Source organism: Canis lupus, chromosome 1 (genome assembly GCF_048164855.1).
Source record: "Canis lupus baileyi chromosome 1, mCanLup2.hap1, whole genome shotgun sequence".
Classification (NCBI taxonomy): Eukaryota; Metazoa; Chordata; class Mammalia; order Carnivora; family Canidae; genus Canis; species Canis lupus.
The window spans coordinates 21,964,164-22,108,342 of record NC_132838.1 but is presented as its reverse complement, the minus strand read 5'-3'; the positions used below and the strand labels follow the sequence as shown (position 1 = coordinate 22,108,342).

At 41.6% G+C, this 144,179-nt stretch overlaps 1 protein-coding gene across 1 annotated transcript; it reads right to left on the bottom strand.

Moving 5' to 3' along the window:
* Positions 1 to 62,188: 62,188 nt before the first annotated feature.
* Positions 62,189 to 125,482, bottom strand: MBD2 (methyl-CpG binding domain protein 2). Its single transcript, XM_072822891.1, has 7 exons — positions 124,864 to 125,482; positions 109,592 to 109,751; positions 92,546 to 92,683; positions 71,044 to 71,134; positions 69,381 to 69,558; positions 64,635 to 64,773; positions 62,189 to 62,659 (listed from the first exon to the last, which is right to left on the bottom strand). The coding sequence occupies exons 1-6, from the start codon at positions 125,409 to 125,411 to the stop codon at positions 64,647 to 64,649; spliced, it is 1,242 nt and encodes a 413-aa protein (XP_072678992.1). The 5' UTR covers positions 125,412 to 125,482; the 3' UTR covers positions 62,189 to 62,659; positions 64,635 to 64,646.
* Positions 125,483 to 144,179: the final 18,697 nt, after the last annotated feature.

Sequence of the window (144,179 nt, the reverse complement as noted above, 5' to 3'; positions counted from 1 at the left end):
TAGTTCTTAAAATGCATTTAAATTTATATAAAAAGATAGATATAATAAATTAAAAGATAAGTGATTTCAGACAGATAGATAAAGAAGCAGTAAAGAGGAGCCAAATGAAATCCTAAAACTAAAAAAGAAAAAAAATCTGAAATAAAATATTTTCACTGCATGGAATTAAGATTGCACACTATAAGATAAAGGGTCAATGAACCTGATAAAGGGACAATAGAAAGTATCAAAACTGAAACATAAAGGAAAAAAGATTTTAAAATGATGAACAGAATACCAATAGTCTGTGGAACAAAATAAAACAGACTATCATATGTGTAATTGAAGTTCCAGAGAGAGGGAGAGAGAAGAGACAGAGAGAATGCAACAAAAAATAAATATTTTAAGTAACGTGGATTTAATTTTTTTACAAATGTTATATATATATTTAACTCCGTAAACCCCAAAGAATGGTAAATACAGAAAAAACTCACACTAGGCATATCATAGTCAAACTATTGAAAACAAAGATAAAAGAAAAAATCCTAAAAGAAGTCAGAGAAAAAGGACACCTGGGTGGCTTATCAGGTTGAGCATCTGCCTTCGGCTCAGGTCATAATCCTGGGGTCCTGGGATCAAACCCCACATTGAGTTTCCTGCTCAGCAGGGAACCTGCTTCTCTCTCCACTTCTGCCTCTTCCCCTGTTTGTGCTCTCTGGTGCTTTCTCTCTGCCAAATAAATAAATAAAATCTTTTTTAAAAAGAAGTCAGAGAAAAAACACGTTTCACACATGTAGAGAAATAATAACATACACTGCAACTTCTCATTAGAAACAATAGAAACTAAGGATCCCTGAGTGACTCAGTGGTTGAGCCTCTGCCTTTGGCTCAGAGCTTGATCCCAAGTTCCTGGGATCGAGTCCCACATCGGGCCCTCGGCAGAGAGCCTGCTTCTCCCTCTGCCTATGTCTCTGCCTCTCTTTGTGTCTTTCATGAATAAATAAATAAAATCTTTAAAAAAAGAAATAATAAAAACTAGAAGGCAATAGTATGATATTTTTAAAGTATTGAAAGAGAAAAGCACTGTCAACCAAGAACTCTATATCCAACAACAAAAAATCCTTCAAAACTCAGGTTAAATAACAATATTTTTAGATCTTTTTGCTTTCAAAGCAAAAAGAATTTATAACTGGAAGATATACTCTATGAGAAGTGCTAACCAAAGTACTTGAGGCCAAAGTAAAATGATATGATATGGCAATTCCAGGACAGAATAATACAGAACTGAAAATTATAATAATCTTTGCTAAATCCATTTTCTTAACTTTTTGAAAGACAAAGGACTTTTTAAAGCAAAAATAATAATATCATAAGGTGAGGTTCATAACATAGCACAGAAAATATATGAGCTCTAGAGGGGATAACTTGAATTATACTATCATAAATTTCCTATACAAGTTGTATAATATATACATTCAAGGTAAACTATGATAAGTTATGGACACTTGTTGTAATTCCTAATCACCAAAACATAACCCTAATGGGTTTTTTTAAAAAGCAAATTGAATAATTATAATGAAACACTAAAAAAATACTCAACCCAAAACAGGAAACAAACAGTACATGAACTAAATAGAAAACAGGACAAATTCAAATATGTCACCAATTATATTAAATATAAATGCACTAGACACTCCAATTAAAAGGCAGATAATAGGAGATTGGATTTTTTTTTTAAGTAACACTCACCTATATACTGTCTACAAATAAGCACTTTAAATGTAAAAACACAGGTAGGTTGAAAACAAAATAATAGAAAAACACATCATGTAAACACTGAACAGGAAATCTGCTGTGGCTCCATTAAAATCAAACAAAGTAGACTTCAAAGCAAGGAATACTAACAGAGATAGAGGAACATTTCATAATCATAAAAGAATCCACTTCATCAAGACATCACTCCTAAATATATACACATCAAATAACAGAGCTAAATTTAATAAAACTAAAGCAAGAAATATACAAATCCATTTTACATAGGCAATTATTTGATTAGCTTACTGAAACCTTAACTATGTTTACACTTACTGATGAGGTCTCCCAGCTACTATGAGGTTTTGATATCAAAGTTCCCATAGCTTATTATACAAATAAAAGACTAAGCATTTACAAGAGGAAAACATATAAATAAAACTAAAGCATGTAGTCTACTCATTGCTTAGGCAGAGGTGGTGATTGTGTCTGTAAAAAGCCTCTGTTGATCTCATACAGATATAGCCTTTGATAACTTTATTATGAAAAAAAAATGGATTTAAACTACCCCCAGCTTTTATTTCTTGGAATAAAACTTGTTATTTTTCAGCAATTCCTAAATATCATCACCACTTGAATAGGAATCTCAACATAAAATATCTTTTAAATCACCCTCCTTTACCCTCTATCCAGAATCTAACACACAATCACCACTGCTTTATACTACTCATAATTTGGAATAATGTACCATTCAACTCCATTTATTTTATATGATTTATTAAAAATATCAATACCATCAAACTAATTATTTTTTTACATTTGTTTTTATTTAAGTTCAGTTTGCCAACATATAGCCATCAAACTAATTATGAGAGGCAAATAGCTTAACCATACATTAATGTACCCAGCCCCCCCACCCCAGGTTAGTTATTATGTAAATTTAACAATTTTTTTTCTTGTATAATCACTTTCAGACGTGTGAATGAACATAATTAAAAATAAGTAAAGGTTGGAGTTCTGAGATTGATTCATATGATCTACTTTTCAGTATTATTAGATATTTCTTAGTCTCTCTAAAGCTAACAGGACCTTTATGCAAACAGCTTTGTGACAGATGGCAATAGGGCCAGCCCAAGGCAAAACTCTTTAAACTCATCTTTCTACCCTCTTTCCCCCACTTTTGGCACCCCTTTGTACTTTTTCTCCTTCTCAGAGGGCCAAATTCTTCCACAAACATTTTGATTTATGTTACTGCTTGCAGCCTCAGAAGAGGGAAAGCAATGTCCTGTAGGATGAGTCCCAGGGACACAGAGAGCATCCAGTTTCCATTCAGGGTAAAGGATCTATGCAATGGTCACACTTACTGCTCAAAATTTCACTTTTACAAAGATGTTTGTGTCAAGCTCATTCTAAACACAGCCATAGAGAAATGAACTCCAGTTCCCCAGCTATGGGCCAGCTATGTGACTGTGACAGGCTATTTAACCCATCATCTGTAAAATCTGTAATATCTGATCTAATTCATTGATGTTTGAGTAAAACCAGTAGGAGTTATATGCTTAATCAAGAAGAAAACATCATGCAATGTAAAAATTGCATTACACAGCAAAGGAAGTTATAAAATCCTGTTACTTGAGAAGCTTAAGGTGATAGCTGTATAGTTATATCTACCCTTCAACAACCATTAAGATATTTTTTCTGTGCCTTCTCTTTGTTCAATTTTGTTGTAATCAAAGGAGTATGAACTGCAGAGTCAGGCAGAGGGAGTTTGAATTTCAATTCTTACTAACCCAAATTGTCATATTGTAAAACAAGAAAAATAATTCCAAACTTCCAAAGTTGTTCCAAGGATGACATAAGTTAATGCGTATAAACTGTCTAGCTAAAGGTCTGACATACAGCAATTCTGAATAAATGTCTTCCAATAGTATTTTCATTTATTCTGTTTCACCAACTTTAGAGTAAGTAAAACAAGGATTTTATCTTAGTCTTCTTTTAAAAATCTTAAGCTTTTGAGGAGGAGGGGTAGGGAGTAGTGGGGGAGCAGATGGAGGGGAAGACAGAAAATCTTTTTTTTTTTTTAAAGATTTTATTTTATTTACTCATGAGAGATACAGAGCGAGACAGAGAGAGGCAGAGACACAGGCAGAGGGAGAAGCAGGCTCCATGCAGGGAGCCCGACATGGGAGATCCCAGGTCTCCAGGATCACACCCTGGGCTGCAGGCGGCACTAAACCGCTGCACCACCGGGACTGCCCAGAAGACAGAAAATCTTAAACAGGCTCCATGCCCACCCAACATGAGCCCAAAGCGGGGCTCAATCTCACAATCCTGATATCATGACCTGAGCTAAAATCAAGAGTCAGATACTTAACCAACTGAGCCACCCAGGCCCCCTGGTCTTAGGCTTTTTTAGATAGCCCTCCAGAACCTGGAAAATGCCAAGACCACAACTGGTATGAAATAAATTCTAGGAAAAAAATAGATGGAAAAGGATAAAGAACGAAGATATTAATCTAGAACATGAATTGGCTTTAAGGTAATGGTAACTAGAATGTGAAGACTTGAAAAAAAAAAAACGGAGGCAAAAAGAAGAAAAAGAGTCCAGAAGTTTCTTTTTTGGCTCTAATTTCTTTTTTTCTTTTTTTCTTTTTTTCTTTTTTTTTTTTTTAATGCAGCATGCTAAAAAGCAATGAGCTAGGAAGCCAGGAAAAGACATGGAAGAAACTCAGATGCATATTATAAAGTGAAAGAACCCAATCTGAAAGACTACATACTCTACAATTTCAGTTATATGATATCTGAAAAAGATAAAACTATGGAGACAGAACAAAGGTCACTGATTGCCATGTTTGGAAGGAGGGAGAGATAAATAGGTGAAACATAGAGAATTCTGAGGGCAGGGAAACTATCCTGTATGATACTGTGATGTGGATGCTTGACTCTGTATATTCACTCAAACCCATCACATGTACAACACCAAGAATGGATTCTAATATAAACTATGCACTCTGGGTGACAATGACATGTCACTGTAGGTTTGTCAATTGTAACGAATGTACCATTTTGCTGGGGGATTTTGATAATGGGGAAGGCCACGCATGTGTGGGGCAAGTGGTACATGGGTAATGTCTGTACCTGTTGCTCTATTTTGCTGTGAACCTATAGCTGCCCTAAAAACTAATGTCAATTTTTGAAATGCAACTGAAAGCATAATTTCTTGCTAGTCTCCTTTTATTGTTGTTGATGTGGACACTTAACATCTTCACCAGGGCCTGCTACTTTATTTAGAAATTTTAAGGCTAATTGTCTGGTTAAGATACAACAGTCTGAAAAAAAAATTCCCATGCTTTATCTAAATCAATTCCTTATTTCCATTGCCTGAGGCAGAATCTGAATTAGATAAAACTTGGGGCTGACCCAGGGTGACGTTTCTCACCTTGCCAAAGTAAACGTTTCATCAGGAAGCAGATGCATCGGCATGTCATTTAGCAATAGGAAGAAGTGTTCCGAGTGATGTCAGAAAAATTATTCTTCTCAAATGAGCTCATAAGCCGAGTCCGCACACCACAATGCCAAAACAACTCACTAAAAACTAAAAATTAAAATTGATCAAATTGATTTTTTTGGCATAACTAAAGGACATACCTGCCACCCAAAATAGATAATCCCTCAACTGAATTCAACTACCTTCTAATGAATTGATTGGACACACCAATTTTGTTTTTGTTTTTTTTATTGGACTTTAATTTGCCAACATATAGCATAACACCCAGTGCTCATCCCATCAAATGCCCCCCTCAGTGCCCGTCACCCAGTGGACACACCAATTTTGTACCTAGAGCACTCTTGGTAAACTTACCTGGAAACTTCAAGAAAGGAAATAGAAATCCTATAAATGCCTTAAAAAATATATTCCAGGTCCTTGGGTTACTAAGTCTATATCAATCCCCATAAAGTCACATAGTGGTTTGTCAAAATAATGAGTTGCCCAGAAATTATTGACACAATTTCTGGATATTTCAAGCAAATGATTTTTAGGCTTAGATTATCCTGATAATTACTTCAAAATGCATTTTAGTTTTCAAAAAAATACAGAAGTTCATCCTAACATCTAGTTTGAATTCAACCAATCATGATCTGTCTGTTTTATCCTCTTTGTAGGAAAACAAGGAATGTTATTTCTAACATCTTTTACTGCAAGGATCACTTTTTATATAATATCAGATTTCTAAGGAAGTAATTGATTCATTTTCCTATCATTTGTAACAGGTAAAAATATTCAATTTAGGCTGACTTCATCAGATCCTAAAAATATCTATTTTTTCCCAGAATTCTTTATGCAGAAATGTCCATACAATCTACCATGGTCTGATCTCCAGGTACTAGAAAAAAATAGCAACACAAAAATACCTACAACTGGATGACTACAGTGTATTCTTTTTTTCTTTAAGTTTTATGTATTTATTCAAGAGAAATACAGAGAGAGAGGCAGAGACACAGGCAGAGGGAGAAGCAGGCTTCCTGAGGGGAGCCCGATGTGCCACTTGATCCCAGGACCCCGGGATCATGACCTGCACCAAAGACAGATGCTCAACCACTGAGCCACCCAGGTGCCCACTACAGTTGTATTCTTCAGCTTAAGAAATTCCTAAAAGGCAAATGTCTTTGGAGAGAGACTTTTTTGAATTAGTGCTTTCAAAATTTATCATGCCTTACGTATACCTAAGAAATTTGATAACCTTCGGATTTCCAGGATATCCTGATGGAGTGAGAATGGAAATCTGTGTTTTCAGCAAGCCTCTCAAATAACTCTAATGTAGATTGCTGTGGGCTGCATTTTAAGAAATAAGACATAGTATAATTGAGATATGGGTCCATTCCTGATGGCCTTTCTTGGGGAAAAAAGTAGAGGGAGTACAGCACCTCTGTGTTCCTACAGAGAGGGGAGAAATGGAGCCAGTAAGACTGGACAACGATTCAAAATTCAGTCTGGAAGAATAAGTAGCACAAATTTTACCCACTTCATAAGCTTGCCTCATGCTGGCGACACCCACAAATGGAGACCATATCAAAACTCCAAGAGGCTGACCCTTAAGACTCTGATACTGTCTCTCACACCACACCCTTCATTTCAAATTTAAAAACCAGGACATCTTAAATGCCAAACAATCTGGCACCCAAATATAAAACTCTGCTAATAAAAGTCCAGAATTTATAATGGTTTGGCTTCTTACATTAGAGTTTAGCACTAAATACTTTCTAGAATCCTAAGAAGCTTCTTATTTATGAAGAAAAATATGGATAAACAGAGGGACCAAAGTTGTGGCCAAGACAGTCTGCAAGTAAGATTTGTTTATGGAAGAGGCCAAATCTGCCTAACTTATTGTCCTCCAAACGCAACAATATTTACAGCACTACTCATGTTTTGCAACTAATAAAAATGACCGAGAAAGCATCCTGCACAGAACCCTATATTAATGTAAAGTTATTGGTGAAAAGCAAAGTGTAAATGAGTTAAGAAACTCAGGACTAGACAATAGCTTCAACAACGCCTGGAACTCAAATATTTCGTCCCTTCTTTGGGTGGTTTTAGAAATATCTGGGCTTTGTACACAGAGAGATACCATATATCTTCTGCAGGTAATTGTGAATGATTGCCAAAGTAAAGCATAAATTCAGGGGAAGCCTGGCTGGTAGAAAGCAAGGATTGTAAATCTGAACTTCCTGACAACAAAGGTTGAATTCTCAGCCATTGTATTTCATAGATAATTTTATAAAGGAAGGGAGTTATTTTTTAAGTTTCTTTATTAAATACTTTAAAGTATTATAATAATACAGTAACTCTGTAGTCTAGCAACTTACTTAACCAAAAAAATACAAAATCAAAGGACACTAAGAATCTCAAAGAGCCAATTCAGGAATTCTTGTATGGATTTCTTCTATCAAAGATGAATGGTGTCCTGAAACAGGTGAGTCTGGAAACTAAACACAAAGGGTCTGCTTCATTAGTTAGCAAGCCACTGCAATAACATCTACTGGTGTGTCATTTGGTATGGGCAGCACTGAAGTTTCTAATGCAAAAATTAAAAGAGCTACTAGTTATCAAGACTTACTATTTGCCAAGTAAAGAACTAAGAGCTTGATAGGTTCTACCCTAATCTTTGCAACATCTCTAGAAGAAAGAAGGTACTATTATCTTCTTTTTCTATAGGAGAATACTGAACCTCTGAAAATGTAAGTAAAACTGGTCAGACACACAAATATACATATTTTTTATTTTTATATATTTTTATATATTGATATATATTATATTTATATTATATATATTATATATAATTTCATATTTTTATATATTTATATTTTATATATATTTATATACATATAAAATTATGCTTCCTCAGTTTAGGGAAGCCAATAGTGCAAGTTTCACAAGCCCTTTAAGTAAATGCTTGGGAGGAAGAGCAGAAGGGCAACAAAATGACCACAATAAATGAACTCATCAACAACTAAAAGCTGCATTTATACCTACAAACATTAAAATGTGAACTAAAGTGGGGCATCCTAACAGAACTATGGCCATTCTTCCTCACTGATTCAAGATTTTGATACCTTGCTAAAGTATTTAACTCATGCTCAGCCATCATTCTGAGTGATTTCATTGTCCAAATGGAAGGCCCCATGACTTCACTGTTACTCAACCTCTTGCTCCCCAGTGATGTCCTCCACCATGGGTCTTCAGCCAACCATTTGCATGGTCACACACACCCTTAACAGCTTCACTTCCAAAATTATCAACTCGAATACACCACTCTGATCTCACCTCTTCTCCATGTAGTTGCTTCTACTTCAGTCTCCAAAGCATTGACACCCGCCCCTGCTTCCTCTGATCCATAAACCCTCTTTTTATTTCACTTTCATCCCTCCCTAGCTTAGATCACGTCACAGATCACTTTGATAACACCCTTGAGATGATCCTAAGTGCTCTGGTCCTCTGTCTTTTTCACTGCGTTTATCTAACAAAAGTTCCAACCCCGGATGAACACAAGTACCCACTCTACCCGCACCTAGCCCAAGCATCTGAATGCTGCTGAGAAAGTTTCACAACAAGGGGGACCAATGCAAAATCACCCCACTCAAAGCAACCTCAGCTCTGCCTTTCAATCCTATGATGCTAGACTTCATATACCTATTTTTAAATTTCTTTGCTCCCTTCAAACCTCTGAACTCTCTCTCCTCAAGCTCTCCTTTTACTTTCAACATTTGACTCTGCTGCTTTATAGAGACATTAGAAGCCACGGCAAGAACTCACTCATCCTCCAATAGCAAATAGACAAACCAGCTACATATGCCCTCATCCTATCATTCTTTTTCCAGCCCCCATCCCACTTCCATTTGGATCTCCCTCTCACTTTCTCAGGAATATTTCTCATAATAATCCGTTTTCTCCTTTATACATTCAGCCTCTTCCTCCTCAACTAGATTTTTTTCCTCAATGGCTTTCAAATATTTCCTATTGTCTCCAGTTAAAGAAAACTCACTTGGACTATTATTCTTGCCCCCAGCCCCAGCTTTTATCTTTTCATTCCTCTTCAGGCCAAACTCTTAAAATAATTGTTAAGTATTCACAGTCTCTCTTTCGTCATCTCCCACCCACTCCTCAAACTACCCCATCAGGCGTCCAGTCCCATTATGCCACAGAAACAGCTCCACATAAGACTTTTCACTTAGCCCTTTACGAAGACCACACAAAGTTCACATAAATGCATGTTCTCATTTCCCAGGCTTCCAAACATTATTGCACTTCCTCTTTATTGAAACACTTCTCTTTTAACTAATATGACACAGTCTCTTGTACCTTTCCTCCTAAAGTTTTGACCAGCTTTTTCTATCTTCTTTTTTAATGCACACTCCTCTCCCTGACCAAAAAAAAAGTACAAGAGTTCCTGAAGGATAGGTCCCAGGTCCTCCCTTCTCACTCTACATTTTTTCTCTCTGGGTGATCATATTCGTGCGCATGGCCCAACATACCAACCTGTATGTAGACAGATGAGTCACTATCATATTTCTTTCCACCTCCAAAAAGTCTACTCTAAATCCCATTCTGTCCAATTGCCAACCGTTCACCTACACTTGAGTGCTTCAAAAGCACCTCAGACTCAGCTTTTTCAAAATGAAGGTCATGGCATATTCTCGATAATGTTTGTTGAATGAATGCTCAAAAATGACAACACCTGTGAAAAATTCTATCCATGCAAGAAAACTGAGCTGGGTGGCTGTGTCAGTTAAGTGACTGGCTCTTGATTTCAACTCAGGTCATGATCTCAGGGTCGTGAGAGCAATCTGGGCATGGAGTCTGCTTAGGATTCTCTCTCTCTCCCTCTGCTCCTCCCCCCACCCAGCCTCAGGCTGTCTCTCTAAAAATTAAAATAATAATAATTTTTAGAATTAAAATTTAAAAAGGAGGGAAAGAGCAAGTTGCAAGAATCAACTACCAAAGATCTACCAAAGCAGATCTCTGTGCACAAAGAAAGTTTTTAGACTAAACTGAGTGATGCATACACATCTCAATTTAACGAGAGGAATAAACTGATAATAAAAATGATGCAGATGAGGTAAAGGGGAAATGAAGGACTGAAAAAGAGACTGGATCTAGAGAAAAGAATAGTGTCCAGCTAAAGATGGGAAAGCTTATTGATATTTATCACCTGATAATCACAAATGAAACTTCCAATTTATATTAATCAACTGATACTGGCATGACCTATGTTAATTTAAAATTATTTTCATGGGACACCTGAGTGGCTCAGTCAGTTAAGCATCCAACTCTTGTTTTTAGCTCAGGTCATGATCTTGGAGCATTAAGCTCCAAGCTCAGAACTCAGCAAGGAGTCTGCTTTCCCTTCTCCCTCTGCTCCTGCCCCTGCTCTCTCTCTCTCTCTCTCTCTCTCCAATAAATAAATAAAATCTAAAAAAAAAAAAGGAAAGAAATTGTGTGGCATGTATCATACATCTGAAAACCACCAAATGAAAACACACACACACACACATACACAGACATGTATGTGCATGCATATCCATACCTATACTTCCAAGCTTTATCCCGTAAGAAGGCAAGAAGGAGTGACATCCCATTAGCAAAAAGCATGTCTCACATGGTTTTAAAGATCATTCTCCACCAAAATGACCCAGGACTCCTTGAAGAAAGGATGGTTCTGGAGCTGAAGCAGGGGAAGTACAAAATGCTCCTGAAACATCTTTTTTTGTAGAAGAAGGTAAGGAATTGCTCTAAGAAGGTTGGGGACTTTTCGAAAGGATGGAAATCTGGCAGCAAGGAGCTCCCACTAGCCAGATCTGGGATAATTTGAGGGTCAAAATAAAATAATGATAGTGACTGATTATAATTCATTGAATAAACTAGAAATGAGTATATAATGATAGAGCCCTTCCTCATAGTAGGTTCCAAACTAATGACACTTTTTAACAGGTACAGCTTATGAACTTTGCAATGGAGAAAACATGAAAGACCCCATCCCCTGAGATGACACAGAATACATCCTTTCTGCAGAGCCCCTGACAAAAATGCATAATCTCACTCCTGAGGAAAAACATCAGATAAACCCAAATGAGGAACATTCTAGGATGTCCTTGACCAATACTCTTCAAAAAAGTCAAAACCATCATAGATAAGACTGAGGAACTGCCCCAAACTGCCTCTTAGTCAAGAGGCATTATCGCTAAATGGAATGTGTAACCCTGAGTAGGATCCTGGACACCATTAAGACAAGAGGAAAATTTTGAATGGGTTTATTGAATTAGATAATAGCAACGTATCAGTGTAACCGGTAATCTTGACGTCTGTGCAGCAGACAGTCCTTATAGAAATCTACCCTAAAGTATTCAGAAGTGACAAGCCGCACACTCACATGATTCGAGGAAAAGGAGAATAATGATACGTATACGTACTTACAGAGAGAGAGCCACAATATAAAGCCAAGTGGCAAAAAAAAATGGCAACAGTGGAGAATCCTAGTGAGGGGCATCCTTTCTGTAAGTCTGACTCTTTTTTAAAAAATTAAAACAGCCTGCAAAACTGATATGAACAGAAATGTCAACCTCCAGTTCACTCCAAGTGAGATGGTCCCATTCTTGACCAGATTGGGTTGAAACCTACTTTAAATGACAGGAGAGAGTTGGTGTGTGTCCCTGACATTTCATAGGAAGTGTGAATTTTAGGCAGGATCCTGATGCAAACCTATTTTCTTTTTTGTTGCTGTTGCTTTATGCATTTTTCTTTTAATTTTTTTCCTTTCCCTTTTTAAATTTTTTTACCTGAATATAGCTGACACACAGTGTTACCTGAACTTGATTTCTTTTTAATCATGGATAGATCTCTTCCTACCTAGATTTATTTTCAGGCAGAGTGGTAACGGTATTACTGTCATTAACATTTAAATGCTTACCCTTTCCAACTGTGAATCATAATTTGGAAAAAAAAAATTTCCTTTCACACATTTTCCACTTATTAACAGTTTAATTCTGTAGCAGAATATGCAACATGCTACAGACAGATGGAAAAGTCATTTTCACTGTGGGCAGAGAAAGCACCTAAACTTCTCTCATTTTTAGCAATGTTATCATTAAGATTTTTCTTCTCCTTTGAGGGGAAATAAATATGTTTCTGAAAAACAACCCAAAAAAATACACATGCCGCCAACTCCTGTATATCTTGATGATTTGCTAGAGTTTTCTCCTAATCATGTAGACAAATTTGTTCATTCTGCTTGCCAAAATAAAGGTTTATTATGACTTGCAATGTAGTAACTTTCCTCCAAAAAATTTTTACAGCCTTGCCCAACTATACATCTTTATGCACCGAGCAAAACACAAATCACTATCTTGGGAGTCACTACATAGAGATGTTAACACACCGGGTCACAGATACAATTGACTTAAGTATTTTTTTTTTATCTGCCTTGTAGATCCTGCCCTCTTTTTTATGCCCCTATATCTGCAAATCACGTTCCTATAAATTTCAAATCCTGACATACACTAAGGAATAAAATATACACACATGCAATTGTAATTCACTAGAATAGCATCTTGGAGGGGAGTATTTCTTTTTGTCAGTGTTATTGTTTTTATTATTATTCTTAAGCTGGTAACAATTAATATACACTAAAGTTTTGAGTACCTGGGTGGTTCAGTTGGTTAAGCATCTGCCTTCAGCTCAGGTCATAATCCTGGGGTCCTGGGATCGAGCAAGCCCCACGTCCAGCTCCCTGCTCAGCAGAGAGTCTGCTTCTCCCTCTTCTTCTGCCTCTGCCCCTCCTCCCTACTTGTGCTCTTCTCTCTTTCAAATAAATAAATAAAATCTGTTTAAAATATATTTATACACACACACACATATTCTGAAGCTTCTCTGTCCTTTAAACATTCTGCTCCCCCAGGGTCCCCAGTCCCAGCAAAACTTTTTAACCAGTTGCCCAAAAGAAACTTGGAAGTCATATATCTTCTTCCCTCTTGTCTATGGCCATGTCGTGAAAGGCTAATATCTGTTAATCTGTCTTCACAAGAGCTTTTTCATCTAGACTCTCTTCTTTATTCCCCATTGCCCTGATTTGGTGCAGACACTCATCATCTCAGCTCTGCATTAGCCACATGTCTCACCTCCGTCCCAGCTGTCTGCCCACCCTCCACATTAGGGTCAGATTTTCTGTATTCTATTGATCACCTCAGTCCCTTACTTAAACATTTGAAGGAAGGACCCCCTTTCTCTACAAACCACATACTCCTTACCTGATATAATCTTATTTCCATTTCCCTCTCCAATCCTGGTTCTTACTGTATACAAGACCTTAAAGCCGTATCCCCTATGCCCTATGTATGACCTCAGCCATAATGAATATCTTGCCTCTTCTTGAATATGCCCTTTCCATGCTGTTAGTGTGTCTGCAATGATACGTTTACTTTTTGTCTTAAGTCAGGCTGCTATGATAAAAGTACCATAAGTGGGGTAGCTTACAGAGAGAAAGAAAGAGAAAGAAAGAAAGAAGGAAAGAAGGAAAGAAAGAAAGAAAGAAAGAAAGAAAGAAAGAAAGAAAGAAAGAAAGAAAGAAAGAAGAAAGGGAAGGAAGGAAGGAAGGAAGGAAGGAAGGAAGGAAGGAAGGAAGGAAGAAAAAAGGGAAGGAAGGAAGGAAGGAAGGAAGGAAGGAAGGAAGGAAGGAAGGAAGGAAGAGAGAAAAAAAGAAAGAAATTTATTTCTCACAGTTCCAGAGGCCAGAGGTTTAAGATCAGGATGCCAGCATGTTCGGGTTCCAGCAAGAACTCTATTCAGGCCTATACACTGCTATCTAACTATGTCCTCACATGGCAGAAAAAGGGTAAGAGAGCTCTCTGGGGTCCCTTCCATAAGCTACTAATCCCATTCATGAGGGCCCTACTCTCATGCCCCAGTTCCTTCCCAAATGCCCCACCTCCTAATACTATCACATTGGGAGTTAGGATTTCAATACATGAATTTTGGAACAGACACAAACATTCAATCCATTACACCCTTCATCACTAACCCCAGTCCATTTATATAGTTTTGTATTACACCATTTAGTCTACTTCATTGCACCTAGAAAGTAAAAGTATCTTATCATCACTTTTTAATCTTTACTACCGATAACAGTGCCTGGCATCTATTAGTCATTCAACACAGATATACCAAATCAATAAATTCTGGATCTCAAAGTCCAAGCTAAGCGTTCCCTAAGTGACACTAGTGCCAGGTGGGAATATAGAGAGTGGCCGTGTTGGAGGCACTAGAGGTGTTCAACCAAGATAACAACAGGACACCTCAGCCAGGAGTCGGGGCACCCAGGGATAACAACTGAGAAGTTTCAACTCGACAACAGAAGCCCAGAAATAGTAGCCAAGGACTTCGCCAGGCAGAAAATCAAATAAGAAAGCAAGTAAGATGCATGTAAAGGACAGAAGCCAAGGGATTGCACCAATCTGGGAGTACAGCCTAGACCACACCGAGCACGAGACAAAGCTATGAACTGTTTAAAGCCAAGAACCAGGAAACTGAGGGAGGGAGTTGTCCAGAGGCAGCAGAGGGGACAGAGAACCTAAAGACAAAGACTTCTTTTGAGGTGATGGCTCAGAACAGTCAATCCCACCCAATAACCCAGTTCAAAAAACCCTTCACCTCAGCTCTAGCTAAATTACCTTCAAAGTGAGGATTGGATCTTCACCCTTGGAAACTCTTCCTCCCTGACTTTGCCTGGGATTATAATATGCTGAGAAACAAAGGCTGAGTACTTACTATCACAAAGTGTTGTGCAAAGAAGCTTCCCCTTGGAGAGAAAAGACAGAAGTATAAATCTAGTTGGGGAGATAAGCCATACACTCCTACCTAAGGAGATTGCCCCACAAATTCCAACCAATAATGATGAACGACCATATCCATTACCTGTTGCCACAGTAATGATGCTGCACAAACCACCCCAGAGCACAGTGACTTTAAACAACCAGCATTTATATAGCTCCCAGAGCGCTGGTCAGCGATGTAGACTGGTCCCAGCTGGACTAACCCCCATGTGTGACCATCAGCCGCAGGTCAGCCATTCCAGGATGGCTCCTCTGGGATGACTGGGGCCCCCTGAACCCCCTTCATGTACTGTCCTCCAGCAATTCTCATGAAGGGTGCAGGGGGTAGGGGACAGAAAATCAAGAGAGACCCCCAAAACACAATATGTGCCTTCTCAAGCTTCTATGAACATTCCATTTGCCAAAGCAAATCACACGACTGAGCTCAGATGGAAGGTAGGGAAATGGACTCCAGCTCTGTGGGAAAAGGTCTGCAACCTCATGTAGCAAAGGGTTCAGAGACAAGGAGGGAGACGAACCGAGGCCTCTGGGAGATCGATGCAGCCCAAGAGTCAATGGTGGCCACACTGGAATGTTTGAGCATTGTCAGTGCGCAGAGCTCTACCTAAGCAGCTCACATAGTCTCAAATAATTGTCAAAGCCATTCTATGAGTCAGCCGTCACTACCCCATTCTATCGATGAGGAAACAGGCCTGGAGAGGGTAATTTATGTAGCTGGGTTGATGATGAGGCAGTAAATGGCAGAGCGAGATTTAAACAAGGACATACCTGACTCCAATACTTTTCTCCCCCCTATTTGGGCTTTAGTGAAAATTATTTAAGAGAAAAATAAGAGGCTGCTTTGAAATTAAAAATAAGTTTGAAAGACTATGAAATTTTGTATAAATTCCCATCATAAGCTCTATATTTCAAGAAGATATTTCACAGCTATTCTGTGACAATATTTGATCAATAGACCAGCCATTGAGCATCTCTGTTGGATATAAATACATCACCTTATTTGCAAAACTCCTAATGAGGATTCATGAAAACAATAGTAAACCTAACCTAAATACCAGCCCTCGCTCGCTCGCTCTCTCTTTTTCTAGAAGCTAGAGACTTCCTTAAATTTTATGTTCTTGGCAAATGATTAAAAAGTACTTTGACAGGATGTGCTGTCTAGTATGGTTTTGCATGTTCAAATTCAAAAAGATATTACAATTTCTCTTTCTAAGCAAGAGCAAAGCTTCACGAGTGATTAGAACACCGCTGCGTTGAGTGGAGAAAACTGTAAGTGGGACAGTCACAAACCGTGTCATTTGCCAACACAGTCCATTACATTGTGCTCATTACTGCAGTGCATTTATTACCAAGAGTAATAAATCATGGAGAAGTCCAGGAAAATCTGGCCCCTGAAACAGAGGCAGCAGCAAGATTCAGCACAAGCTTTGATCGAGACCGTCTCCACAGCTAAGAAATTGTCACTCCCGTCAGCAAGAGTACACCTTGGCTTCCCTTCCAACCTTGTGTTCCTTGCAGCTCCTACCTGGGGTTGTCTCACTCGGATGCCCATCAGCGTCCACCCCCAGTCTACCTACCAGTGGGGGGAGGCGAGAAGAGGGAAATCTGAAGAGGCATGCATTCCTGGCCTGGTGAGGGGTGCTAGAGCCGGGCAGGGGCAGGCAGGACTTTCCAGAAAGGGAGTAGGGCACCGGCTCCCTGCTTGGACACCTGCTTAGGCAACAGCTCGGGTGAGGAGCGCAGCGTTTCGGACAGCAGGACAGGGGCAACTTGGCTGCGGAGCAACCAGCATGCCCAAGGTCTAGAAGAACCAGGACGAGGGTGCCCTTGGGCACGGTGGACAAAGTGGGTGCTCAGGGGTGACAGCCTGAGCCATCCTGTCAACACGCCACCCAAGAGGCCTGGGCGCCAGGCAGATGCCACAGAAACACCTACAGAGTAGACTGCGGCCTGGGGCACCCGACAGGCCACAGCCCGCTTCACTAAATCTCACGGAATCCCCCAACGACTCCCACCCTGGGCCTGAGGGAGCCGCCCAGGCAGACGGTGTGGAGCCAACACCCAACACAAGGCTGCACTCCGCTGACTGGTTAAGTAAACAAAAGAATGGGTCTCCATGCCCTCCTGCCACCTGTGACCCCAGGAGCCAGCTCCCCAGCGGAGGGAGGGGCGCAGGTGTCCTCGGGCCTGCGCTCCCTTCCCAGGTCCTGCCAAGCAAGCCCGGCCTGGGCCACAGGCAGAGCCGACCCACAGGTAAAGTGTGTTAAGATCACTTTAAACCAGCCGAGACTGGACGAAAGTTCCAGAAAGCCTGAAATGTGGCAGAGGGATGGGGACAGGAACTCGGCCGGAGGCGGCGGCCAGAGGAAAAGAGAACTGCACGGCCAGCCCTTCCCAAAGGAGACTTTTCCGTATCCTGGTTCCTCTCCAGGCCAGACTTTTCTCCTCTGGTGTTGGGAACTTTCCAGTCCCAGGACGCTCTCGCAGCCACGCTCTCTCCACGAGGGGCTTTCATGCAAAAGGGGGAATTCCGACGCTCTGGGCCGTGGGTGCAAGAGCCACAATTCATTGCCCAACTGGGGCTCCGCTGCAGTCAACGAAGCCCCAGAACCCACGTCCAGAACCATCAGAAATGAGCCAAGAGCGTTGGGCAGTGTCTACATTGGGAGTGTGAGGCCCTCACCCAGGGGCCCACAGGATTACCCTTGGCCTTGCCTTAGAAAGGCTATCTCTTAGTTTCTTTTTCTCTCAAGTCAGGTCAATATATGTGGTCAGGCTTCTGACGGCTGTTTACCAGGTACAGGGACGTTTACGGTGCTCTGGTTAAGTCGCCAGTAATACTTGCTGGGCTGAGGGTTGCTGCGGGCCGTGTTTCCGGCCTTCGGTGGGAGGGAGCCCATGACAAGCCAGGTCTCCACGCGTCATGAACAGATTCTTGATGACTTTGGCCCTTGTTAACCAGAGGGGAGACCAACCATGAGAGACTCTTCCCTGTAGGAGACAAACTGAGGGTTTCTGGAGGGGAGGTTGGTGGGGGTTGGGGTGACTGGGTGCTGGGCACCAAGGAGGACGCTGATGTGATGAGCACTCGGAGCTCTACACAACTGTTGAATTACTGGACTCTACACCTGAAACTAATGATGTGCTAGATGTTGGCAGTTGAATTTAAATAAATGAATAAACAAACGGTGACAACAGAAATTCTGTTGAGTTCTGATGGGACCCTTTTACTGGTGGGAGCGTAGAGCTTTTCATGGAGAAGTCTAGCTAATGGAACAGTCAAATAAGTACACTCGTGGTTGCGATTTAAAGGAATCCCATGATGGGCACCTGAGTGGCTCAGGGGGTTAAGTGTCGGCCTTCAGCTCAGATCATTGTCCTGGGGTCCTGGGATGGAGCCCCATGAGCAGGGAGCCTGCTTCCCCCACTGCCCTCCACTTGTGCTCTCTCTCACTATCTCTCTCTCTTAAATAAATAAATGAAACACTTTTTTAAAAAATAGAAAATATAAGGAATTTCATATTAAATTATTTTATTTAAAAAATCCCTGGTTTATCTTCTTTTCATAAATTCTACTTCCCATTCATTAAGATGGCAAAAAAAAAAAAAATTTAAGTTCAGCTGATTTTTTTTGGATGCACCATTCTTGATTGAGCTAAGACGCACCAGCACCTTAACTACAGAGGACATCGTTCTGCAGCAGGGGTGCCCCCCAGGCTCTGAGGGGCCTGAAACAAAGCACCCTGGAAGGGCAAGTCTGAACTGTGTTTGCTTTCCCAAACCTGAAGCCTAAGAGCTAAAAAAAAAAATTTTTTTAATAAAAATAAATAAATAAATAAAGCCTAAGAGCAGAGGAGAAGTTCATGACAGCTTGGAAGACAGAGTTCTTTCTTTAGAAGGTCAGTCTTGGAGCAAAAAGCATTGAAGGTCGTGGCCTTAATGAAATAGAATGATTCACTAGATGAGCCTCACGTCAGGGTAAGCATGAGAGTCTTACCAGGCTGCGTCACGGAGGGACTCAGAGAGCAGGGGAATAATCAGGCCCTCGTTTCCGCTCGATATATTGTGGCGCGTGAAACAGCCCAATTTGTACGGTGATCTAAATTTTTCTTCCTTAAAACTCCAATCTAAATTATGCTTGTTATTTAAGCGGACCTTGATTTACTTCTTGCCATTTAAGCAAGTGGTAATAGACTCTCAGTACATTTTTATTGAATGAACAGTTCACTCAGCCCTAGGACCTGGGCCAGAAAACTTCTGCAGTAGGAACTGGAAGAGGAAAGCTCTGTTTCTCACCTACTGGAGGGAGCGAGAGCCAGTCTCCCACATGCTTACCCCCTGCACTCTCAGGGAAAAATTCTCTTAACCCTCAAAGGTCAACTCCATCAAGGAATTCATGGGCCTCAGTGAGTTGCAAACATTTTCCAAACACGTAGCTAGGATAGGTAAATTTCTTAAAAGATGACATGTGCATGGTACTAGGCCCATGACTCAAGAAGCGTCCATTCAGGCACAGCAGGGGATTGAGAAAATCCTCCTCCCTGCATGTGACGTACCCTTTACTGCTATGAGCTCAAGGAGAACATTTCCATCCAGGAATACCAGAGGGTGTCCGCTCAAGGCTGTCCTCTTATTGTCTCTTTTTCAGTCTCCCTGGGTCACTCTGAATAGCTACTCGGAAAGTATTAGCACGGCATCCAGACCGTGATATCCAGGTGCTACTTTTCAATTACCTTAGTAGGTGAGGCTAAACCAATTGGAGGCAGTTGGCCAGAGAAGGGGGGGCAGGAGGGCGGAGGAGGATACTGTAAACACAGAGAGAACCAAGGAGAGCTCATCCCCTTAAAAGTAAGATTCTAAGTGAGCAAGGCAACACCAGAGATCCTATGAACCAGAACCAGCGCAGCTACTGGATGTCCAGGGCAGTGGACTACGGCTTCCAGGACTGTGTTGCTAGACCAGAGGTTACCACTTGGGGTCACCCTTTTGCTCCAAATCTGGAAGGACAGCATCAAATGACCCTCGACCTACAGTTCTGGGGACTGTGGTTCTTGCCAGCCCGGAGTGGTGATAACCAGGCCTCCCCCACACACCATGGACACTTCGCCCTCATAGGCTTCTCACTTCCCAACATAGAAGCTTCCAGGCCATAACCACCCATCTCTACCAGAACATGTGCTCTCTGAGTGTGATGTAAAACCAATCTTCCAGGGGCACCTCACTGACTCAGTTGATAGAACATGCGACTCTTATCTCGGATGATGAGCTTGAGCCCCACATTGGGTGGAGAGTTTACTTTTTTAAAAAAAATGTAAGTTAACTTAGGGGTGCCTGGGTGTCTCAGTCGGTTGAACATCTGGATCTCGATCTCAGGGTTGTGAGTTCAAGTCCAGCGTTGGGCTCCATGCTGGGCATAGAACCTGCTCAAAATTTTAAAAATTAAAACTTTTTTTTAAAAAAACTAACTTAAAAAAATGATACTAACACCAATTTTCCAAAGCTTCTCGTTGATTTTTCAAAGTGAAACGCAAAAACATAAACAGTAAGCCCATCATCCAACACTGGTAATACATATCGGGAGTGTCACATCTAATCTGGGTAAAAGCCACACTTCAGCGGGATCTGGCTTGAGTGCCAACAAAACAGAGTTGAGTTTTATAGCTGGAGAGGACATCCTCATTCCTGTGAGTGAGAAGCCCGTGTCCCACAGGGGTAAAGAACGGTGTGTGCTGCAGGAGAACTGGAAGTCTGGTTTATGCTCCATCACCCCTAAATGCCTGCCACCATTCCTGGTTGGCTCCCCCTGTTCTCCTGTTGGATCACCCCCTTGTTGGTCGAGATGTCAGTCTGTCTCCTGAGCAACCTCGTCCTGCCCTGCAGTATATCCTGAAAGTCACATTATAGGGTCAATCCCTCCTTCTATGTCCCGTAGTCACATTTCCTTAAGACTGTACAGATCAGTGCCCATATGCTGAGAGAGGAAGGAATATATTTGATTTCAGCCCTCGTTCCTGACCTGGCCTCACCAGATTTTTCACAACTTCGTGATTTAGCAATACCTTCACAAAATTTTCTTTCATTATACTTCATCATGACCCTTGGGTTCAATGAATATGAACACTTATCCTGATTAGGTTGTCATTTCACATGATAGTAGGTCTCTCCAACTCATCTCAAGTTAATACTGTTCCCAGACTGACCTTGTTCCGGCCTTATCTACCCGACTTTTCTGGTCTGGTATTTTTTCTTGGCACCCCACCCAGGTCGCCTGGGTGTACCCAGGTAGACCTGCCGTCATCTGATACACCTGTCCTGAGCTGATCCCCCATCCTAGCTGCTGAGAGTATCGAAAACTAACAGCTCACACTTGTTCTTTGGATAATTACCCAGGAATAAGAGCCTATTCATCTAAGAGGTGAAAGGGGAAGGAGAAGAGGTCAGTCCAAAGCCAGTGACTGATCGATCCAGTGGGTGAGTAAGGTCAGCCTATGTACCCCAAGAAGGAACGATGGTGATGTGTGACTTGATTTATTTTCTCGGCCCTCTCCCCCACCATGACCATGTCAACACTAGACGTTGCCTTAGACCACATTTACACTAGGGGCCCCTCTCCTTCCCATCCTGCTCTCCTCCTTCCCCCATAGGCTCTTCCCTGAAGGGTTCTCCATCATTAAATCATTTGTCTCCAAATCCCATCCTGGACCCTGCACCAATGGATCTCAACCAAAGATACTTGGCCTTGAAAATCAGTGGCCTGCAGGGCCCACACATCATGGAGTGAGCCTGGGAGGGATTTAGGTTCAAATCCACTCTGGGATTTACTAGCTACCTAAAACCAGCCAAATTATTTAATCTTTGTAAGCTTCAATTTCTTCCTGTCTAGAAGCGGGTACTAGTGTAGAACTGTTGGGCAGTGAAAAGTTAAAATGTTGCTAAAGTCACCGCTGCAAAAATCCCTTGGCTAGTGTTGAACACATTGCCTCTAATATGTTAACTAATAATCGGAGCTAATATTTTTTGGACATTTACTATGTCCCAAGCTCTGTGTTTAGCACATTGCCTTTCTTCTTTTATCTAACACTTACATCAACCCTCTGAGATCATTCTGCTTTTACCCCCACTTTACAGATAAAGAAACTGAGACTGTAAATTGATCCACGTCTCCATTTTGTGAGTTGCAGAGCTCGGATTTGAACCCACGTGGTCTGAGTCCAAACTGCGGGCTGCCTTTTGTCATCAGCAGCTGTACATCTTCCCTCTTACTTCCATCCTAAGCCCCTCTACTCCTGCCTCCCTTATGACAGCCCCCCCCCGCCAGCCGTGACATCTGTACCACTGGCAATTAAACACCCGCATGCTCTTGGCCTTCATTCTCCAACAAAGCTCAACACTCCTGCATTCTGTCCTGGATCAGCTGCCTCTGATGGTCCCAAGCTCGCAGCTAGTACACGACTGAGGACAATGGCTTTATGTATACACCAAGTTCAAATAACCTTCATGCTTTAGGCTCGCCCTTTGATGACATTGCCAGGAGACGTGCATAATGTCATAACGTCAGGCATCTTGGTGAGTCAGTTGGAAAAAAATATTTGTGGGCGGGAAGTGCATTCCCAATATCCCATAAACCCTCCCACAGTGGTGACTGCCACCTTCTCTCTCAAAAAGACCCAGAGCTGAACCCTGGTCTCAGAGGGATTCCACACGTGATCACTGGGGGATCAATTTTCTATTCGTACCACTGGACCGCTCCCATTCAGGCAATACTGCCATCACAAACACTATGTGTTCTTTTTATTTAGGCAGAAAACAAGTTCTTATTTCTGAAAAACACCAGGGTCAGCTGGAAAATGGAAAAGGGGAGAGAGAGAGAGAGAGAGATGGAAAATAAAGATTAGATAATAGCCTCCTCCTCCCTAATATGTCTCATTTTAGTTTAGTCCACTGGCCTGATGATCTAGATTATGCTTCAGCAGCAGAGCTTCCTTCTTTTGAATTTTCCTTGCAGACTTTTACACTACACAGAGGGAAGAAAGGTTAAGAAAAAGTTCCCCTGAACAAATGAGCCTTTAGATGAAACTTTTCATTAGGCACACAGCTCATTGAATCTAATCGGAGAGATTCAAACGAGGGTCACACTTGACCTCAGCCCTCCTCCACCGGGGTGGAGGGTGGGGGCTCAGCGTGGCCTTCAATTTCTGAATGTCAATTAGAGCAGAAACATCCGGAAGACGTGTTTACCTGGATTATGCATAATGAAATGGGGCCTTTAAATCTGTTTCTTTTTTCTTTTTCATCCCCACAGGGAACACAGCAAGTTTCCCTAATAATCAGAAAATACGCTGAGAATTCAAAAAAAAAAAAAAAAGCATTATAGGATCACATTTCAGACACAATGGCTGAAAAGCACTATAAATAAGCCCAAAAACAGGAGATGCAAAGTGAAACAAGAGAAAACAGACACTGAAAGTTAATCAGGTCATCACTTTAGATCATTAACTTAGGAAAAAAAAAGCAGGTACAAAACTTAGGGAAAAAAAAGCAGGTACAAAAAAAAAAGCAGGTACAAAAATATACTATATATATATATATATATATATATATAGTATCATCTCATTTTGGTTAAAAACTGCAGTATATACATATGCAGTTTTTTAAGATGAGAAAAATATAAGTGTTATCTGTGGTTATCTCTGAGCAGTAGGAATGTAGTTGCTATAGATTGAATCATCCCCAGGCAGATACGTTGAGATCCTAACCCCCAGGACTGCAGAATGTGATATTTGGAAACAGGGTCATTGAGGATGTAAGTAGTAAAGAAGTCGTCCTGGAGCAGGTGGGTCCGTCACCCAATATGCTGCTGTCTTTATAAGAAGTGAGAGGCACATGGGGCACCCGGGGGTGCTCAGCAGTTGAGCGTCTGCCTTGGGCTCAGGTCATGACCCTGGGGTCCCGGGATCGAGTCCCACATCAGGGTCCTCGTAGGGAGCCTGCCTCTCCCTCTGCCTGTGTCTCTGCCTCTCTCTCTCTCTCTCTGTGTGTGTGTGTGTGTGTGTGTGTGTCTCATGAATAAATAAACAAAATCTTTAAAAAAAAAAAAAAAGTGAGAGACACTGAGGAGAGGTCATGTGAAGACACATAGAGGAAAAGCCGTATGTAAGGAAGGCAGCAGAGGTCACAGGGAGGTGGCTGCAGGCCCATGCACACCACGGGCCAGCAGCCACCAGCAGAAGCTGGACGAAGCAAAGAAAGATCCTCCCCTCCTGGTTGTGGAGGAACATCTTGCCCACACCTGGATGTTAGACTTGTAGCCTCTAGAACTGCGAGAAAATAAACTTCTATTGCTTTAAGCCACCCCATGTGTGACGCTTTGTCACGGCAGCCTTGAACAGATAGGGTAACAAACAATGCTCAAACTTCTGCTTCACCTTGAGTTTTTACTTTTAACAAAGCATATATATTGATTTTGTAATTTTAAATGGTCATTTTAATAAAAGGAAGGCATGAAAAGGAAGAAAGAAAGAAAGAAAGAAAGAAAGAAAGAAAGAAAGAAAGAAAGGAAGGAAGGAAGGAAGGAAGGAAGGAAGGAAGGAAGGAAGGAAGGAAGGAAGGAAGGAAGGAAGGAAGAAAGAGCGAGCGGGCAGTAGTGGGACTGATTTTTTTAATTGTTACCCCCCTTGGATGATGCCAGGGACTGTACTAGATAAAAAAAAAAAATAAGAAAAGTGAAGGCTGTCGACAGGAACACTGAGAATCAGCAACGCAGTCCCTCTCTCTGCGTCCTTCAGTCACTCCACCCTCTGCTGCATGGGGGAGCCTTGGCTTCTATTAAATCCCCCACTGCTGGCAAGTGCCCCCCTTTTGCTACTTCCACCCGCTGTACCTCCACCCAGTGCGCCCTCTCTGCTCTCCCAGGGCCCGTTGCCCCAGGGCCCTTCTCTGGGTGCGACATCCTTTTACTTATTCGTTCATCAATCATTTATCGAACATTACTCCGGGCCTGGCGATGGACAGAAGATGTAAAAATAAATCAGAGTAGCCCTGGCCCAACAGTTTACAGAGTCTGGCGCAGAAAGACAAGGAATGGGGAGGAGGGCGGGGGGTGGGGGTGACTGGGTGACGAGCACTGAGGGGGGCACTTGACAGGATGAGCACTGGGTGTTATTTTGTATGTTGGCAAATTGAACACCAATAAAAAATAAATTTATTATTAAAAAAAAAAGAAAGAAAGACAAGGAATGGGAGGTTGTGGGAGTGCGGGCAGGGCCATGTGGGGGGAGGCTTACAGGGGTGAGGGGAGACGTGTGCTGTGAGAACACAGGATAAAGCCCCTGCACCTGGACTCAGAAGGGGGTGGGGACGAGGGAAACAGCCTAATTTTGAAGCACATGTAAGGACCAGCCCAACAAAAAAGAAGAGGACTCAGCAAACACAGGAGGAAGCAATGCTACGCTGATTTGGAAGTGGGGGAGGCCCTCAGTCACCTTGCAGGAACCTTGGGGTTCACCCGGGTGTTGGTGGGGCTCGCTGCAGGAGCGGGGCCTGGGCCCATGGCCCACAGAGGCTCAGACGTGGCAAGATAGGGGCTCTTACTGGACTCTGCATTCCAGCAGGAAATAGGACGGAAGGTTAGCAGGAAGGGTTATATGATCAGGATCCTAGTTTAGAAAGATTACCCAGGGACGGGGTGGGAGGCGGTTTGCAAATAGTAAGGCTGAAGACAGATGGGATCACCGGAAGGCAGGTGCGAGCCAGGAAGGCCTGTAGGAAACTAGGGGTGCAGGGAGGCCCAGGGCAGAGGACGGGCTGGAGAAGCTGCACGAAGCACAGTGGCTGAGAAAAGGGGTGGCCAGAGCACATCCAGGAATGACCCCTAGACCTCTCTTCTACTCGTCGTGCTAACTGGAGCAGTTATTTGACATCTTTGTGCCTCTGTGTTTTCACCTATAAAATCAGAGCAGTGTAGGATTTACCTCCTGGAGTTGTGACGTATTCTAAATGTGTCAAACGCCAGGAAATTGGGGCTGCCTGGCTGGCTCAGTCGGCTGAGCGTGTGGCTCTTGATTTCTGTTCAGGTCATGATCTTGGGGTCATGGGATCGAGCCCCGCATCGAGCTCTGAGCTCAGCACTCAGTAAGGTGTCTGCTTGCCCCTCTCCTTCTGCTCCTGCCCCTGCTCGCTTGCTGTCTCTCTCTCAAATAAACAAAATCTAAAAACAAAAAAAGAGCCAAGAAATTGTGCGGCATGTATTACACGTCTGTAAATATTACTGTTCTTATTCATTCATACACACCCACATACACACACACACCCCATATGTATCTGAGTCAACAAGCTTTGGGGATGCAGATGGGAAACGAGGGCTAAGGAGCAACACTCGCATAATGCCAAGTTTCAACCTAGGCACTGGCATTTACCTGCCCTACTCCACTTTGAAGCTAACTTCATTCTGGTCTTATCTTATATGTGACTTCCTCTCGGAAGTCCTCCTGACTGCTCAGGCCTGGATTAATTAATCCTCCCGTGTATACTCCCAGGGCGCCATGCACTGCCCGACGCAGCACTGCCCGCGTGGTGCTGTAATGGCTCTTCCCCTGTCTGAATGCTCCACTGGTTTATCAGCTCCATGAGGACAGGGCCAAGCCCACGGTGTCTGTCACGGTGATCCTGGTGCTGCCATGGTACCAACATTGAGTATAATCATGATGCGGGTATGAGCGAGCGAGTCATTTAATTAATTAATTAATTAATCTAGACGAAGGGGAGAGGATGGTGAAGTCACATGGAAACAGGTCCAGATTGAGGTGCCTATAAGATATCCAGTTGAAATTACCCTATTGGCAATTGGATATGGGCTGTGGAGCTCAATTTCATGTGTCCAGACTGCAAATAGACTGTCTGCATTAGCAGCCTCTACAACAGAACAGAATAACGAGAGGGCCTAGGAGGGAGTCGTAGACGTATTTATTGGAAGAGGTTGAGTGAGTGGCAGTGGGTTGGTCTCACATCATTGCCCTCCCGATGTGTTGCCCTGACAATCAATAAAACCACAAACTCTCTTGGAGTTTTGTAGATGGAAATCTCTTGGAGCCCCTCAGAAAACACCATGTAGGTTGCCATATCCCCTCCTTGTACCTTAGCCTACTCTGGTAGCTAACACCGGCTGAGTGCTTACCACGCACCAGATATTATACTGAACGCTTTACTTGTATTATCTCATTTAACCCTCGCGAAAATACTATGCAGCAAATCTAATCATCCCCAATTGAGAGATGTAAAAACCAAGGCATTGAGAGCCAGTCGATTGTAGCTTCCTCTTAAACATTAATGGTAGCTCTCTGGGTACATTAGAAAAACCAAACAGCCTAGTTGCTAGAGCCCGCTGACCAGCAGATGAAGAAATTCCCCAAGTTGATAAGACCCATGTGGTTCGTGTAAAAGGTCTGAAGGTTTTATCCATTAAGAACAATGCCCTATCCTCCCTTGACAGAAATGCTCCTCTTGACTTTGTTTGCTGGCAAAGCCTCCCTGGCACTCATTCCTGGCAGTTGATTGAATACATTAAATCAGCCCACAGGATAAGTCAAACTCTATTAGTCACTCTGTAAAAATGCTAAGTCTATTTATTTATTATGAGTTATTCATAAACATCAAGACTAGACTCTATAATTTAATACCACCTGCAATGATTCCTGAAAGTGGCAATATTTTAACACCACGATCTGATTAATTGACCTGTTCAAACAGAGCTCCAAATCAAGCATAACTTCCCTTTGACAGAAGTGTATTCATCTTCATCTCAAAGCCAGCCTTCTCGACTCATCAGGGGAGAACAAAACAGCTCATCAAAGGGAATCAATTAAAATCATCTGAAATAATACGTACGTTCCACTAAAGAAATATTTATAAGTTCCTAATACTTCCTTTTTAAAAAGATAGACACAAGGGGGGGCACCTGGGTGGCTTAGTTAAGCGGCTGACTCCTCCTGATTTCGACTCAGGTCATGGTCTCAGGATCCTGGCATCTTGCCCTGAGTCAGGCTCCGGGCTCAGTGGGGAGTCCACTTGAGGATTCTCTCCCTCCCTCTCCCTCTGTCCCTCCCCCTACTCTCTCCTCAAATAAATAAGTAAATCTTAAAAAAAGAAAAAACACATATACAAGGAAGTACATACTTTAGGCTTTCAATTTTATAATGTTTGAAAAGACAGAAATGTAATATTTGGTATCAAAACACGGGACAATGGTTTTCCCTAGTGGCCAAGGTGGGGAGACCCAACACCTGGGATGGAGCATGAGTGGGGCCTCTAAGGAAGTGGACATGTCCTGGGTGCTGCTTTCATGCTTGTGGTCACTTTGTGAAGACCCATCATATGAATACTTTATTTCCACATGTTACACTTCTCTAAAATGTTTGCCAAAAACTAATTTTAAAAAGGAGTAACTCATACTTGGGCAGCAACATCAGCCAGAGATTGAACTAAAAATGATGCTATCCAAACCCTTCTACCTCGTAGATGCGTTGGTTGGGCAAGTCACATTAAATGAGCTTTGACTTGCTCCCTAGTAAAATAAGAATAATGTCCATTTTTTGGTGGGTTAAATAATTACTACATATATAAAACTATATGCATTTCTATTTATATATATATATATATATATATAACGTCCATATGGACAAGGTGTCGGTTTGTAACTTGCTATGCACACTAAGTATTATTGTTATCATTATTATAATTATCACACAACCCTTACCTCCAACAATAATGCATGCCACTCCTCCTGACAAGGAGTCAACATGCTGATTTCATTTTTAACTCCTATTCGAGTCGTCCACTCAATCATAAGAGGGTTAAACTAATTAGATGTCACAATTTTGCTGTTGTCTACAAACCCTGAAATCCCACGGTCCGTGAAATTCCCAGGCAGGGCCAGGAATGAGTCAGCAGCCTCCTGTACAGGGGTCTTTGCCTCATGCCCTGAACTAAAATTCAAATGTGAGTTCTGCCTTTTTGTTTTTTGTTTTTCTTTTCTTTTTTATTTTTATTTTATTTTTTTCATAATAAATTTATTTTTTATCGGTGTTCAATTTACCAACATACAGAATAACACCCAGTGCTCATCCCGTCAAGTGCCCCCCTCAGTGCCCGTCACCCATTCACCCCCACCCCCAGCCCTCCTCCCCTTCCACCACCCCTAGCTCGTTTCCCAGAGTTAGGAGTCTTTCTTTATGTTCTGTCTCCCTTTCTGGTATTTCTGCCTTTGATTGACAGTAGAGAACACTGTTCATAACCCAGTTACCCCGAAGAGAGAATCCAGTAGACTATTCTCAGCCATCAACACCTTTTCTTAAAAGACCAACTTCTCCAGACACTTACCAGGGAAGCAGGATGCTGGGGGAAGGAAGCCTGGAAGGGCAGTCTCGTATCTCTAGGATATCAGACGCTCCACCGCTGAACGCGGGATGTGTAGGGACAAACACTGTGTCCTTTTCATTCTTAGCTCCTCTGTCCACAGGGACTCACATCCAGTCTTGATAGAGAACACTGTCAACTCCTAGGCTCTTGTTTCCCATCAGGAAAAAAAATCACACATTTAATGTGACATGAGTCAGTTCTCTTCCAAGGTGTCGCCAAGAAGGCCCCAGGTGAGGCAAGTGCTGCCGGCAAGGGGCCAGCACTTGGTGAAACACTAGGACCTTTGAAGATATCTAAGTGTGTCCCACATGAATGATTCTGGGAGACGCTGAAGTCCCTTGATGGGGACGACTCTTGGAGACATTGGTAGGATCTGAACCTCCATTTTGAAAAAACAGTAACTGGTTTCCAGGAGCGCCCTAGGGCGTTCCCCAGGCCTTGGGAGAAAGACTGGAAATAGGTAAAAACAGACACAAGCCTGAGGTAGACACTAAAAGGGAAGAAATCATATGGACAGTAACCCTTGCACTGCATGATTATCCCACTCACCCTTTACGTAGTCACACCAGAATCTAATGAGGCTCAGTACCAAATCGGGGCCATGGGGGCAGGAGGGGCGGAAAAGGCATCATATGAATTCAATATTTAATACAGCTGGTTGGCTTAACACATCCATCCCATACGGTGGAAGCATAAATATTCAAACCCCACATTCCTCTGCATTAAATTCCGATAGGAAGGTAGCCTTATGCTTGGGATTAGAAATGCTCAAAGGCCTAAAAGTCCTTCAGAGGGACATATGCCAAGGCAGTTTCATCACAGACAACTGCCTTTCGATTCGTTCTTTTTAATGATATGTTAATATAGTCAAATAGTTTACATTCAGCAACACTCATTGCACAAATAATTAGGAATATGTTTCAGTTGCTGAGGGCATAGTCGAAGAAAACCAGGAAGCTCCTACCCTCACTGGGCCTCCCGTCTAGAGGAGACTGTGAAGGGTGTCGCAGCCAGGTTAGGATGGTACCTACTGCGACTAATCCCCTGGTCAGAGCCTCACAATGTTCTACAGGAGTAAATAAACCCGTTCACTCTCTCACCACCACGTCTCAGTCTCACTGGATACATTTATCGTGGCATACCCATTAATTCTTCTTGACCCCAAGATGCAGCGATAGAGATTAAAATAGTGCCAAGAATTTAATAAGTAAAATAAGAGGGCGGTAAAGACAGTAATCGTCAGAAAGCCTGAGAGGAAATGAGGCTTGCCTTGGAAGGTGGTTCTTATTTTAAGACAAGCTTGCTCTCATTTAAGATGAGTTTTGAGGGCACCTGGGTGGCTCAGTCGGTTAAGCACTTGACTCTTGATCTCGGCTCAGGTCTTGATCTCAAGGTCATGATAGATTCAAGCCCCGCACTGGCCTCCACCCTGGGCATGGAGCCTACTTTAAAAGAGAGAGAGAGAGAGAGATGAACATGGTCTCTGGTCTGCTAAATACTCCAGGACAAACAAGCTTGGAACTTAGCTGGTTCCTCAAGAAGGTGCTTGACCCAAGTTCACCTGCATTAGAGAGTGACCATCTCTTAAATCTGCAGGGAGGCAGGAATCAGAAGGAGGAGGCTTGCCAAGGAGGAGGGGGAGATTATGCAAACAGGTATCCCCTACTCCATGACTCGCCCTGAATCTGGCCTGGAGGTCAGGGAGGCAGTCACTAAGGCATAGGATTCCAGAAGCTAATGGATTTCCCACCACACCTGAGATGCAGGAAATAGCCTTCTCCTCTAGTTGATTTTTTCAAATATGCTGGTGAGTCCCATTAAAGGAAGGAGCTATTCATTCACTTGAATGAATTTTCTTATTTAAGAGCAATTCCATGATCCCTCATTATTCTACGTAAGAGTTTTTCTATCTAACAAAGAAGACCTCACACACCATCTAGCCCCGTGTTTACGGAACTTTGATTGCAACCACCTAGGAGTGAAATCAATTCAGTAAGTTTCAATCAACATTTTTCTCTAAATGAAAGAGACTAGAATGGAATAGATAGAAAATATCGGGGCATCAGATAGAGCAAGAATATTTTTTTTACAAAATGTTTATGTTTAGGTATCTATGTATATATGTGTACTGGATAATAATGTAAAATGTATGCCTTACCGTGAGTTGTAACTGGAATTATTTAAAAGCTAGTTATTTTTAAATGCTAGTTATTATTTAAAAGCTAGTTATTATCAAAATGCAGCCTAATGCCTCCATTGTATGTATGTGTATATTGAAGCCCAGAGAAGTAAAGCCACTTGCCCAAAGACACACCGCCAGTGAGGGCCAAAGCCATACTTAGACCCCAGCAACTCTGAATCCTTGTTCAGTGCTCTTGGCACCAAGCCAACTAATTTTTGTTCAAAAGCAAAATTACGTCTCATCTCCACCTTTTCAAATGCACATCCCTGATGATAAGACCTCTTCAATGATGGATGTTCAATAACTTGCTGTTCATTGTCTTAAACAAAACTCTAAACAAAATCCTTACGTTGTGCTTCTCTGAGATCTATGCCAGACAGAAATGGAGCCTGAGGCAAAACCCGAAGGTGTTTAATTTTTTACCTTGTAAACTTCCTCACTAAATATGACAGACGGGCATATAGCCAGAAGCACTGTAAAATTCCCATTAAACAATGTATCTCTTAAACAGGTACTGCTTACAAAATAAAGCTTACTGTCCCATTTTCTCCTTATGATCTAATTTTCTTGTCAGCAGAGCTTAGGTATTTTTTTTCCCTGAAGAAGAAAAAGATTACTTCAGCTGCAGTAGTGACCTTACCCCCTAACCAATGAGAGCTTGTTATAAATAATAACAATGTGATCCTCAAGTTGTATAATAGCCTTTAAATTGCACAGCATACTCTCAAGGGATTTGGGTCAGGAAAAAAAAAAAAAACAGAAAACAGTATTTTCAATTAAGCTACATACTAGAAAAGTTGGTAAAGAGGAAGAAAATAGACATGAGTTTTCTTTGTTGTTGTTGTTGTTGTTTTTATCTTTTTCTTCTTTCCATCTTACAAGTAATAAGGCAAGGAACTTCAAGTTATTTACATTGAACTCTGAGCCTACCAAAAAAAAAAAAAATATATATATATATATATATATATATATATATATATATATATACTCATGCTTCTGAAGAGAATCCTCTAAAACAGTAACTGGCACATAGGAAAATACATGCTGACAGGTGTTTCAAAGACAACTTTTATTTTTGTTTTGTATTTTCCCTGCAGGGCGACTTTGCGAGCCATCATTTCTCTTGAAAGACTTCTCTCCCCGAGGTGTTCCACTATATACTATAATAATAAAACGAAACAGATGCAATTCAGAATGTATGTAAGAGAGAATGCGGACAGAATAGATCTTGTAGGATCCCATGGCACTGGCTTGAGTGATGGGGAGACTTTCCACTGAAATGCCCTAGTCCTCTGAGTTCATGTTATGTCCGGAGGAAAAAGAACTGTCCACCTACGCGTCTCTCCTGTACCAGTTTGTGGACCCACCAAGCAATTGGGTTACTTAATATGACAAGATGATTTTGTATAAGTCACTCATTAGGCCCTGACACAGCTCTGAGAAAGGCAAGTCCTGATTTACCAACATTCACCTTTCACATATTTGCCTTTTAGTTCAGCCAGGACCTCATTTTCCCATTTAAAAAAAAAAAAAAAAAAAAAACCAGTATGGTACTCCTTAATAATCATTGTAATAATAATTAATACATATTACTTTCTTTGTGTTGACCATTGTCCCAACTGATAAAATAGATGAATGTAAGTTCTAAGAAGGCAAGGATTTTTCTCTATTTGGGGTTCACTACCTTATCTCCACCATTTTAAATAGTTCTGGGCATATAGTAGATGCTCAGCTATTGCTGTTGGAAATCCCCATTACACAGATGAGAAAGTGAGGCATAGGAAAGGTTGCTCGTCCAAGGTCACAACAGGTAGGAAGTGGCAAAGCCTCGATGTAAAATGAGTCTGCGATACATATGTAATGGCTCACGGTGTTAGTTAGTGGTGGCTTGCTGCCAGTTAGTTATTTCTACATGCTGTGTTTTTCAGGGAATCATTGGTAATGATATTTGGGTTTTTCTAATTTGAAAGTTCTCATAGAAAATTTTTTAAATTCTGAAGATACAACAGAAAATTTTAAAAAATTGAACCCACTAATTGACAGGTAATCACTGTTAACATTGTGTTTTAAAATCTCTGATAAATTTCTATGGATGTAATTACTAGATTAAAAGATATCATCTGAAAAATGTATAGTCTGAGCTCAGAATTGAAATGACAAAGCATTCTACCCACATAAAAAAGGCAGGGATAGCCCTGCCCGGTGATGATGCAGAAGGTGTTCAGTTGCCAATAATTTGCTAAATGTACATGAGATATGGTATTGTAACAAGATATTATAATTATATAACAACACAGTGTCTTCATGTTATCATGTGTTCTGTCTTACGCAAGAAAAGGTATCCTCCCCTGTAGTCAGACTCGCTCTCCCCCCAACCATTCATGTGTAGAAGACATTTTTTAAGATTATTTAGAATGGGAATACTTTGTTGACAAATTTAAATAATGTGAAAATGCTTTTTCAGTCTCTTGCCTAAAAGGACTGGGAAAATCCGATATATCAGCTGACATTTGGGTGCTTCTGACTCCAGACCCAGTATTCTTCCCACAATCTTGCTTTATTTTACTATCGGATTCACTAGTACACAAGTTATGGCACTTGGGAATGAGGCCCAGATACACTCTGACGGGTATCAAAGAAATCAAAAATGAGGTCTAGTGCTTTGAGATTTCCACAGTGACCAAAAACATGACAAAGACCTGGGAACGGCTGGAGTGATGAGGAGAGCAGGAAGGAGGGGGAGAAGCATTTTGCTCTAAGCACTGATAGCCCTTAGCAGAGTCCCGAGTGTGCACAGCCAATGAGTAAGAAGCTAAGGGCAACTTTCAAAGGCAGAGATTAGCACCCATCCAGAATGTTCAACCTTCCATGACCCACCACACCAGGAGGAGCTAAAATTGGATGGCCAAGTAACTGGATTCAAGTTACAGGAAAACTGAATCCGTACAGAGATATGCACTGAAGTAAAGGAAATGCCTGAGAATGCTCAACACCAGATGGCCTGAGACAATGAGACCAGTGGCCTCTATTTTTCTTTATGTGTCACCATTACCAGGAAAGCAATTTAAATATCTACTTCGGGGAGCCTGGGTGGTTTAGTCAGTTAAGCATCTGCCTTCAGCTCAGGTCACGATTCCAGGGTCCTGGTATTGAGCCCCGCGTCGGGCTCTCTGCTTGGTGAGGAGCCTGCTTCTCCCTCTCCCTCTGCCAATTCCCCCCGCTTGTGCTTTCTCTTTCTCTCTTGTTCTCTCTCAAGTAAATACATTAATTCTTAATAAATAAACATCTTCTAATAGAGGTACTTTTATTACAACTTGTGTGCATGTATCACTGTAGTCATATATCATAAACATTATAAACCATATGCAAAAAAAGGTGTTTTTAATGAAATAAAATTAATTTAAAAATAAATGTTCATATTCTTGTTCCACCCATCAGTGGATCATTTCACATCCTGAACTACATTCACTCTCCTATTTGGTAAGTTGACTGAGGCAGCCTATGTTTCTAATTATTGTGTCTTCTTCTTTTTTCTTTTTCTTTTAGATTTATTTACTTATTTGAGAGAGAGAAAGAGGGAGCATGAGTGGGGGAGGGGTAGAGGGAGAGAACGAGAGGATCTTCGAGCAGATTCCCCAGTGAATGTGGAGCCTGACACAGGGCTCAATCCCAGAATGGTGAGACCATGACATGAGCCAAAATCAAAAATCAGACACTTAACTGACTGAGCCAACCAGGCACCCCAATGTACTTTTCTCTTTTTGACTTGCCATCTTTGTCTTAAGGGAGCCTTGCTCATGATGATAACTGAAGATTAATTTTTTTCCTGTTCACAATTTTGCCTTACCTAGATTTTTTTTCACATGATAGCCAATAAAAGATAGATAAAACCAAAAAAATAAAAATATATAAATAAATAAAATAAAAAATAAAAAATAAAAAAAAGATAGATAAACCCCCAAATGTTATGCTGGGTTTCACATCACAATCTCATTTCATGCCATTCCCCAAAGCCAGAAGAGATGAAGAAACTTCTCATTTCACAAAACAAATAAATAAATAATTAGTTACAGATATTAATAGGCAGTTCAAAAAAGAAAGAGAAATACTCCATGAAATCATGAAAAGAATAGCTAAAACAATCTTGAAAAAGAACAAAGTTGAAGGACTTGTATTTTCCAACTTCAAAACATACTACAAAGCTACAGTAATCAAAACACAGCAGGGGTGCCTGGTTGGCTTGGTTGGTAGAGCAGACAACTCTTGATTTGGGGGTCATGAGTTCAAGCCCCACATTGGGTGTAGAGATTACTATATATTAAAAAAAAAAGACAATATGGTACTGGCATAAAATGGAATAAGATTGATGTCCAGAAATAAACCCACACACTTACAGTCAATCGACTTTCAACAAGGGTGCTAAGAAAACTCAGTGAGAAAAAAATAGTCCTCCCAAAAAATGGTGCTGGGACAATTGGATATTTACACCCCAAAGAACGAAGTCATATCCCTTCCTCACATCACATAGGATACAATCAAATTAAATTGGCCCTTAATGTAAGAACTAAAACCATAGAACTCTTAAAAATCATGGAAAGGTACTTAAAATCACTAATAATCAAAAAGTAAAAATTGAAGTAATTAGTAACTATTTTTCATTTCTCTAACTGATGAAAGATATTCTGAGTACAGACTAGGAGACTACAGACTAGGTTTGGAAGAAAAGTACCCTGATGCATTTTGATGATTACATAAATTGACACCTTCTAGAAAGGAGTTTGGTAACATAAATCATGTTAGACTGTATATACAGTTCACTCAGTAGTTCCACTCAAGGGACATCCTTTTGAGAAATCTAATAAGTATACACAGTTGTATGTGCAAAAATGCTTAGAAAGCATTGCAAAGAAGAGTGGAAAACTGGAAGTATAAATATAAAAATTTATATAAATATGTAAATGTCCATCAGATAGAGTTTGGTAAAAACATACACAACGAAATAACAAGCAGCCATTAAAATTGTTGATGGAAAAATAAAATAAAATAAAATTGTTGATGGATATGTATATTTTATTGACATAGAAAGACAGGGACAATTTATTATTAAGGCAAAGAAGAAAGTAGGCATCCCCAGGCCAGATGAGAAATACAGAAAAGGGAAATTAATACTCAAAGGGAATACCCAAAGTGCTAAGGTTAAATTTTGTGTTCCTCTCTGCTTTCTCATAGATCAGACCTGGCTGTATACTTCCTCCCATATGCTGAAGTTTGATTTTTCTCATATAAATATTTCCAAGAAGTACATCATGCACTCCAAACAGCTTCCTGGCCAGAAACAATTTAGACATTGGAAATGGCAGTTATAGGCTAATGTAACAGTTGTAAATGGGCTAATAGATGTTGAGAAGCCTGGAAGCATCACGAGACAGCTTCTTCCAATGACTCTAGACAATGGCAAGAGGTTCTGATCTTCGGATAATTGGGATTGATAACTCTGAGTTACTGGATAATCCCCCAAGTTCCAAATCCTTTTATGCAAAAGAAACAATAACAGCCAGCATTCCCAACTAATTAGTAGCAATCTTTGTAGTATAAAACGTGAGTCTGAGGAATCCTTCCATCTTCACTCTTAGTTATAATGCTCTGGGAAAAGAACCTGTCTGACCCTAAGGTGTATTTAATCTTCCCAATAAGTTCTCTGGGGACAAGCATCTTAAACCTAACCCATCCAAAATGGAGCGAAAGTCACCAGCTTTGCTTCCCAGCTCCTTCAAGACGGTGCTTACAGCATTATAACAGCCCATGAAAGACAAGAGATCAACTGTTTTATCTCTTGTCAACTGCTTGAGCCACATTTCTTAACAATTGCGATCACACCACCAATAACCACCAAAAAAGTTCCCTAGACACTCTATGTTATGCACAAGTCCATGGGACCAAGCAGTTTGTAAAGCCCAAGTGAGAAAATGCAGAGGACCCAGTCATGCCTCAAAAACTTCCCTTCCCTCGCTGGTCTCAGGCCACAGCTCACCTCTCATCAACTATCCATGCATCACCCATGCCAAAAGGAGATTGACATTCCAGGAAATCAATCAAGTGTGTATTCAATTTCACTTTTGAAATGCTCAGTGAAATGTGTCTGTAAGTCCTCAAAATTAAAAACAACGACAACAATCGAACAGGCTTGAGTAAAGTGAACGATTCCAGCAAGTCTCACATCTCTGAGCACTAGCTGCTTCCCAAGGAGGAGGACGAGGACTACCTGTCATGAAACTCCAAGAATCACTAAGGAAGAAACCTTAACTTTCTACTCTGTCCCATTCGCGAGAAATCTGGTGCTTCTAGACCAATGCTAACGCCAGCTCAATCGTACCCCCACTATATTTGATCTTCTTCTGCATTTTGCTCTTCTGCACTCTTGCCACCAACTTTATTTTTGAAATCCTGTGGGATCGGGATGTCTGGGTGGCTCAGTGGTTGAGCATCTGCCTTTGGCTCAGGTCATGATCCTGGAGTCCCAGGATCGAGTCCTGCATCAGGCTCCAGCGTGGAGCCTAATTCTCCCTCCACCTATGTCTCTGCCTCTCTCTGTGTGTCTCTCATAGATAGATAAATAAATAAATAAATAAATAAATAAATAAATAAATAAATAAAATAAAATCTTTAAAAAAAAGAAAGAAACCCAGTGGGATATTGGGTATGGTGTTTTTGAATAGAATCACTCCTTAGTTGCTATAATTAGGGGGGGGGACATTTTAATGTCACATGGGAAGCACCTGGGCGTGTACATTTCTGCCCAAAAAGGGATCCATTTTGAGCTCTCACTCTGACCAGAAAGTTAATTTTCCTGTCAACAGTGGGAAATCATCTCCCTCTGAGCACTAAAGGGTAGATCATGGAAAACACAAGGGCAGATGGCCAAAGCCTGACAACAACTGGAGTAGAGGATGAGAAAGCTCTGGGAATAAACAACCCACATCCCATTCTTGGGAAAATAATAATTAACAAAAAATGACAGTTTTGCTGGAAGTAATAGGCTTCATGATGAATATAGTAGATAAATACTATAAATAAAATAATCTTTTGCTTCTTCTTTACAAAAAAAAAAAAAAAAAACAGGGGATGCCTGGGTGGCTCAGCAGTTGAGCATCTGCCTTTGGCTCAGGGCATGATCCTCGGGCTCCCTGTGAGGAGCCTGCTTCTCCCTCTGCCTGTGTCTCTGCCTCTCCCTGTGTGTCTCTCATGAATAAATAAATCTTAAAAAAAGAAAACAACAGTATTTTCAGCCAATTGGGGCCATGATAGAAACAAATCTCTGGCTACACCAATATGGAAAATTAGCACTATAAAAAAATATTTCAGATAGCCACAATTTATGTAATTGAAGAAGAGACATCCTACGAGACAGGAACAGGGCCCCTTCTGTTTACATCCACTCATCATTTCCTTAAGAGGAAGAATTATACCAGAACCTGATATCACCTTTAATCTGTTGTACATAATTATTTTTCTAAGTGTACAGAAAGTTTGTGTAACTTTCATCCCAAAGGATGAGTTCTATCATTCACAAATTTCTGAAATCAAGACCACCTCCAGATAGCATGGGAAGGAGAGATCTGAAAATGGTGGGTCCAAATGATGACAGCAGGCAGGACTCAAAAACCTGGCTGGGAAGTCACTGACTACACAAAGAATGGAACCCTGGAAGGCCACCTACCTTCTCATATGTCACCTCATCAGATTTCTCATGTGCCTGGAAGTACTCTTTGCATTTACTTTGCTACTTAAATGACAAACATGTGATTCTGATTCTTCTTCCTAAGCAAGACCTAGAAAAAAGGAGTCCTGGTTTTTTAAAACTTTATCTGTTTTTATTAACAAGCAAGGGAGGTTCCCAGCAGAGTTGACTTCTTTGTTCTGATCTAAGAAATGCCTCAGTTCACCAATAGGATTAGCCGGAGGTGTAAGAGGATAGTCAAGTTGTCAATGACATAGGAATAGTGTTCCCCCTCCCTGCCCCCCTCGCCCCTTACTTTTCCTTCTTTTCTTCTTCCTTCTCCTCCTGTTCTGCTTCCTGTTGTCTTTTGGTGTTTCCAAAGCTTCATAGTTCTTATCATCCAAAAATAGCCACAGTTTCTAAGCCAAATACTAGTGTTTATTATCTACTATTTCAGATGAATCATGTTACTGCAGCCTTGGTGAAAAGAGGCAACTAACTGATCAGTATCTCCCTCACTTTCTATAGATACTGTATTCAGATGTCAAAATCTTGCTCTTTCTAAAAGTATCAGTAATCACGTAGTAGATTACTAAATCTTTCACTCAACACGCTTTCATGAAATACTATTATACGGTGGGCACTGGATGCATAAAGGTGAAAAAAAAAGCAAAGCTTCTGCCCTCCAAAACTCCTAGAGGAAAAATCAAAAACACAGCTCGCACTATAGAAACCTAAGTACAATTACAGAGATGTAAGCAAAGGCCATGAGAACACGAAGGACTTGGTGATTTGGGTCGTTGTTCCAATGTAGTTTACCAGTTGTCGATAATACCTTGGGGCTTGAGGAACATTTCCACGCTATTGCTCAGTGTTCTGCAGGAATGGATCCACTTGTCAGGGTTTTACTACCACAGAGGATCTTCCAGGCTCAGATCAAACACCGTACCACTATTACTATTCATCGGGCTAAAGGGTCATTTTTCCTTGGATTCATCTCTCGGTATCTTCTCCGCTAATTCAAGCTCAGTGGAGTCCTTGCTTCATAGGAAGGACTGTGAAGCAATTGAGTTACATATGAGTTGGTAGATGAATAAAAAGAAGTCATTCCTCATCGTAGACTTAGAGAAATTAGAATGAAATGGGAAAAAGAAATGAGGGGGGTAGTCAAGGGCTCTTCCAGAAATTTATTAATAATATGCCCAAAACTGCTATCTCTGCAATCGTGCCTCCATTTATGTATTATGTGCCATCTCAAAAATAGGATTGTGAATCAACATTCGAGTCAGATTCTATTTCACACGTATCCCAGAGCAATTTAAAGAAACAATTTAGTAAATTTCCTTGTAAAGCAGAGACTATTTTACAATGTGAATAATCACTCCCTTGTTTTATGTCTTGTAAGTTGGAGTTTTGTCAAAGTTCGCTTAATGCAAGGCAAGTATAGGTCCGCACCTTATACTGTATGCTAAAAGAAGTATAAAGAATGTTCAGTTAACCGGCAGACTTCATGTCCGTATGCATTCTAGTCGTCACGTTCATGACATCCGTGGTTCTGCTTTTGGATAACTTGCACTGGGTAGACCAGTATCCCAGCAAATAGGCAGAATGAGAAAGGGGCAACTTTGCTCTACAGCGCCCTGGTTAGAGAGAGAGAGAGAGAGGAGTGATAGATGATGATGATAGATGATTAGATAGATAGATAGATGATAGATAGATAGATAGATAGATAGATAGATAGATAGATAGATAGATAGACAGATGGACATCTAAGCCAACACTTCTCAGAGTTTAATGCGCACATGAGTCACCTGGATTTTTTCTTTTTAAATGCAGATTCTGATTCAGGAGGTCTAGGGTAAGGCACAGAAGCTCTGCATTCCTAACAAGTAGCTGGGTGATGCCAATGCTGCTGGCCCATGGACCGTGTTACATGGCAAGAATCTAAGTTCCTAAAATAGACGCTTAGAAGTATATCTTGCAGCATACGGTTTGTCAGCAACTTGAACATCCAGGCACAGCGTCTTTGAGGTCTCCAACCATATCAGGGAGGGGAAAAGACAGAGAAAGAGGAACCCCCCTGAGACAATATTTCCTGTTCCTCATGTTTCCTTCCAGCACAACACTCCCATCCACCTTCCACTTTTGCTTGGCAGGGAGGGGCACTGGGGAGGGGGTGGGGGTTCTGTTTGGTGCAGGGAGTCAGCCAGCATTACATTTTCGGCCGAGTCTTTGTTATTTCCTAACAGCAATGAAAAAGCAGGACATACTGGAGATGGTCAGAGGTTTTAGCTTTGATCTCAGGCAATACCGTTCCACTGAGCCACCCTATGTTCACCCTTTCAACAAAATTAACGTAATGCCTTTACTCTGGCTCCCTTCCTCTCTTGAGATGGTCCTGGAATAGTGTGGATATGTAAAGTTTTTCCTTTGAACTAAGGCAAAGGGAGTACATGAGCCCCAGAACACCTGTGGGCTCTGAGCACTGGATCAACTTTGAAACTAACTGTGAGACAACAGTTTGATATTTTTAGCAACACATATTTACCGAAAAATTATAGATAGGCCACTGCACCAACTTTTAAAAAGCAATGGCCCAAATAAAGGTATATAAAGAGCTTCTCTTTCGCGGGGCCTCGGGATAATTCCTACACCTTTTCTCAGCAGTCAGAGAGAAATCCATAATAGCACGTACCTCACATTGCCATTATAAGGCTCCCATTTCTATGTGGTTTAGAGAATTCCCTGGAACCACAAATTAGTCATAACATTCAGGATTCAACTCCTTTTCAGTTGGGGTAAATCAGCAAAAAGGATCCTCTAGTGCCACCTAGAAATTGCAGACAGCTCTTCTCCATCTGATAATAAAAATCCTGAAATAGAAATAGATCCGTATACCAGAACTGTTGTTTCAAAGACACATCAGACGAAAGTAGGATATGACATCAGAGGTTCTTGCAAAATGCCATGCCGTCCGTGCCAATTAATTCTACACTCATCTCTTCTCACAGTCTCCTTTGTGATATATGGCTTATGCTTCCGAGGAAACCTGGCATAACGCGAAACACTTCCTCTTGCTAACTACCCTGTCCGTTCCATAAAACCACGATCAGTGAACGTTTAAGTTAAACCACTCACAACACACACACCCGCTTAGGACAGATAGCAACACTCTATACACCAACACGCCCCGTAGGCGCTTGTGGATATCAGGGATGTGCAGAGAAGGACACAGGAACATAATTTTTATGTCACCACTTGTACTAACGCGGTCTTCATTGTGAAACATGGCCTGAGTGTGTTTCAATAGACGTGACATATCTGCCCTCTGGTGGAAAGACGGCTCGAGCCTCTCCGGCCTCCCCGCTCTGCTTGCGGCCACAGAAAGCGGCCTGCAGCTTAGAGCAACGTCTTTGCTGAACTGGCAAGAGTATGGGTCCATCCTGATGGTGTTAAAGACACATCTGGGCGTGTGCTTCCAGGTAGTGGAGTCCCCTCCGCAGAGACGTGGTTACAGGAGACAAGCAGGAGCCCTGCGCAGGGGGCACCCGGGAAGCTGCGGGCCCAGCCTCTTGGCCCCACGGCCCCATCCGGGGATCCGGGGGTCCTTCACCCAGAGGGCCCCCGGCCCAAAGAGCTCCGGGCTGATGTTAGGGTTTTAGGAAGCCGATCACCACTTACAGACACCAGGTCTATTTTTTATTTCCATTGTTACTTTAGAAGCAGAAGGTCGCACTGCCTTGGAACCAAGGGGGGGTGACGCAAAACTGGGGGAAAGACCATCTCGTCTTCCAGGTCACCACGGCAGGCCACTGTCCCACAAAGGGAGCCAGGGAGCAGCTGGCTGCAGCACAATCGTGCCTTTAGCCCCAGGCTGAGGGCCCCGTGGGGTGGGGGGCACAACCTCGCAGCCTTGGCCAGGTGGGCATCAAGAGCAGCCCCCCAGCAGCCGCGCAGGAACCAACAGCATCACCAAGAGCCTCAGCGGAAATTGCCAGAAGATGTTTGTCAGAGAAAAAGGAGCTGAGAATTGCCTTCCCTGCGGGGGCTGAAAGGGTTATTCTCGTGAGCAACTTGACATACTGTTGGAAGACTCTAGAAATAACCGGCTTCTGGAGATCCTCAAATTGGAGGACAGGAAAGAGCCAGAAGAAAGAGTATGTGTTGTCACAAGCATCTTCCTCAGCCCAAGCTGATGCGACCCGATCAGGATGGTTACATCAGTCTCGGGCACAGTCAGGAACCCTTAGACGGCGTCGGCGTCGTGGAATTAGGCCTGGTCACCCCTCATCAGGAGGCACCGTAGTGCTGCCAAACCAGCGACAGCTCTGATGAAGGAAGATAGACCGAGAGCTAAGGAAAGGGAAGAATGCTGGAGAAGCTGGTTTGGTGAAGAATGGAACAACCCGGGGGCGGGGGGGCTCAGCGGGTGAGAGCCTGCCTTGGGCCCAGGGCCTGGTCCTGGAGACCCGGGATCGAGCCCCACATCGGGCTCTTGCATGGAGCCTGCTTCTCCCTCTGCCTGGGTCTCGGCTTCTCTCTGTGTGTCTCTCATGAATAAATAAATAAAATATCTTTAAAAAAAAAAGAATGGAACAACCCAGACTCCACAGAGATTAAGCCCTCAAGGATCTTCGACTGTCTACATCTCAAAGACACAAGGAGCCTGTGAGCGCCTCACTGCCTTTTCTTACTCTGGGCCATGGAGCTCACGAGGGGCACCCTGCAGGCGGCCTTTCCGGGGGGAGCTCACCTCTCTCTTCTCCAAACTCTGCACCACCACTTGCATGAGGCTTGGTCATGGGTTTCCACCTGCGAATCTTTCCATGGCACTTTTAAATGCCACTTTCGGGGCGCCTGAGGGGCTCAGCTGAGGGTCAGACTCCTGGTTTCAGCTCAGGTCGTGATCTCAGGATGGTGACAGGAGGCTGGCCTGAGCCCCGCCCTTCCATGAGGAGTCTGCTTGAGCTTCTCCCCCCCCCTTTTTTTTTAGTTTTTAACTTTAATGTGCAAATAAATAGAAAAGGAAAAACTACATTCAAAACAGCTGCAAAGGAAGTAAAAGCCCCAGAACAGAAATTCTTCAAAAACAGAAGAGATGCTCCCTAGAAGCATGCAGGGCGGGGCTCATTGGGGTGTGGCCCGCACCCCAGGGCCTCACGGAGGCACGGAAGGGGCCACGGGCTCCGGAGGATGGCGCTGGGAAGGTCTGGTTCAGGAATTCCGGTAAGTTCCCTTCTTATAAAACAAGGATGTGGACAAAGTGCCTGGTACACTTGAGCAAACATGGGCTAGAAGACCCTGGGCAGGGCACACTGGCCCTGGAATCGCCCAGACCCCGAGTCAAAGGCTTTGCAAACCTTGAGTTCCACAGGTAACTTCTAGAAACTTATCTCCAATCCCCAGAACTGCAGATTTGGCACAGCTCAGTTTTGGGAGGGTGAGGGCTGCTGCTGGGCAAAGGAGGCCGCATGGGGATGGTTCTGGAGCCCCTGTTGGTTGACCCCCTTCTGATGGTGCCAGGAGCCCGGCCAGGACTTTTCATGGTGCAGGAATTCTAGAGAGCTGGTCCCCCCCTTCCTCTGCCACACCCCCTCCCTGTGCACGTGTGTAATCACTCTGTCTCTCTCTTTCCAAACAAAAATGCCATTTCCTCCACAGTACCTGGCACCGAGTAAGCAACCCATAGTCTTTTTTTTTTTTTGCAACCAATAAGTCTTAAACATATTTTTATGAGTGACATATTGTCTAAAGCACAGAAGGCAAAACATTTGAAAAACTCGAACAGAAACCAGATCTCCCCTTCACCCCTCCTGCGGTTGCCATTTCTTCCTTCAGAATGAATACGCCATTGGGGACATCCCAGGAACAGGACATCAAAATCACAAGATGCCTAAATTCTTACCCATAATTTCTGCATCATCCGAGTTTTCTAAAATAAGTATGTGCCACTTTTGACATCAAAAACTAAAGGCAGGGCAGCCCGGGTGGCTCAGCGGTTTAGCGCCGCCTTCAGCCCAGGGTGTGATCCTTGAGACGCAGGATCGAGTCCCACATCAGGCTCCCTGCATGGAGCCTGCTTCTCCCTCTACCTGTGTCTCTGCTTCTCTCTCTCTTCTCTCTGTGTCTCTCATTAATAAATAAATATAAACAAATTTAAATTAAATTTAAAAACGTATTTATTTTAAAAAAATAAGCTAAAGGCAAAAATATTTCAGTTTCCCCAAACCATTACCATCTACTTTTTGAGGGCGGCCACCTCCCAGTCACCCAGAGTCAAAGCCTCAAATTTTCTTGGATTCCCTTGTCCCCATATCTTGCCTCTCAAATGCAAACCTCCTCCAGGTTTCATTTGGGTTTCGACCCATCACCAAGCAAGTGGGTCTGTTCACAGTGATCTATACAAATTCTTAGATGTGCCACCATCACAGTCGTGCTCACTCCCTTTTCCTCACTGAACATATTCTCCTACCTCCTCTCACCACATCAAATCCTCCCCTTCCTTTGAGGCCTACATCAAGGCGCCCCTCTTCGGAGAGTCTCTCTCTGTGAACCCCCAGTTTCATAGTGATGACTTTCTTCCCTGAAACCAGGACATTTGTAGTCCATGGGACGTAGCTGACAGTCTTCATTAGTGTAACTATCTGTCCAGGTATCTGTGAGACAGTCCTACTTTGCACCTACATACCTGGGGAAAAAGCATCTTCTTTCCCACTCAAAAACATCCCAGTCCGGATGATAAAATGAGATAACTCTACTTATTAAATCCACCGTTGCAAGAATCTCCCGCTACTTAGCTGACAGTAATGACCTAATGATGGCAACTTTGTCACATTCCTCTGTACCCATCTGCCCATGCTGCACGTTCACCTGTGGTAGCAACTCAAATAGCATTTGAACATCAACTGGTCTTATGATCTTTGACAGTGGGCAAGTGTGCAATATGCTTATCTTGCTTGTAAATAGTGTGCCCGACAGATACTTCTATGCGCAATTACCCATCCCACTGCCCAGCACCCTCCCCTGCACGCACAGAGTCTGACCAGAGTACTCATCCAAACTCTTCCACAGACACCACCTGTGCTGCTCATTCCAGGTGGGTGGAGCCAGGAGCAGGGCTCCCTTGTGCCTTGTAGCACCCAGGACCACGCTTCTAGATTTTAAACGCTCTTACTAGGGACTGTCCTGAAGCAAAATTGTAACAAACAGTTTGTCATCGATGATGCTCATTTTTTTTTAGCACATCCACGACCTCCTTCATTCACAAAAACCAGTAATGAGCATTTGCTATATCCTAGATTCCATGCGAGGTACTATGGACACCAAAAACAAGCAGACAGTCTTTCCCATAACACGTGCTATTTAGAAATGCATCATGCGCTAGGGGAGCACACAGCAGAGAGTATCTAATTCTAATTGGTCTACTTGCATGAGTTGGGGAAGTTTTCGCAGAAGTGACATTTGAGCTGAGTTAAGGAGGAAAGGTACACCTGGAAGATAATTGCGAGAAACGTGTCCTGGAAACTGGAACTAGTTCATTATGGGAAAAACATGCCCAGGCTAGGGAGCTGGATGTGGAGGGAGGAAGGACAATAAATATGGCTGGAAACATAGACTGGAACCAGAGCACCAGATAACATGCTTGGAGTTTGGGGCTTTATCTCATAGGCGAAGAGAAATAAGCAAAGGTTTGTTGGAGATGGTATGACTATATTTATGCTTCAGGAAGTTGCTCCTGGCAGAGGCACCAAAATTCACATGGAGGAGATTATGAGCCTCACTTTTCCCTAAAGAGGAGGTTTGATGGGGAAACTGTGTTTTCAGAGTAAATATGCCATTTATATTTAGTGTATGTTTACATGGGATGGCCGGATATGAGTGGTAGTTTAATAGAGATTATGAAGACACTAAAGTCTTCTCCACTGAGTAAGTGGTTCCACTCCTCTGGTGCTCCTCATCTGCACTCTCTGTCAGCGGTTGAATTTTGAGGGGAAAATGGTGGTAATGCAGGAGGTAGGAGTAGGAGGAGATTGCAAGAAAGGAAGAGAAGCTTCTAGCTTGAGCTGCTGGATGGATAGTGATGCCCCTAACAAAGTTAAAGAATACAGGAGACTCGGGTTTGGAGGGGTATAACGATGAGCTTGGTTCTAGACGTGTGACGTTCAAAGTGTTCCAGACGGAGAAATCTAATAGCTTACAGAACAATGGGTGTTGGAGATCAGGAGAAGACTGGTTCTGGAGCTAGAGACTTGGATGTTTTTGGCATATAGTCCTCATCGGAGCTGTGGGAAGGAGGGTGTCATCCAGGGAGAGGATGGATGTCAAAATGAAATTCTTTTCATCGTAGGGAGAGGTGCAATGAAGGCAAGCTGGGCAAGAAGACATCCGTTGTGTCAACTTTGATCTGTCGGCAGTGCCTGTTGGGCTGGTGAGACTCAAAACGGCCGACCCCAGGCCAGCAACCTCCCAATAAGGCCGTCTTGCTGCCCTACCCTAACTTAGCACACAGAGACCTGTAACCCTTGCCCTAATCGGAATGCCACTCTGCCCCCCATCTTCCTGCAGAAAACTCTTTATAGCCCATCCCTGCGGTTTGCCTGGGCCCACTTCCCTGACTCAAACCCCTCCAAGTCTCAGAACCCCTCCTGGGAGCGCTCCCTATTAAGGCACCCTCGAACCTAGTGCCTGGCTCTGCCGTTTTTAATTTCTCCCCCGTTTATTTGGGAAAAACCTAACTGTGTCTACTCGGAGCCACCAAGGAAGATTCTAGGGCCACATTCGGGGAACCAGGATGGACCCGCAAGGTTGTCAGTGGAGGAAGAGAAGGTGTAGCCATAGTGGCATCAATACCATCTCAGATTTCCGATCCCGGGGGACCCAACGGTGCGAAACAACAGCAAAAAGCACATCAGAAAGGAATATTCGGGGGCACCTGGGCAGCTCAGTCGGTTAAGCATCTGCCCTCAGCCCAGGGCGTGATCCGGGGTCCCGGGATCGAGCCCCACATCGGGTTCCCTGCATGGAGCCTGCCTCTCCCTCTGCCTGCCGCTCCTGGCTTGCTCCTGCCGCAGTGGCCGAGGGCTCCCCAGGGCTCTCTAGCCAGGGTCCCCCACCTTGGTGAGCGCCTCCCCCCCTCCCCCCCTGCACACTCATCCTCCCCCGCACCAGGCCGCGGGCCTAACTATCCTTTGGTCACGTTATGAAATCGATTGGGACATTTCCCCTTTGGCAAAGGTCAGGAGGTCACCGGACCCGGAGGGCGCGGACCTGTGTCCCTGCGGGGCGGCCCCCCGGTCCCGGCGGAACAGGTGCGTCACCGCAGCGCATCCCCAGGCGGCCCCGGGTCAAGTTCGCTGACTGCAAACCTCAAACTCCTGTTAAGGAAACCGGTCGTCCAGGGGGCTGCGACCTGCGCGGGCTCCGCAGGGAGGGGTGGGGCTGGGACGGGGACAGAGGGGCGGCGTGGCGAGGAAAGCCGGCTCGGGCCCCGGGCTGGGTGGGGGGCGCTCCCCGGCGGCTTGGGGGTGCTCCCCGGCGTTTCCCCGCACACGCCGCCCCGGAGGCAGCCAGACCCGCCCTGCGCGCCCGCATCTACACCGCCCCTGTGTTCTCCGCCCGCTCCTCCGACCCAGGAGGTGGGGGTGCCGTCCCGCCGGTCACCCCGCGCGGTCTGGGGGGTGCCGAACTGTCCCACGAACCTTACCAACACCCTCCCCCACCCACCCCGCCCCGGCTGGAATTCCGCTTCCCGACTGGCGGGCCACCTGGGGTCCACCCCGGCCGTGGAGGATCCGGGACTGACTCTCGGGACCGTCGGTGCTGGGGGCGCCCTGCGGGGGCACGTGGGGGTCCGCCCACAGGGCCGTGGGGGCTCAGGGGCCCAGGGCGTGACCCTGGGGGCCCGGGATCGAGTCCCGCATCAGATTCCCCGCATCGGGCCTGCTGCTCCCTCAGCCTGGGTCTCTAACTCGCTCTCTGGGTCCCATGGGAAAACAAATAAAATATTTGGAAAAGAAAAAAAAGGAGGGGGGTCGAGCCCCCTAAAGGCAGCCGGTCCCGTCGGTGGAGCCAGGAGGGCTGGGCCGTGTCCTCGAAATCCAGTGATGCGCGGATTGGCCGGGAGATAGGCCGGGCGTCGCCAGAGGGACCCGGGACGATGGGGGCCTTTGGGGGCCGGAGGTCTAAACCCCGGCTCCAGCCTCCTTAACCCACCGGGGACGACCCTCCCCCTCGGAGGCCTGCCCTCCCGGCACCCAGGGTCCCAGGGGCTTCGCACCCGCCACCCACCTGGGCCCGGCCCCCCCACCGGCTGCAGCGAGCCTGTCCCCAGGGAAGGCGGGCGCCCCGGAGGGAGCACCCCGGGGAGGCCTTCCCCCCCCCCCCCCCCCCCCGCCCCATCGTTAGCTCCCCAGCACAGCAGCCTGTGCAGCCGCCGCCCAGCCGGGGGATGGAGCGCGGGGAGGGCAAGGGCCAGCGGGCAGAGGCGTGTCCCCGTGGCCTCCGGAGGATTCGGGGCTGAGCGCCTGGGGCAGTTGGTTCTTCCGCAGCGCAGCCGCAGTGCTCGGGGTCGGGCTGTCCGGGAGCCAGGCTTTCCGACCTGGTCCCCTGACTTGGCCTCGGAAATGCAAACATGGGATGTCGTGAAACAAGCCGGGTCCCCCTTCCTGCTGGCCCCCACTGGTCTGGACACCCCTTTCCTGCACGGGCACCCCAACAGTCGTGGCACACGTGGGTGGCTTGGACCTTGCAGCGTATCCCTTCTTCCCCCACGGGGATCTGAGCTTCGGAGGAGGAGCAGCCTCGCCACCGCCCAGGGCCCCACAGCCTCTGCAACACCCAGACCGCGCTCTGCAGATGCCCAGCGGTGCCATTATCCTGCTTTGCTGGGGCTGCTGTTCGTGAACATTCCACCGTGGCCCAGGGGCATGAGGCCTTCCTGCGCCCGGGCTCGGGGGAGACAGCAGAAGGCGGGCAGCTACTCCCCCCAAAAGGCTGGGGGGGTGATGGGATGCTGCGGGGGGGGGGGGGGGGGGCGCGGGGGGGGCCTCTGCCCCCGGAGTTTCCTGGTGGCATTGGACATGGGCACCGCGTGCACGGCCGGGTCGGGGGGCATGGCACTGCAGACGGCCGGTGGCAGCCCCCACAAGCAAGGACCTCTGTCTGAGGCCCGCCTGGCGCTCCCCAACAGCACACGTGGGCCCCGCCCGGGCCGTGTCACCACGCACAGCGTGCCCATGACCTCACCCCGGGCTGCGACCCGGAGGTGACCGCTTCTGAAACGTTCACCACAAGAACGGGAGTGGGCCAGGTGCCTCCCGTGCCTGGGTCCAGCCCTGGGGTCAACTGGGGACACGCGACCTGGTCCAGCAGTTTCACTTACAGGTGCCCGGCGCTGTTTGGATGTGCGACTGGGGACACACAACCTGTCCTCTAACGGGGGCGGAGGCCAGCGACACGGGGGCTGTCAAGAGGCCTCCACACACCACACAGGCGGTGGGCACCCCGAGACGCTCCCGGGGCGTGGGGTCAGGACGCGAGCTGTGTGCAGGGCTGCTAAGGCGCCGGCCGGGGCGCAGATGCCCTGCAGGAGAAGAGGCGCCCCCCACCCGGCCTGGGCCACTCACCTGGGCTGCTCACCTGGCGGCAGCCCCCCTGCAGGTGCCCCCATGCCGGGCCCCCCACCTGGGCCGCTCACCTGGGCGGCTCACCCGGCTGCCACCCCCCCTGCAGGCGCCCCCCCCCCCCGCCCCCGTCGGTGGCACTTGCCTTCCGCAGCCCCAGCAAAGCGCCAGCAAAGCAACACGCGGGGTCGTGGGAGCGGCGAGGCCGCACGGAAGAGCTGGGAGGGTCGCAGAAGAGAGGAGGGACACTTATTTCTCGACCCTGATGTGCGGAGATTGAGACACTCGAGGAACAGCTGCCGGGCGGCGTCCGGGAGGCCTTGCTCCAGTGGCCGCCACTCCTGAAATTCTCCACCTGCCGCGAGCGGCCGTCGGGGAGGCCCCGAAGAGGCAGCAGCAGACACAGAGCTTCCAGTCCCGCTGGATTCAGTCACGCGGTGGGCGACAGGGACTCGAGGCAGGTGCCGCCCCGCTCGGATGATGGGGACGTGGGCTCGGCCCGGCCGGGGCTGGCGTCCTGTGCCGGAGACACTGGCCAGAGCGCAGGCGGCACCACACCGGGCCGTCGCCCTTCGTGACGGGGGCGGTGCCACGGCCGCTCCGCAGGTGGAGGGGACAGGGATGTGGACCCCAAATGCTGGTTCTGGGAAAACGGTAGCCCCATTCCGGGTGCCCCCCCTGCCTGGTCTTCGTCCCTTAGGACAGGGCCTGAGGAAGCTCTGCGTGCGGTGACCCGGGGGGCAGGCGGGGCAGGAGCAGCCCAGCAGGAGCGGCTCCTCGACGTGACACACCCGACCCGGGGAGCACAGGGACACGACTCCGAGGGGCCGGGCGACGAGAGCTTGTGCAGAGCTGTCCTAGGGACTCGCCCGGCTCTCAACACCGCCACGTGGCGCGCGTGTCAGCTGAAGCACGCGGGGGCCCAGGGGCTCAGGCGGCCAAGGCTCGTCGGGGAGTCTCCTCGAGGAAAGCCACTCGGGAGCAGCTGGCGAACATCTGGATCCTGCGGCTCGCAAGAACGTCGCATTCAGGCAGTCCGGGCAGTGGACGACTTGGTCCCAAGAGCAGGGAAAGCTCCCCGGTGACCCGGCCTGGCCCCCCGCGGCCCCCGCGGCCCCCGCGGCCCATACCATCACCTGGCATCACTCACACCAAATGAAGGGGAGGAGGCCGCAGCCCCACCCACGGCCGGGGAAGGTGAGACGTCGAGCCAAGCGTGCCATTCGGGCACACGTGCCTGTTGGCGCAGTATTTTCTAAAATACCTAAATGGGGCTTCTTTCCCCAGGGCGCTAGTGCCGTGACCTCCTCTTGGACTTTGACATGAAGCCTCTTCTTGGCATTTTCCGTCATCAGTCCCTGTCGTCCTCTCATGTGCACACATCCACTGCTTTCCAGAATGATGACGGTCCTTCCGGCTGCTCTTCCTGTGCATGTCCTGCTTGTCCCCATAGCCCGGCCAGGAGGGGCGGCTGTTGTCCCGCCAGCAGCCGGCACCTGGCTCTGCCCGGGCCTGGTGTCCACCAGCTGAGCAGGTGCTGACGTCCTCTAGGACTGTGTTTTGTCCCCTGCGCACTGGGGACACTAATCCTTCTCCTGCAGGGGGACTGTGAGCCTGGGATGTGCCGGGGTACACACCCGGCATCGTCGCCTATGGTACCGTGAGCTCCCCCTGGAAGTTGTGCCGTACAGCAGGAAGAACCGCTACGCTGGAAGTAAAAACAGACCGTAAGAGGACACAAAGGACCTATCCTGGAAATGATTGATCTGTGTCGCTTCTCTCTGCACTAGGAGAGAGTTCAAGACGGTGAAGTCCAGTCATTGCAGAGATCAAACCCCTTTTCTCTTGCGGCACCTTGATTAATGTGACCATAGCGGTGACCCTGGGTTTATGCCCCATGGATCCTTTCCCCTTGTCATTTGTATGTTTACACACAGTTGCCAAAGTAGTCAGATCGTCTGAAAGCACATCCCTAGGTCAGACTGTTAGCTATTTATTAAGTTCGTTAATCCGGCCAGCCAACTTTCTATTCTTTAACGTCATCATAGATGACGAAGTCAGGGATGTCTGGGGGGCTTCATAGTTGAGTGTGTTTAGCTCAGGTCGTGATCCTGGGGTCCTGGGATCGAGTCCCACTTCGGGCTCCCTGCATGCGGCCTTGCTTCTCCCTCTGCCTGTGTCTCTGCCTCTCTCTCTCTCTCTCTGTCTTTCATAAATAAATAAAATATTAAAGAAAGAAGAAGAAGAAGAAGAAGAAGAAGAAGAAGAAGAAGAAGAAGAAGAAGAAGAAGAAATCAGATGTCAGCATTTTTTCTTCAGAAATTAACCAAAATCTGTCATCAATACCATCCAACGAAACAATGAGTCAGCCACCAAGGAAGGAAAGAAATGGAAAAAACTGAAATTTACCATAAGGAAGATGCTACAGTAGCAGAAGATCCACATTTGACCAACGCTGACCGAGATCTGCCCCTGCAAAGCCTCGGGAGGCTCACACCCTGATAAAGGACAGGGGCAGCACCCCCGTTCCCCGACGGATCAGCCGGATCCGTTCTGTGCATCAGCAGGTAGATGCTGCAGCCCAAGCTGCATGTTTGCATGCATGTTTGTTTAATCCATGTTTGTTTAATGCTACGAGAGCTAAAGAAATTCTCATCACTAAGGGTGAAATAGTTGAGTGTGTTTCCCAAAAGGCAAGAAAGAGGTTGTTCAAAATACTAAAGAGCAGTTCAAAGGAATGTCAGGATTCAGCTATGAATCCATAAGAATATCATCAATATTATATGATAGCATTTTCCTCTTCCACTGATGGTGACAACCACGCAAACAGCATTGCCACATGACCCTGGAGTAGGCCAGAGGACAAAGATGACGCCTGACTCACGCGTTTCATTTGGGGAGTGGTCTGTATTTGCATTAGTGTGTCCAGCACACCCCTGAGCATGTATTCAGGCGAAGGAATACAACTCTCTGAAGCAAAATACGGAAGGATCAAAAACGGAGCGGTTGCTTCATGTATGTATCTGACTCATATTGAATTTAGAGCTTAGCGATGCACGGAACACGAGGCTACTCTTTTGTTTGATCCTCTCAACAGTAAACAAATCCTTTACTGTGCTAAGTTTTTTTTTTTTAAAGATGTGTAGGGATCCCTGGGTGGCGCAGCGGTTTGGCGCCTGCCTTTGGCCCAGGGCGCGATCCTGGAGACCCGGGATCGAATTCCACATCAGGCTCCCGGTGCATGGAGCCTGCTTCTCCCTCTGCCTATGTCTCTGCCTCTCTCTCTGTGACTATCATAAATAAATAAAAAAATTAAAAAAGAAAAAAAATCCAAATTCCTAGCATGGCTTAGAAGTCTTAGAAAAAATAAATAAAATAAAATAAAAAAATAAAATAAAAAAGATGTGTAAAAAATAAATAAATAAATAAATAAATAAATAAATAAATAAATAAAAAGATGTGTTAAGATTACCAAGTCGTGATCTTGAAACAGTGGAGTAACGCCCTTCAACAGACGAATGGAGAACAGTGGATAAACAAACATCCAAGGGCCATAAAAGAGTGAACCATGACTTATTCTCAACTGCGTTATGCTAGATGGAGGGAGCTAGTCCCACACAGCTCTACACTGGGTGATTCCATTCCTGTGACATTCTGGAAAAGACAAAGACTATGGGGAATAGAGAACAGATGAGTGGCTGACAAGGGTTTACGGTAGGGAAGGGGTTGATGACCAAGGGTAGCACGCAGGAATTTGGGAGGGCGGTGGCAATAGAGCCCTCCCCTCTCAATTATGGAGGTGCGCATGTTCATCAGTCAACACTCATGGGCCTGTACATCCAAAAGGTTGAATTTTAGTGCATATGATTCTTTAAATCATTATTTAAAAAAAAAAAAAAAACCAACAGAATGTTATGTGACCTTCAGGCATGTGGAGGCACTACAGAATTCTCTACCCGCCTACTCCCATTCACTTCTGGTGAGTAACATTTACCTGAAGGGCAAAATAAAAGCTCAGATATCTCCATAAATCCTTTTAAAAAAATAAAATAAAATAAAATAAAAGGTCTCTTTCTTCACACCAAGGTTTGGCACTATGGACATTTGCGGGTGCTATTCTGTACCTCGTGGGATTTTTAGCGGCATCCCTGTCCTCTACTCATTTGGCATCAGTAGCAACTACACCCTCTTCCTTCTCTGTAACAACCAAAATTCTCCAACGTTGCCACTCGTCCTGGTGGAGGGAGCTGGGGAGGTGGGCAAAATCACTCCAGACTGAGAATCGCTGCTTTAGGCTGGTTTTTAGAATTACTTTATGGAGTTGTATATGTCTATGTATGGCATACCTTATAGGGGATTTAGAGTTTTTGAGGGTGACTTTGAATATATGTATTTTCACTTTTTTTGATGACTTTGGGACCTCAGGCCCCCCCGGATGTGATAACTCCATTGTAGAAATAATGCATCAAGACTTCTGTTCTCCTGTCCTGTGGACTCACTGAGGTGGTTTACCACTTTTACCAGAGTTGTAAGTACAGAACCAAATAAAAAAAAACTAATATGATATAGATAAAAGGATACATGTTTTAAAAGTCTAAAAAGTGTTAAAGGTAGGAAAGACCTATGACTTTGTAATTGCGGCAGTCATTATCATTGCTAAATTTAATGGAGACTATTGCCTTTTCTTTCCAGGAGGTAAAGTGTTTGCAAGATTACTCAGTCTGTGGCCTTGGTTGTTTATTCTTATGCCATTTATTTGCTCCAGAGTAAGAAAAAAGAAAGCAATTATGTCTTAATTATCTTATATAATTTGTGAAGAAAGAGCAGCAGAGAGATTCTTTTGCGTATTTTATGCGATGAGTACGACGAAGTATTCCCACGTAGTAGTAAGACTAAAGTTGAAAAATAAGGCTTTAGTGGAACGGCGCTAAATGCTAATTGCTCTTTAAGGATGATCATTTTCGAATACCTAAATATCATTTTGATTATCAACAGAACTTTGCTGAAGATCCTGGTAATAACCGAGTTAGTATCTGCTACCACAATACTTAGCACAAAGAATAGAAGAATAGAATAGAATAGAATAGAATAGAATAGAATAGAATAGAATAGAATAGAATAGAATAGAATAGAATAGAATAGAATAGAAATTTGGCCTTGACCGAAAAGGACTAGGGGCACCTGGGGGCTCAGTTGGTGACGTGTCTGACTCTTGGTTTTGGCTCAGGTTGTGACTTCAGGGTCCTGAGATGGAGCCCATCAGGCTCTGTGCTCAGCTCAGAGGCTGCTTGGGATTCTCTCCCTCTCCCTTACCTTCTGCCCCTCATCCCACTCTCTTGCCCCCCCCCAAAAAAAACTTTAATAGAATTCTTAGAAAAAAAAAAAAGACTAACCATGGCCTTCAGCTGGTGGCATACAATGTATGCCATCCCTGATAGGAGGGTCTCTATCTTCACTAAGGGTTTTAGCTGGGCGTGTCCACAGGGAAGCTGTGTGGACCAACGACAAGGGTGTCACCTGAGGAGTCAGACCTGGTCCCACTATAAATGTGACTTGGAGCATCAGATAATCTACGAGGCATTTGAGAAAGACCTGGCAGCAATATTTAAAATGGCATGAGGCTGGGCCGCCCAGGGGATCGGATCAGCGGTTGAGCGGCTGCCTTCAGCCCAGGGCGTGACCCCGGAGTCCTGGGATCGAGTCACGCGTCGGTCTCCCGGCATGGAGCCTGCTGCTCCCTCCACCTGGGTCTCTGCCTCTCTCTGTGCCTCTCATGTATAAATAAATAAAATCTTTTTTAAAAAATCAAAAAATATAATATAAAATAAAATAAAATAAAATAAAATAAAATAAAATAAAATAAAATAAAATAAAATAAAATAAATAAAATGACCTGGGGCTAGCAAAGCCAGAGGCAAGGGGAGCAGAGAGGAGCCACTGTAGTCATCCAGCCAGAGTTCTTAGCAAAAGCCTACGACAGGAGTAACAGAAGAAAAATGATAAGGAGACAGAAACCTTGACAGGACTCCCGGTGACCAGTTGAATACAGGCGCGAAACGCGAGGCCTGCACCTGGGCGTGCGGGTCAGCAGGTTGGCAAAGGCTTTGAGAGAGACAGAGAGAGAGATAGAGAGAGAGCTTCGCTCACTGCAGGGTGGGGTCACAGGGTGGGCCGACAGCTCTGCTACGTCCTCGCCCCCCACCCCGCACCTGCTGGTGCACCTGCTGCGTCCCCGCACGACCCCCCCCCCGCACCTGCTGCGTCCCCCTCTCCACACCTGCTGGCACACCTGCTGCATCCCCCTCCCCACACCTGCTGCTGTACCTGCTGCGTCCCCCCCCCCACCTGCACCTGCTGGCGCACCTGCTGCATTCCCCCCTCCGCACCTGCTGAGTCCCCCTCCCCGCACCTGCTGGCGCACCTGCTGTGTCCTCGCACCCCCCCCCCCCCCCGCGCACCTGCTGGTGCACCTGCTGCGTCCTCCCCCCCCCCCCCCGCCGCACCTGGTGAATGCTCTTATTCATGCCCTAGACACCTGTGCCGCGCTCCTCCCGGCCTCCCTGGGACCAGCTGCGTCTTGCTGCCAGACTTCCCACAGCATCAAGCTCATGAAGCAAAAAGCCGAAAGTACTACAGTAGCAGAAACTGCTAACCCCCCAGATAAAAATAACTCCCAACATTCCGTGACTAAGTAAGAAACTGCACCTGTCCCCACTTCTTATAAAAGAGAAGTAATCCTAGTAAAGATGGCTCAGCAGAAGAGATCAATGAAACAGCTTTGACTCTCCCCACATGGAAGTAGGGTTCCTATAAAAAAGCACTGCCCTATATAAGCTTCCAGGCCACAGTCACACGGTACTTAATAAACCAAACCGTGTGTTTTCTGTCACAGAAAGAAATGCAGCTTGAAACCCAAGTGAGGAAGAGCACTGGAAGGTTGCAGGGCATTCTGGAAACAGAAGATCTCTGGGCCCAAATTCCCTTCTCTGCACCTTCCTGGCTCAAGTTGAGCCATTTAACTTGTCTGCTTCTTAGACTCTTCAGCTCTTGAGCGGGGATGACACGTGCATGTAACACAGTTTAAATCTAAGTTAAAATTCCAGCCCGGCACGAGTGGGGGTGAAACTGCTCTATAAACTATGAAATGGGGATCCCTGGGTGGCGCAGCGGTTAAGCGCCTGCCTTTGGCTCAGGGCGCGATCCTGGAGACCCGGGATCGAATCCCACGTCGGGCTCCCTGCATGGAGCCTGCTTCTCCCTCTGCCTGTCTCTGCCTCTCTCTCTCTCTCTCTCTCTGTGACTATCATAAATAAATTTAAGTAAATAAATAAATAAACTATGAAATGCTATATAAATGAAATAAAAACCCGTCTTCCAGCTATAAAAACAAAAGCTGAGTAATTGACAAAGTAACTTACCTGTGCCCTTCTAGAGAAATCAGCGTGCAACTTAAATTTTTGAAGTCCCACCCAGACCCTTTGAGACACGCAGACTGAGCTCCTGGCTCCAGTTCCCAACCCCACAGCTATTCCTAGCTAACCCTGCTGCAAGTGACCAGTGGAACTGGAAGGGCAGCAGAGGCCACATCGGCATCCCAGGAGGGATGGCAGGCAGGATGAGCGAGCTAGGACAGCTCCAGCGGGGTCTCGGGGCTGTGGCCTCTCCAGGTCTAGCGTGGCCCGTCTCTGCGTCTGTGGAGAAGCTTTCGGCACTTTCCGCTCAGTCAACATCCTAGCATAGGAGGGAGCAACTGTCTCAGCAAATGAAAGTGATGTCACCGAAAAGCTCCGAGAGCTTTGGGGACCCAAACCCCCATCTAAATCCCGTGTCCAGGAAACACAGGCCAGAGATGTCCCTCACGGATCAAGTCACTGAAGATGACTTAGACAAACATTTTTAAAGCTTCAAAATTTATTGCTGTACATTTTCGCATAGCATTTACTATGGAAATACTAATAGTGCAAATATTTATTTTGGACTCGGTAGCATTTGAGAGATCACAAAGCTTTTTGATGTCTTTTGCAATCATTCACGAAGGTCTATGTTATTCAACTTATCTTTGAAATTCAAACAGGTAATCTTATATTCAGAGAGATTACATAATGCTTTCTAGATCTCTTTTCTAGAACAAAGAAATACACTGGAAGCCACCAGGGGCATTCCTTCCCTTGATGATACATCCGCCTCGCGACACTTGTCCAACTGCAAGACTCTTTGCTCATTTACAGATTCATTCAACGGATATTTCCTGACAGAACTACTACGTGCCGGGCACTGTGCTAGGCTCTGGGGTCCTGAAGGAGGAGAGGCGCCATCGCTGCCCTCCCGGTGCTTACAGTCTCCAAGTAGAAACAGACATGCACACGAATTTACAATGCGATACAGTAAAGTGCTTCCACGGAGGTATTTACAAAGTACAGTGGGAACTCGGAAGAGGGAAGAACGTCTGCCTGGGAAATGAGGGGCAGCTTCACAGAGGAGGTGGCCACTGAGCTGAGACTCGACCAGTAACCCGGAATCTGCCGTGTAGACAGGCAGGCAAAGGGAATGACAGGTGCAAAGACACGGAAGCCCAAGGGGGCACTTCAAAGGACCAAGTAATGCGGTTTTTCTTGAGCTGAAGGTGCAGTGGGGAGTGGCAGGATGAGCCAGACAAATAGGCAGGTATCAGATCATGAAGAGCCTTTTGATCATTCATCCATTTATTCAACAAACATTTATTGAGTGCTTACTGTGTGCCAAGCACTAGGCTAAGTGCTGGGGTCATAACAGGGAACAAGACAGACACATCCTCGCTCTCACGGAGCTTACATTCTAGTAAAGAGAGAGACAAAAAAAAAGTCAACAAATAAATACAGATTTAGAAGATTTCTATAAAGGAAAAAAAAACAGAGTGCTGAGGCAGAAAATGAGGATTGTGGGGGCAGAGAGCAGTTACAGTTATCAGAAAATGCCTCTTGGTTGTGACATAAAACGGACACCCGCAGGGGTTATGACAACGGCAAGCCCCAACAGGAGCCCTCACTGTGCACCAGGCACTGTGTTACACACTTTATAAACAGTATCTCATTCAGTCCTCATGACGACTCTATGAGGTAGGTATTATTATTCCTATTTCACTGAGGAGGAACAGGCTCAAAGAGATTAGGTAACCTGACAAGTCACACAAATGGCAAAATCAAGGTTCAAACACAGGTTCTCTTCATTGCAAAGTGCTCACTCTTTAAAAAAAAATCATTCTTAAAATAATTCTTAAAAATTACCCAGAGAAGTGAGAAATTTCGGAAATTACACGGTCACATTTGCTTTGAGGACCATTCTGATGGCTATATGGAGGAGAAAAAGGAGAGATGGAGAAGGAAAAGGGAGAGAGGGAAGGATGGCTGGGTGGGTGGAAGGGAAGGAGGAGGGAGGAAGGGAGCCACCGAGAGTCCAGAGGAGAGGAAAAGGAGGTTGGTTGCAGAAGGCAGGGATTTCAGGGAATGGAGAAGAGGTATGGGTGTGAGAAGTGCATTTAGTAGTTCTAACGGGTCTGGGGTCTGATGGGACAGTGGAGGGAAGGGGAGGAGTAGCGTCTGGGATCACTCACAGGCATCTGCCTTGAGCAATTGGATCAGAGGATTTAGGGGCTGCAAGATGGTGGGAGATTCAAGGGATAAGATAATGAATTTAATCCCGGACATGTCGTCCTGTGGAAATCTTGGGAACACCTGGATTTATGGGATGGTCCCAGCTGGACACCATGTAATGGCTTTCACACCTTGTTCTCTACCTGAGCAAAGTACATATGAACAGAAATCAAAGTTGTGTATGTGTGTACGCTGTGTTTTTGCTTTTACAAAAGCTGTTTACAAAAGCATGTGTATCTTGGTTGGATAGCTTTGTAAAAAGAACATGTGATCACCAAGGTGAAGTTACCCCAAGCTTGAGTACAAAAGAGAAATCTTGGACTTAGGGGGGTCTAAGAAAAGCCTTTGGACATCCATTCTAAAGTAGTCACACCAGTTCTTACAAAGAAATCAGTATTAACTTCCCACTGCCACCCCGGCTGGGGCAGTCTGAGGGGCCAGGCATCCTTGGCCAATGCACAGCCCACAGTCTACAAGCATCCCTGTTCATGTGCCAGCAAGACCACTCTGAGGGAACTGGTGGCCTAAGGCCCAGAGATCAAAGCTGAACGTAAATCAGGAATTCCAAGAGGGTGTTATTCATGTAGTTTGGCTTTAGGTCCGGGAAGACAACAGCCCAAACCTCGCCAGTCGTATTGCTTTGACTACTTTTCTTTCCCTTCCTCAGGAACTGGAAGGGTGCTGGAGGTAGTGGTAATGCAATGTCCAGGTGACATTTACATGGAATTGGTCACACGGGTGACCACATCATTTCTGGGTCTAATTTTAAAAGAACTCAGAGTGAAGAAGTACATAAACCCTTCCCAAAGAAAGATATTATTTCCCAAAATGTGTTTCAATTTGATGATAACCACTCCCTCCTTTCCTTGGCAGATTAATTTAAGTATGTTTTGATTTTAAAATTCATTTAATAATGTGCCAGTTTTAGTAATTAGGTATCAAGGAATTTAAGTGGTAATGAAGTTACACTGAAGAGTTTCAACAACAACAACAAAACGTTAATACTGTGGAGGGCGGGTACTGATTAGTAAAGTATCACAATCTGGCTCATTTAGCGCCTCTGCCTAGAAAGCTGCCTCTCTCTGTGGCAAAGGGTCTAACCTGCACCTGTTCTCAGCAGGGTCAGTGGACATGCGAAAATGCAAAATGTCCTAGAAAAAAACAACAACAATCATGGACTCCAGTGCCATCTGAAGGGTACTTGTGTACCTAACTCACACCCAAGGGAAGAAAATGCTTTATTTTTATAGCACTAACAAAAGTACTAGTCACAGGCAAGGAAAAAAAAACAAACAAACCCAAACACATGCTAGATGGCAACTTAGAATTCAGGGAAAGGCGGCTCGGTTTCCACGCTTTCCGGAGGAAACTGCAAATGTACCAGTTATTCTCCGCCACCTCCATTTGAAACCTAAGGCCCAGGGGTCACAGCTGACTGAAAATCAGGAATCCTAAGGAGGGGGTGGGGGTGCTATTTATTATCTGTGCTCTTTAACAGAAAGAATTCCAATCAGTCTGTGAATATAATCATTTATTTGTCTTTACAGTGATGATGGAAGAATGTACAGGTGTCCTCTTTCAATAAAGTATAAAAATCTGTTTATATACAGTGAAGTCACAATAATCTTTAATTGGGAGATTTATTTGGTACTCCTGATCGGTTCATATTAAAACAGGGGGGAAAACAAATATTTCACGCGAAGTGCTACATTTCCAGTAGATTGCACCTGGCATCGAAAGCTCAGCTTCATCTTAAGGGTCCTGCTTGATATTACAAAAGTCTAATTTTAAGTCCTAGGACTCAAAATAAACATCATTTTTTGAATAATAGATATATACATCAAAAATACATCTAAAAAGGCATTGGTTAGCGCTATTAAAAAGCTCTATGTGCTCGGGTACTTTTTTTCTTACAGGCAAAACCCAGTGGAAACGCTTTTGTTCAATTCTAGAAATTTGCTCTTGGGGAAAGTTGGTCGAAAGTTACCTGTAAGGAAAAACAAACAAACTTAAATAATGCAATGGTTCCTCAGGTGAGGTCAGCAGAACTTTAAAAAGTAGTTAGAGACTTAATTTCACTTAGAACCACACTTTTAAAGCCTTGATTAACATTTAGTTACAGCACTTTGTACATTAAAAACATGTCCAACATATCCCCTCATTATTTCAAGCACTTTGATAATAAATTTATACTCCTTTCATTTTCAAAAATATCATGTACAGTTTTGTATGCTAACACAAATATTTTCTATCTTTAGTCAAATATGTATAAAGAGAGAAATCATAGGGCATACAAATAAAAAAAAACCCGTAAGAGACACAGCCAAACCCAAACATTTTTGCAAAAATGTAGAAAAACTTCTACAACAATGATTTATTTTACTTCAGAGCATTTATAATAATAGCACGCATTATTATTTAATCTAGCTGAAGCTGTATGGCGCAGTTGTGGATACAACTATTTATACGTCTGATCCTGGATCTCGTTTGTAGCTAAGTATTTGACGCCTTTGTTTTCACGGTTTTCACCCTCTTGCAAGCAGCCCTAAAATTCGGATAGCCCGAGTAGCCCTCTGTGATCGTACGGTTTTGACCGACGCAGTAAATCTGTCATCGAGGACATAGATGGATAAGTATAAGGGGCCATGCTGCTAGTAAGGGACGTGAGGGACAGCCGCGGCACGACGGGGCTGGCAGGCCTACACCACGTGCTGCAGGTTCCATCTCTCACCAGCCACGTCAAGTTGGCCACCGCCTACCCTTTGATCAAGCCACGTCCTATCTATTCTACAGGTTGTTAGGAACCAATTCCATCGAGCGGGGCAATGCTCTGGTTTATGAAACACTTCAGGTGCAGAGGGGGCAAAATGAGGGAGTCAGCCGAGTTTAATGTTGGAAACAAGGGCTTCAAATTCCTCCACGGCCCTCCAGTCCAGTCGGCTGGCCTAACAACACCATGTTCAAGTGTAGGATGTGATACACACACTATGACTCTCTCTCTCCCCAACATACCAAAATAATGGCTCTTTTAAGTATGTATTAAAACCCTAATCACTCAATATTAACTACCTTGTTCCACCGCTAGCCGCACTTGTGCCAGGCAACGCGCAGTGCTGGCTTCCATCTGAGCCTAGTGCCCAGTCCCCCCACCTATGCTCACTCGCGTACATGAGGGCACAGCTGCCCTGAAATCCATCTGCAGTCACCTGTGAAATAAGCAGGGCTCTAGTGACACCTCAGTTAGATGACCCTTGATTATCTTAAACTGTTTTCTGAAGAAAAGTCTGAAAAACCACCAAAAGCTAAAAAGCTTTCCTAGAGCCGGTCGTGAGCAGCCCAGACGCGACCATCCCGGGGCCCTCCCCGCGCTCCAGAGACCAGGTCGCTGAAGCCCTGAGACAGGAGACACGCCCCAGACTGTGGCGATCACTGTGTCCCCAGGACTGGCACCGATGCAAGAACGACTAGTGGGATGAGGTGCGGGTCCCCAGGCCAAAAGGGCCGGGAGGACTGGTTCAAAAACAAATAGAGTCGATTATTATCCTAGAAAATGCCCTGCCCAGGCTCTCTGCATCAAGTCTATTGCCTACTTTACAGCCATAATTCTCGGGGGACAACAGACCCCAGAACGACAGCTGGGGATGAAGCCACTTCCATCTCCTGCGGCCACTGCCCCCCACACCTGGCAGTCCTTGCTCTCTTCCCCTGAGTTTTTCTAACAGCACCTTGCAGGTTTTCCACCTGGAGTTAAAGGGAGGTTAGAGCCCTTGCAAGTGGCGGCAGGGCTGTGAGAGTCTTCACATCAGGAGGACAAAGGATAGGTAGGGTCCTTAATGGAGAGGAGGCCAAGCGACAGCACCTGCCACCTCTGCAGAGGAAAAGCTTTCCTTACACCGCCGAGGCGGGCCACGAGGAGCAAAAGCCGGCAACAGCACAGCGGCAGCTGCAGCCTCTCAGCTTACCTGATCATACTCTTAGGCCTCATCTCCACTGTCCATTTCAATGTCCATCTCTTCCGTATCAGCAGCTCGCGACAAGATGTCTGCCATCAGGGCTTCTTCCAATTTTTTGCGTACTTGCTGTACTCGCTCTTCCTGTTTCCTTTTACAAAAGAGAGTAAAAGGACACTGATAATCTGGCAACTAACGGAACATGCAGCTGCTACTACAGTGTATCTGGAGTTCGAAATCATGAAAATTCCTGAGAAGAAGACGTTTCCTTCGCCTTAGACTTTGCAAGGCTTCTCATTCACCCACAAAACCACAGTGCACAGGAGCAGAGCCCCGCCAAAGAGAGGAATATTCAGACAGGCAGGTATCCCACGCCTCACAGAGAATCCTGGTAGGACGACACTTATTTCAATGACTTTTTCTTCGAATTCAGACCTTTCAAGTATGTGCAGGTTTGGGGTTATTGCTATAAAGGATATTAGGAATAACTTGAAAGCAGGGATAAAAGAAAGAAGTTATACTGAAAATAGAGAAGGAGGGCCAGCCTGGGGGGCTCAGCGGTTTAGCGCCACCTTCAGCCCAGGGCCTGATCCTGGAGACCCGGGATCGAGTCCCACATCGGGCTCCCGGCATAGAGCCTGCTTCTCCCTCTGCCTGTGTCTCTGCCTCTCTCTCTACCTGTGTCTTTCATGAATAAATAAATATTAAAAAAAAAGAGAGAGAGAGAGAAGAAAAGAAAATAGAGAAGGAGATGAGATTTGTTCAATGAAGCATAGAGAGCAATGGAGGAAGTGTGGGCATGATAAGGGGGGGCACGGCAGAGCCTGGCATTCTACGGCTAGGTTAAGGGAAAGCCAGACAGAGCCCCTCCCGGGTTCACAGGGCTGCTGGCAGCAGGCCATCCTGAAGAAACCAAGACCACATGACCCGATGTACCAATGAAAGAAACTGAATGGCATCTCTGAGATGAGCAGAGTAGTTAAGAACATGCCATGAGTTTCTCTGTGTCTTGGGGATTGCAGTGGGACCTCAAAAGTGAAAATTAAGGGATCCCTGGGTGGCGCAGCGGTTTAGCGCCTGCCTTTGGCCCAGGGCGCGATCCTGGAGACCCGGGATCGAATCCCACGTCGGGCTCCCGGTGCATGGAGCCTGCTTCTCCCTCTGTGTCTCTGCCTCTCTCTCTCTCTGTGACTATCATAAATAAATAAAAATTAAAAAAAATTAAAAAAAAAAAAGTGAAAATTAATAAGACCAAGTCATAAAAAAAGGTTCTGAACCATCTGATGAGAAACAAAGCACAGAAAGAAAGTCTACTGGTATGTACTTTATGTTTAAAAATCAGAAAAAAATTCAGAGTAGCTCCCTGACAGTACAAGAGAGGATTCCTAAAACAGTTCTGAAGAGCCAAGACGGTAAATGGAAATTCACATCCAGAGCCAAGTGGAGAGGCCAAGGCTGAAGAAACACAGGGAAGGGAGAACATTGGTAAGTAAGAGTCTTAGAAAAAAACACGAAAGGGAAAGCTGCACAGGTGCAGGTGGAAGGGTTAGCCTTGACTCGAAGCAGGACAAATCACCTCTTGAGACCGAGGAAAGGTGGTTAGGATGGAGGGACAGAGGGAGATGGAACAGTCCAGTGACACGTTAAGAGACACAACGATACGGAGGGCTCTGCAGGCTGGAAAAGAAAAAAGTGATTTTTCTCAGAGCACAGCACTGCCTCAAACCTGGAAAAGCGGGAGGGTAGGAGGACAGTGTCCTGGAGGTCGATGCGAAGCTTCACCGACTATGCACTTCCTGCGTACTCGACCACTTGTAAAGTTACATTTACTACATGCCAGCCGACGTGTCTCTCTGTCTCCTGAGACTGTGCCCGTGGTGAGAAGCTAACATAAATCATACAGCCACCCAAACTGTAGAGGTCCTCTTTACTACAGTCCGAAACAACACAAGACGTTAAAACATATTATGGGCTTCCATTTTTTTAATGAATTTTCACGGAGAGAGAGAGGCTGTCACTGAGTCAGTGTGAGCTCTCCAGACTCTGTCGTATGTCTCGAGCATTACTTCCCACACTGAGGGAAGCTGAGATTACCGCATTTACCCATTGTGGCAAGCAGAATTCCAACGTAGTCCCTGCCCTGGAGAGACTCCTTGTGTAATTCCCTCCCCTTATGAACAGGCCGAGCTTGTGAATGGGCTCAGGTGTCCCTCCATGATTAGGTTACTAAACAATGGACCTTGAGTTGATCAAAAGAGAGAGGCGGCCTGGTCGGTTAAGAAAAACTCTTAAAAGGGGCTATGCCGTTCTTGAAAAAAGTTGGAGAGGAAATGTGGAGCGGACCTTGGGGCAAGGAACCGCTATCAGCCTCTCAGGAACACAAAGAACAGCCCCCCCCCCCCACATCCAGCAAGACACCAGGGACCCCAGTCCTACAACTAAAAGTAAACGAACTCCACAACAATCATAGGAGCTTGAAAGAGGACCCTGTGACGCAGAAGGGAATGCAGTCTAAGCCACACTTTAGTTTCAGCCTTGTAAGACCCTGGGCAGAGAGGCAGTCATGTCCGGTCCCTGCTTCTAATCTAAGAACTGTGAGCTATAAATGAGTGTTGTTTTAGGGTGTTAAGTTTGTGAGAACTTGTTACACATATTAAAAAACAAATACAGGGGCTCTTGGGGGACTCAGGAAACTCTTGATTTCAGCTCGGGTCTGGATCTCAGATCCTGATATCGAGCCCTGCCTCCAGCTCCCATCTCAGCAAGGCGTCTCCTTGAGATTCTTTCCCTCTCCCCCTACTCCTACTCCTGCTCACTTGCTTGTGTGCTCTCTCGCTCTCTCTCAAATAAACAAATAAATCTTAAAAAAAAAAAAAAAGAAGAAGAAGAAAAAGAAAACAAGTAAGGGGGTGCCTGGGTGGCTCAGTTGGTTAAGCATCTGACTCAATCTCAGCTCAGATCTTGATCTCAGGGTCATGAGTGCAAGCCCCTTCGGGCTCCATGCTGGGCATGGAGACTACTTAAAAAAAAAAAAAAAAAAACCCTGAATACATCCATGGATGAAAATATTATCAAATATACTGAAAAAAATGTACTTAATGTTGAGACCTTTAGTTGAAGGTTTAATATAAACAGAATATTGGCTGCACAATTAGAGAAAGGGCAACAATTCCATATGCAGTAATTTATTTTGAACCTTCACTAATTCAATGAGAAATATTTGCTTAATAATTTGTTATGACAATTAAATCAAATGGACAATTTGTTAAACAAGTTTACCCTAAAAGGATATCATGCAGGTCTGGCTGTGCCACAGTTTCCTCTACTATCAAAAGACCTGCTGCAGAAGCCACTGGTACTCCCGGGACATCACTCAGAGTCCCTCAGTCAACACCCGTGATCACCTGGCAGGAGCCCTGCTGATTAACTGGGTGTTCATTCCAACACAGGTAAGAGTTTGTATCCAGAATAATTTCGTTCCTTGAGGGTAAGAATAATCCAAAGAGCAAGTTGATTCCTCCCCTTGATTTTACATTTTGTTTTTCTTAAAAAATAAAGCTGATCATAAATTTCATGCAATCAATACACACGAATGCAACTTTGAGCCATTTTACATCTTTGCAAAAGGAACTACTTTAAAACCCAGGACGGGCTTTCCAATTACAAACCCAGCTAGACTCATTCATTTAAAAACATTTTCACACAAACTTCTTATGGATTTAGAAAAAAAATACAAATATAAAACATATTTTAGAATTATATGATTCAAAAGTGCCACCTGCTGGTTTTGTCTAGGAATAATATCCAATAAGACCTGATTTAACATTCAGAGAGTAGAAATAGTGAAGTGCTACACATTGTCCTATTGTTAAAGAAAATACACTACAGTCTTATTATAAGGTAATGATACTTAAGTTCATAAATTCCATAGAAGAATTTCTTTCTAGTCTTAATATCTGAAATAGTCTGCTTCATCTGATCAATGGTTTGCTTATATTTTTCTGGGCATTATCAATCTGAGTTGCATGTTTTCCTTCCACTATTTCTAACTAAAAACCTAATGTGTGGCCCAGTCTTAGAAAGTAAAAGATGTTATGAGATGCAGCTTGGGCCCTGTCCTTACTCCTGACTCTGTTGTATTGCTTTAGGGTTTACCTTTTGCTTGATCTCTGCCATTTCCTTCTCATCTGGCTTTTGTGTGTGTGTGTGTGTGTGTGTGCGCGCGCACGCACGCACGCGTCTGTAAAGCCACCTTAAATCTTTACTTGAAACAAGATGAAGCAGAGATAAATTAAGTCTAAACTGAACTTAAGAGAATAAACATAAGATAAGCAAACTGAAATCAACACAGCTCAAAGCAGCATGGTTCTGATCTGCTTTAAAGAGAGATTGGTTTGCAGACAAACCAACACAGGAAGCAATCACAAAAGGCATCACTGAATGAAGAGGATTCTTTAGAGCAGAGAGGCCACACCTGAAAGTGCAAAGGACACTGCAGTAACAATGTGGAGAGAGTGCAGCTGATGTGACCTTCGGACATGACTGTGATACTTCCACCTTTTTCCAAACTTGCATTTGTTTTACATGTTCTAGATCACCTTCCATTAACTTCACAGATGATCCATTAAAAAAAAAAAAAAAAAGTGTAGCTCTCTGACTGATGCATCATTTACTAGATGTGCCACATAAACGAAGAGGCAGTATAAAATGTATCCAAGGTAAAGAACAAGTTTTTGCAGTTATGTTAGGCTGCCTTACCTAATGTCTTCATCTGTGACAATAAAAGGCTTGCAGAGGGGTTGAGATGTGTTCAGCCAAACAGCGGGATTCTTTTCCACAGCAGTGGAGACCTGCCCTGTGATGGGTGCAGAGCTTGTGTGCAAAGCACTGGCAACAGCAGATAAGAGGGTCTCATCGTTACTACCTGGACCAACTCCTGTAATTAGAAATATATGCCAGTTAAATTTTAGGAAATTTCTAGATGTGCTAAGCCAATTTTATGTAGCCTAACACAACTGATATTTTTATGTTTGTTTGGGATCATATATTTAAAACTGACAGAAGCCAAAGTAAAGGATAATATCGTATCCACTTCACAGTTGCTGTACACCAAAAAATTAACACTTAAAAAATAGAAACAAGAGACGCCTGGGTGGCTCAGTCAGTTAAACATCTGACTCTTGGTTCTGGCTCAGGTCATGATCTCAGGGTCATGGGATCAGGCCCTGTGTCAGCTCCATGCTCTGCATTGAGTCTGCTTCACTATCCTCCTCTCCCTCTGCCCCTGCCCTCCTCTAAAATAAACAAATAAATCTTTAAGAAAAAAAATTGTAACAAAATGGCCAAGCATTTTAATAAAACTTTACAACAACTTCAAGATGCCTTTTCCAAGGTACTAAACTTTTTAAAGTTGGCTACATTTCCTCAAGCAAGGTCATTTATTTTAATGACCTAAATCCCTTCTAAAGTCACATTATACTCAAGTTTCCCTATGAATGTATCCCTGGAGTCCTAGAATAGCTCCTCTTACAGGTTTTAACATTAATTTCTAGCAATATCTCAACGCTTTCCTTTGTTTTGGGACTTCGACGGAAAAGCCAATGCAAGCATGCTCTACCTGCAGCTTTCACATCTTTTTCAAATACCTAACAAAATATCCAAGTTAACAGAATTAATAATTGCACAACTTGGCTACTTGTAGGAGATTGGCAACATGGCCAACATTTAAACGCATTGCTTAAAGTCCTACACTTATTAAACCAGTTAGAGCAATAATTTCCAAGAACATAGAGGGATGACACAATGTCTTAACCATGAATTATGAGAATTTTGAGCAATCCACACTATACCAACAATTAGAAGCCAAAGTTATAATAATACCTGAAGAATAATGCTTCTCTAGAATTGGAATTAACATGTGATATGACAGGCACACTAGTTAACTGAGTTCTATACCCCAGCCCCCACTTGCTGCTGTTCCTGAACCAAAGTGCATCTGTCCCCAGTGCTACATGCAGCAGCAGTGCATGCAGCGAGAGGCAGAAAAGTGGTTAGCGGTTCCTTTGGTAAGAGGAAGAGTGAAAGAGCGGTTGCTGGAGCCAAATGCTGCTGTGAGCAGGAAGCTTGAGAAATTCTGCTATTTGGTGCCATTGGGTTCTAAAAGCAGCACATGGGCTAATTTATATGATGAACCTAACCTAAAGCCAAAATCTTTAAATAGAAAAAAATCTAAAACATCCCTGCAACAAACAGCTTTTCAGGTACATTTTCCCTGGGTTTACTAAAACACAAGGGGGACATCATCCAGCAAGGCATACAATTCCCCCAAGTAAAGACCCTGTCTTAATCATTTCTGACTCTACAGCATCTAACACAGAGCCTGGCACACAGCAGGTACCGCTCAACTGAATTTGGGTAATACCTTGAAGACCTTTAGGTAGTTCCATGGTTTTTATAATTTGTTCTGTTACATCTGATGCACTAAGTCCTTGTAGCCTCTTCTCCCAGAAAAGCTGTAAGGCAAAACATCACTGTTAATATACATTCTTGGGACAAGAAAGTAGCGCATCGATGCTGCTGAATGATGAAATTGAAATCATTTCAATAGTTTCCTAATTTCCCCATTTTTTCCTTACAGACACTACATGACACTCCAAAGATGAATTATTCCAACACATCATAATTCTTTCAAATGATATTAATCAAAAAATGGCTTATTTTATGCAATCTATCACTTGTTACAGCACTGAGGATTTTTATATGCTATATACTACACATAGTACTTTAAAAGGTAGATTCCAAAGAATAAGACTTGAATTTTTAAAGATTTGGTATGAAAATTTAATGTTATAATTTATCAGGGAAAAGAAAACAAATTATATTATGTAACACTCTTTTATCCAGAATCATTTAGGGAAAGAGCTCCTCCACCTAGGTGATATTTCCACAACACCGAAGTTTAGCCCTCTGGCATACTTTCAAGGGGTAAAGAGCCAGTTTTAATGGAAACGTTCCAAAATGTTTTGCCTACTTCCTTGCTCTTGAAACAAGGTGTCACGTTCATGGGCGACTCTCTCCCTGTTTTGCAGAGCCCAGATCACTCACTGGCCCCACGTCTTCATTCTGGGCATGAGTCAGAACACTGAAGGTTCCTCATGCTCTATGGGGCCACTGAGGTAAGCAGTTGCTTAGTCAAATACTCAATGTTCCAAAACAGTTCTGCTGTCTGATTTTTATATCCTTTCTATACTTTGTTTTTCTCGCCTAGTTAGCTATTACTTCTCAATAACGTCATTCATCCGTTCCACATGTATTTCCTGAGCTCCAGCCAGGAGCCGCCCTGTGGATGCGGCAAGAGATGAGATACACTGTGTCTTTGTCCTCAAGCCTTATCTCTTTTCTCTTATTTACTGCAGCCCCCAAAAAAACAGATACAGGAATTCCTTAGAACTCTGTATATCTGTCTTTAATCCTGGATATCTGGGGCCAGTCACAAGGAGGTACTGAAAAAATACTGGGACTGAAAAAAATATTGAATGCCTGAATATGGGAGTAACAGGACTCAGAATGAAGATCCTGAGGGACACACAAACCCAAGCTGAAACCCCAGCTCTAGATGTCAAAACCTGCAATGGCCTCTTCTGTAAAAAGTGACAGCAATGAACACAACAGGAGACTAATGCAACGTTTAATAAGGCAATATACGTAAAGTGCCTGTCATGGAGAAGGCACAAGGTTTTTATTTACTTTTAGCAAATTTTGACCACATTGAGGGCTTATATTTTGACTTCTAGATGTATGAAAAGTATCAAGTAATTGCCCTCCAGACTAATGAAAGATATAAGAAAATCTGTTATTGGCCGAAGAGTAGTATATTGGATCTTGAATAACCTCAATGCTAACACCAAGAATAACTCGCAATAGAAGGCTTCACTCTCTTTTGAAGACCTCTGGTATACGGTGACTCCTTACATCTCCCTATAAATTATGTCACTGGCAGAAAATATGGTCAACATATATGAGGACATGAACGCATTAATCATCATGGGTGAAAAACGGTTAGGTGAAGGTAACAGCTGATAAATGTGATAAATGTCCCAAGAAACCCCACCTGCTATTTCCTTTTTGTGGGACATAATATCTATGCATTGATTATCACAACTATGGGGAAAAAAGCAAGGAAAACAAAAGCCAGTTAATTCCTAACGAAAAAAGGAAAAAGTATTTGGAAAAATCAGTGGATATGAGATTGTTAAGTCCTTTTATAATAAAATTATAACTTAACTTGCAAAATAAATCAACACTACCAAAAAACAAAGTATAGAAGTTATGTACAGATGTGATTACTAATATTTTACAGATTAATATTTTACATAGAAATTCCAATTCTAGATATCAAAAGTTTAATTTTTTTATATTCTATAATTTTTAATTCTCAACTTTTAAATTCTTATTAACTTGAAGGAAAATGGTACAGAATTTAAGAGGAAAATTTTGCAAAATAAACCTCGGTCTGAGAGATGAGTGTATGGCTCTAGGTTACAAGTCCTGGTATCATCATCACATGCCATCTGACAGCCCTCAACTAAGTCTGAAGTTAAATCAGATATGCACTGATGATCTTTGTGTAAATGAAATGCTTATGCCACGAAAATGGAGATGCAGAGATATACATATGTGTATGTGCCGAAGTCCTCACTCAGCGCTCCCCAGAGGAGGTAGGGGATGTGGGAAAGGTCAGAGAAGGACGAAAAGGCTAGTTTGATAAAAGAAAACACATGTTGGGTACAGGTCACCAGTGCCCTGCTCTCCAACCTTTCCACCACTCATTCAACACTGATCGGCTCACCTAATTTCCGTGAGAACTGAAACAGTCTTCACGAGATAAACGTCTGTTTACAAATCCCCATGTTACTAACTTGCCTTCCCTATGTTCATCTTCTCAGGCCCCCACCTGTTTTGTGTGTTTGTTTTGGGGCCAGGGGCTTCTTTGCCTTTTAAAATATTTTTTAAATTGACATAGGCATTATGCCAAGTGAAAGAAACTAGTCTTTTATATACTGTATGATTCAATTTATGCTAGTTTTCTACACACTATGTGGTCCATTTATATGATAGTCTGAAGAAGAAAAAACTATAGGGATGGTTGCCAGGGATTAGGGGTAGAGAGAGGGGGGTCTGACTACAAAGGGTCAGTGTGAGGGAATTCTTTGGGGTACTGAAATTGAACTGTTTTTTAACAAACACAAACTTTATCCAGCTGCTAGAATTACCATTTTCTTTATGCTCCAAGCCAGTTCCTCAGGCAGTGACTGATTCGCACTAACTCCAGCCCCCTGGCCCATTTCAACTTGATCACCCGATCCCCTTCCCCATAAATCTTCACCAAATTTACTCTAGGAAGTAGCTCCTCTCACCAGATTCCATGACCTTTGCTTTTTCTCTCTGATCATTTTATAACCCTGCACACTGTGGAGAGGTTAAGGGAGGGGAGAAGTCTCCCTCAGCCTAAATGTAAAATTCCCTGATTTGCTCATTTAAGAATTCCATGTTTTTACTAGGTGACAAGTTGTGGCCATCTGGAATTCTTATTACATTACTTCTCCAGCTTTTAAAAGTCTAAAGGCAAAAAGAAAAGAAGAAAAGAGAAGTGAAACGAAAAGAAAAGAAAGAAAAGAAAAAGAAAGAAGAATCTCCCTAAATTTGTAAGGAGTATCCCTCTACAATAGCTATCGGGTCTCTTGCACCACACCTTCATAAGCACTTTAGCTTTCATAATACCTGACCCACCCACTGAAAATCTGACTTCACCTGCCAAGTCCAATGATATCCTCAGAGTAACCCTGCTGCCCGTGTGAGGCCAAAGAGTCAATGTAGCACTTTTAAGGAGCAGTGATTTCATATTTGGAGAAACTCCCAAAATGTGCTATCACCCCCAGTTATTATATCCCTTCCTAATCCCCACTAATTAGATCCTCCAGGTGCCTCTAATACCTCGTTCTCTGTCACCCTCCAGTACATGAGAAAATTGGATCCCTTCCTGTGTGCATTACATTACATTGCCAAAAATCTGAGCAATGTCCTATCCAGTTGACTAGCTGATGGAGAAGCAGCAGCTGGGATTAAAGGTCATCCCAAACCACAGAAGGGTCTAAAATATCAGTGACAGGAGCAATCAGCTTCGAAGGGACCACCTTACTGGACACTCGAGCACATCTCTGTAACTTTGCTCCTCATATGGATGTAGGACGTACATCCACGACATCAGGCAAGTGCGGATGCCTGTACTTCATCTCTCTCAGAGTCCCCAGGGACAAACGGGATCTTGTGTTAGGAAAGCTGCTTCTTTAGTGAAATGATCAATCTGTCTTCTGAAAATAAACCCAACCCACGATACAACTGTAGTAGCATTTTCTCATCTTAATTGCTGTGGACTTAACTAGAGATTTGGGGGATTTGTTCAACCCGTCTTACAGAGAATATCCAAAGAAGAGGTTGAGGAAGAAACAGGGATTGCAAAGCAACTCCTCACAACCACAAGCACACATCTCCGTGTTCTGATGCACCAGGAACTCGGGCTAGTCATGTTTATCGGTACTCTCCTCCATCACCCTGAGCTTGTACTTCCTGAACTATGAAGGAATTTGTGCTTTTCTGGGGAAGTCAGGGTAAGACATTGTACTGGAAAAAACTAACCAGAGGATCGATTCAAATTCAACAAATATTTTTTCATTGCCCATTATGGGCAAAGTATTTTGCTAGGCACCGGGGATAGTTATTAGGGTAACTGGCAATCACTGCCCTCTCAGAGCTTACTGTTTGGTGGAAAACTAGCAAAACGCTACAAGACAGACAATGACAACCACAACAGTGAAGATACAAAATTAACTTCAACTTGGGAGAATCTGGGAAGGCTTTTAAGAAGAGGCAGCTCTTAAAAAAAAAAAAAAAAAAAGTGTGAGAATTCAAGGCAAGGAAGTAGGTTAAGTGGGCAAGGAGGGGAGACAGAGCACTGGTCAGTATTTCTAAGTGTTTTAATGCAGAGGAATAACCAGAGTGCCTTACTTTAAATGTATATCCCAAGGTCTCAGCCCTAGGGATTCTGTTCAGTAGGTCTGGGATATGTGGCTAGATGTATTGATTTATTTTATACGTGTCTTAGGTGATTCTGATGCAGGCCCAGCAATCTCAGTTTGAGAAAGACTGGTTTGGTTTGTGTTGAAAGAATGGCAGTGCATACATAGGGCTGGTGTATACTGATCACCAAGGTTGCCGAGTTTCATTCCTGATTACACCAAAAAAGTAAAAAATATATTATTCCATTCTATCCTTGCAGAGGACCGGAGGAAGATATCTGCCTTTCTCTTTTTCACTGCAGGAAAACATGCAGCAAAGTATATTGAAGAGTATACCAAACTGTGTGGGCATAAATAGAGAAAGAGCTGATGCCCAAGCAGCACATTCTCCTGGTGGAGTAAGAGGAGGAGGAAGAGGACAATCTACCATTTACCCACCATGCCCCCTTTCCAGAGGCCCAGCACTGTGCTCAGTGCTTTGTATACAGAAACCCAGTTAATCTTCCCTACAGCACTTCGAAGAAGACGTTATTAGTCCCATACACAGTCACTTACCAAAGGTTGCATAACTAGTCAGTGGTGCAGCTGGAATTAAAACTCAGATCAATGTGATTAAATAAATGGTCCTCAGCTTAACACTAAAAGCTCTAGAAGAGTATTTACATATTTGGCTCTGTGTTAGGTGGTAAGGTACCAGGCCTCAGACCCTTCCACTCATGACATCAAAGGCTGAAAAAGTTCAATAAATGTGACAGAAACTGTCAAGTTACTCTTAATCCATTTGCCAATAACTAATACTGTGTCAGCCTTCAGTTGTAGGCAATCTGTGCTGATGCCTGTCTCCTCCTCATGCAGAATTAAGAGGCCCAGCCTTGTAATATGTTTAGACTAAAGCTAGCATAGAGCTTTAAAGAAGGTATCAGACCACAATTTGGGGTAGCTTCCAAGATAAAAACCAAAGAATTGATGTAATATATATTCCTTGCAAATTAGCTTTCTTAGAATTGCAAATATCGACCCCATCGAACACCAAATTTTTATTTGGTGGGTGGAAAGTAAAGTCTGAGACCACCTAATCCAAGAAAATGCTTTTGGATGAGTCCCACTAACAACAGAGCAGAAGTAGGCATTTCATCAGGCAGGAGTGGGGGAGTGTTTTACCGAGCATACAAAACTGAAGACTTTTGAATTTTTTCTATAAGAATACTATTTTAGGTTAATTATATTAGTATCTATTTCTCATGAAACATTGAAAAACATGTAGACCAAATATACCAGTATTATATATTCATCCATTATATTTAATTTGAAAAGCACTGATCCATCTGTGTAGTGTTCAAAAAAAATTCACTGATAAAGAGAAATTAACCTATTTATATTCATAACATCAACTTGACAGTCAACTGTCAAGAGTAGGAAGGTTAGGAAGATTTAACTTCTGAGTAGCAGAGTGAATGACAGTGGGCTTGAGTTCAAATCCATGCTTTGTCACTGGTTTTATGAAGTTAAATAATTTAACCCGTCTCAATATCAGTTTCCCACTCTATGGAAAAGAACAATAAAAACAACCTCAAAGGGTTATAGAAACTAACTGAGGAGGTTTTACAAACACTTGAACATGCCCAGTACAAAGCAAGTATCATTTTACTACATTTTTCACCCACGTCTTTCACCACACTGATCAAACAACAGCATTCAATAAGTAACCGGTCATCTTATTAAAATTAACAAATATAAATAAATCAAAAAGTAATCAACTCTGAAAGCTGAGTATTCATACATGAAGACAGAGCACATGCACATGCATCTGCCCTTCCCTCCCAGGTTTTCAGCTGGGGTTTTCTTGCTACAAGTGTCTTAAAACTCTTCCTTTTCATCTTCTCATCCTAGCCAGGCTGCTTCTTGCCTAGACCAACGTTGGTTGGAAGAATTCTGGTGAACAGGACCGTCCACATAATTTGCAGGACCCAGTCAATGAAAATAAAAATATGGGGTCGCTAGTTCAAAAAATATTAAGAATTTCAGGATCACAACAGTGAGCATTCAATGAGGCCTGGGCCGTTCTAAGCACGGGGCCTGTGCACCTGTGTTCCCGTAACTTCGGGGCAATGGTAGGAAGCATAGTGCAGGGGGAAAAGAGGAGAAACTAGTAGAGAAAGGAGACCTTCATGCCATGCAGCAGGACTTAGGAAAATGCTGTAATATAATCTCATTCAGTGGATTTCATAGAAGGAGGGCAACACAAAGTAGTTCTGGCTGGATATATGCACAAAGGGAAGTATTTATAACCTTCCCTTCGCTCCATGTTAAAATAACCCAAGGGCTTTTCATCCCTCCAGCCACTGCTCATGTGGAGGACCCCGAAAGGATCACTGCCAAGGCTCTCCACAGATGAGCAGTATGACTGAGGAAGGAGGGGACTCAGGGAATGAGAAAACCACAATGGGAAGAACAGTAGGAAGCCTAGAGAAGGATCAGAATTTTGTTCTATTTAAAGGCCAGCAGATAACATGGGTAGCTTTTAATTAAGATTTCCTGAAACTGTCATTTTCTTGTTATTTTTACTCCATCTGTTTCCATGTTGTGAGGACAGTAAATCCCTTAGAAAACCGCAAAAGGGCTCTGTGCTTATTTCAAGAATAGAAGGTAGGAGAGAATCAGTGAACACAAACTACATTTCTGCTCTGCAGTGAAATAAGAAGAGAAAGAGGGGGAGAAGCAAACTCGAACCAGGAACTATGGTTTAAAGTAGTTTCCCAATCTTGGCATTATTAACATTTTGGGGTGGATAATTCTTTGTGATGTTTAGCAGCATCCCCGGCCTACACCTGCTGCGTACCAGTAGCACCACCCCAGCTGTGACATTGCCAAATGTCCCTGCATATATGGGGGAAGACAGGACAAAATCAGGTCTAGGTGAGGGCCACTGGTCCAGAGAAAGAGAAAGAGGGTCAGGAGGAGGTTTACCATGCTAGGGGCCCAAATCTCACAGGCAAAACACACAGAAGAGCCCTCTGTTGGCATATGCCATGAGTGCAGCCGCTCCTTTCTCATCTTTTGAGTCTCTATCCCAGGTCCTCAATGCGGGCCTTGTAAGAACTACTCTAGGTGGCTTGTTGCTGGGTGCCTCTTTTGTCAATGCCAGATGACGGTGTAAGATAAAGCAGAAGTGGGAGAAACATTCTTACCCTAAGAGTTGAAATTTAAGTAAGGCACTTCCAGATACAAACATGGTTATAAACAGTAATTACTTTTAATAATTCACACACACCTAAGATAAAGTGGTCTTTTATAGGCTGATCTGAGATGCAAGAACCATTTCTAGTATCATTTCTGCTGGAAGATGTAGAGTTCCAAACAACCATGACATTTATATCCCAACCTGTAAGTTAGAAAGAATCTGTATGTACAGATGTTAGAAGGAGCTGTCTATTACTAACAAAGGATCAGAGACCACAGGCATGTGCAAATCTGCCACTGACTACTGAGAAAGGCACATCTCCATGCAGAATGATTTTAGGTATTCAAGTACAGGTAGAACAACAAAATAGAACAAAAGGCTGTGGGGCGCCTGGGTGGCTCAGTCACTTAAGCGTCTGCCTTCAGCTCAGATCATGATCCCGGGGTCCTGGGATCAAGCCCCATGTTGGAGTCGGGGTCCTTGCTCAGCCAGGAGACTGCTTCTCCCTCTCCCTCTGCTGCTCTCCCTGCTTGTGCTCAATCTCTCTCTGTCAAATGAATAAATAAAATCTTTAAAGGAAAAAAAAAAAAGAACAAAAGGTTGATCTCGAACATTAATTTCCATAATTTCTTAATGTGTAGCTATCATTAGGGTCTGGTCAATTCTAAACTAAAACCCCAGAGAAAAAGCCATCTCATCAAACTGAGCCACACAAAAACTTATAATTGATTTGGGCTCTCATATATTATCTGAAAATGCACCCTCCTTTACCTTTTGAAAGTATAATCTCCACTAAAAAAATTAACTGATCATATAGAAATACACTGAAACTTCAATAATGGAACTAAGTAAATTTCACCTAAAACTCCTATATATCTGAATTCCTATTTCTCATCGTTTATTTCAAATATGTGCCACAAGCTGAATGTCAGCTCCTACATCAAGAAGCTATAATGATGGACTCTTGTGATGATCAGGAAAGCCAGGAGCTCAAGCCAAAGGGTCCTGAGCTCATCAAATATTCCTTCCACAGTAAATTCCATCTGCACCATTTACCCTTTCCTCACTTATCTCTTGTCTCAGAGGAATAAGTATCCTGCTGCCTTTCTTGGATTTATCTCTTCACTTGGCTCTTGGTCGTATCTTTTGTCTCCACCTGATCTTGTCCGAACAATTTGCCCAACTTCTCCTCCCACATTTTCCATGTTCCTTCTTCCTTTCATTGGGCTTCTTCCTCTCTTTGGGCTTCTTCCCCAGAAGAAACATATACTTCAACACTGATTACTTTTAAAAATGTCCCTATACACTCTACTTCTCCCTCAAACCAGCTCTATCTTCTGCTTTCTATTGGAAGAGAAACTTTCTCTCTTGTTTCCTAACCTTCCATTCATTTCTTCCTTCTAAATTAAACTCTACTCCTATTATTCTGTTAACACTGACCTGCCCAAGGTCACCGTAACCTTGCAATTACCAAATCCAGTTCCTGATTCAAGCCTCTTTTGCCCTACCTCACTGTTGAAATCGCCTACTATCAGAAGACTTATTAAAAGTCTGCCCTTTATTTTTCTGTATGCTTCTGTATTTTCCATTACTATTAAGCAACAAATTAAAACTAATGGTAAGACTCAAAGAAATTATAGTATGAGCAGTTTTATCTAACAAAAACAAATATTTAAAATATATAAATGTCATAGACCTTTTGTGGTATCTGAGGACAGAAGTGTTAATATTTTGTAAAAGAGAAGAACCAAAAGTTACCATTAAAATTTCACTACTTAAAGAGTTTTAATCTGCAGAGTCTTCATCTCTATCAAGAGCAGGATGTTGAGACACAACGGTGGCACTAAAATGTTTTAGAGATGAATTTGTGGCTAGGTAGGAGTACAGGGTAACAAAAAGATACTGGTTTGGAAGCTGAGTGCTTCTGTCTCGACTCAATTATTAAATAAATGTGATATCTTACTTAGGCAAGTGACTTAATCTCCTTGGATGTAACTTCACTAGTAAAATAGAAATACCAATCATTTATCCATCTCAGAAGGTCATCAAAACACTAATTTAACAGAATGAGAAAATGCTTTGAACATATACAATTTTTATCTAATTTCTCATTTTCTAATGTTAGAATTTCATAAATTCGATGAATATTTGATTCACTTCTCTAAGGCTTTTACTAAATCTAATCAAAGAACAAAGGGCCTTGTTATGTATTTGTAGACTAAAGCAAAATCCAGAAAATGTGCACTTTATATTCACTGACTCATGAAAAACTAAATATGCAAGACACTAGGTTAAGGCTATACAGAGAAAAAAAAAACAGAGAAAAAAAAAAAAAAAAAGGCTATACAGAGGAATGATGCTTCCTGCCCAGAAGGAATTCACTGTCCAGTTTATAAAACGCTCTATTTCAAATCAATCCCATATGATATCTGAGTTGTCTAGTTCTGGTCAGCAAAAACAACTTAACTTAAATACCATGGACTGCAAACATCAAAAGTCAAACCCTAGCTACCTCCTTATTTTGTGAGAGTGGCCCAGGAAGAAAGGGCAAGATCAGGACAAGAAAATTACTATGTAAATCAAGGAAAAGTTTGACTCATGTGGCTGTGCAAACTACAGTGAGATGGCTTGTTAAGGCAAAAGATAACAATTTGGGCAAAAGAAGCTGGGAGAATGAAGCAAACAGCAAAAATCAGAAGTTGAGGGAGTTGAGGGGGACGGACATGCAGTACCATCTGCTATAGCTGCTTGTCTAGATTTTGTCATAAGCACTACACAAAGTGAGCATACAATACTTGTCAAAATGTTATGAACAATCTTAAACCGCTAAGTTTGAAAATTATGAAATATACAAATTCCTAGAAAACATTCTCAAATTTGATATAAGAAGAAATAGAAAATATCAATACTCATCCACATGCCTATCAAATAAGTTGAACATAATTTCAAGCATTCCCATTTTTAAAAAGGGCGGGGATAGATGCCTCACAATTAATTCTTCCAAACATAAAAAGAAGTGTACCAATTTTACACAAAGTCTTCCAGGGAACCTTAAAAGAAGGATCACCTCCCAGCTTATTTTACAAAAGCAGCAAAACCTCTATACTAAAATATTGAGAAGAAAATTAGGAGAAAAGAAAAATGCAAGTCAATCTCTCTAGGGAATATAAGTGCAAAAATCCTAAATCACTAACAGCAAATCAGAACAGCAGTAACAGTGATAATACATCATGACTACATTGGGCTTAATCCAGGAATTCAAGGTTTGTGTAACATTCAAAAGAATCAAGCAGTACAAACTACCTCATAAACTAAACACTATAATTTGCTATATTAACAGAATAAAGAATAAAAACCACTTCAGCATTTAACTAGGTAGAGAAAAAGAATTTGATAAAATTTAATACCCATTCATGAAAAATATTCTTAGTAGACTAGGAAAAGAAGTAAATTGTATTTCCTTTATTTGACAAGAAGTATTTACCAAAAAACCCTACAGCAAGTATCATATATAATGGAGAAATATTACATTCCCTGGTAGCATGAATGAGAGAAGAACACCTGTTATCACTCCTATTCAAGATTATATTGGAAATCCTAGCTAGTGAAATAGAAAAAAAAGAAAATCAAAGGTTTAAAGGCTAGCAAGAAAGAAATAAAACTCTCATTTGCAGATGACAGGTTTGTCTGTTCATGTATAAGGTTGAAAAGGCTCACTGTTAAAAAGTGAATTTACAAAGTAAGTGAGTACAATCTACAAAATCAACTTATTTCTACATAATAGCAACAGATTACTAGAAAACAAAAAAAAATTAATGTAATCACTTGGAGTGGCATCCATATACATCAAATATCCAGAAATCAATTAAAGATATATAAGATCACTAGACTGAAAACTATAATTTTGATATAATTTTATATTTTAATGGAAGGATATATAAGATTTATGAACTGGAAGACTTAACATTGTAAAAATGATAATTCTCACCCAAATTGTCCTATAGATTATAATCCTAGCAGGTTTTGGAGAACAGTAGACAAGATGAATCTAAAATTTATGTAGAAATGCAAATAGCCATAAACTAACCAAGATAATCTTGATCCAAGAATAACAACGGTGGAAACATACACTACTAGATAGCAACACCTTTTATAGGGATGCCTGGGTGGCTCAGTGGTTGAGCGTCCACCTCAGGCTCAGGGCGTGATCCCGGGGTCCTGGGATCGAGTCCCACATCGGGCTCCCTGCATGGAGCCTGCTTCTCCCTCTGCCTGTGTCTCTGCCTCTCTCTATCTCTGTGTCTCTCATGAATAAGTAAATAAAATCTTAAAAAAAAAAGTCCTTTTGCAAAACTATAGTAATGAAGACAGTGAGGTATTAGGAAAGAAACAAGAGACCAATGAAATAGACTTGAGTGTAGAAACTGATTCACATTTACAAATAGACCAAAAATAGAACTGGGAGCCCAAAAACTAACTTTCATAAGACTTCCACACTTTCGCGTTTCATTTATGACATGATAATGCAGAGCAATGAAAAAGAATGGTCTTTTCAGTAAATGATGCTGGGGTCAAACCTGCTTGTGTCCAGAAAGAATAAAGTTATTTCTAATGTGCAGGTTCCTATTCCCAATATATTTTATGAGAAAGGTACTGGAGGATTAGCTATAATTAAGGGCGTATACAGAGACAGAGGAAGACAGAAATCCAGGAAAGTCCAGTGCAGAAGTACAGCCCAGGAAATCCCTAGAGCCACAGCTACACAGCAGGACCAGAGAACGAATCCAGCCTAAGGCCAGTTGAGGTGACTCCAAGAAAAATACAAGACGGAATCCCATGGATTTCAGCAGAATAAAAATATTATTAATGGGCCTGTGGCAGAAATATTAAAGCATTAGGAAAGATTAACTATAATCATAAAGAAACCTAGCATACAATTCTTAAGATTAACAACAACAACAATAAATTATGAAAACCATTCTGATGATGATAGGGCATTATTTGCCCTACCCATGAATATTTTCATAATATTTTCATTTCATAATAATGTAAACCCTGACTATCCTATTTAACTAAAAACATGATACAACTATGTTGGGAACATGAGAACAGAGAGAACTATGTACTCATCTACCATTGTGAGAAGTCAAATGTCAAAAATTAACAAATAAAGAAATAGTGTATTATTCAGAAACACAGAGGTAATTATAAAGGAAAACAGCCAGAATTAAGAAAAAATCCTCCTGGAAATTAGAAGACATAAGAAGTAGGAAACTACTCTTTGAAACAGAACATTTTTAGTATTTTTTTCATCTATATTCCTGTGTTACCTAGATATTAAAATGTCAAAAACTGTCATGGATCTCCCCACATGATAGCTGAAATATTTTTAGATGGACCAACCACAAAAATACATGATGAGTAGAGGTTACTCTGAATGAATAACCCATGGATTCATTAATTTTTTTAAAAAATTTGTATCTAACCTCTCAGCTGCGACTCTTACCTCCATAAAGACTGACAAGTCTTCAAACCACAGTTTTCTCTTATGGGCTCTAACCCATCATCTTTTACGACTTAGAGATCCCATGATTGCTAGAAGGGTACAAATTTTCTAATACTCATATTCATATTTTATTATAAAAAGAACTGAGCTACCCCTCAGTATTTCCATATTCCTGTCAATGGCATCATTCTCCCAGTTATCTAAATTCTGAGACTCCTTCTTACAGGCATGGCTGATAAGTCAACAAATTTTGTCAATTACTTTATGACCAACATGAAATAGATCTTTCATTTTCGCCCTAATTTCCTATAGTTTCTTCAGTGTTCTACTAGCCTTAAGTCATTCCTCATATTACATACAGTAACCAGATTAAGACCTCTATCTAGAATGTTCTCCCCATACTTCTCTGCTGTTGAAGACCATATAGGCTCTCCTTTGCTTTTTTTTTTTCATTGCACTTATCATACCATGATAATTATATATGCGTTTGTCTGTCTCTCTCCCTGTTACATTAGGAGTTAAGAGCCATGAAGTCAGGAGCTGTTGTTTTGTTCACTGCAGTACCCCCGCCACTTAGGTAAGTATCTGGCACAGGTTGAAGGCTCAGTTAAAGATTTTTTAATTTAAAAATTTCATTAATTCAACAAATGCATATTAAGCACTGACATAATGGAGATACTGCGGATAAAGAATGAATAACTAATACACTTAGATCAGAAAAGAATAAAGGAGGGATGCTAAGGAGGATCTCTAAATCCAGATTTTTCTGAACAGGTAAAGTGAGTTCAGACTTGAAGGAGGAGTAGAAAATAGGTAATTAAATGTAGGAAAGAAAACAGCATGGAATATGACCAGAGAATGCAAGAGCAGGATGTGGGCATGCAGTGGGGAATGGACAGCACATTCAAAACTCTGAAAAAAGTTTCATGTAATTTGAGTGTAGAACAAGGAAAGAAAGTAAGGCCAGAGAGATAAGTAAAAGCCAAATGATGAAGTACTTTGTAAGTCATGTCAGGTGTTTTTTACTTTGTACAGCATTATTTAGGGTGTTTGGGGTTTTTTTTCCCTTAAAATTTAACAGGAATCATTGAAACATTTTCAGAAGAATAGAACTATCAGATCTTCATGTCAGATGGAGTTTCTGGATGCAAAATGAAGAAAGAATTGAAGAGAATAAGACAGGAAGCAGAAAGATGAGATGAAATGACATTTACCTGGTATGGAGGAGATACAGCAAGTGAGTATTTACAGAGGCAGAGTCAATGGGATTTGTTAGCTAATTACATGTTTCGAGTAAATGATAGGAAGAGTCTAGGATAATGCTGAGTCAGTGGGAATTTCACTGGGAAAAAGCACATAGAACAGGCCGGTTTGATAGGATGATGAAGGAGACTATAAGATAAATTAGAAGTGCCGGTAAGACTTCCAAGCAAACAATGTTAGTAGGTGGATTGATACAAACAACTGAAGCTTAGGATAAAGACGTAAATTTGGAAATCATTAACATTTAGATGATAAATGAAGCCATGAGAATGAATGAAGTCCTCCATACAGATACAGAGAAGAATGCACTGTATTCCCTGGGAAATCTCACAATTCTAAAAGATGGAGAGAGCAAAAGGAAACTAAGAAAGGGAATCAGAAAAAAACAAGGAAGGAGGAAAAGCAATAAAGTACAGTGTCACAGAATAAAAGAGTATTTCAGAAGCCAGGAGTAGTCATAGTACCTAACGCTAAGGCAGGTCATGTAGTGAGTGCAATTTAAGGACTGAAATTTATCCATCCAATGTAATAAGGATCATCAGCAATCTTCATGATGAGAGTCACTCAAATGGCAGAGCAGAAACAAAAGTGGTATTTCAGAGATATAAAAACTAAGAGGGCAGCCTGGGTGGCTCGGCAGTTTAGCGCCGACTTCGGCCCAGGGCGTGATCCTGGAGACCCGGGATTGAGTCCCATGTCGGGCTCCCTGCATGGAGCCTGCTTCTCCCTCTGCCTGTGTCTCTGCCTCTCTCTCTCTCTCTCTCTCTCTCTCACAAATAAATAAAATCTTAAAAAAAAAAACTAAAAGATAAGGTGGATATTAAATACACACCTAAGAAGTCTAAGAAGTTTGACTGTAAAAGGAAAAGAATTGGGGAAGAGGCTGTTTAGAGAGAGAAGTCAACGGTGAAATGTAGTGGACATAATCCATTGAGCGAGATCTCTGAGAAGGTAGGAGGGAATGCATCTGGGGAGCACAGATGTTTGAATTAGCTTTAGGTCACAAGGAGATATGTTCACATTCGGTTAAGAGGGGTAATAAAAAAGCTACTTAGTCCCTTATTCAAATACCTCTAAACATTTCTCATTTGCAAAGTTAAACACAAATGCTTTAGTTTGTTCAACTACAGTAGTATTCAAATAAATGCAAATTTTAAATGAAAAACCATTTTTTATATATTGAGTTAATACTCAATGGCAATAAAGGTAAGCTAAAACTGGAATGCACATAACTTATCCATAGACTTTTAAAGTGGTGCAACCCTTTGGCAATCAATTTGCCAATATGTATCAAAAATCATAAATATTCACACTATTTGTATTTCTGGGAAATAAAATAAAATCAGACTAGAGTCTGATGAAACAATGTAAAATATAGGAAGGAGCTTATAAAGAGACTCACTGGAGTACTACCTATAATAGTGAAAAACTGGAAATAACACTAAGTTAATAGTCAAGTAAATTAGATGCTACCATAATACACAGTTGTTGGAGCAATATAAATTAATTATAAAATCATAGCACATAAACTATATAAAACATGGATAAATGTATATAATATAATGGCATGTGTACATATTAAAGTATGTATATACATATATATTCTATGACCATGACGTTATCAAAAGTTGCATTAAAATATTGAAAGAATATTTAAAAATGCTAAAACACTATTGTAATTGCATTATAAAAAAGGAATGAGAAATTTTTTCTTTTATCTATCCCAAATTTCTTTCTCTTATAATATAGCAAATGATAACAGTTTTAAAACTTGTAAAGATTGACATTTAAGGAAAGCCATGATAACATTCTCAATTCCCACTCCTTCCCATGAAAACCCTGATCTCCAAATTTACCTCTCATTCCTTGTTCATTCCCATTATAACAGCTTTGATAACACTACTTTGCCTAACTGGAATGTCCTCGCCCTCCCATCTGATTTTCTAAATCCCACTCAATCTGCAAAGTCCAGCATATGTCCCGTATCTTTTCTAAAGATTTCCCCAACCCTCCCAGCCACAGTAAAACCACCCCCTGGAACACCTACAGCACTGGTCTATACTATTTATATGACCCTTTGTACATGGCATCTTTCCTCCATCACCCAGAATAATGTTTTTAAGTTAGTAGAGGACAACATGTCACCTATTTCCTCTGCCCAGGCAGCCACTTTTTCTAGCTAGAGAAAAGGAATATAATATCTTCCATGGAACTCTATGCTTTAGCTTGTCTTTTTCTCAATCATAAGAACATTAAAATAAGACTATACTAGAAATAACCCGCTGAGGTTAGGAAGAGGTAAATGCTGTTAGAATATCTAGAATGAAGAGTAATCTTATGGGTGATAGTAATCAAATACTGAAAGATTTTACAAACTTTTATATATAAGGTCTTCAGACATTTAGAGTACACATGTTTTTAAAATTTAATTTCATTTTGAAAGTTTCTTCTAACATTTTAAAATATTCACTCTTGGTTACTATCAAAAAGACAAGAGATAGTAAGAGCTAGCAACGATGTAGGGAAAAGGGAACCCTCATGCAGTGTTGGTAGGAATGTAAATTGGTACAGCTGCTATGGAAAACAGTGTGGGGGTTTCTCAAGAAATTAAAAATAGAACTCTCTTTTGATCCAGCAATCCCACTTCTGAGTACGTATCCAAAGGAAATGAAATTCCTGTCTTAAAGAGGTATCTGCACCACCATGTTCACTGCAATATTATTCACAATAGCCAAGGCATGGAAACCACCTAAGTATCTACCAACAGATGAATGGTTAAAGAAATATTACCAGCCATAAAAAAAGAAGGAAATCCTGCCATTTATAACAACATAGATGAATCCTGAAGGCATTATGCTAAGTGAAATAAGTCAAACAGAGAAAGACAAATACTACATGATCTTACTTATATGTGGAATCTAAAAAAACTGAACTCATAGAATCAAAGAGAAGACTGGTGGTGGCCAGGGGTGGGGGTGGACGGAGAGGTGATGGTCAAAGGGTATAAACTTCCAGTTATAAGATGAGTAAGTTCTGGGGACCTGATGCACAGCATGGTGAATGAATACAGTTAACAATACTGTATTGTATACTCGAAAGTTGCTAAGAGAGATCTTAAACATTCTCACCATCACCACCACCACCACCACCACCACAATTATAGGAAGTGATGGCCATGTTATCCAACCTTACTACATTATCATTTTGCAATGTATATGTGTTTCAAATCACCATTACACTGTAGACCTTCAACTGATACAATGTTATATGTCAATATTAGATCTCAATAAAGCTGGGGAAAAAATCATTCTAAAAAAAAAAAAAGGCTGACTGCTAGAAGAAAGTAAAGTTTCATATCTTTTGAAGAAGAATAAGCAAATAAAAGAAAAAAATCTAAGATTAAATAGAACATTTAAATCACTTCGCTGATTTTCAAATATTTATTTTTCAGTTAAAAAATTTTGAATATTCTGTAAGGAATGTAATTAATTCTCAAAGACTATTAAAAACACCTACAGCCTATTAGCACCCTATAACATAATAATTAAAAGGAAGTATTAATGGCTCAAAGATGGAAGTTTCTTTGAATTGAGGATAAAAGAAAAAGCAAGAGACCAGAAAGTGTCAAAGATGACAGCATCAAGAACATAAGAATGAAACAGAAATGTGAGTTCTTCAAATATTGAAGGAAGAAAGCTAGGAAAGACACCTTAATAGCAAAATCATAATTCAATTAGGTTAAAAAGATTTTTGGACATGATCTTACAGTTTGGGATAATAGTCTTATAGTTGGTAGAGTTCGCTTCACCCCACTCCAGATTTCTTTTTAATCTAATGAAAAGATAAGCACTTATCAAATATGCTGAGAGTGTATGTATAAATATCTAGCTATTCACCCTATCATAAGGTTTTACAAATTCCATCCCTACCATATGGCTTTAATTATAGGCAGAAATCACTGCTGAATTCTGTTTACTGCACTTTTGATTACATGCCCTAATTTGGAATTTTAAAGTTAAGGCATTTTTCAAGTAATCAATACATTAGAAATTTATACGTCATCTACTTTGTAAATTCAAATCAGACTGCCATATAATGATGCAGGCATAGGATGTTTGTTATACAAGACAGAATTATCAATTTCTATGATAGCTTCACTTCAACCTAATCTATTCAAGGTAGAACCTATTAAAAATCCAAAAATCTAATCCTAGTTCTAGGTCTCAAAATTCAACCCTCTAAAACGAATTATAATACCACTAGCTTGAATGCCTTCTTAAAAGACTGTGACATGGTTAAGAAATAAAAACATTTATATCTACAGGAGTCTCAAAAATAGAAACCTCTTTGTCTAGTTTTTTTACTGAATGATCAAAATAACTTCTCCAAATGGAATATCTGCCAATTTATACTGCCAATCTAGTTCAACGAGGCTGTGTAAAAGCACAATTGGAAGAATTATTTTTGTCTATTTTTTGGTCAACTATCTCCTCAACAACAACAGTTGATTAGCACACATCTGTCAAAATATAATTTAAATCAGCATCTTTCCTTTACTTAAACACCTGAACCTATACTGGAATAATCAGAATGACAGATTGTTTTTTTTTAACAGTAGTATAAAAGTTGTCTCTGCTATTTTCCTATAGTTGGCCAATGCCCTGTCCTTTATTTTGAAATCCTATTAGTGAGACAGAAGCCAAATATTACCTCAATTCTTATGTTGAAGGTAAAGACAGGGGAAAGACAACTAATGCCTTGGTATAATCAAAAACAGCAAAAACTGTCAGGTGACATGAGGATAAAGGGAAAACAGTTCAAACTTTTGGAGCTCTGACCTCCTAAATAATTTTAACACTTCCTGTCTATGCAAGCTGAAAGGAAGATAAAATCCTCAAAAGATCTGGGTTAAAATGACATAAGATTTGGTGCAGGTGGGGAGGGGAGGGATTTAGCTTTTCTGACATGCTCTTTTCATCTGAGAACAATGCCACAAACTTTAATAAAAGAAGAAAAATGTAAAACGACTCAATGTATCAGTGAATAAGGAACAACTGATCTGATTACTTCAGCTTTAAAACTCTCTGTTACCAGTGTTCTCTAGAGCCAGGTAAATACCCAGCAAATACAGTTAGTACAGTTGTTAAAATCCGTAACTGAACTTAGGTACAGAAAACAATTAAGTTACTGTTTAAATCACCATAATTTGCTACTCAATTGGCCTGTAAAATATGTGCGTTTATAGACTATATTGAGAATGATTTGGCAAAGAAAAGATGATGATAAAATCCATCTACTACCTATTCTCAATAAGACAACTCCAGTTTCCAGTATGGAACTATTATTAGTAGTTATTCCACTTTCTTTATCTTTTGGGCTTTTTTGAGGCAAACTGTCTTACCCAATTACATGCTTTGAAAATTTCAACTGATAAAAATCTGTACAAGGAAATGATTTAAAAATCACCAAAAAGCCAAAGGACGAGATGTTCAAGACTTTAGACAGTATCTAAGAGAGAATACAATCAGGGAATGGCTTTACCAAGGCGGGCAGAGGTCAGAATGGCAGAATTCCTTCCCTGTTGTAATGAATATACTAAAACCACCAGCGGTTTGGTGACTATCCCTGGGTACAGTAGTAAAACAGAAGGGGAAAGCCTGGTACAGAAAGCTGAATGGCCCAGAGAAAACCTAAGTGGTGACAAGAGCCTAAAGGCACATGCAGGTACGCATCTTTTATATTGGATGTGATACACTTACATGGCCCCTGTTGAATCTCTTGGGGACCAACAGTAAAGCAAGTTTAGAACTTCAAATCTTGAGACATCTATAGCAAGATGCTGATCCAATGTGGCTCCAAATATCTTCTGTTTTCCTGGCTCACCTGAAGAGGAAAAAACACTACAGAGGATGTGGGAACTGAATTTCTTTATGTAGTTTCTTCTAGAGCAACTGTCTGAAAGTTTTGGCCCAATCCTTTATGAAGTCTGGAGATGAGACACTTGAGGGACTAGTGAACAACAAAATTCAAATGAAAAGGTGGAGTGAGGCATCTAAATGGGGAATACGAGAGCAAAAGATAACCGTCGTAGGTAAATCAGCATTTCTACTCTGTAAGTGGGAGGAGGCAGAGAAAGGAGAGAAAAAATATGCACAGATGTTTCTCCCTCCACTCCCTCACCCCAATTGCTACTAAAAATTTCCGAAGTACCTAAACTTTTTGACCACAATTAGGGAGTGAATAAGCAAGGTTATTTGGAAAGGTAAGCATTTTGTCAAGTCTCCCTCCCCGGGCTATGTGACATTATTAAGCAGCAGGGAGGCCTCTCAGATAATACTTTTTTCCAAGAACAGATTCTGGTGTAATACAGCTTGAAGCAATAAGAAAGAGAAATATAAACTCAATTTCTGCAAAAATGGAAGTCACAGGACAATATACCATATTGACAAAGTTTATTTAATTCTGTTTTTCAAAAGGGGAGGGATGGCTTTCATATAATAAGAAATAAGAACAAAAAGTAGTTTCTATGTAATAGAAAATATTTTTAAACTAAGCAACACAAACTGCATGCTTCATCCCCTTAGGAAATATTATCCCCTGGAAAGATAATCTTAAAAAAAAAAAACAAAACTAAGATTAGCAAAAGCAAATCTGATGTACATTACCACACAAAAGCATAAAAATGTAGTCCATAATATTTAGATTCATTTAGTAACTTTTTTCTTAAAACATTTTACCTAAATATTAGATTATTCTCCAGCATTCATGTAATAGCCTAGAACATAAAACAATTTTCTTTCCAAATATTTTCCATTTTAATCAGTTTACTTGAACTATGTCTGGTAAAAATACCAGAATTTACTGACAAATAGGATTGGAGAACCAATTAGATCCTTACCTGACGTGGCTGCTCATTCATTCGTTGTGGGTCTGATTTCACTTTATTACTAGGATGATTTGTGACTTTGGTTACTGGTTGTTTGAAAATTGATGCGGTTTGTCTAATTGGCAATGTTGTATTCAAGTCTGGTTTACCCTGTGGATATAAGCATGTTTTCATTAATAGATATTACATATAAATATAATTTGGTGAATTTTTTATTAATTATCCATTACTTTTAAGTTTTTATTTAAATTCCAGTTAGTTAACATACAGTGTAGTATTAGTTTCAGGTGTACAACACAGTGATTCAACACTTCCATACATTACCCAGTGCTCATCACTAGTGCACTGCTTCATCCCCATCATCTATTTAACCCATGCCCAAACCCCCTCCCCTCTGGTGACCATCAGTTCTCTCTATAATTAAAGAGTCTGTTTCTTGGTTTGTCTCTTTTTTCCCCTTTGATTTTTAAGTTTACTTATTTAAATAATCTCTACACCCAATGTGGGGCTCGAACTCACGACTGTGAGATCAAGAGTCACATGCTCCTCTTACTGAGCCAGGCAGGCACCTCCGTTTTGTTTCTTAAATTCCACATATGAGCAAAATCACATAGATGGAGCTAGAGATTATTATGCTAAGTGAAATAAGCCAGAGAAATACCATTATCCATTACTTTAAATCATATTATACCAAACTTCTCAATCTCAGTATTATAAATACTCTAAAGGACACTTTTAGCACTTCATTATACAAGACATACATGAAGTTTTCCTATCATAAAAAGCCTTATTTTTTTTTTATAAAAAGCTGTGTATTTTAAAATGTAAGGAAATTATCTATACGTAATTCATGATTAATTTGATTAGCAAGATATTCAGGACTTTTAAATGAACAAATTGTGCTTATAGGTAACACAAAAAGGAGCATTTTCAGAACAATCATCAGGACAGCAATCATCTCAACAGTTGAGAATGGAGGAAAATATGGTATACTTGGCCTTTAAAATGTGAACAACCTGGTCACCTATTAGGAGGCTAGGTTTACATAAAACCATATAAGTTAAACTTCACTCTCATATCAAAAGATAATTAGAAATGGAAGTTCTAACAAATAGAACTCAATTTAGCAACAAACATATCTTTTAATCAACCAGTAAAGAAAATCTAAGATGTATTCTAGTAAAGTCCAAATGTGGCAGAGTTACTATTAAGTTCATTTGCGATGGAGGAACAGAGGGGCAAGGAAGGAGAAGAAAAAAAAGAACAAAATGTGATTTAATCATTGTATATTCTGATTCTGGCAAAAATATATATATATAAACAGACATCTGTATCTGAAACAATATACATCTGGTATTTTTGATAAATACGCTTGATAAATCTACAGGATATTCAATGAACTTTTGTCTTTACAACTATCCCCAGATAAAAATTGTACTATCAACTTCCAGGCTCCAAAAGAATGGTTCTCAAACTTCAGCACACATCCCTACCACCCAGAGGATTTATTAAAACATGATTCCTGGGCCTCAGTCCTAGAGATTCTGATTCAGGAGAGATGAGGTGAGGCCTGGGAACTTGCATTTCTATTAAGGTTGCACACGATGCTGATGCTACTGATCCAGGGACCACCTGGAGAACCACTACTCTACAACAAAGATTGCAAACTGGTTGCAGAAGAACCAAGTTTAACCCATAGGTGTAATTTGTTCAGTTTTTAGTGTATTAAAATGAGTGAACATCTACAAGATCTGGAGATTTCACATAAAATCCAGATTCTAGTTTAAAAACTCAAAGATCTAGAAATACTGGACTTGATTTGGCCACAACAGGCCATAATTAATTAGTAATAGCTGCTCACAAGGGTTCCCCTTTAGCAAAATTCCTCAAGAACTCAGTTTGCATTACCCGTCTAAGCCTGAGGTGTTGAGCTTATGACCTCTGCTTAAAGAATGTTACCAATGCAAGAAAGGTAAGCAACAGAATAAATCAAACTGACAACTAGCACAATCATGGTATTACTTGGACACATTATGTGTCCCCTCCCCACATCCCTTCTTTTCTGTATGTATTGGGCATGCTTGACGTTCCTCTATCTCACTTATTTTTCTCCGAATGTACGTGCTCACCTTTAGGAGATAGATTCATCTTGTTTGTTTGCTTTTAGTAATCTCTACACCTAACATGGGGCTTGAACCCACAACCCCAAGATGAAGAACCATCTGCTCTTCCAACGGAGTCAGCCAAGAACCCAGGGACATATTCGCCTTAAATAAGACTAACAATATTTCTCAGGTATTTAGCTTCCTTATCTTTATAGATTTTCAAAAAATTTTGATTTAGAAGTGAGCAAATTTGACCAACAGGCTACAAAATAATCACTTAGGATGCCACTTTAAAGGTGTGAAACTTAAGAATGTGTATTTTTAAAAGCTCTCTTGGATGGGGCACCTGGGTGGCTCAGTTGGCTAAGCATCTGACTGGATTTCTGCCGAGGTCATGATCTCAGGGTCCTGAGAATGGGCCGACAAAGGGTTCTGCGCTCAGCAAGGAGTCTGTCTGCTTCTCTGCTTCTCTCTCCCTTTGCCCTTCCCCCAACTCGCATATGCATATGTGCTCTCTCTCAAATGAGTACGTAAATCTTAAAAAAAGAAAAAGAAAAAAAAAAGGTCTCCTAATAATTCTGTGATGCACAGAAGGCTTGGACACCTCTGATTTATGACATCTAGACCATTCTGAGGCCCTAAGTGAAGCCATTCAAATTATAAAATGTTTAATATTCAATCCTAAAGAAGCTTACCGAGAACTTTTCCTGTCACTAGCTATGATTAGTATTATCACTAAATCATACTTTCTTTGGTTTTTAAATGTTTTCATTCTTAATAAAGAACAATATACTCTGCTGGTATTAATAAGATGGCATCAGTGGACACTGCCACTGTTTCTATAAGTCTCTAAGATTTTCATTGTTACAAAGGATGACTAGAGACAGTGGGGACTATTCTAAATGAATCCTGAATCTACAAAGACTGGAAGGAAGCATGAAACATATAAAACTATTGGTGCTATAAAAGTAAGATTGCCTTTTTTTAATTAACTTATGTTTTTGGTGCGATAAGTAAAAATTAGAAGAAAAAGCCGGCTTAAAATATTCAAAATACACAATTCCCACTGTCTGAGACAGTGCATTCCTCGGTGGAATGGAGTAAGAGATTATCTTGACTTTCCTTGTTTTCTCCTTTTAACTAACTTGAAAGCTCTGAAGAGAGAATTTGTTTACTAATTAATTTTGTATTCCAAAACAGTGGCATGTAATCTGAAAAACTGGCCTAACTGGTTCTCTCAGAAACTGTCACAAAAACACTAAATTGTATTAAGCACTCTCACCTGAGGAGTGCCAAAGTTGTGCCCAGTTGTGTCTGAGTCCTTGTAAATAACTATCAATCCTCCATAAACTTAGAAGTCATAAAGCAAACACTTTTTTAATGGGCAAGATTAAAACTATTCCTATAGTTGTAATCTTCCCTTTCAGTGTAAGAAAAAGTAAAGCAGAAGTTTCTTATATCACATAATTAAAATGGCAAACACACACATTCTAATATTAGAAAGAAAAAGTTTCCAACCTTGATAAATCTTCTCAGTATACAGGCTATCCCTCAAATCAAAATTTAATGTATTTTATAATAATGGGTATATTAGGCTGGAAGTACTCAACTCAATTTCTGAGACTCTTCTACCCCATTAGGTGCTGGGAGGAATACAAAAATAAATCTTTAAATTAAAAAAAAAAAGGCATTTACTTCATCTCTTTCCAATAAATATCTGAGGTGGATCTATGTATACTCAGAATGAATATGCAATAAAAAAAATCAATTTTTAAAACAGAGAATCAGTGACAGGGAGAAAACATATTTCCTTTTGAAAAGATTAATAGTGATCAATACTAGAGCTGAGCATCAAAAATGGAGTTGAAATTTCTAGAAGCCTGGGTGAAAAGAGAAGCATTAAATCATGTAGGTATCAGGTCAGAGAAGAAGCAGCATACCAATTAATAAGGAAAACAAAGTGTCCTGCTATTAAATCTAGAAAAAAATTAAAGACACTAACATACAACAAATATTAAGCAAATTTCAAATGCTTTTTCGTTTTCAGTGACCTTCTTTAAAAGCCAAGAACATATAAAGGAAACTTAGAGAAGGTGATTCATAAAGGGACTAAACACCAGTGTGGTCTAATTATCATGTACCTTTCAGTTGACCTAAGTTGACTAAGGCAAGAAATGAGGATAATTATAGAGGTAGACAAAGAGCGTATGTCATAAACGAGTGATTTTCAAACATTTCTGCACTCTTAGCAGCTAAAAAACTTTTGAAAATATGTATACCTCACCTACATTTCAAAGCTGATATCAAACTTTAATTGCAAAAAATGCACTTACTACAAGTTTAAATACTGACACTTTGATAATAAACATACCAGAGATGTATCGAACAGAACCTAAATATACCCACCATCAATATACCCACTTACACATGAACAAAATCTTCAACTGTTATATTTTATTTCACTTTCTCTTTGAATACTTCCATTCCCAAAGTTATTTCCTATTTTTAAACTTGAAAACCTTTAATTGATCATTTATAGATCATGACATTATTTTTTTTAAACCTTTTGTGACCACAATGATTTTTAAAAAAAATAAATTTCTGGTTTACTACATCAGTAGTATGTAACTGCCCTCAAATAGTAAATTACATATTAATAAATGAAATAAAAATTAGACATATTAAAGAAGAGAATTTTTAATTCAAAATTAACTTCATGGGCTTGGATGAGTATCATTAGCTGCTAGAATGGGTCAAGATTTAGTACCAATTCTGTTCCTATTCTTCATTTTTTATAGATGGAACACCAAGAAATCTTGTTCACATAAATGAGTAAATAGAATGAGTTTTATTGTCAGTCTTTCAATTTCTTTTGAGTTATATGTCAAAATTTACATAGTGAACCACCAAAATTTTTTAATAATCAACATCTACATTAAGTTCTCTATAAATTTTAGATAATTATATTGGCAGAAAGACTTGACTATTATCAAGTAATTAATTTTCTTAGCATCAATACCAGTGTTTCAAATTATTCCTTTACTAGATCTCAAACATTTTGCACAACGGTAATAAGGCAGACAAAAAGCGTGCTCTTCTGTAAAACGGGAACTGAGGGAAAAAGAACCTGTACCTCCATCTCAGGTGCATGCTCACATCAACTGCAAGAAAGAGTATATGTGAAAGTTAAGGATACAGTAATACTCCTTTAAAATCATCCTTATTGTATACTATGTAAGGTTATAAACAGCAGGAATTTAATTTTTTATCCTAAGTGTCACTTTTCCCAGCCTGGCTTTGAAATAAAGCTGAGTAACAGTTCGGAATTGTACATATTCTATGACAAGAGTCAAAAGGAGCCATTTTTATTTTTAAAATTCCTGCAAATTTTGCAGTTTATTTTAAAAATTAGCCGTTTGTTTTAGTGTAAAAATGTTGCCCTACCTACCCAAATGCTCAAATAAAACGGATACTTTCAAGTATCATTTTAATTCTTTGGCTTCCCATATAGTACATACCCCCACAAGAGATATTCATGCCCCAATCTGAGAAGCGAGGACTTTATTTTTCTAAGGTCACTTTCCTCATCTGTAAATGAGGATAACAATAACCACTCATAAGATTCTTACAGAGATCAAACAAGATAATGCATGTGTGATGTTTCTGCCTAATGCAGCTATTGATCACTGAACAAATCCTGAACAAATTTGCCTACTGTGTGCCAGGCACATGCTGGGGATACGGTCATCATCAAAACACAAAAGTCCTTGCCTCAGAGCTTACATTCTGGGGGTAGAAGAAAGACAACAATTAACATAACAGGTGTGTATTTTATAGTCATGTTAGCATGTAAATTCTGAATAAATAGCTATTTCTATCATGAGCATTAACATGTTTTTGAGCATGCTATTGAAATTTAGGAACTTAAACCTATTAAGTTTTTCCAGGAGGAAAGCCATCCCCTGGTTCACAGAGAGGGGAGACTGAATGGCATCTTTACAGCAAACCAATATTATCGTCAAAAAATAATTTCAGGTTTGCTCTAGAATATGTACAGTAGCCTATAGTTAAAGCTTTTTCACAAAATCAAAAACCAACAATGTAAAAAGTGCTTGACAATCTTTCAGATGTTTAAAAAATTGAGGTAAAATTCACACACCATAAAATTCACCATTTTTAAGTGCAAAACTCAATGTTTTTTAGTATATTCACAAAGTTGTGCAAACTCCATAGACTTTCACAAAAGTAAAGAAAAATATCTGAGATTTTTTATTTTGTACTGAAAATCCACTTAGTGGAATATCCTAAGTGAGAAACAAGATTTTTTTCTTTAAGATCAATGGGATATTTAAAAAAAAGACAAAAAAGACACAAAAAAAAAAAAAAAAAAAACCAGGTGTACTACACATTGAGCTCATTAAAAAAGACTTGTAGTTAAATGAAGGAAGAGATGGAGGATTAAAATTCATCATTGAACACAAGTTTTGAAAAGTTCTACTTCAAAAATAACTTCTTGCAGCTTTAGTGAGTAGAGGGTCATTAAAGAACTTATGGCAAAACATGGGAATGGGAGTTTCAACCCAGTACTTAAGAACAGCTCTACTCGAATTAAGACAGCTACTATGTGGAACTCATTATCTCCCTTTACATCTGGTTAGCACTAGCTGTGTACACATCCTTGGGAGAGTTGTGGAAATAGTCACACATTATTTTCTGTAGGTTTCTTTTGCTGACCTACAGTCTACAATGTCAGGGAACTCTTCAGGACCCTATATAATAGTGAAATAGGCCTCGATTGTCAACAAAAACCTAGGCATCCAAAATAAGTCTTGCCAAAGCCATAGCATAGGCAACTTTGTCTCCAAATCTATCTTATTAGCATGAAAGCCAATCCCAACCCTCTCAAAAGGGCCTATCTTTCATACTTGGATAAATTTAAAGCACTAACTTCTAATGATAAACCTAGTTATCATACTGAACAGATTATTCTCATCAGCAAGCCTTTTTGCCAACATGTAAAGTTTTTCTGTTTACTTTTTGCTCCACCTTAGCGATCTTTGTCCAATCAATATCTAAATACAGATGATCCCTGAACAATGGTGCAGGAGTTAGGGGCACCTAAATGCCTCACAGTCAAAAATCCACATATAATTTTGATTCCCCAAAAACTTAACTAATAGCCTACTGTGACTGGAGGCCTGACAGTTAATATAAACAGCTGATTAATACATATTTTTAGTTTCTATGTACTATATACTGTATTCTTACAAATAAATAAGCTAGAAAAAAGAAAATGTTAAAAAATCATAAGAAAATACATTTACAGTATTGCACTGTATTTATCAAAAGAAATCTGCATATAAGTAGACCTGAGCATTTCAAACCTGTGTTGAAGGATCAACTGTATCTGCTGTCAAATTAGCCAAAAGAGTAGAATGGTGTTGTTAGCTAATAACTTTTCCTCACTTGTTAGCTTTATCAAGTATGTTTCTGCATATGAAAAAATTAGAAGTACTCTGGGCAAAATACTAAAGGGTTCTGAGACGAGAGTCCTTTGCTTTTATCCTTTCTTCCTTTATTGATTCATTAAACAAGCACATCACCATCATTCCTGCCTCGATAAATACAACAGCCTCCGAAACTGGCACCCAACTTCCACTTCTGCACCTCTACAAGATATTCTCCGCACAGCAGCCAAAGCGATCCTATTGCTCCTTACACGGAGTCTGAAAACAGCATCCCATACCACTCCTTGTTCTGGCTTGACAAGCCTTGTGATTAGGTTTGTCTACAGCCTTGACCTCACCTAGACCCCTCTCCCACTCACTAAACTCCAGCCACTGTGGCCTTCACTGCCCTTACAGGCAAAATGTATCCTGCCATAGTGATCTTGCACTGGCTAGCTATTCCCTTTACGTGGCGTGCTTTTTCCCTGTGGTTTTTGTATAGCTCACTCTGTCATTCATATGTCAGCCAAAAAAATCACCCTCTTGGAGAGACTGATTGCTCAACCTAAACAGCCACCCAATCAGTCTCAATCACCCTTACTTAATTCACTGTACCACATTTAATATTTATACTGTGTATTAGTTTGTCATGCCACTAGAATTAAAGTTCCATAAGCACAGAAACTTCCTTTACTACATTCCCAGGGTCTGCAATAACACCTGAGCATAGAATATGCTAAAAAATTTCTGTGGGATAAATGGATGCATAAAATGTCTACTACACATAAAATCTTGTTATGCAGACCCTACCCTTCAAAAGTCTCATTTTCTGCTTTAAACTTACAGGTGCTACATAGATGGAAAGTAGAATTCAATGCAGTCTACAATATCCATCTCGAAACTATTAGGTAAAGAATAGAGCCATCTTTATTATCTGTCTTGAGATTATCAACATAAGAGAAGCAGTCCCAAGACTTACTCCATTTATTACTATTCAACGAATACTTCTAGGTATCTGACCAGGGTCTTCCTCTGAGTCACAAAGACCGCCCACAGCCAGGACCAAATATTTTAACTGTGTACTCTGTTCTAACTATTATCAAAATTAATACCACTGCACATCACATTCCTATCTCAGTAGTAACCAAATAGTTAAGTTCCTCCAATCCTACATTATCACCCATCACTCATCCCCGTAATATTCTTTACATCCACTCATCTACCCCATTGTTCAGTGGCTTTCAAACTTTTTTGACCCATCCCATCCCCAATCCTTACACTATAACTCCTGATGACTGACCAAACTTTCCTACATCCTCAATATTTTCTCTATATATTCTCTGTAGCTCCGGCACTTAGTGACTTGGCCATCCCTTGAAGATACTATCTCCCCTCAAAAGGTTCTCTCAAATGAAGTTTTTTCTCTTTTCTCTTTCCATCCCTCCCTTCCACTTCCCCTTTCTCCTTATCACTCTCAACTACATATCTAAAAGCCAAGAGATGGTAGTTTTCTCCTTTCTCCCATTTTTCTCAAATAATTTCTCCATTTTTGATCCTTCAAAAACACCAGTTCTTTGAAACTCATGTCTGGCTGTACTCATGTTTTCCTCTCCTCCCTTCCTCCTTCATTCACTAGACTTTAGTTTCCCTTAGTCTTCCTTTCCATCCCAACTCCTGTCCTCATTCTGGGAGACCTCAATGTTCATATGGATAACTCACCCAACATCCTGAGTCCTTTCACCTAATCGTCTGCCCACCTTCACTCACCTAATATTATAGCCACAGGCTTGTCAACACTAGTAACTACGTCATCTCCAGTATCTCAATCAAGCATCCAGCTCTCCAATTCCTACTTCCTATCCTTGCAGCTCACTTTCTCAGAACTACCCTCTGCACTTCTTTCACCCCAGCTGATATCTCCTATTCATTGTCCTATTTTCTCACTCTGCCTTAACCCCTTTCACATTCCTCCCTATCCAGTACAGGTTCTACGTCCATCATTATAATGTATAATGTGCTTAACTTTGCATTATAATGCAAATGTGCTTAACTTTCTTGACCTCTGTGGTTTCTTCATTTGAGCTACAGACCCCATTCTTCTTAAATTTTTCAAAGTCGTCTAACTTGGGAGACTGTCTAAATCAGCATCTCTTTCACCTACCATGCAGTGATTCTCTTCTCTATCCAAAAAAAATTTATTGAATGACTTGTCCACGCTAATTTTATCTCTCACTCACTTTCAACCCCATCCAATCTGGCTTCTGTTACCAATGTAAACCAAGGTTATTAATTAGTTTCGTGTTGCCAAATTCATGGAAGTTTCTCAGTCGTCCTCCACTCAACCCTTCAGCGGCATCAATACAACTAACCAGTCTTCTTTTTGAAGCAGTCTCCTCTCCCTTGTCTTTCCTACCTTACTGGCTATTCCTTATCAATCCACTTTGCTGATTCTTTCTACTCTAACCTAGTTCTAATTATTGAAGATTTTCAGAGCTTGGTTCTGGATCCTATTGCCTGGGTAATCTCCTTCGGTCCCATTACTTAGACTACTACCTATGTGATGACTTTCCAGTTGAGATCTCTCAATTAGCACACTAACTGCATACAATACATATCCATTTGGATGTTTAATAAGCAATTCAACCTCTTGCTTATTCAAAACTTATTTTATCCATCCATATAAACTCTCCTAAGGTTGACCTCAGTGAACGGTAACCCCATCTACCCACTCATCTAAAAACTAAGGTCTTGGGACACCTGGGTGGCTCAAGTGGTTGAGCATCTGCCTTTCAGCTTAGGGCATGATCCCAGGGTCTTAGGATTGAATCCCACATCAGGCTCCCCATGCCTCTGCCTATGTCTCTTTCTGCCTCTCTGTCTCTCATGAATATTTTTTTTTTAATTTAAAAAAATAAAATAAAAACTAAGGTCTCACATTTAAGTCTTCTCTTTTCTGTCATCTTCCCCCACCCAATCAATAGCAAATCATGTAAATTCTACATTCAAAACAGATCAAGAAACTGCCCACCTCTCTCCACCACACGTCCAGACCATCACCATTTATTAGCACACCACTATAGGTACTTGCTGCTCACTTCCACTTTTGTCCGTTTCATTTCAAATTAACAGAAAGTAGACTCAACAGTGGCCCACACTTAAGGGAGATGCCAACAATCCCTTATAAGGACTCCAAGGCCTAGAAATACTAGTTTATCACCTGTGATCTGCTCACTCTCCCTCTCCACCCTAATTATATCCACTAGAGAGATACAAGAAGACACTCCATTCAACAAGTACTTAATACACTGATAAAGAGGACACCAGCAAGCACCCTTGGAAAATATCTTACTTTCTCTATAAGCCAAGAACGTTGGTAGAAGGAATGAGATCACTATTTTCAGTGTGGAAAGAGTCTAGGAAGAATCCAAAGGGCAGTTTGGATAGAGCACATAGTGTGCGCTATCAGGAGCTTGTAATCAGAATTGATCCTACCACAGAGTTCATTAGTACTGGTTAGTACAAGCTCCCAAGGACAGAAATAAGTCAGCCCACTAAGATACTATCTTCAATAACTGAAAAATCCCTAATTTGTTCAACAAAGGCCTAATTTGAGCTACAGCAAGTAAGTGGATCCCTCATATCTTGCCAAGGCCTTGCTTCCTCTCCTGCTTCTAAACTGTGGTTATTAGCTTTCTCAGCTACATTTTCCTTTGAGAATTTGATAAAGATAATAGACTCTCGGGATCTCTGGGTGGTGCAGCGGTTTAGCGCCTGCCTTTGGCCCAGGGTGCGATCCTGGAGACCCGGGATCGAATCCCACGTCGGGCTCCCTGCATGGAGCCTGCTTCTCCCTCTGCCTGTGTCTCTGCCTCTCTCTCTCTCTATCATAAATAAAAATTTAAAAAAAAAAGATAATAGACTCTCTCCTCAGAAAAAAAGCATAACAGAAACTACTGCACTCAGTTCAAAGGTTCCTGGAGGCCTTCTGAAGAATGTACTCTCAGGCTGGACACCGGGCTGACTTCTCTATTGGTTCTCTATTGGCCTCTTTCATCCATTAAAGGAAAAAATAATAATGATAATGTTCTTTAGTAATGCATTCTCTTCTAAATACTGTCCTTTCTCCTCCCTCTCTCATTTAAGCTCTGTAAGACTAGTCTAACCATTTTTATGGGGAGAGAGGTAAAAATGCACATATATGTACATGTTGTAAATGCACAGAAATTTTGGAAGGACATAGAAAAAAAAAAAAAGATTAACAATAATTTCCTCTCGGGAAGAGGACCTTAACAGAGAGGCTGGAGAGGGAGGGAGGCTTTTTTATTGAATATACTTTGACCCTGTGTACAAATTACCTAATCAAATAGTAACAAATCAAAATTTTAAAACTTTTAAACAAGCAGGCTACATTTTGCTTCTAATTTCTCATTTCCCAGAAACTTTTCAGCATTCTAAATAAGACTTCTGGTTCCTCAAAATTGGTTATGAAAGGTCACCAGATGCCTTCTAATTTGGAAATCCAATAGATACTACAAAGTCTTTAGCCTCCTTGATCTTGCCATGTCACTTAACAAAGGTTTTCTTTCTTAGGTTTTTAGTACACTACATTTTCTTGATTCTCCTATTACCTTTCTAGAAGAAGTTCCTTCTTACTCCCCACAAGACTAATTTACTTCATTCATTCACTACCAACAATGTGACAAGATACTTTTCTCCTATTTGCCCCTTTGTTAGGCAATCCTAACAGTTATGACAAACCACAATGAAAGGACTTCTCAAAGCATGACCTGGGAGTTCCTGGGGGAGCAAGAGATCCTTTCAGAACTCCAAGAAACAAAAATATTTTAACTCGGTCTTCTTCACTTCATCCCCAAACTTGTTCTTCCTTCCCTAGCCTTTATTGACCTTCACCTCAAGTGACTCAAGCCAGAACTGCAGGAGCCATGAACACTTCTGCCTCTCTAAAATCATCAGCACTTATCTACTAATTTCTCAGTTGAATCTCACACCTTTCCATAACTCCTGCTATAGCATTAGTTGCCATCACTGCTTTTCTAGACTACAGCAGCCCAACCACTATCCCTAATTCTAGTTTCATCTTCTCCCAAATCCATTCTTCATACTGCACCCATTCTATATCTAATAGCCAACCTGATTCCTACCACCAAAACCACCACCACCTATTCACTTAAGTTCTCAAACTGCAGAAATTGCCCCCAAGACATACTAGCTCTCTACAGGAATTTTTATCACTTTGTTGAGGATAATTAAAATGATCACATTTTAGATCATTTGGTTACATACCTAGGTCACAGACACATAGAATCCAAGGCTGTGTTTATAAAATCACAATAGCATACCATACCATAAACCAAAGTAATTCATGAGAAATGAATAATGGCAAACTTTTACAATTGATTCAAGACAATAGGATGCTCTTTATCTCCAAATGTATCCAATCTGTGTGAATAGAGAAATGTGATGAAAGAACTTAGTCTTTCCAAGGTATTAGTAGCACTGACAAGCCAACCTAAAAAGTAACTTATCCCATGCCATATTCCTATTGTGAGCATTTTATAAAATATATACATTACATTAATGTTAGGGAACTTAGATATTATGAGTTTTGTAGCTTTAATTTATGTTTAGCATTGTTAAGGACTAGGACAAGGAATTCAGGTTAATGTTTACAGATCTGAAACACTGAAACAATAGGAATTGCTGGCAACAAAAACAAACTAGCAGAGTTCCTAAAACATAGTTTGAACTCAGAATCACTATACTCTTTTTTATCCAATCCTAGTCTTTCCAATTACATTTTTTAAAGAAACTTACCTTTTTAAGAAATTAGCTTCATTTTTAAAATGTTGAGGATCATATCTTTGAAACCTTGGAACATCTCCCCTCTTTAAAAGATCAAAGCCTGCATGAATGCCTAAATATTTAGCTCTCGGGGCACCGGGGTGGCTCAGTGGTTGAGCGTCTGCCTTTGCTTCAGATCATGATCCGTAGGTCCCGGGATCGAGTCCCACATCAGGCTCCCCGGAGGGAGCCTGCTTCTCCCTCTGCCTGTGTCTCTGCCTCTCTCTTTGTGCCTCTCATGAATCCATCAATTAAAAAAAAAAAAAAATTTAGCTCTCAAAGCAAAGGTTTTGTCTTATTTACATATTGAGAGGCATAGCTCTCAATGCTGCCCAATACGGTAGCCACTAGAAATATGGGGCTATTTAAACTTTAATTAAATAAAATTAAAAATCAAGTGATTCAGTCTCACTAGCCACATTCCAATTACTCACCAGCCAGCCACAGGTAGCTGCTGGCTAAAACATTTCTATCACTACGTAACTAATAACTTCTCCCTTTGAGTAAGCTTTAAGAAAGTTGCTCATTACTTCAAACTTGATGACTTCCAAATCTTTGTCTAGTCTTTTTCCATTAACCTAATGGAATATCTTCAGTAACCTACTTGAAAATACTTTATCAGTTAGAAAGATGGAGGTAGCAACTAGAAATAATTATGGTAGTAGCAAATCAGTAAGGTACAATATAATCAAGAATGGATCAGATTTTCAGGGTAAGGTTAAGACTGAGACAAGCAGGAATAGGTACTGTAAACAGCAAATATTAATCAAAAGACAAGGCCCACTCCACTGTATCTGCTCATTCTAAAATAATTACCACTTTGCAAAGATCTTCAAAAGATATTTTCTCAACCATACCTGAAATATTACATACCCAGTAAACTCACTTTTGATACAGAACATGTATTAAGGTCTCATTATAATCAGTCATTATAAACTACAATTTAACCTGTTTCAAAGTTTATTTTTGTTAATTACATTTCAAATTCCTTCAAGGGTTTTTAAAAACCTCAAAAACAACACAATCAATAATGCACTTCAGCCAAGTTTATAACTATACAGCAAAACTAGCTAACATTCCTTTTACTAATGGAGTGTTCCCCATACTACATTTTTTAAAAAGATAGAATACATAATTAGCCACGAATACACGTTCTGCTTTATAGAGATATTAAATGTTGACATTACTCCAAGAGAGCTTATTTTTAAACCTGCAAAATTCCATTTTTGTGATTGGTTCATTAAAATAAAATCAACTGCAAATATAAGACTAGGGCCCCTCCCCCCAAAAAAAATTCAGATAAACTTCAGAAAACAATGACAATGAAAGGCACTTTCAAAATAACGTGTGGAATATTAATTTATTCAATAAATATTTATGGCCACTATAAAATTCTGGAATGAGGTGGATATTAACGCAAATAAATATGAAGCAAACATTTACTAAGTACCTACCGTGTGCTAGGTTTTACACTACCTATACAGAAAAAAACAAAACAAAACAAAACAAAACAGACACAGTCCTTGCCCTCGTGGAGCTCACAGTCTAGTTGCAGCAGACAAACAGTAACAGGTACAAGGGCAAAGCACTAGGGAGGCATTATGGAAGGAGGGACTGGTTCTGCCTGGAGAACGCAGGGGCAGGCTTCCCAGAGGTGGAGACAATGGAGCTGGGCCTTGGATGAGGAGCTCACCAGGTGGAGGGGAAGGGGGGAAGCGCATTCCAAGCAGAGGAAACAGCACATGAGCAAGCAGAATCTTGAAAGCACATGCCATGGTGCAGGACGACGGGCGGTCCAGCGCAGCTAGAGCATAAAGGTGCACACGAACTAAAGAGACGAATTAGTTTTTGGTTTTTAGTGAATCATAACTATCAGGAATATATCTTCATATTATACTTAGTGTAGTTTAACTCTGACACTGACAACAATAAGGCAGTTTTGAAAGCATTCCATTCATTTCATAAATATTTGAGCCTTTTGGATAGGTACCCAGCGTTGTGGTTAGTTTTTTAAAAGGCACTTTTAGAAAACTAAATCTTAATTTTCTTCTGTATATTTAAGCAAAATGAACCCAGAATAAAGGTTTTCTTAAACTGAATCACAGAGCTATACACACTACAAGTCCTCACTTTCAGTATCTGAGCTCCCTTCTAGCACCACTATCTTTTACCCTTAACACCTTCATAGCTATCGACCTAAAGTAACCCCACTGTTAAGCAACAGAGAAAGCAATTTCAGCCTTCTCTTCCCATTCTGCCTATAAACAAGCTATTTGACACTGTCCCTGTGACAAATCGATGCATGGTAACCAATGCAACAGATGAAAAAACAATGTACTCTGACCCCCATACAAATTTTTGGAAATTAAATGATTAAACCATTAAGCTGAATTCTGAATAAAGAGAGATACGAAGCAGAGACCCATATCCTTCAGGAAAAGTAAAAAGATACAGAGGAAGAGATCTTGGGTCAAAAAATGTCCATGTACAGTGGCCACCAAGCAACACTGTTCACCAAGGAAGCCTGGTGCTTAGGAAGGTACAGGGGGGAAAGGAAAGGAACTCACATGGGTCAAATACTTTATTAGATGTTTTCATATAAATTCCTATTTACTCCTTGCAATAATGCAAAGGGAAAGAGTTCATTACCTTAGTTTTACAAATGAGAGATCTGAGACCATCGAGGCTAAAAGAGTTACCCATGACTGCCTGAGCCAGTCAGTAAGTGGTAGAGCCAGTATATCAAATCATGCCTGCCTGGTTCCAAAGCCCATCCCATCCTACACACTGCCTCTGGGTTCCTAAAATGAACACAGTACTCCCAAGTGGCATGCAAGGTTGTATCAAGGTTATATATGCCCTGGAAAGGAAAGCCCTTACTTTTCCCTCCACTATTTTCACAGTCAGTGTGAAATGACAGGGGTGGCAATACACATATATCTCTGAAATTTAGAGGAAGAAAAATTGTGGCAAAATGGTTATATGAGATTAGTTGCCCTCATGGATGTGGGAGAAGCTTTCTTAGTAAAGATATTGGGTGCTCTAATACAATTAAATTAGCATAATAATTCAAATGCTACTTGTTTAAATTCCTATACAATAAACCATTAACTAAGTAGCTCAATTAAAGGAATGATAGAAAAATCTCCAATCACAGTTATTAGAACATTATTGCTAAGTCATATCCTCATCATCAAAAATAATAAAAACTGCCCTTTCTCAAATCCTAATCCTGAAAATTGATAGGCAAGCATAAACTATGTGGTAAGGATATTTGCCACATTAAAATTTTGCCTCTTTTTGGGCAACGGGAGCTATTTTAAGAAAAAAAAAAAAAAAATGAGACAAGTAACATCACACAGAAATCTTTTGTAAACAGTCCCAGTGGGCCAAAAATGTGGTGTTGGCCTAGACAGATCCTGAAATACTATTTTCAACTGTGCACAATTTACTTATGCAAAGTACTGCCAACTACCAGAAAATTAATCAGATTTTTAAATCCAAATGCTTTGGGGGGGGAGGGGGGGAGGAGAAGAGACTGGGACATTCAGCCAGCCAAAATTCTAGTGACATAATTACAATGTAAAATGCTTTGTGGAGAGCTTCTGAAATAGCATCCATATGCTCTAAGTAAATTCACCAACCTTATTTTGATTGAGAGGATCATTCCGCAGTCTCTGTTTGTTCTTCTGTAACTTACTAGGCATCATCTTTCCAGTTCTGAAGTCAAAACTGCTGAGGTCAACAGTATTTCCCAGGTACCTTGCCAACTGAGGTTTGCTTCTGAACTTCTTACCACTTGGACTAGAAGAAAGAGAACATTCATTGTACAAAAGATAACAATGTTTCCTCTAGATCTCTACATAAACCTTTCTTCACATTTCTTTCTATCCCAATTGTTACACCACATTTTTACTTTTTTTTTTTTTTGAAAGGTATGGTAAAGTTTTTTTTTTTATTTTTTTAAAGGTTTTATTTATTTATTCATGACAGACAGATGCAGAGGGAGAAGCAGGCTCCCTGCAGGGAGCCTAATGAGCGGGGACCCAGGGGTCACGACCCAAGGCAAAGGCAGACACTCAACCACTAAGCCACCCAGGTGCCCCAAAAGATACGGTAAAGTTTTAAAGGAATGTCATAACTTCCCTGTAAAAAGAGATAATGTGTCACTGAATTATTACATTCCACTAGGTACCCCACTGGAGTACATAACAGATGTTACTGCAGATTATCCCCCCCTTCCCCGCCCTGTCACTCACTCAGCAGCCTGGGACAGAAACCCCATAAGAACTGCATGCACAGCACAATAGGCACACTACAAATGTCTTCAGTATTACAAACTTATTTCCAAATTGACTTTTGAAATGCTTGGGGGGAGGGAGATAAGTATTACATATACACAATGTCAGTAGTATTTAGAATTTCAGGAAAAACTCTCTGAAGTCAACAATCCTTATTAAACACACACACACACACACACACACACACAAATACTTGGAATCCATGTATACTCTTCGGATTATCAATTTGAACTCTGAATATTTACAATAGAAGAAAATATTGAATTCCAACAATATTTAAATGGCTCCCTAATGAAACTACTTAAAGGAGAAAACTAAGGCAAACATTTGCAACTGTTTTTATACACTGCTGACATGAGTTTTATTAGCCAAACTCTGACCTTGGGAAAGCTTATCAAGAATTACTTACTTCTCATAAGAAATATTGTCAAAGCTGAAAAATTATAAAAGTGCCAGAATTATACAGAAAGCTAAACCGTTCCTTCCTAAAACTTTTTTTTTTTTTTTGCTGTCTGGCATTGCTCTATAAGAAAATTCTTCTAGGGGATCCCTGGGTGGCGCAGCGGTTTGGCGCCTGCCTTTGGCGCAGGGCACGGTCCTGGATATCCGGGATCGAATCCCACGTCGGGCTCCCGGTGCATGGAGCCTGCTTCTCCCTCTGCCTGTGTCTCTGCCTCTCTCTCTCTCTCACTGTGTGCCTATCATAAGTAAATAAAAAAAAGAAAAAAGAAAAAAAAAAAGAAAATTCTTCTAGGAAAAATGCCCCTGTCTTATCTAAGAAGTTTTCTGAGCCAAATGTGCTAAAATCAACGGTTAAAGGTCGGCACAGATATGTTACCAGAAGAAAACTCTAAGAATTCTAAAATAGTTCTCCAAAAAGCCAACGTGTCCCATTTAGAACTTAGCCTTGTACCAATCAACCACAATAAAAGAAAAATAACTGAAGACGACGACAACGGAGAATTTTAGCTGGGAAACCAGCAATAAAATACTGCCCTGGAAGAACAAAACTTCTCTCTGGGTCAAATCCAAAGCAACACACCACACTTTGTCACAAACTCTCTGGTATTCATTCCGCCACCACTGACTTTAAAACAAATGATGATCAAATCAGCATTTTTTCCACAATCACATAATGTAAGTATTCCTGAAACACAATTCAAGTTCTAAAATTCAACCTACAGATGGAAGTAACAACTGACAGTTCTCAAGCAGCCCACTAATAAGACATCTCATTAGTGCAGTAAAAGCTGAGCTTAAAAGTGAATTTAGTTTCGACATACTAGTGTTCCAGAAGATGAAAAACTAAGGTAGCAACTTCTACCAAAAAGATAAGCACCATTATTTTTAAGGATATAGCTTAGAGACAACTAGAAAGTAATTTTTAAAAAAAAATCAATTGGGACGCCTGGGTAGCTCAGCGGTTAAGCGTCTGCCTTTGGCTCAGGGCGTGATCCTGGAGGCCCAGGATGGAGTCCCACCATCAGGCTCCCTGCATGGAGCCTGCTTCTCTCTCTGCCTCTGTCTCTCTTTCTCTCTCTCTCTGTGTCTCATGAATAAATGTTTTAAAATCTTTAAAAAGAAAAAAAAAAAGAAATCTACTGATTAATTTTGCAAATGAGCCCTACAATGAGTCATTCCTAATGGAACAGTTGGAATGCCATTTCCAAACTGCTGTTGAAAGCATACTATAGAGCCTCACTACGACATTCCTCCATAGACCAAAACTCATTAGAGATCGGTTGTAGACACTACTCCCCAAATTAAGGAAATCCAAATACTTAAGAACCCAGTTAAAAGGCCATACTCATGAAATGTGATTGCCCAATTTATGATCTAAATTAGTACTGTAGGGAATCCCTGGGTGGCTCAGAGGTTTAGTGCCTGCCTTTGGCCCAAGGCGTGATCCTGGAGTCCCGAGATCAAGTCCCGCGTCGGGCTCCCTACATGGAGCCTGCTTCTCCCCCTCTGCCTGTGTCTCTGCCTCTCTATCATGAATGAATAAAATTTTTTAAATAAATAAATAAATAAATAAATAAATTAGTACTGTAATATGGCTGAAATTGTTCCTATATTTACCGATTTAAAAAAAATCAAATGGAAACTGAGAAAGGCCTTGAGACACTCTACTAATAAACTTAATCAGTAACGAAGTAAGATAGGTGGAAATCAAGTTTAACTATTAACATATCTCAAAAAAAGGTGGATTATCAACTGGTAACCAATCAGTCATTCATACCAAATCACTGTGCCCTGTCATAAAGATGGAATTCTACGAAGCATCTATATTGGATAGCTCCAAGTACTCCTCATACACACTGCTGCCTTTAGAACAGTGGTACAAGCCATTGTCTTCTCTGTAACTGCTGTAGCTTGTGCTTGATGCTTTAAGGAAAGTCTACCTGGCTGCCCCAGAAGATTTTAAACAAGGGCTCTTCCTCTGCACCAGATGAAGGCAAGTGCACAGAAAGGTAAGGCCAGCGGAATGGTTCATTAAGAACTCTGCCCATCAGATCTAAGATATCTGCGTGGCACCAAATGATTCTGGAAGTGGCAGATGAAATAATGCTAGATGAAGAAATGATGCGTGTCATTTAAGCTCTGGTCTTAACCCAGAGTGCCTAAGTTATCTGTCAGCCCGTAAGATGGCTGCGGTAGGTCCCAGTCTCACACACACCAGAACTTAACGTGACTAAGCTTTTATTCTAAAAGCAGCAAACTATAACTTAGGGAAATTACTTTCAAAAAAAAATTTCTACTAGAGTAGGGAAGGATATTAGTCATTTTCTGTTTTCTCTAACCAAAGTGATTACTTCTAATCCCAGTAATGAAATACTAATATTTCACTTTCAACCACAAAAAAAAATTCCCTACCAACTGCCCCCTCGATATGCCAGCCCTGAACCAACTTGTGATTTCACCTTTAACTTCTCCTACCCTCCAAATACCCTAAAGTCATGATTAAATGAAAACCAAAGACATGAGTTTTATTTTCATATACGAACATTTCATCATTTGAGCTACATGTCTTTGCCAGCTTTCACTCTGGTTGAACTGTCTAAAGCACTTCTTAAGCCTAACTCTTAGAGGTTTCTAACTATAGATTATCAAAAAGAAAGAAATTTTATTTGGCATCTGACTTTCAACTCTACGAAACTTTCATTGAGATACCAGAAACTACTTAGATTATGGTTACCTTAATTTAGTGACATTCACATTTTATCACTCTATAAACTCACCTATAATCATCATTACCTGAGCTACTCAACTGTAACATGCCCTGCTAGTCTCCACGTAAAAATTAATTCTTCTGAGAACCTATGGCTTGCCTGTGCACTCTGCAAACTGCACTCGGAAAACCCTCCTCTAACAGAGCAGAACCTATTTTTTCATGTTACCTGGGTAACATGGATCATCATGACATTTAGTCAAATATTATGAGGAGACCAGAGTCTGAGCAAACACAAGTATATCTTCAAACCAGTTTCCAACAGGATGAACTGTGGGGGTGGCAACAGTCCGAGTGCAATAAGGTGAAGCTGGCCTATGAGGGACGAGGAGGAGTATGGACAGGAGACAGCAGCTATGTAGCCAAAGATCATATTCCCAAGGGCATCACTCTCTACTTTGTGAGGAACAATAAAAACCTCCACACTAAAATTTCTCTAAGCTACAGCACTGGAAAAGTTGTGAGAATAAAGAAACATCAACTTTCTATTGTTTTCTGCCTCTTTAAATGTTACCACTTACTTGTTAAAAAGTATTGGAAGAAAAAGATTTCTCAAGTGTCTCCGCAAGTTTTGGCGGAGACTAAGATCTGAAATTGAAATGATCTTTTTGTACTTCGGTATAAAAATATATCATCAGAAAAGTGCCATATCAATTAATTCAAATAATATTTGCCACTGCTTCGAAGCTGTGACCCATTCGCACAGAGAAATCTAATACAAATTAGCTCCTAATCCCTCTTTCTCGAATTCCTTTCCTCCCAACCCTCACATGCAGGCCTTTCCCAAAGTGACTCCTCTGCAGATTTTATCTTCTCCTGTCGTACTGATATCCTCCCATCTCCTGTCAGTTATTAAATCCAGTTCCTTCATATTCACCTCTGAATTCATCCTTTTGGGGCGCCAGGGTGGCTCAGTCAGTTAAGTGGCTGCCTTCGGCTCAGGTCATGATCCCAGCATCCTGGGATTGAGCCCTGGGTGGGGGGAGTCTGCTTCTTCCTCTGCCCCTCCCCCCTGCTCATGCTCTAATAAATAAAATCTTAAAAAAAAAAAAGAAAAAAAAAAAAAAACCACCCTTCCTGTCCAATGCCATTGCCTAAATCAAGTCTTTATCAGCTTGAGTCTAAATCACTAGGACAGGCTAACTCTAATGGTGTCTGCATTCTCCACTATCCAAATTACTCTTCCTACAACACCACTCTGACCATACGGTTCCAGTTTACAAGCATTTAATGACTTTACCCCATTAGCAAAAGGGAGCCAAACATCTCAGCCCTGCATTTAAGATCCTTTTTCATCTAGCCTCCTCTGAACCCTTAAACCCTACTTTCCACTCCTCTTACCCAGTGACCTTTGCTCCAACTATACTGGCTTATTCACCCTGTTCTGAACAGGCTGGACGGTTCCCCTCTTGGGCCCTTTGCAAATCCTATCTTTTAACCTGATCTATAACGCAGGAGTCCAGCCCTAATCCCCAAGAGCCCCAAAACACCAATGCACATTGTATCTCCTCCATAAGCCTTCCCAACTGAAGTAGTGAAATGTCTCCTTCCTCTGAACCATAGAGCGATTGCTGCCAGTATCAGGTAAAGAATCATGAACTGCCCGCTGGCATCTCTTGGATTCTAGTTTTGAAATACTGAGCTTATAAAACTTCTACAAGTTTAAGTCTTCACAAACAGCACACTGAAGTAATTATTTATGAATGAAACTATATGATGTCAGATTTGCTACAAAATAATGAAAGTTGAGTCAGGGATAGTGGACTGGGATATAGAAGAAATAAGATAAACAATTGTTAAACTGGGTTCTTAGTAATTTCTTATATGATTCTCTTTACATTTCTGTATGTTTGAAAATTTCTATAAATAAAATGTTTAGAACATAAACACTGAAGTATACAAACAGGATATACTCCCTGAAAATTGGAAAGTAGATTTAAAAAAAAAGGGGGGGGGGGAGTTTGGGCAGATTTGAGCATTAAAGAATTTCCTTAGCAGTTGGGGGAGGAGTAGAGAACTATTTTTAAAGTATCATTAAGGAGAAAAATTCACTATTTGGCTGCCGGTAAATTGTGACAGCATTCCACTTTCTCCCTTGACATAAATGTTTAAGGAATCATCAATGCAGTTTTTTTTTTTAAAGATTTTATTTATTTATTCATAGACACAGAGAGAGGGGCAGAGACACAGACAGAGGGAGAAGCAGGCTCCACGCAGGGAGCCCGATGTGGGACTCGATCCCGGGTCTCCAGGATCACACCCCAGGCTGCAGGTGGCGACAAACCGCTGCACCACCGGGGCTGCCCTGCAGTTTTTTAAATGGTATAAAAGACCTTAAGTATAATTCAAATTCTGTACCAATCATTCTTATGCCATTAACTATCATTTATGTAACAAAAATTACATGCAAACAGTGTATCACTGGTAGATTCTATTATCTCTATATCATAGTTTAAAAAATATAAGCCAACATGATCCACTAAAAAACAGAAAAGTGAATAAATGTAGAATTGTACCTAATCCCATCCTACTGCCTTAAGGCACTCACTTTTTGAGAAAGGAAAAAGGAAACACTGGTTATTTTGGTTGAATTGGTGACTGGATACTGTTAGGGAAATGTCAGAAATTAAATACACCTGGGAATTATTTCAAACTATAACGGGAAAAGGGGTTTAATACTGATGAAGTAAGTTTGGCCAGGAGTTGATAACTGTTAAAACTCATTGATGAGCACATGAGAGGCTCATTATATTTTTCTAACTACTTTTGCTCTTGCATTTGTTTGAATTCTTCCATGATAAAGAAAATAGGCAGTAAGTATACCCCCAAAACAGACGATGTTTTGAAAAAAGGACCGGGGGCCTCTGGGAAAGGCCTTTTTTAAAGGGATGCATACAATACTGCGTACATGTTAAAAATAATTTTAATAAGGACACTTATCCTTGCTCTAATCTATGGATTCTTCCAGTATAAAAAGAACAAAGAAGAACATAAACACATATACACACAGGAGGAAGGCAATGTGTCCAAATCTTAACACTGATTCTCTTTAGGACTATAAGGCTGATTGTCACTGCTCTCTCTACACTCTTCCATATTTTCCCAGTTTTCCACACTGAGCATGGGTCATTTAATAATCAGGGGAAAAAATTAAATATTTCTAAAAACTCTGATGAACAGGTACAACAACCTAAGATCTACCATAATCACATCTCAAAATAAAACAACATACTGTGAATCTCCAGGTAATTAACAAGCACATACCTCTTTATGTTAAGTGAAGGGAAAGAAACTACCAACTTGTTGATCTACTGACCATCTATTACATGCCAAATGCTTTACATGTTTCATTTCGTCTCAAAAAACTCCATGAGGTAGATTTCTTACCTTTGATTTACATATGAGGAATCAGGGGCTTATTTATGGAAGCTTATAAATCTGTCCCAGTTAAAACAGTAAAGCAAGATTCAAGACTCAAGTTCCAATTCTCTGACTCAAAAGTCTCCATTCTTATTCTAAGCCAGTGCAACAACACAAGTGTAGTCTACTGACAGGTTACTGGTCTTCAAATAAGCAGAAGTGGAGAGAAAGCATTTAGAAACTGCTATGGTAATCTGACAGGTATACAAGCTTAGGACTGTAGGATCTAGCAGTAAAAAGCTGCAACATGTATTTTGTATGTCTACTTTTACATTATTTTTATCTTTCATTATAAACTTCCTACCAGATATTAAAACAATTTCAGGGATCCCTGGGTGGCGCAGCGGTTTAGCGCCTGCCTTTGGCCCAGGGCGCGATCCTGGAGACCCGGGATCGAATCCCACGTCGGGCTCCTGGTGCATGGAGCCTGCTTCTCCCTCTGCCTATGTCTCTGCCTCTCTCTCTCTCTCACTGTGTGGCTATCATAAATAAATAAAATAAAATAAAAAATTAAAAAAAAAATTTCATAGTTACAGCACAAAGAAATAATAAATCAGTTAAAAGTAAATAGAAATATATTATCCTCTCAGGATGATACAAAGGCAATTTTTGATGGTAGATGTTTAAAGCAACGGATAAAAGGATTTTTTTTAATATGAAAAGGGACACCAAAAGCCCTACAGAGATCCCTCCAGGTCTAAAAATCTATATACAATATATACACACACACTAAACACACATAAGAATGTTTACTTCAGCTATCCAATATTTGCATACCTGGTATAGTGCAAGACAGACAGGCTGCTGGGCGGCACCACCACCAAAGAGATGGTCTTGGGTCTCTATTCACAGCCAGCAGTAACCAGAAGTTTTTTTGTATCACTTAGTAGAAAAATGTATGAATTACTAACTTCATTCAGCAAGCAACTCTTAAGAGCTTTCCGTATAGCAGGGACTGTGGGTGATACTAGAGATTTAAAAATGAATCAGACTCAGCCACTGACCTTGAGGAGGTTCAGAATCTGGTGGTCAGCAAGACGGTCAACCATTATAGCAAAGGTGGTAAAGGTCAACAGAATTATGCTTAGCTCAAAATGCCACAGCACTTGGCCCATTTCTGCTAGAGGCCCCCAGGAAAGTCCTTTTTAAAGAAATGCATACATCAACATATATATGTTAAAAATAATTTGAATTCAGACTTTCATCCTTGCTTTAACCGATGGATTCTTCCAGTACAAAAAGAACACCAAAATATACCTCAAAAATCTGTAATATGTTCTTCTTCCTCTCACTTGTAAATAGCTCATAATTATACCTGACAAATGTGAAATGCTGTTTTAAAATCTAATTTTTATATTTACTATTATTTATATTCATTTACAGCTCATGCAATCAAATTCCCAAACAAATGAGTTTGAATTTATATTGTAAGACAAGGCAAAATCATAAGATCCACAGATATTGGGACACCTGGGTGGCTCAGAGGTTTGGCGCCTGCCTTCGGCTCAGGACGTGATCCTGGAGATCCGGGATCGAGTCCCACGTCGGGCTCCCTGCATGGAGCCTGCTTCTCTCTCTCTCTGCCTGTGTCTCTGCCTCTCTCTCTGTATCTCTCATTAATAAATAAATAAAATCTTTAAAAAAAAAAAGATCCACAGATATTACTTAAATCATTCTATTCCATACTTTTAGTCTTCTTCTTTGGGAAGTTTTGGTTTTTAGAAGTTCTGATAAGGTTAAGCAAAACTTCATTTTACAATTTGCCTAGTCATTTCTTAGTGGAAATGGCAAATAGCAGTAAAAGACCAATAAACAGGGGATTCCTGGGTGGCTCAGTGGTTTAGTGCCGCCTTCAGCCCAGGGCATGATCCTGGAGACCCGGGATCGAGTCCCACGTTGGGCTCCCTGCATGGGGCCTGCTTCTCCCTCTCTCTCTCTCTCTCTCTCTCTCTCTGTCTCTCATGAATAAATAAAATCTTTAAAAAAAAAAAAAAAAGGACCAATAAACAAGGGCTGCAAAGGAAATGAATACTCCAAGCCTAAAAGTAAGTCCATAAAATAAGAATTGGTGATTTATTCATTCATTCGAGACACAGAGCAAGAGGCAGAGACACAGGCAGAGGGAGAAGCAGGCTCCAGGCAGGGAGCCCGACGTGGGACTCCATCCCAGGTCTCCAGGATCACACCCTGAGCTGAAGGCAGACACTCAGCCACTGAGCCACCCAGGCACCCTTGGTGATTTACTTCTAATTCATCATCAGATCTAAAAAGATCTCAAACAAAGGCTAAAAAGTTGTGAATTTCTATTAGTCCTACCATGAAATCTAAAAAAACCAGAGACACAAAAACACAAAGTATCACCTCCTTTGCAAATCACCAGCTTCTGTTCCATTAATTAAAATCATGAAAAATTAAATTATGGCTCTACATCTCACAAATGAAATTTTAAAAGCAATTTGACAAAATCATCAATTTCTGTTTGAGATTATTTTTAGAACATGTGTATCGGTTCCTTCTGAGCTATGTATTTCCTCTACTACAGGTATTATGGGTGTTCTGGCAGGTGAGACTTTGCATGTCAGATTTAAAGAATCAGATGTAGGACAGATGGCAATGTTGCACCCTAACAAAGTTTCCTACAACACAAAAAACTGCAACGGTACAGCTGAGAGAGAATTATCAGAGCACCATCTCCACCACAGCTGCGGATCTTTTATTTCCAGATCCAGGCTTCAATCAGGTAATATCAAGAAAAAAGACTAAAAGCAAGTCAAACGTGCAATTATGCAGTAAGCACTTAGTAATAAACATTACATTTCATTCCTCTCAACTGAAGAGATTTTTTTTTTAATTGGTCTGTAGGGCACATTTCAATTGTACCTCAACTCTGAAAGAAGTACATGAGCTTTTTGCAGGAAACACATAAAAGTATCTGATAAGCTACATTTAGCCCTCAAGTTACAATTTGATTTCTTCTAATTTAAGTGAAAGCCCTTAAAATGAAGATGACCTACAGCTTGCTCTTCAGGGAACATGCTGCCTCTATGAATGGGCAGCCCGGGTGGCTCAGTGGTTGAGCGCCCGCCTTCCGCCCAGGGGGTGATCCTGGGGTCCTGAGATTGAGTCCTGCATTGAGCTCCCTGCAGGGAGCCTGCTTCTCTCTCTGCCTGTGTCTCTCTCTGTGTGTGTGTCTCTCATGAATGAATAAATAAAATCTTAAAAAAAAAAAAACTGAGAAATAACAGGGTCAATCCTCAGTTAAACAAAAATGGAGACAGCGAGCAAGAGAAAAGGCAGGAAACATTTCTGAACAAAATGAACACTTCTATTACTCAGAATAAAACTGCTTTAATTTATTTATCGCAATTTTTCTATTTTTTTCTCTCCAATATTATATTGAGCTGCAAGATCATCTTTTGATACAACAGCTCCACCACCAAATAGTATTTAAAATTTACCTTTTGTCAACATAAGGGTGCAAGTATAATAGTAATAACTAATTACATCATTTCAGTAGGCCACCGAGCTCAATAAAGTAGATGAGGCATGAGATGTTGCAGTATCTAAGAGTCACAAGAAGAGATCTCTTTGGGAGGCAGCAGAGCAGGGGGATAAAAGTTCTGGGGTTAAATCCCCTGCATCAGGATTCTAACTCTCCCCTTACCAAAAGTACAACCTCAAGCATATTACTTAACTTCCCTGTCCCAAGTCCCCAAGTCTCTGTACAACGGAGACAACTGTACCTATAGCTAACAGGGTTATAAGAACCCAATAAGATAGCACTTAGCAAAATAATACTAACAGCGCCAAGACTATGAGAACTATGACACAATACACAAACAGAGGGGCACGGGGTGGGGGGGGGGGGGAGTTCAGTCGGTTGAGCATCTGCCTTTAGGTCAGGTCATGATCCCAGGGTCCTGGGATGGACCAGAGAGTCTGCTTCTCCCTTTGCCCCTCTCCCCGCTCTGATCTCCACACATTCTCTCTCTCAAATAAATAAAATCTTCAAAAATGAAAAAACAGCACATAGAATTAAGACACATAAGACCCAATACTAAAAAAGACCCTTTACTACAAATTCAGTGAAATTCAAATGTTGATTTCTCACTTGTCTCTTTGCACTATGAGCATTTTACTTAACATTTCACTATATCTCTACAATGCTTTCCAGACTTCTAAAATATCCTCAACATTAATGATGAAAATAGGGAACTGGAAAATTTTTGGACCGAATAAAATATTTCAACCAATTTCATCCCAGCACACCACCAGATAATTTAAAGCAATAGCTAAAAAGTAATTTAAGACTTGTTTCACAAATTTTTAAGAGTCACATCAATTGGTAAACACTTACTTAATGGCATCTATGTGTTCAGGATTGTAGCTGGGGGGGGGGGGTGGTCCGGGGGGGAGAAGCTATAGGTTCTATGGAAATACACAGGAGAGTAACACAAAGGACACCAGGCTGAACTACATAGGGACAGCCAGAGAGAAGATATTAGGGGAAAAGAATTTATTGAAAGCCAAAAAGACTTTACTTTTTAAGAAATGTGACAATGAATCTCTCCGTGGGTCCATTCAGCTAGTTTTTTCCAAGACTATATGGCAGACTAAATTTTTTTTTTAAGGCAAAAGACCAAAAAAAAAAAAAAAGAGGGAAAGGCCTGGCTGAACTCTGACATCCTCAATGATTCAGAATTCATACCCTCAAGGCACCATACCAGCCTTTGGTAACAAGTCAGATATACCTAACACATTTTTTTTTTTAACCTATTTATTATGTTCAGCCCATACAACTTGATTTAATGAATTGTTTTCCTTAATTAGTCCTTAAACATATCCGAAGCTTCAAGAGATCTACGTATTCATTTAACTGATCTGAAATTGAATCCTCGTAACACTATGTAGAGTACAGGTAAAATCATATGCACTTTACAAACCGACAAACCACAGGACCAGGAAGTGTGAGTGCACCAAATGGTTAAGCACAGTTAGAATAGCACCAACTCTAGACCTCCTCATCCCAGAGCTCTGCTGCCTTCCCTAGAGACTTCTACGTTTATCCTACCACTCATGATTTACAGACCTCGGTTACACTGCCTCTGAGTCCTCTTCTTTCCAGATCAAAGCGAAATAACTTTAGTCTCTCTTCATGCACCTGCTCCCTACGATTTTTTAATTGTTCTCTAGTTCCACATCCACAGGGATGTGATAGGGTACAAATGCATCATCATTTTGATACAAGAATCAAAAATATTTACTATTATGTTTCCAAAATCCAACCACCTATTTCGTGGCAGCAGCTTAACAGTTTACCATGACTCCCAGGTCTTTAACCCTTATTATAACCAAAAATCTAGAAACCAACAAGTTTAGACTTGATAAAAACGGCATGAGTTGGTTTCTACAGGGTCCTATGCAGAGGAAAATAATATTTCAAAAATACCACTCAGCAAGTACAAGGAACCAAAAACTAGAACTGACAAGAGTCGAGGAGGCCAGTTAGAAAATCATTGTTCAACGTAATGGGTTCATAGGATGGCAACAAACTTTTCAGAAACTATTACCAAGGATCTAGCACTTTATCTAACCACACCTTTTTTAAAAACACACTTTGTATGATAATACATGAACTGCCACAACGCTATCAGTAATCCTGACAGAAGGCATAATTATATTGCTTAACTGGCAACTCGAGGCACGCCTTCCTACTAGAACTTGGCAGTCTCAGGAAACAGCCAAAACACCATTTTACCAAAATCTGAGGCTTTCCCAATGAGCTTCATTTCAGCCCAATTAATAAACGTAAGCCACACCCTACGTTAACAGGCACAGATTTGTTTAATCTCCCCAGGGGCAGGCTAATTCAGGACTTAGCATTATTAGAATCTGTGTGAACAAATGGGTGCAGGTGTTCACATTACCAATGGGAACGTTAACTCTTAACCCACCTATTAACAGAGATGGCCCGTGTTTTGTGAGCTACTGGTTTTTTAACAGGCGAGGCCTATATGGGGATGCTGATATGCAAAGCTGCGACAGTTTGACTGAAAAATAATGTGTTCACCTTCACTAGGAGTAGGTGCCCTCCACCACTCGTCACTGCAAGCAGAAGTCAAAGTCAAAATAACTGCTGTATCACAAATACGTCATGCTACCCTGCGACCCAGAACTTCAGAAGGTAACGTCTCAGAAGGTAATCAACACTGGAGGTTACAATCCTGCAAAGTAACTAACATATCCCAGGTAGTCCATGAACATTTAGGCAACATTCCTTCCAACCCTACACTGAACACCCGTGGCACAAATCTGTTTGTTCAAAATGTCTCGTCATTTGGTATAAAGAAGTAAAAAGCGAATCATGCTGCACTAATAAAAAGACTCTAATCTGGAAAATAACTATCACTACACTGGTTTTTCATTTATTGAGAAATGAATTTGTTTGGAAAGTTCACTTTAAAATGATTATATTAGCTTTTCTACCAATAAAATACTTACTGAGTTTACATTTAAAAAAAAATTTAAAAACTTAAAATACATTTGAAAAAAAAAAGGGGGATCACAAATCAAAACGAGCACTACAGCAAGATGACCTTTTGAAATAACGTTTCCAGCTACTGAAAGGAAAACAAAACAAAAAAAAAAAAAAACTGCAATAACCCAAAGTCAGTTTGAACAAATGCGTCATCCCAAAACCAAACAAACTATATCCCAGGAGAAATGACATAGAGAGTGAAACTCAAAGGCTAAGATGCTCCACTGAGAATAGACTAGTGTCCTGTTCCTCAAGGAGTTCAATCCCCAGCACAGACAACTCTCGTAAAACACGACTGTCTACGAGGCATCAGCACACAGCTCAGAGAGGAGGCAGCGAACTACCTGCTTAGAAAACAGAACTTGTTAAAGAAAGAGCGCGCAGAAGTGATTAACTGAACAGCACTAAATGGAACACGTGACCTTGAGGAATATTAATCTGTTCCACAGTGACCCTTTGAGCGTCAGTGGAATAAACTTAATATTTAATAACGGGGAAACAGAAGATCATCACTTTTGAATATTTATAATGTCTGCCATCGTACCCTCTAAGATTCCAGAACAAGTGGTCTCAGATCGATTGACAAAACGAGTTCTAATGCAACTCCACTTTCACTTTTTTTTTTTGTTTTCCTTGAGAGGATGACATAAATTCACGGAAACTCTTGTCCCGTACGTGTGACGACGGGACGATCAGGACATCGGGGCGACGTCCACACTCACATAGGACTCCGGGGACCACATCCTCACGAGGACACACACACACACACACACACACACACACGGTCGTGTATTTTTCAGACCGTTTTCAAGCCTGGTGGGAAGCACTGCGCGGGGTGCGGGGTGCGGGGTGCGGGCTGCGGGGTGCAGGGTGCGCCGAGGGCAGCGTCCCGCCGACTGGCACCGGGGCCTCCACCCCCGGGGGCGGCCCCGCTCACCGCCGGACAGCACGCTCACGTTCTACCAACTGGATGCTTTACGTTTTAAAGTTAGCGAGTTCGGGGCCGCCCGGGCGGCTCAGCGGAGGAGCCTCCGTCGGCCCAGGGCGTGACCCCGGGGTCCCGGGATCGAGTCCCGCGTCAGGCTCCCCGCAAGGAGCTTGCTTCTCCCTCCGCCTGTGTCCACGCCTCTGTGTCTCTCATGAACAAATAAAATCTTTCAAAATAAAAAAATAAGTAAATAGACGAAGTGAGTAAACGTGTCAAGGAAGTTCCACCGGAGTCCACAGCCGCTGGCGGGGCCGCGCGCCCCGCGACCCCGGAGCCCCGGGCTTGCCCCGCCGGTGACCTGTGGGCGCGGCACGGGGTGCGGCGCGGCGGGGGCGGGTGACGGGCCCCCCGCCGAGGCCCCCGGCCCGGGTCGGCCGCTGACCCCTGACCCCGCCTGACCCCCGACCCCGCCGCCCGCCCCGCCCCCCCCAGGGCGGTACCTGAAGTAGTAGACATCGCTCTTGCCGGCGCTGAGCCCAGATTTTCGGATCACTTCCTCCTTCTTCCATCCGGGGGGGAGGGCCGGGCAGTCCATCCTCTTCCCGCTCTCCGTGGCCCGGGGTCCCCGGGGCCCCGGCCCCGCGCTCCCCGACGGGAAAGGGACCGGCTCCCGCCGGGGGGCGCCGCCGCCACCGCCGCCGCCGCCGCCGCCGCCGCAGCCGCCGTCGCCGCCAAGGCCGCCGCCGCCGCCGCTCGGGGGACGGCCGCGGCCCCGGCCCCGGCCCCGGCCCCGTCCCCGGCCACGGCCCCGGCCCCGGCCACGGCCACAGACGCCGCCGCCCCGGCCCGCCTGCTTCCACCGCCCCCGGCCACGGCCGCCGCCCCGAGCGCCTTCCCTGCGCACGCCGCTCACCGGGGACGGGGCGAGCGCGCTGCCCTGGCCCCCCTGCTCTATGGCGGAGTCGCCGCCAGCGCCGCTGCCGCCCGCCGCGCTCTCCCCCTCCTCCTGCTCCGGGCAGCAGCGGCCTCCCCCCGGGTGCGCGCGCATCCAGCCCCCTCCCCAGCCGGCGCTGCGCTTCTTCCGTAACCGAGCCCTTGGAATCCCGGAGACCCGCCCCGCCCGCAGCGCGGCGCGCGGGGGACGCGCGCAAGCATCATAGAGCGGACGCGCACAGAGCGGCCCTCCCGCCCGGGGCGTGGCCGCGGCCGCCGCCTCTCAGGTCCTCCAAGCGCGCCGCGCCGCCATGCCGGCCCCGCCCCCGGCCCCGGCCCCGCCCCCTCCGGCCGCGCCCTTCCGGTCCCGCCCCCGCGGCGCGCGCGGCGGCCGGAAGGCGGGGCAGCGCCCGAGGGCCTGCGGTGAGGCGGCTTCCGGCCGGTGGGCGTCCTTCCGGGCGTCGCTGCGCTTCCCGGCTGCTGAGGGCCCGGCGTGCGCCCGCCGTCGCTGACCCGGCCGTTGGCCTGAGCAGGCGGTGGGAGCCCGGCGGCGCCCGCTCGGCGCGACCTCGGGGCGCCCCCGGAGGTGAACGTCGCGGCGCCGGGGTGCGGCTCCCTCGGGGTCACCGCCTGGGGACGCCTCCCCTGCCGCCCGCACGTGACTCCTGGCGTCGCGGCCTACTCGGGTCGAAGTCCCAAGTCGCCCCTCGGGCCGCAGTCGGAGCGGATGCCTCAAACCGGATTCAAATCCGGCAGCAGCGCGCTTCGCGTGCGACACCCCAGAGCCCCGGGAGTGAAGCTCCTGCGAGTGGAGACGACGGCGTGCGGCACGTTAGGAGGCCGAAGGGCGTCGTGCACGTTCGAGCAGAGCGACCACAGCGATGGATGGCGCCTAACGGTTTTTAGACACACAGGACCTAAAAGTCGAGGGCCGAGCTTAATGTCTAGAAAAAAAAAAAAAAAGTGATGGAAAACCCAGATTTCTCTGACGGGCCTTTGCAACGCGCGCAGACACGGACTCCGCCCCACGCCCTGGCCGGTGTCCGGGCCCGGCCGCAGGGCCTTTCTGAGGCGTGGTTGGCGATGTGCCAAACGGCGGCCTCCGCGGGGAGGCCCCGACACGTGCCCGCAGAGCCGAGAGCGGGGCCGCGCCGTGAAGGGAAGTCTGCAGGCAGCCGGGAGCCCCGAGGAAGCACTTACCTGGTAATGACGATCATAACAACGATGACTTTTTTCTTTAATAAAAATAAAAAGTGGACCAAGAATTTAAAGCTTAAGGAACACCTGCATCTTGGCTCAGGTGAGGGCGTTAAAGTCAGAGAAAAAAATGAGATCAACGTTTGGAAGACAAACAGCCTGTTTTTGTTGTTGTTGTCCCCCCCTCCCCCCCCTTTGTGTAAAGGCTTTACTGCTCATCCTGGGGAAGACAGAAAATAATAAGAAAGTAACAATTTGGGAAAATGGTTGAAGTTCCAGAATACCCCGAAGTCTTACAGGTTTCATTTCGGTTATGGGGCTACTGACTTCCCAGGACGCACTGCGTAAAAACCGTGTGATTTCTTGATCTGTTGTCCTTAGGTAACTCCTCCTTCCCCTAAATTTAGCGGAATTCTTTAGAGCCCATGAAAAAAAGAGTTATAAATGAATGCACCCCCAGCTCACAAATAAGCGATTTAAGTCAGATGTAAGTGAAGGACAACAAGAGCTCTTATTTTCTCTGCCATCTGGGCAGGAACCAACTTCCTATTGCTATTACTAACATTAAAATTGTACCCACAGGGGTGCCTGGGTGTTTTTGTTTTTTTTTTTAATATTCCAGCATTTATTTGATCAAAGTAAAATACATTTTCCATCACTACAAACTGAGCACAACGAGTTTACACATCCATATTTTTATGACGTGCCAACATTTTGCATCCTACGTGAAAAACATTTGGTTTGAAACAAATCTTAAAGTTCTCGGTCTCGTTTCCTATCTACTCTCCTGTTGTCTCCCATTTTCTGAAGATATTCTGTACTAATTGTGTAAGATTGATTTTCCCAGACGCCTAAACAGTATGGAGGACAGCAAGGAACAGCACAAGATATCCTGTGCATAAGAGATGGCAAACCCAACTTTGACTAATGGCATTGAAAATAACCCAGAAGGGCAGGCAGAGAGAGATTCCAGGAGGCGGCGGTGAACCCAGATTCCCATTTATCAGAAGCAAACCTGGAAGGTTACATACATAAGAAGCTGTTGGAGGTTCAAGGCTTCAGACACAATCACTAATAAAACCACCATGCATCATGAATATCAGTTTGCTATGTAGTGTGTATGTGTAAATGACTCAAATATCCACCTCTAGTATCCCGACTCTGTTATTACACTATAGGGGTCATTTGTTCAGCCACCAGACCTCAGCAACACAGGTTAGTAAATACTGACTTGCAGGGAGAAGGAGATAAAGCCTTTAAGGCTTTAAGAGAAAAGGCCTTCGATTTTCACACCTAATTACACCTACAGAGTAAACAAGAGCAAAAATCTCAGTAAAAATGATCGTCGAAACAATACATGGGAAAAGATACACTTTTGGATTATTCACCCTTGCTCTGTCATGGAAAGGCTATATAGATCAAGTGGTATAATGGATACAAAAGCACATTTAAAGGAATAAAATTACTATGAATCCAAGGTAATCACTTTGACTTCTGCCAGATTCCATTTACTAGATCATAGTTTAATGTTCCCTCCATTAAGAGAAAGCTCACATAGGTATTTCAAAAGCTTTCTTGGGGTCACACTTGAATTTTCCTGCTCTGATACCATAAAGTAAGAAAAAAAATTTTTTGATTTTTTTTTAATTCTCCCAAAAGAAGAAAGAAATCTAAATAAGGAAACATTAAATTCTTACAGAATCTGGATTGAGACCCTAAAAGTATTGAGAACAGGTTGCTAAATACCTGCAAGATAGCTCACTTTGTTTCCCTTAAAATGTAGGACAAATAATACACCACTTATAGTAATGGGGAAAAGCATTTTATTTCACTCCTTGATGAATGGCAGCATTGTTTTTCCTCAAGCGGTAGGGTTGTGACCAAATTTTTCAGTTTCATCTCTCTCAAAGCGGACAAGGTCTTGCTAGCCTTACTTTATGGCAAAAGTGAAAAATGACAATGGGTGAGAATTAAGTATGAAATCGGGTCCATTAAACAAACAATAGAGATTTAACCTCTGCTGATCTCCACTTCCCAGATGTAAAAGCAGGTGCTGAAACACCAGCTGTCACCCCTGGAAAACTATCCATTCTTTTCCCCTCTATTGTGTGCCTGGGAAAACTGGGGTTAAGCCGTTAAAGAAAAAGTAGTTCCCGAGAAAAACACCGTGCGTGTTAGTTTGTGTTTCCATTAAGAAAAATAGAACAAATTTGGTGAATGAAACTAAAAAGACCTGTTGGGAGGTAATGTCTGTTTTGAGACCTGTATATTTTATTGACAAATAAATAATGTACTTTTGAATTTATGAGTGTAATAAGATACCCAGTAAAAGAAGGATCTAAACGTCGAAAAACCTTACTTTTTCCAAGGAGCATATTTGGATCAAGTGACGACAGGGGCAACCACTTTCCTCTTTCACAGAGTTCAAGCAGCATGGTCAGAATTTGTCATAGTATTAAAACAGGAGGCAGGGCATAGCCAAAAAACATTTTCCAGCTCCAATTAGCAGGTTTTATGATTCACTGAGTTGGCCCAACTACTGTTCACCTAATTCCCAGCCAAAATGAAATGCTGCTGGCATGGCACGTCAGGAAGCTGATTGACACTTTCAAGTACATGCAGTATAAATAAAGATTTTTTTAATTGCTTTCCACTTGGAATGACTACAGAGGAATCTTACACTGCATAGTTCAAACTAAAAAGAGGAGAGTTAATTACTTGGAAAGCAAGAGAAAACAAGGAGAGGTAAATTTTGAACTGAGGAGATTTATTTCAGAACACAACATCGGGTACTTTAAAATTTTTCTGCTTGTTACATTAGCTATAGGCAAGTGGCTAGTATTAAGTGGTCAGGATTAAGGGATGGAGAGATGCTGATTTGATTTAACTTCCTAAAAATAGAAAACACAATACTATCAGTAAAGAGAAAATGCTCTTTAGGTTTCAGAGCCCAAGGTACCACGTAACACACTAAACAGTAGTTTTTAAGCTTAATTCGGGCTGCAGAACACCAAACTGCTAGAACACGTGATCCTAAGAGAAATAAGGGCTGAATGTGGCTGGTATTCACCACAGGGGGAGGGGCAGCAAGCGAGTAAATACATAAATGCCTCTTGCCAGGAGATTTTGTGCTGTAAGTGGCTTTCACATGTTTCTGGAAGTAGCAGAGCTAGGACTAGAACCCAAGTCTCTGCTTTCTCACGCTGGAGTTGGCTCCTTTGTTTCCACCTCCACTCCTACCTCTGTGCCTCTCTTTGGCTGACTCCTACATATCCATGAGGTCTCCTCACCTTTGATACCGCCCATGGGCTCTGTGCTACCATTAGGTATTAGCCCTGTCCATTTATTATAATTAGATGTTTCATTGTCTTTCCCCCTACCAACCTAGAAAACTGTTCTTCATATTCACCCCAGCATCCCCACTGCAAAGAAAAAAGTGCTGTTCTAGTCAGAAAATGTGATTAGGTTTCCAGGTCCCAAGAGATATTTAACAATAAATTTGACTTAATTAAAGGTGAGGCTTAAATTCACTTTACAAACATGTTTGATTGTAAGACAGTTTAACAATTTCATTAGAGTGGTCTCTTCTACATGAACTGAAAGTAATTTTATTTAATCAGTTCCTCAAAAAGATTGTGGAATATGTACCATAAAAGTCTTAATCACAAAATGAGACTGTACTTCTAAACAACCATTTCTGAGTTTGTATATTTATCTACATTTATGTGTCTGCTCCCTGACTACAAACAAGTTGATTCCTACTGTTATCTGAAATAATATATTTTGTTATGGTGGAATCTTTTTACAAAGTTTTTCTCAGAGTATTTTCTTTTTGGCTTTGCTAATTTCTAATTTACCCCTAGTCTGTGGTTTTAGCATAGCTTAGAAAAAAAAAAAATAATAGAGAGGAGTGCCTAGGTGGCTCAGTCGGTTGAGCATCTGACTCTTGGTTTCAGCTCAGGTCATGATCTCATGGTTGTAAGACTGAGTTCTGCCTTAGGCGCCACACTCTGCAGAGAGTCTGCTAGAAGATTCTCTTCCTCTGCCCCTCACCCAAGCCACTCGCTCACTCTTGCTCTCTCTCAAATAAGAAAATAAATCTTAAAAAATAATAATAAATAATAGAGAGCCCATGATCCCATTCTGAAGGACTTTCAGACTTTATATCCCAAACTTTCATCTCTCTTGACTTCCCAACAAGTTCATCACAATTGCACAGTTAATCTTGAGTGCTCTTTTTGCTTATTTCCAGGATCTATTATTTATGTCACATATTCTTCTGCATAGCTTGGAAGGCTGCTGAGGTGGAAGATAGGAAGAGCAGTGATGAGGTAACTTTCTCGGTCACCATCTGTGAGAGACACATTACTTACTTAGTCTAACCCAACACCCATTATGAGCCTACATCATAGAGACTAGGAAATCTAAATAGTCACCCTCCCAGTCTAGGTGAGAAGAGGGGAGAGCTGGGAGTGGTTCTGAAAAAAGTTTCTACTTCTCTATTAAAACAAAACAGAGCAGCCCGGGTGGCTCAGGGGTTTAGCGCCGCATTCAGCCCAGGGTGCGATCCTGGAGACCTGGGACTGAGTCCCACGTCGGGCTCCCTGCATGGAGCCTGCTTCTGTCTCTGCCTGTGTCTCTGCCTCTCTCTGTGTGTGTGTGTGTGTGTGTGTGTGTGTGTGTATTCTCATGAATAAACAAAATATTTTAAAAAGCCCACAAGAGGAAATCACTAACAAAAAAGAAAAGAAAAGCAAAACAAAAACGGTTGGCCCTATCCTCTTCCCTTTGTTCCTGCCTTAAATATGGACATGATTTCTTGAGCCATGACAGCCATCCTACAACTATGAAGCAGAGATCACAAAGATAAAAGGCAAACACCATAAGAACAGGAGAGCCAGAGGATGGAGAACTTGAATGAACTTCCTGAGCAGCTGAACCAAGTCTTGCAACCATTTATTTCCAGGTTGCTATAGTACATGAGAAACTAGACCATTTTTGGATTAAGCCACTGTCGGGTTCTTAGACAATTGCAGCAGAAAGCATTCTTTACTGAGATGCAATTCCTTCCCTCAATGAGTAGAGTATATCTTACTGAAAATTAGGCAGCTCACAAGCTTAAAACCTCTGAGTAAGAGATTGCAAAGAGTAGAGAGTCAGGGATTCCCTGGGTGGTGCAGCGGTTTGGCGCCTGCCTTTGGCCCAGGCGCGATCCTGAAGACCCAGGATCGAATCCCACATTGGGCTCCCGGTGCATGAAGCCTGCTTCTCCCTCTGCCTGTGTCTCTGCACCCCCCCCCCCCTCTCTCTGTGACTATCATAAATAAATAAAAATTTATTAAAAAAAAAAAAAGAAATACTGACCAGGACAGACCATATGTTGGAAAATAAAACTATAATCTCAATAAAAATTTAGAGATTTTAAAAATTAAAAAAAAAGAGTAAAGAGTCAGTGAGAAGGGGAGAGAGCAAAAGATCAAAGGACAATAGTTGATAAACTGTGCCCCTAGCAATAACAGATCAAGAACAATCTCCCTTTCACACTCTGATGGAAGGGAAAGCATTCCAAGGGACCACCTCTGTCTCAGCTTTAATTTTTCTTGTCTTCTCATTCAACACTCTCTCCCTTGGCAATGTCATCTACTCACCAGATTTAGCCACAGGAATTGAGCCCTATCCTGTGATGCTAGTATGGCTTAGGCAGCATTGGCAAGATCATCCTACTATAAATACCTTATGGTGGTTCTTCAGATGAAAAAGAGAATCATACTTGTTGGCTACTTTTGAGGTCTTGAGGGATCCAAAACCTGGAACCTCATCTATCATTCTTGAGTAGAGAATCAAATCAAGATATATGAAAAAGATGGGCAGCCCCAGTGGCCCAGCGGTTTAGTGCTGCCTTAGGCCCAGGGCCTGATCCTGGAGACCCAGGATCAAGTCCCACATCAGGTTCCCTGCATGGAGCCTGCTCCCCACTCTGCCTGTCTCTCTGTCTCTGTCTCTCTCTCTCTTTCTCTCTCTATGTGTCTGTCATGAATAAATAAATAAAATATTTTAAAAGATTAAAAAAGAAATAAGAAAAAGAATATGAAAGGTGATGTCCAATAAAACTCCTCTCTCACTGAGAAAGCCTAGGTCAGAGGACATATCGGAGTGTGAGAGTTTAATAGGCTTGTTACTGAACCCAAAATGTAATAGACTAAGCTGGGAGATTAGGAACAGACTCCATAGAGTCTCTCCCTCCCCTCTCCAGTGGTCTGGTCTTCACTGTTTTTTTTTTGTTTTGTTTTGTTTTTAAGTTTATTCATGAGAGACACACAGAGAGAGAGGCAGAGACATACGCAGAGGGAGAAGCAGGCTTCCCTCAGGGAGCCCGATGTAGGACTCGATCCCTGAACTCCAAGGTCACGCCCTGAGCCAAAAGCAGAGCTTAACCGCTGAGCCATCGAGGCGTCCCTTTACTGTTCGTCTTTATAACATGGCCAAGAATAATCAAGAACAAATGGGCTGAGCAAGCAGCAGAATGCCAAGGGGAAGAAAGAGAAGAAGGAGCTGAGCTGCAAAGATCCTATTCTTTCCCAAATTTCCCATTCATTCTATCTCTTCCGAGAATGTGAATTTTCTTTGCCAGAGAAATATCATTTTAGACTACTATTTAATTATTCAAGATATACATGAATGGGGGGGAGGGAATAGAGGGTGTTGCAGGTAGAACTTTTTGCATGTCCCTTGCTGAGATCATTGGATTGTAAAATATAGAGAGAGAATCAGAATACCAAATGTTAATATTCCTTTATTCTATCCGTACTTTGATAATAGTCTTGTCTTCCTAACCAGAGGTAGACCATGCCTATGTCATTTCCACCCCCATAGAAGCAATACAATGCCCAGACTACTGACTTTTCTTTCTTGCTCTAAGGTTAAAATATTATCACTGGATTTTTCAGCCTAACAGTCAATCCTTAATGCACTTCTAAATGTTTTCTCTTGCTATCATTTCTTTTTTTTTTTTTAAGATTTTATTTATTTATTCATGAGAGACTTCTAGAGAGAGGCAGAGACACAGGCAGAGAGAGAAGCAGGCTCCCTGCGGGGAACCCGACATGGGACTCGATCCCAGGACCCCAGGGTCACGCCCTGAGCCGGAGGCAGATGCTCAACCACTGAGCCACCCAGGCGTCCCTCTTGCTATCATTTCAACAACAACACCCCATTCTTAGGCTCTTATGGTTCTTTCTCACTGCATCTTAATCAGATAAGATCTTTCAACTGATTACATTTCAACTGTTTTACCAGGTTGGTCTAAGCACCAACCTCTGGTTTCTTCCAATCCTATTTCTTCTCAAAAGATATTATTCAACTCTTCAGTACTTATTCCCAAGTCTTCTAGGTAAATGCCCTGTTTTCTCTGTATTATACTATTTATTTATTATGTCAAGACAGTCTTAAAATCTTTCCTGTACAAGAGCACAGAGCTTCTGAACAATTTTCTCATATTTTAGTCTTTAATATGGGCAGCCTAGAATCTCTAGACACTTGAAGAAAACCCTTAAAAATAGGGGGGAAAAATGAAAAAAAGTAAAAAAAAGTAAAAAAGTTTTTCTTTTTTGAAAGAAACAGCAATGAAATGAATTGAATAAGCTTTTTTAAAAAATCTAACTAATATACTGAGAGATTTACTCAGATGTTTCAGGATGAACAAGATGATATTAAAAAGAAAAAATCAAAAAACAAAAATAAAAAATCAGAGAACAAGAATGAGCTCTTAGAAGTGTGACTATGATCACAGAATGCTTTTAAAAATCAGAAGTAATGAAAAATTAAGTTAAGAAGATCTTCCAGAAAAATATTGAAAAAAAATCAAACTAGCAAGTTCAACATCTGGCCAATAAGAATTTCAGAAATAAAGATAGAAAAATCAAAAAGTTAAATAACTCAAAAACAAATATTTAAGAACTTTCCTAGGTCATGAATCTCCAGACTGATATAGGTCCCACCACAAATGAAAAACACAAACTCGCCTCTAGATAGAGTATCGTGAGATTTCAGAGCATCATAGGTAAAAGAGAGGTCTTAAAAACTCCCAGAGAGAAGAAAATCCACACATAAAGCATTAGCAATAAGAATACCACTGAACTTCTCAACAACACTTAAAGCTGCGAGAAAAAAAAAAAAAGCCTTTAAATTCTTAAAAATTTATTTTCAAAATAGAATTCTATACCCTGTCAAAAACCGTTTTTCAGGGCAGCCCGGGTGGCCTAGTGGTTTAGCGCCGCCTTCAGCCCAGGGTGCGATCCTGGAGACCCGGGATCAGGTCCCACGTCGGGCTCCCTGCATGGGGCCTCCTTCTCCCTCTGCCTGTGTCTCTGCCTCTCTCTCCCTTTGTGTGTCTTTCATGAATAAGTAAATAAAATCTTAAAAAAAAAAAAAAAAAAAACATTTTTCAGAACTGCAAGATAAATCTCAAAACGTGAATTACCCAAGAGATCCCTCCCAGGAAGCCACTGAAGGATGTTTTACTCAGATTTTTCAAAGCCTATGATTATGCAATTCATGATCTATTAAAAAAAAAACTATTAAGCAGTTAGTGAAAGCACAGAAAGGAAAAATGATATAATTTTACAGTTTTTAAAATAAGTTGAAAAAACTGTATGGTTGCCATATAGATTAAAGATAGTTTTGTTTAATATTGTATCCATTTTGGAGAAAAAAACAAAACAGATTTTTTAAAATCAGAATTCCATAAGAAGCACTTTAGGGATTCCTTAAATGCATACTTTTTTAAAAGTCCCAAAGTTTTCTGTGTACCTTTGATTTCTGGAATCAAACTTCCAGAAAACTTTTAAGAACATTTTTTCCTCACTTTTTGAAAGTAAATTGCTAACGTAGTATTGTATAACCTCAAATACTTTAATGTGTAATTCTAAAAAATAAGGACATTTTTCTTTACAAGAGCCACAATGAAACAATCAAATCAAGAAATTAACATTGATACACAACCCTGATCCTCAGCATCCAAGTTCTACCAATTGTTCCAGCAATGTCATCTACAGTAGAAAGAACTGGTCCAGAATCAAACAGCACATTTGATTGTCATGTAGTTTTGCTTTCCTTCAATTGTGTTACAGTTCTCCAGTCTTTTGCCAACTTTCATGATCTTGTAGCTTTTGAAGATTTCAGGTTGGGTATTTTGTAGAATGTCCTTCAATTTGGGTTTGTCTGATGTTTCTTCACGATTAAATTTAGGTAACGTGCATCTTCAGTAAGAGCATCACAAAAGTGACACTGTGTTCTCATTACAGCCTATCAGCTGACACAGGATTTCTTTTTGTCCCATTACTGGTGATCACTTTGATCACTTATCTAAGGTGGCATCTGGAAAGCTCTTTCACTGTAAAGTTACATTTTTTACCTTTGTAATTTATACATTTTAGGTGTGTAAACTAAAATTTTTAAATGATAATAAAACACACTTGAATATGTTATAAATCAGCTTTTAATTCATTGGAGGCCATTTCAAGTTGGTAGCTTAACTCATGTTTGCGTAGAGTTTAGGATGTTGCTTACTATATCACACGGGTCCCTATATAATTTTGAATACCTCTTCATATTTTTTTTTCTTCAGTTGATTTGAGTTTTCTGAGCTGACCTGAGATTCCTCTCAGCTACACTTCTGAGCTTAAAGAATTGTTAACACTGAATGATGGCCCTGAAATGTTCATGGTATTTATCTGCCTGGGAATAAAGTATCTGCATTTGTTTTCTATTGCAGGAGAACAAATTACCCAAACTTTGCATCTGAAAACAACACACACTTATTATCACATGGTTTCCATGGATCAGGAGTCTGGGCGCAATTGAGCTAGGTCCTCTGCTCTAGAGAGTATTAAAGGTGTTGACTGGGGCCAAGGTCTCAATCTGCGGCTTTGGTCTTTTTCTAAGCTCACTTGGTTGGCAGCAGCATTCTTTCCTTGTAGCCATAGAACTCAGGGTGGCCTATTTCTTCAGGACAACAGAAGAGTCTCTGGCTTCTGTTTCTGATCTCTAGACCCTCTTTTAAAGGGTTCACTTGGTTAAGTCAGGCCTATCAGTTATAATCTCCCTTTTGATCAACTCAAAATAAACCACTCAGGGACATTCATTACACCTGCAAAACCCCTTTGCCATCTGGATTAGATACTTGAACTTCTTGTGTTACTTCACTGGCTATTGAGTCTGTTACTCAGTTCTGACTCAGCTTTTTCTTTTTTCAGTTTGAATTTAGAGTCTCACATGTCTAAACACATAAAACTGTACAAGCAAAAGCACTGTTGCAACATGTGTGCACCATTGTGAAATATCAGGCGAGACTTGGATATGTGTGCTTTACGTGTGCTCACCACAGAGTAGAAGTTGTATGATAACAGGAAACGCACAGCACCTTGAGTTCTGATACTTTCATATTAAATAATTTTGACACTTACTGCAAATTTTTAGTGCTTCTAGACTGCTTTTTTGGGGTAAGGAATGAAATCAGTTGTTAGATATTATTGGCGATTCAACTTAGAGGTAAGTATTTATTAACATCCTCTCCAGCTTCTGGATCAGTTCAGTTGAAGAGAATACTCAGTTTAAATTGGGCACTGATAAAAAAAAAAAAATGTTGTTTGAAACGGCTTATCTCTATGATTCTGGAATTTCTGAAAACCCCATAATCCAAACAAGATAAAGAAATAGATGCTGAGGTTGATATATGAACAACAATCATCCACTAACCATAGGTTGCATTCTTTAGTTGCATTGCACTAACTGATAAGAATTACAAAACATAATATTATAAAATAAACATAGAGTCATAAATTTTTACTTTATAGCAGGGACAATGATTGAGGTGGTGTTTGGGGTGAAATTTTACTTGATTAAAGAGTCTTGCTTTTTTAAGTTTTATTTATTTATTTGAGAGAGAGGGAGAGAACAGAAGTGTATAAACAGGAGGAGGGGCAGAAGAGGGAGAAACAGACTCTCTGCTAAGGAGGGAGCCTGCCATGGGGCTCCCCGGGACATGGGGCTTGATCCAGGCTCCTGAGATCATGACATGAGCCGAAGGCACACACTTAACCGACTGAGCCACCCAAGTGCCCTAAAAGTCTATTGCTTTAAAAGCAAGTTTGAAAATCACAAAAAAGTTTGAACAAAATAGTAATGGGAAAGCTGAGTCTACAGCTAATGAATGAATCCAGAAAATTCAGAACTTATTCAAGCAATAATTTCATTCAATGATTTCTTTAGAAGGACTAGTGCAACTGCTATATAATTTGACCATTTGTACATCCACTGTATGTAACAGGACTACCTACATCACCTCCCCCAGCGAAGGGCTTGTTGTATCCAAGCAAGACCCCGTTCATGCTTTCTTACAAAGATGTGCAATAGCTCAACTTGTGTCCCTGAGTAAAGCCTATATCTGAATACATGAGTCTCCTACCACCACCTGACTATATGCATTTTATCAGAGAAGGCCAGTTCCCTCAATGGTCACTATGGTTTTACATAACTGTAGGCTGCGTAAAGTCCACGATACAATTTTCCAAACAGAACAGATTCTTTGGTATATGCCTCCTAAATGACTAAGATTTCTTCTCCTGGAATGGGGCCAGGTAATGACCTAAATCTAAATGTCCTAAAGTGTTAGGTCTCTCAAGGTGTTTTTCTCCCTAATCTTATTGAAGTGTACCAAATCACACACGTATAGAGAGTACACTTTGGTCCATCTTAACATATGCACGTACTACAACCAAGATAATGAACATTTCCAAAAGCCTTCAAAATTTCCTTTGCCCATTGGTAATTCTTCCCTGCCTTCACTCCCTTCAAGAGAGAACCACTGGTCTGCTTTCTACCAATATGGATTAATTAACGTTTTCTGGAATTTTATATATGTTATCATGCAATTGCTCTATTTTTTGCCTGGCTTGTTTTACTCAGCCATTCATTTTAAGATTCATCCATGTTGTAATGAACATCAATTGTCCACTCCTTTTTATTTTTTTAAAATTTTATTTATTTATTCATGAGAGACATGGGGGTGGGGGGCAGAGACACAGGCAGAGGGAGAAGCAGGCTCCATGCAGGAAGCCCGATGTGGGACTTGATCCTGGGACTCCAGGATCATGCCCTGGGCTGAAGGCGGCGCTAAACCGCTGAGCCACCCGGGGCTGCCCTGTCCACTCCTTTTTACTGCTGAGTAGTGTTCCACTGTATGGATGTAACAGTTTTGTTTATTTATTCACTACAGATTGACATTTGGGTTGTTTCCAACTTTCAGCTATTTCAAATGAACCTGATAAGAACTTTCATGTACAGGTCTTTGGGCATCCATTTTCATTTCTCTAAAGCAAATAGCTAGGAATGGAATGACATATGGCAATATTACGTTTAACTTTTTAAGAAACTGTCACACTGCTTTCCAAAGTCATTGCATCATTTTGCATTCTCATGAGTAATGTATGAGAGTTTGAGTTGCTCACATCCTTATCTACATTTGGTATAGTCAGTTTTTAGAACTTGAGTTTTTCTAATGGGTCTGCAGTGGTTTTAAGTTACATTTCCCCAATGACTAATGATGTTAAGCATCTGTTAAGTGTCTGTTTAAATTCTTTGCCCATTTTCTTGCTAGGTTGTCCAGTGTATTTTTAATGAATATGTCTGGAAAAGACTTGGGCTTTATTTTTTTTCTCTTTTTTTAAAGATTTTTATTTATTTATTCATGAGAGACCCAGAGAGAGAGAAAGAGAGAGAGAGAGAGAGAGGCAGAGACACAGAGGGAGAAGCAGGCTCCATGCAGGGAGCCTGATGTGGGACTCCAGGATCATGCCCTTGGCCAAAGGCAGGCGCTAAACCACTGAACCACCCAGGGATCCCAAGACTTGTGCTCTAAATAACCTATTTCCATATGTTGAACATTTTGGCTCTGCAAATGATAAGTCAATCATTTTGATTTTCACCAACTTTGAGGCAACTGCTACTTTCCTCTCTTATAACAAGAATCTGTTCTGTGCTGCTTGATCTGATTACTTAGTATATTAGATGTCCTCTACCTCTAGATTTATATCTTTCATATCTTGTAACATATATTATTATAGGAGATATGAGCACTGGAATTGGTACAATCAATGTAGAATGAGAGAAGAGTTTTTGTGTATGATTTTATGATTATCCCTCCAGGGAGAGTATGTCAACTTAAATGGAAAACTTTTCTCTAACTAGATCACCAAATAAATGAGGGGCACCTGGGTGGCTCAGTCACTTGAGCATCTGCCTTCACCTCCATCATCATCTCCTAGTCCTGGGATGGAGCCCTGCTTGGGCTCCCTGCTCAGAGGGGAATCTGCTTCTCCCTCTCCCTCTACCTCTTCCCCACTGCTCATGCTCATGCTCTGTCTCTTTCTCTTGAATGAATAAAATATTAAAAATAAATAAATAATGAAATATTGCCAGTACAAATCTAAGGGAAGCCTTATATTTACCCTTGAATTAGCACTATTTAAAACAAGAGAGATTGAAAACCAGTTTTAGCTCTCTTTGCTCACTACCATCTTCAGGGTAGATATTTTCGACTCCATAGACAGTGACTGATACCACTTTACTCTAAATCTTGAATAGCTTAAATCTCAAAGCTAAGTTGTATGTATAATTGGACTTTGAAATCAATATTGCCTGATAAAATACAGATAAAAGAATGGAGTCACACCCAAAATAATAGTGGTTACCTATTTTTCCAACTATTATAGATTGGGAGGTGGTGTTACACATTTGCTTTTAATATTTTAGTAACGAAAAGGACCTCTGCTCTACTCCCCCAGAGGCAATGTATTTACTTTCTCTCTTTTTCTTTCTTTATCCTCTCTTTGCTCTTCCCCAAGGCCAGAAGGTATTTACTTAATTAGTGAGGAGGAGGGCCCAGCAATCATAAGGCCAGGTGGGGTTAACGTGCTAAGCCTTTAGAATCCCTCCTGGATCACCTCCCCTGAGGCATTGCTGGCACACTGCTTCCAGGTTCTAATCAGTCAACTGGCAGGTGAGTTGGGCCTCCTGCATGCCCCGACAGGCCTCTGCTGTCTCAAAACTAGCTTCTTACCCTGTTACTGGGTGGGAAAGTCAGGTTGGCTATTCACATGGGGCTATTTATCTTCAATTCACTGTGGGTAGGGGGATCTGGGAGGTAGAGGGGGAAGAAAACGTCTTTTCCTTCAAACCTCGTTTTGCCACTAATAAAGTTAAGAATGAAAACATCTTCTGTCTCCTCGGGTCTCTTTCTGAGTTAGTAGATTTGGAGGGAATTTGTGCTATGGGCTGTGAGATTTTAAAAAAAAGAAAGAAAAGCTTGAATTGACTTATATAAATGTGTGACTCTGTTCTGTTGCCTTCATGGAAGTATTGCCCAATTCAGAGGACACGTACTTGATGTGGTTCATGGTGAGCTCTGTTTTTGCCCCACACTTTTGGTATATACCTTCAAGACTAGACTCTCTTCTCCAGGCTAATACTAAGGTATTGAGATACTTTGTAAAAAGACTGCGTGTTACACAAGCATTTGCGGAGACTTGTAGAAAATGAGGGAAAGCATAATAAACACAAGGATAAATAAAAGAATTTTCAAGGTAGAAAGAGCTGATTTGAAAGCATTAAAAAGAGTTACAGTCTGAGAACATGATGTTAATGTGAGAATCTACTTAGCAATTTTTCCTAAACAGTGGATAAAGGTGACACAGGACAAGGGTGACCCTACTGAAGCAGATATTTAATGCTAGCAAATCTGGTTTGTTGCTAAAGTAGATGCATTCTACTTTATTGAGTTAATTAAACACGTGCATATTTCTTCGGGGTGCATTTGCTCCTCACGCTGTGTGTTCTTTGTGATCAAGATTTTAGCAATACTTTTTTAAATGGCCAGGTCAAAAATCGTGGGCTTTCAAATTCTATCGTCTTGGAATTTGCCTGAGATATAGAGAAACAGAGCAGTACCAGCCTAAAACTAACTTTATCCTTCTCGTGTTTAAACGTCCATGACTTGTGAGCCAGCTAGAGGCACAGACTCCAAAGAGGCCATCTGAGAACTCAATAATTTTCATTTTTATTATGAATTTATTATCTATTAAAATATGTATAAAATCCTGGATCTGGCCATTGAAACTTCAGTGAGAACCGTGCATGAGATTACAGAAGCCCAACCCTGACAAAATTTGGGAGGCCTTCACCATTCTAATATCCTAGGACAACTGTTCTAAACTTTGCCCACTATAGTCTTTTCTGATTTGACACCTAGTAATACTTCCTTATTTACTTGAATTAAAACTTTGAATTAAATAAGTTATAGAGAGAAGACTTTTGTGGTCAGAACAGTTCAAAGATTTGATTGAGATATAAGAACTCTGAAGCTCACCAGCTCTATCTTAAATTCTACCAGTGAGACTCTGTTCAAAGGGACAAAGAGTGGATTCAATCCAATGTCCAAGAGAGTATGCTTCCAAAATTCAACACCAGAAACAAATTTAATCTCTTGTCTATTTCATCTAAAAATTATGTCAGTATCCCCTTCAACAATTCCAGGTCTAAATTTTTACATCAATTTGAATTAAACTTCAGGCAGGACCATTCCACTATTAACCTGTTACCCCATGTTTAACATCTTTGTAATGAAATCATTTGAAAATGATGATCATTGACAGCTTGTGTTGTCCATTTATTGACCCTGAAGCAAAGGCTAATCTGTTTAAACTTAACATAAATCCTTGTTGTTGATACTTTTATAAAACCTGCATCTCAGTGAGCAAGAATCATTTCCAGACAGATACTTCAAATAATGTCAAATAAAATTCTAAGTTATCTATAATCCTTGTGCATTTATCTTTGAATTGTCTTGCTCTTTGTAAACTTGTGTATTTACTTATGCCATGCAGAATTGGTGCTTTAAAAGTATTTGGCTCTTAGGATTGTGCTTTTCACACCATCAAAGCATACAGCTGAACACCCTGAGAGGTACATTCTGTCTAGGAAGAGTTTGTTAAAATTTAAAAAAAGCACCGGTTTAGGAACCAGGAAACCTGGCTCTGCTAAATAGTTCAATGACCACAAGCAGGTCAGTTAATCTTTCTGGTTTTTTACTTTCCTCATCTGTAAAATGACCCAGTTGGACTGGATAATTTCTATGATCTCTCCCAACTCGGAATGTTTGAACAAATACAGTTTTAAAATATTCTGGGATTTCTTTTAAAGCCTTTTCACTATACTTTATCATTGTATCCTTCAAAAAAATCACTAAAGTAGGCAAAGCAGGTCTTTACAGGATAGATAGAGGAGTGGGTATCATTTTAGATGTGGTAGCTAAGGTTTTAGGAAGATTGGTGATCAGAAGAGATTACCTATGTGATAAATAGGAGGACGGGAACATGAACTCAGGTCTTCCAATTCCCACAAATTTCTGTGTAGGCCACAAAAAGACCTAAGAGAAAGCCTATTTGGAATCACTATATGCATGAATTACTTCTGCCACTGATACTGCCTTTAGTTAGTGAGACCATGCTAAGCTCAAAGTAGAAGGAAGTAACAATAAAAGTAATAAAATCACCAGTGCTCTACTGTAATATGAATATGGGGGTAATTATAGGAGATTGAGAGACAACAGCTGTGCTCTGGGAGGGTAAATTTGAAGTGGCAGTGTGGAGCAAAGTTATGATTCGGTTATGACCACTCCTTACCAGAAATGTAGAGATAAAGCATAGGAGGCAGTAGGAGAACAACACCACAACTGAAGACAGGGAATTGGGAAACTCACTAGTCAGTGAGGTAAAATGGGAAAACTCATAGACTGAGAGTATTTGAAAAGCAAAAGCATGTGAAAAATATAAAATTTGTACCAGATTAGAAGAACTGAAACCAGGAAAGGATATAAACTCAAGGGTTAGACTGCAATAAAAAAAGATCGGTGAATACATGCCAAAATGAGTTCCTCGATTTAGGAAATACACACTGGCATGGTAAGGGGTAAAAGAATATGACACATGGTTCCCCTTCTTCAACACAAAATTTTTCTCCCAAAGTTACCAAACCAGCTTTAAGAATGATTTCAATTATGAAGTAATGGAGTTCAACTGTTTGGGGGGGGGGGGGCGGAGCTGTATTGTATCAGAGGTTTACAAAGAGGACCCATGGGCCAAATCCAGCCTACAGATGACTTTTGTAGGGTCCAGAACTAAGAATGGTTTCTATTTTTTTAGTTTAGTTTAGTTTAGTTTTTTTTGTTTTAAGATTTTATTTATTTACTAATGAAAGACATGGAGAGAGAGGCAGAAACATAGGCAGAGGGAGAAGCAGGCTTCCTGTGAAGACCCCAAGGCGGGACTCAATCCCGGGACCCTGGGATCACACCCTGAGCCGAAGGCAGATGCTCAACTGCTGAGCCACCCAGGTGTCCCAAGACTGGTTTTACATTTTAAAATGTTTGAGGGAAAAAAAGGGAATAATTTTATGACTCATAAAAATTATGAAATTCAAATTTCAGTATCCATAAATAAAGTTAGGAATATAGCTATGCCCATTTGTTTATATATTGTCTATGGCTGCTTTCACTTATAAAGGCAGAGCTGAATAGTTGTGTTAGTCATTAGACATCTTATTTCTAAAAATCTTCTAGATATCTACTACTCGG

Excerpts from the sequence above, each read along its gene's own strand:
- MBD2 (XM_072822891.1), bottom strand. The coding sequence starts at position 125,411 with ATGCGCGCGCACCCGGGGGGAGGCCGCTGCTGCCCGGAGCAGGAGGAG. Across the intron at positions 109,752-124,863 it reads AGCGATGTCTACTACTTCAG|TCCAAGTGGTAAGAAGTTCA; the intron begins GTACCGCCCTGG and ends TCTTTCTTCTAG. Across the intron at positions 92,684-109,591 it reads ATCCTCTCAATCAAAATAAG|GGTAAACCAGACTTGAATAC; the intron begins GTTGGTGAATTT and ends TTATATCCACAG.